General features: G+C 43.7%; 2 protein-coding genes across 11 annotated transcripts; one reads left to right on the forward strand and one right to left on the reverse strand.

The window, feature by feature from the left end:
- Nucleotides 1–25,843: 25,843 nt before the first annotated feature.
- On the reverse strand, nt 25,844–39,952 carry NR2F2 (nuclear receptor subfamily 2 group F member 2). 4 transcript variants are annotated; one of them, XM_090029953.1, is made up of 4 exons: nt 32,766–32,840; nt 31,308–31,359; nt 30,534–31,061; nt 25,844–27,465 (listed from the first exon to the last, which is right to left on the reverse strand). In XM_090029953.1, exons 3-4 carry the CDS (start codon nt 31,042–31,044, stop codon nt 27,191–27,193), a joined length of 786 nt encoding a protein of 261 aa, XP_089886079.1. In that variant the 5' UTR covers nt 31,045–31,061; nt 31,308–31,359; nt 32,766–32,840; the 3' UTR covers nt 25,844–27,190. The 4 variants fall into 4 exon arrangements, with proteins under 4 accessions (XP_089886079.1, XP_089886078.1, XP_089886077.1 ...); XM_090029952.1 differs by lacking the exons at nt 31,308–31,359; nt 32,766–32,840 and adding an exon at nt 39,145–39,952; XM_090029951.1 differs by lacking the exon at nt 31,308–31,359 and having other exon boundaries at nt 32,766–33,653.
- On the forward strand, nt 35,190–97,575 carry LOC149852094 (uncharacterized). 7 transcript variants are annotated; one of them, XR_016439454.1, is made up of 10 exons: nt 35,196–38,538; nt 46,568–46,614; nt 58,357–58,473; nt 62,324–62,993; nt 63,422–63,697; nt 64,708–64,910; nt 66,229–66,289; nt 77,370–77,479; nt 80,517–80,713; nt 87,307–97,575. XR_016439454.1 is itself a non-coding variant. In XM_090029954.1 (9 exons), exons 1-3 carry the CDS (start codon nt 38,343–38,345, stop codon nt 62,980–62,982), a joined length of 396 nt encoding a protein of 131 aa, XP_089886080.1. In that variant the 5' UTR covers nt 35,190–38,342; the 3' UTR covers nt 62,983–62,993; nt 63,422–63,697; nt 64,708–64,910; nt 66,229–66,289; nt 77,370–77,479; nt 80,517–80,713; nt 87,307–97,575. The 7 variants fall into 7 exon arrangements, 1 of the variants encoding a protein (XP_089886080.1); XR_016439453.1 differs by lacking the exon at nt 46,568–46,614 and adding an exon at nt 55,595–55,828 and having other exon boundaries at nt 35,199–38,538; nt 62,900–62,993; XR_016439452.1 differs by having other exon boundaries at nt 35,202–38,538; nt 62,900–62,993.
- Nucleotides 97,576–144,179: the final 46,604 nt, after the last annotated feature.

Consider the following 144,179-nt stretch of genomic DNA (forward strand, 5'->3'; position numbering starts at 1 on the left):
ATACAGAAAGGTTGGGCTTGTTTGGGGTTTTTTTTTTTTTTTTTTTTTTTTAGAAAAGACAATAATTATCCATCAGTTCATTGAACTCCTCTTCATTATGTTCAACAAATCAATATTAATTCATTTAAAATAATTAAGATTATAATAAACTTCCCATTGCACCTGACTTCTCCAAATGAGCTTCATTTTTTTCCCCCCGATACAATTCCCCCTCTTTATTTTTCCTCCTCCAAATCCAGGTTTTTACTAGTCCAAACTTCCTGGCGGGGCATGTGGGCGCACTGAGGGCTATTCTGGTTTTGTTCCCATCACTCTCTTCTGACTTCCTCTTGCCGATAAATACGTTGGAGAGATCACTGATTTTAATTTTAAAATAGATATTTTACATAATAAGGAGCTAGGTGCGTTGTTGGCGGGGGGAGAGCCAGACATCCCAGGAATATTAGTACTATTAAAAATGAAAAGCAATGTCGTTCTGAAGGCAAAAGTGAGCAATATGGTACCTTGGCTTGCAATTTTTTTAGGGTGATCAGAGGTGCGCGGGCTATAGGGGAATCCCTCTGGTTGCAAGCAAAGCAAAGCGGCTGTTTAGGTGAGGAGCAGTAAGTGAAAACACACAACTCTGCACTTGAGGCTGCCTGCTAGGAGAGACTCATCTCTCGCTCTCCCTTTCTCCCCCCCTCCCCCCCCCACCCTTTTTTTTTTATCAGAAAGAGGATCCTAAATTCCTTTTGACTAATAGGAAGTTACAAGACAAGATGCAATTTTCTCTTTCTTTTCTGACAAGTCTGTCATCCCGGGGATCATAGTCATGTCAGGGTGTCTGTCTGGGAAAGTGTGTGTGTGGGGGGGGGGGAACCCCACTGAAGCCCGTGGCCATCTTTGCATCAAAATTTTCCAGCCCTCTATTTCTGATTGTGATCCCACTGATCTGAGTTTGAAATGCGAACGCGCCAAAGCCCCTAAGCCTTCAATCGTGTGAATTTTTCAAAAGATCTCCAGAAGCAATCTCAGGCTGTCTGACCCCTGACAGCCGCAGATCCCTTTATACCTCTCTCTGCCAGCACTTCATTTGCTGGAATATCTTTCAGATTTGCACCTCCAGATGACAACCTGAGTGTTTATTATGGGTACGAATCTGAAATCTTCACCGCATTACAAAGGAGCCGTCTTCAACATCATCTTTAATTTCAGGTCGTAATCACCTGCGCCTCTTTCTGCTTCTAATTATCTATCCCTCCTCCCTCTCCGTGTCATATTGATAGTTTGTTTATTCTCCCTTTTAATCAGTCTCTTTCTTTAAAAAAAAAAACAAAAACCCAACTTATGACTTTATTCCACAGGGGAACTGAGCATGTCACACTGGATACACATCATGGCAACGTGGAAACACAGAGTTGTAACTCTCTACCCCGCCTGCTCGCTACAGCTAGCCCTGGACGCGGGTGGGTCTGGAGGAGAAAGCAGCAATAACTATCGCTGCCGTTGTAATCCGGGTGGTTAGCATACAGTACTTCATCTCCCATTAAGCTTTATAAACGCATGTCCATGGGGGTGCCCTGGCAGCCCTGTGTGGTGACGTAGCTGCGTTGTCAATTTGGGTTCAGACTCCAGCACTTTGGGGTTGACTGGAAAGTTTCTCAGTTTGTGGGCTCCCATTCACCTGTTTAACTGCCCCTCCCTTAGTCCAGGCGGGTTTAGCTTTCGATTAGAGATGCCTCTGATGGCAGAGGTATCCTCGCCTGCCTGCTTTTTTGTGGGGTTTTTCCACCCCCCAAGTGAACTGAAGGGATGAAAAGCCGAAGAGCGACTAGCCTGAGCCGTGTCATGCCACAAGCCAAGTGTATTGAAACGGACCTGCGGAGCCTGGATTTTCTTTTCCACGGTAAAAAAGGAAAAAGGAGAAGGGGGAAAAAAAAAAAAAGTGAAGCGATGCTGAGCCTCCAGGGTCGTGCTCCCCCGCCTGGAAAGCGCGGGTCGGGATCCCCAGCTTGTCTCCAGACAAGCCACTGAAGTCCACTCCACACTTGTGCAAAAGGTGTCTCTATGTGGGAGATATTTTCCAGATTTCCCATCCTTTGCCCCCAGCCCCCGTGGCTATCGATACGTGGGGCTGCTACGATTAACTTATTAATACGACTCATCAGGAGCTGAATGTGCCCAGCCACCGCCGGCCGCTGTGTTCAGCTGTTTCTGTATTTATCCATTTTTCCCCATAAAACTTGTATTAAAACAAAATGTTACTTTTCTTTCTCTGAGGAGCTGTATATACAGAGAGACCCTCCCTTTTTGAAATAGACCGCAGGGACTGTCATTAGATCAGATGGCAAGCCTTTATAGAAAGTGTTTTGCATAATTACATACCAAAGCCAGAATAGTCACCCTCACATTTTATGGGTCACAAACCATCAACAATTGGCACATTATTGTCCAAGAAACCCCAGTCCATTCAGTGACAGAGAAAACTAGACTGCCTAATCTAGAACTGAAGAAGATGGAAATTTCGTCTAATAAGAACCCAGGGAAGATTATTTTCAAACTGACAACGTGTTTACATATAGTTATAAAGTTCAGAGGACCGATGGGGAAGGCAGAAAGAGTATAACCACTAAACATGATTAAGACTCGCACAGGGGCCTAATATAGATGCTGCATCAAAAAGGAACAGACTGAAAAGCGCCCCCCTCCCTTCCCTCCACACCCCCTTCTCCTTTTCAGATCTGTTCCCTTTTCTACCGTTGTGATTCAGTAATTAAGATATTCTTATTTGGACAGACAGCTCCTCTGGTAACTGAATAATATTAGTTCCCTTTGATGTCAAACTTTTGACAGTTATCACACTAGCGTTGGGCAATTTAGCACAAATGCCCCCTCTCTCTCTCCCTCTCTTTCTCTCTCTCTCTTTTTAAGGTGGGGGGGAAGGCTTTGAAGAAAAGTAATAAGTGCGATCGCTATCAGCAAATGATGCAAATCTCAGCGGACAGCCATCGCTGCGGATAAATTACATTTTATTGTATATAATGAAGCCCCGTTTTGTTTTTACCTCATTGGGCTAGCATTGTCCGAAATTAAGGCAATAATCCCCCCGCGCTTCACACCCATTCACCGGCCTCTCTCCTCCAGCTTTCTTCTTCTTCTTCTTCTTTTTTTTTTTCCCCCGGGAAAATGGGAGATTTCCCCCCTCCCCAACCCACCCACCCACCCAGTCCAACTCTGAAGCCAGGAGCAGTGGGATGGCTGCAGGGCCAAGTGCCAGCTGAGCCATGCTGCTGACTCAGGAGGGAGATTTCACCTGCCACCCACCTCTCCCCACGCGTGGGACCTGCCAGGGCCGGCTGGGGTCGGGGGGGGGGGCTCTTCCTCCTGCCCCAGGGCATGGGGCATGGCTGCCCAGGGACGTGGTGCCACCTGCCCCCCCGCCCTCCCCTCCTCCCACGCAAGGAGGCATTTACCTGCGTCTCAGGGCAGGGCGGTCTCAGCACTGCGGGCTCCCAGCATCTCTCCCGGGGCTGCTTGCTGCCTCTCTCCCCCCAGCCCGGAGGGAGGATGCAGGGCCGGGAGCCTTTCCCAGTAACTTTGGGGGATAACCTTTAACCTGGCCCTGGCCCCCTCCCCTTCCCCTCCCCCTCCCCTAAGCAAATTAGGGAGACCTTGACTTGGAAGTGACACGTGAAGGGGCCAGTGCCCCTGTGCTCCCCCCCAACACCCCCCCCCCCAGCACGGGAAGCAACTTGTTTATTCTGAGGTTTTTCAGCATCATTTGGGCGGTGGGGGGGGGGCAAACTCTCACAGATCTGTGTCCTACCGCGAGATCTGAGCAATTAAAGGCAGGCCGGCCCCTGGCTCTCTGCTCCTACTGTATGCAGACGGGCGCGGAGATCAATGCAACAACTTTCCCCGTCTTTTCTAATCTAATTATCTCCCGGCCGGCTCGGGGGGGGGGGCTTTTCTGCGGGGCGGAGCAGCGCCCACCCGGCTCCGGCCAGGGCCGGCTTGCCCGTGTCCCGGGGCGGGGAGGTGACCCGTCCCACTTGACCACCGCCCCCGCCGCGGGGACCCCCCCGCCCCGCCCGACACGTGCTGCGAGGGGGCCCGGCGAGCCTCATGTCAGCCGGGTGTGTGTGGGTGTGTGTGGGTGTGTGTGGGGGGGGTGTGGGTGTGTGTGTGTTGGGGGGGGGCGTGGATCTGACTTCCTCACCCCTCCAGTCCCCACCGATACTTCCCAAGCAGGCTCTGCCTAGTGGTGAGTCTAATTAGCAGCCTTAAGGCTCATCCTGATTAATTTAAATGCTTTTTTTTTTGGTAGCACTAGAGGAAGAGGAGCCTGGCTGACGGCCACGAAGGGGTGCGCTGCTGGCGGGCTCACCTTGCCCCCGCCCCGGCCAAGGAGAGGGGCGCTGGGGCTGTGCGGGTCCTGCCTGCCCAAGATTACCTTCGTGACCCTCTGTAGGCTCCGGTCCCTCCCTGCGAGGCAGCCAGGGCTTTTGGGGAAACTTTGGCCCACCAGGTTGTCCCCCAGCCCTGCGGCTTTGCATTGCACCTTCAGGCCCGGGGACACGGGGGTGTCATGAAAGCTCCCCTCGATCAGCCCGGACGGGCATGCCCGAGTCTAAGCCCAAATCACCCTTGGATTTGGCCTTTCAAGGGAAGGGGGGACTTGCACAGGCTCGCCGGACTGATTTGTTGGTTTGGTTTGGTTTGGTTTTTCATTTTCTGAGAGATCAAATGCATCTCCTTCCTCTCCCACCTGCACACAAAACAGATCCGCTGAAAGCATCCTGGCTGGAAGTCCCCGAAAGGATTTGCAGGTTGAAGCTCTCGCTTCAGTTGCTTGAGGAGAGCTTAGGAAATAGCCGCCCAGCCCTCTCGGAGCTAAAGGGGGCTCGCGACTCCGGGGCTTGGGTGGTAATAGGGTTTGACAGCCTTTGCAAACAACTCCGAGCTGGAGTCCAGCATCTGAGGCAGGACCAGGCGCTTCTTTTAAAAAGATTTACCAATACATCTTCATGCTTCTTCCCCCCCACCCCCACCCCCACCCCCCGACTCAGCCTTCTCGGCAGGGGAGCAAGATTCAGGTTGCTTTTTACATTTTTTACATTTTTTTTTTTTTTTGCGGGCCAGAGGCGAGCAAAACACGTGTTTCTTGGTGCGTGATCCAGAAATGAATCCCCGTTTTACAATCAACGCCTCGGCCGGCTTCTCCAGTAACACTGCCACTGGTCCAGGTGGGGAAAGCAAAGAGCCTGTGCAGGGGTAAAAATCAAATAACAGCCCCTTGCAAAGAGCAGCCAGGGCTGCACCGGTACGACGCCGAGAAGTGAGCCCGCCCAGCCAAGGCTGCGGGGATGTTTCCCGCAGGTTTATATGAAGAAGGGATTTGGGGGGGGGAAAAGAGTTTTCGGGAAAATCTTCTCGGGGCTTTGCAACAGGTTTGGCAATATTGTCCCTGTCCCCAAGGAAAGAGAGAGGCTCGTTTATTCGGCGAGCGGTGGAAGGAGCCAGGGCTTGAGAAAGAGGGGGTCCAGCTCCTTGCAAGGATGAAGCCATTTGCGGAGAGCAGTGTAAGGGGCAAGTGCAGCTCCGACACTTCAAATGCAGCTTTTCAGTGGCCAAAAAAATAAAGTGTTGGGGGGGGGGGAGAAAAAGCAAAGCAAAGTGCAGAAACTTTCCTAGAGGTCACCTTTAAAGACCTCGTCCAACTTTTCCCTCTGGGGTCTCGAGTTTGTCCCGACTCGCACCCAGATCGATAGCCATGGAGAGAAGCATCCCAAACTCGGTTTCATTTCGCAGTATGGACCTTTATTCGTATTAAAACGGCTCCAGATCAGAGACACCGCCGTAACCGTCGCAGTGACACCATTTAAAGGCAGAGAAGGAACATCCCGGCTTTTATGTATATACATATATAGAGATATACACACACAAGCGCTCTGATCGGGTTTCAGATCTATATTTGAAATAGAGAGACACATAGACCAGCTGTCGGAGATATTGCCCGGGTGTCAGGAAAGAGGGGCATGCTAAGGCACGGGCAGAAACCCGTCGCTTTTTCTTTGCTTTCGCAGGAAACTAAAATGCGGCAGGGATCCGCATCCCAGCCCTGCCATGCTTCCCGCCTTCGGTTTCAAATCGTTGGACACGGGCACAAGGACAGGGCAAAGGCTGCAACTGCTCCCAGTTGTCCCGTGACCCTCGGGAAGCCCCCTTCCCCTGTCCGGAGCTGGGCTCTGGGCTGTTTTGCTCCATCCGGATGCAATACCATTTCAAGGCAGGTCTGCGGAAAAAAGCCCTTTGGCAAAAGGGGCTGATACGGATTAATTCATTCATCATAATTCATTAAAACGCAGCATTCATGACTTCCTTTGCCATATGTATATATTTAGGGTCGCCTCCCAGCCCGGCCCGGGATGCGGGGCGGCTCGGGGCAGGCTCCAGCAGCACCTGCGAGCACGTCCCCCTCTTCAAACCCGAGAGCAGGGCTGCCCGGATTTGTCTGGGAGGGACTGGTGATCCAGATCCTACTGGCTTTGAAAGAATTACAACCCCGACGGTCTTTGGCTGCTCAAAAGGCCTCTCGAAACCAGAGGGCAGAAGAACAAGTCTGCCTCTTTCTCAGCCCTAGCCTAGCACCCTTTTTCTCCCCTAAAAAGCCAGGGGAGAAGCTGCTTTGCAGTGCAAACGTGGCCGGGTTTCTCCAGGCACAGGCTGATTTGGGGAGCAGGGCAGGGGAGGAAAGCCCGAAGCGGGGACTCAGCCGAGCGCCAGGTCTAATCCGACACTGCCTTTCTGAACCACTAGTTAAGCTACCAAATAATATTGTTCATTCATCTTTTTCCAAGTTGATTTATAGCAATCGACAGGTTAAAGCCTCATCTGACTTCATTACTTTTAAAAGCTGTCTATTTCGCAACTGTCACTTTTCATCACCGCAACCAAATAAAATACTTGAAGAAATGAATTGAGAGAGACTTGGAGATCAGGCTTCTAATTCTTTGTCTCTGCGTTAACAGCCTTAATGACTTGACCCGCCTTAGGAACCTGGATGTCTAATGTTAAGATTTTCAAATAAAATAAAATAGACCCCCCTCCACCCCCCAATCGACAGATTGGGCTCCAAAAGTTGTAGAAAAGGTGAGAAAGTGTAAGGTGGGGGGGAATCAGGAGAAGTACAGAACAGAGCTGAGACATGTATGTACTCTGGGAAGTGCATCATGTGCAGCGCATCTATGTGGTGCAGGGTGGTGGGACATAGCGATGATAATAATAATAGTAATAATAATAATAATAATAATAATAATAATGTATTTCCCCCTTCTGTTTCAAATATGCAATGGAAACCACGACCAAAGCTTTCAAACAAGTTTGCACCACTGAGACGTTCATACGTTATTAAGGCTTTTCCCCCCCTTTAATAATAATAATAATAATAATAAAGAGCTGATCATTGCTGGACACGCGTTTACTTTGTCTTGTGAGCTTTCAATCGCTCAGCACGTGAAGAGCTGAAGATCCTCGGCTAGAAACAAAAAGGGAAATTGCGGATGAAGTCCGAGTAAGGAGCCTCATCGATTAATTGAGAAACTTATCTGAGCACATAAATAGTGCAGGGTTTTCTGTGCGTGTGCGCGCGCCTGAGGTCTTGTTTCCCCCCTTTATGACTACTAGGCTTTCAACTTTTGACTATTTTTAAAGAGCGCCTTTTCAAGCTATGATAATACTTTATACACATTTCTTAATAATAAGAATGCAACCCAGCTGAAACGGGACGAACTTAGCTCTTTTTTGGGGGGTGGGGATCTTGATAACTCTGACTTGATTTTGTAACATAGTCCATAGACAGTTCCCCCCCCCCGCCCCCTATTTCCTTTGGTCTTTTGTTCTGCCTTCTCCTACTGGTTAGCAAAACAAAAAATAGAGATTCCCAACTTCGTTCAGATCATCGGAGACCTAGACCTGGATTTCGGAGGCTGAAATGACAGAGCCTCAGTTGCTTTTTGTTGCCCTCCTTCCCCCCGCGGTTGCCCAGCGCCACATCCCAGCTCACAATTAGGGAGATAGTCGGAATCATTCCACTATCACTTTTCATATTTCAATGCCTCGGATGCAGTGGACCCAGCCTTGCAAATATTAATAAGGTAGAGTTATAACAACGTAAGATGCCACCCTGAGCCTCTCACGTCCCTGCGATTTGCTCCAAGCACCGACCGGCTGCAGCTTGCAGGGCTGGCTCGGGGAAAGGCTTGTTTTAACAGTTGTTCGGTTTATTGCATCTTTCCCTTTTGAAATGCTTAGTTTAATTGTATTCGCCTGCGAACTCCATTAACCAGCGCGGAAATCGTGCTAATGGGCAAACCTGCCACTCTCCCGCACCTTGGAGCGCCACCTCGCTGCTGCAGCCCCAACTGCGCGGCAGAAAATATCATCCCCGGGCCATCTGAACACACTTACTTCTCATCCTCAAACCCCTAATAGAGCTGGACGCTGGAAAGCACTGCCTGCTAAGAGTTGGGGAGACATTATACCTCTGCTCAGCATCTTCTGTAGGATCAGAGTGTGCGGGGCAAAAGAGAGAGAGAAAGACAAAACCGGAGTGTACAATTTCACAGACTGGAGTGGTAACACAAGCTGCAATGTTTAACATAAGCTATAAAATAACAGATAGTTTTTCTCACCTCGCCTATAATTCAAGACCCCATTTTTATTTAATTTTGTGTGTGTGTGTGTGTGTGTGTGTGTGAAAACCCTGCTTCCAGGGGTGTGTGGAGTGCGAAGGGATCTGCTAAGGCAGACAGAGCTGAGCGATCCCCCCCGCCCCTTCAGTCAAATAATTACAATCAGTCACTCAATGGCGTAGGCAAGATCTTTCCTATTTTATCATCCAGCTTTCATGATGGCATTTTGTCTTCGCTGATCCAAATGGCACTTCAACGTCAGAGCAAAAAAAATATTTAGCTACAGCAAGTACAATTATTCCACTGCTCATTAGCCTAAAAAAAAAACAACACACACACACACACAACCAAAATAACCCCCCCACAAAGCCCCCAACCCCCCATGATCACTCTGTTTATTCAGATGAATAAAATTCAATTCTGGCAAATACATCAGCGCTATCCGAGTACTTCCCGAGAAGCACATTTAAAATAAAGCAAAGGAAAAGGCAGAATTTCTTCCCCTTACAGGTTTATTTATGAAATTTTCCCTCTATCTTAGAGGGGTTTTTTAAAAATCAGACACTTCGGTGGAGACAGGATCCCATGCCCGCTTGCACAGCTTTTCCCCAGCTCCTGTGTCCCGGGTGCTTTTTCTTTGGGGGCAGGTTATTTTTGTGTGGTTCGGTTTCCGATTTGCATTCAATCTAAGCTGGGGAGTAGGGGGCTCAGCGTCGGGAAAGGGCTCAGACTTGTGCAAGGCAAGCTAAATAGAAACCTTTTAAAAAAAATTTTAAAAAACCAAAAAACAACAACCCACCCCAAATCTGCCGCAAGCTTTGGTTTGGCTGGGAATGAATGGCAAACTTTTCTCTTGCTTCTCCGGAGCCCTTGATTGCACAAAACCCAACGTTGGGTTGACATTATGCACGTCAGTTGTTTAGCATGAAACGTGCTATTAAGTATTGATTAAGGGCATCCACGTTATTCCGAGAATATAGAGAGCTATTAAGAGCCATTTGACTTTACCAGAAAGTACAGAATATTAGCTAATGAGCGAGGCACAAAATACAATTTCTAATCGTGGTGCGCTGCCACTCCTTGCCCCGATACCTCTGGCATTAATATATTGAAACTATTTCAAAGGGAGCCGGAGAAGGGGAGCGACATAGGGTCTATTCCTTATTTTATTCCAGCCAGAATTTCTGCTGGGAACAATGTGACCCAGCAGCTGCGACAGGTGGGAGAAACCGAGCTGAGCCCCGGGTCCGTGTTGCAATGAATATTGCAGGGGAAGTCCAGTATTGCAGGGGAGGTCCAGTTTTGCAGGGGAAGTCCAGTTTTGCTCCCAGCAGAGAAATCAAAGGGATGAGGCTGGAGGAAGGAAGAAAACTTGAAGGCGACTTGCAAAACAAAACAGGAGCAATCTTTGACGCTTTCTCCTTCTTCTCGAGTCACTGGGAGGCGTTTCTTGGATCTCAGGGGGAGTTGGGTTTGTTTTTTATTTTTAAAGAATTTGCGGGCTTTTCCCCCTGGGATTATTAGGGGAAAAAAATCAGGTTTTCTGGGACTCAGCGCCTGGAGCCTGTTAAAACCTGATTTTTATTGATACCGCACTTCCTACCGCAAGATGCAAAGCAAGTCAGTAGAGTTTGTATTACAACTATGTCATAATGTTTCACTGATGCAAAACATGTAGCCAGAGGGGGTTGCTAATGATTCCTGGATTAGAGAGAGAGAGAAAGAGAGAGAGAGAGGGAGGAAAACTGGTTCCATATCTTCAAAAAAAAAAAAGAAAAGAAAAGAAAGCCACGTTAAAAACCATTAATAGCAGGCACCGGAATATCTCAGACACACACACGCGCACCCGGATCTGTCACGAGCCTTTTAAACACCGCAAACGTTTTGCATATTCCACCTATTAATTATGTTCACAGCCTATTAATTGGAGGAGTGTCTCTGGGAGAGAGCACAGCTCCGGACCTGGCGGGCCGTGGGGCAGGGGCGAGGGCCGGGGGCGCTGCCACCCCGGGGGGCGACAGGCTGAGTGCCTGGGGCGCTGCCAGCCGCCCAGCGGGGGTTTCGCTGGGCTCAAGGGGCAAGAGGTTCCCAGGACCAGGCTCCTGGTCCCTTTTCCTGCCCCCCCCCTCCCCCGGGGGCTTTGATCGCAGACCAGGGCCAGGTTAAAAGTTACCAGCCCAGGCACCCTGGCTGCCCCTGGCTCAGGCCTGCGGGCTCCCTCCTGGCTCTGCTGGACTTGGAAAGGGGATTTCCGGGGTTGTGTTTTGTCTATTATTATTATTATTATTATTATTATTGTTATTATTGTTATTATTATTGTCTATGATGATGATGATGATGACGACTACTACTATAATTATCATCGTCTAGGTTTCATCTATTTGATCCACCGTTTCATCTATTTGATCCACCGTTTCCAAGCCGAGAGGGACCCTGGGCAGGAGGCCTGGGCAGGAGACGAGACCCCCTTCTCCCACCAGAAGCAGGGTGGGGGCTCGCAAGGGGATGCAGGGGTGGGTGGGGGGAGATGATCTGCAGCCTGCTGAATCTCCTGAGGTCCCTGGCCTGGGCCTTGCAGCAAAGCGGCCCGGGGGGAGAGCTGGCCTGGGGGGCTGGGGCAGGGCCGGGCCTGGCTTGTGGGGGTGCAGCCGCTTGCAGCCGGGGACCTTGTTAGCTGGAAATTAGCCCCGGGCTTGGCTCTAGCCCCGCAGCCGGCTCGGAGCTGCCACACACGCCTGGTTTCTTGGCTTTCCTTTTCTTTTTTGCATCCTCTGGCGGAGAAGGCGCACTGCGAGCTGCAGCTGGAAGGGATTTTCTCTCCCCCCCCCCCCGACACGACGTTTGTCATTTGGAAAAGGAGCTCCAAGCCCCCGGCGTGGGAGCCAGGGGCCAGCCGAGGCGTGGCCGGGTGCAAGGGCGAGGCCAGTGCAGCCAGGCCCGGGGGGAAACGCACGTGTTTGTTGCGGGGGGGGGGGGAGTCTGCCGCCCGTTGACCCCCTCCCCACCCTCTGCATCCCGGGCACAGCCTCCAGAGGCGGATCCCCCTTTTCTTGGCTCCCCCAGCGAGGAGCCCCCCCTCCCCGGGGGAGAGGCAGCGAGTGCAGGTGCGCTGCCCCGGTGTGACCCCCCGAGCTGCGGGCTCCGGCCTGGGGGCGGCTGCAGGGGACGCGGGCAGAGCCGGGGGCAGCCGCGCAAGGGGAGCGGGGGGGGCGGGGGCGGCTTCCCAGAGCCGTGCACACGGGCCGGGGGTGGGGGGCGGCTGGAGGCGCTGGCCGGGCTCCTGGAGCATCCCCAGCCCTGCTCCTGGGGCACCGTCTCCCCCGGCTGCATGCTGGGGGGGAGCAGGTGCCGGAGCGGGCAGGATCGGGGCCACGCGCGAATGTGCGGGGGAGGGACCAGCTTCGCCCCCCCCTCCCCTCCCCCCCAGCCTAGTCCAGCCCAGTCCAGTCCATGGCCCTGGGGAAGGAGCAGCCTGTTCAGAGCCCTGCCTGCCTGGGCTGCCGTGCCCGAGGGGGGGCAGCCCGGGCACTGCTCTCAGGGCGGGGGGCTGGGGTGAGCCAAGCCGAGCCCTCCCTCCTGACACGGTGGGTGGAAGCGAGCAGCTGGGGACACACCCGGCGCCAGCTCGGCTCGCTGGCAGGGCCCTGGTACATCTTAGCCCGGCTGGTTTATGGGGGCTAAGATGTAACAGCCCCCCCATGGGGGAAGGGGGAACACACAGCTCTGTAGGAAGCACTGCCGGAGGCAGGGGGGTCAGGAGACTCCCCCCCAGGGGACGGGAGGCTGTGGGTGCCAGCAGGTGCCCCGTGTGCAAGGGGGGGGGGGTTGGGAGCTTGACCCCGGGGTTCCCTAAGCGACCGTGGGGATCCCCCAGCCCTGCCCCGGGGGCACTGCCTGCCTGGCATCCCGCGGCGGGGGGGGGGGGCAGCGGCGCCTCTAGCCCCAGCCCCCCCGCACCGCTCGGCCGCCGGCGCCCCTGAGCCGTGCCCGGGCTCCGTCTGCAGCCGCAGGCCGACACAAAAGGTTTCATGTGCACAAACGCCCCCTCCCCGCAGGCCGGGCCCGGTGCTCCTGGGGTCTGATCCCACGGCTGGCTATGGGGGGCGCAGAAATCTGGTGTCACCCCCCAGCAGGGGCGGCTCTGGCTGCTCCCCCGCCATCAGGGCACCCAAGCGGGGAATGGAAACGACCAGCGGCTCCGATGCCCCCCCCTTGATGACAAATCACCTCCGTTGTATCAACCACTTGTTTCTTTCTTTTCTTTTTTTCTTCTTCTGTCCCCCCGCCTGGCCCGGCGGAGATTTCATTACTGCGCTTTCCCTCCAAATCTATTCTCCTCCTCGGGAGCGCGTCTGCTAATCATAATTAAAATCGTCTCATAGACATCGGCGTCTCTCGTGTGCATATTGAGTTGCAGGTGACGGGACGGGATGGGATTGCACTGTCGTCCGGCCTTCCTGCATTTCGGGGGGGCCAGGAGAAAGGCCGGGGGAGATAAACCCTATTGTGAGTATTGGGGGATGCGATAGCGGCGATATTAACCCTCGAGCCCGCAATCGCAGCCGGCGTGCGGCACGGCCCCGGCCGTGGCAGCGCTGCACTTCACTTAATATCACTGAGATTAAAACTCAAGTGGGAGTGGAAGGGACAGAGAGCAAGGCTGGGGCTCGTGCTTGAGCGCTGGTGGCGGGGGCCCTTGCCACGTCTGTCTGGGGGCCGGGGCGCTCTCCCCCCGGGACGTGGCGTGCTGTGGGCAGGAGAGGAGGCAGGTTTCTTGCCACGGGTCTCTCCACCAAGATACACCCCCCACACCCCACTTTGCCGGGTCTCCTACAGAGTATTTCCAGTGCCACCCTTAAACCGCGATGACGTCTCTGAACAAGAAATTCAGTTGCCTTCACAGAGGAGCCAAGTTCCTTGCCCATTATTTCAGGATTTATTTTATTTTTTGTTGTTGTAATTTATGGTCTGTTATTATTTCAGTCCGAGCACTACATAAATCGGAGTCCGAGCTCTTTACTCCCAGAGAAAGTGGCAGCAAGGCACCCAGACACATTGTGCTGGGCTTCGCCCGGGTGCTGAGCTTAGCATCGTCTCTTCCTGGATTGTATGTGGGTCATCATTTCTTTTGTGCAATGCTTCCATTTTTTTTTTTAAACACACAGACACACTTGTTCATTTTATTTCACCCCATCACTGGAGCGAACTGCTTTCTCCTCCACTCCCCCCCCCCTTCCTTTTACCATGTCTGGCACAGATGTAAAATACACTTCAGCTTAAAGGTAGGAAGAAATCTCTTTGGAAAGCTGCAGCTCTGTGCTTAGCAAGCCCTGGTCTGGCTGATTATATAGTACAGCTTGAAATGATCTCAACCAGCGGAATATTAATCAAATCAATCAGGGTTGACAAATGAGAAATATTCGCGGGAAGGTGGTAATTTACAACTTTGTTATTAGTTAAGAATCTCCCGCCTTGTAAGAGTAATTAATAACTCTTGGATGGGAACAATTTGGAGCCGGAAAGGAGACAGCGGCTTGCCATGAAATAAAGAGAGGGGTTGAAAAGTGAGGGATGCTTCTGGAGAGGGGGAGCACAAATACACATGGCTGAAAACCAGGAGAGTCGGAGGGGCAGATGCACACGCACGCACCGCACCCGCGCACGCGGAGAGGGACCGGGCAGGGGATGAAGGACTGGAGGGAAGAGAGGAACCCGAACATTGATTCTTGAAGTCACTGCTCGCAGCCAAAGATTAAGCGCAGTGCTGGATTTCAAAGTACTTCAAAGAAATTACACCCACTATGAAAAGTGCAAGTCAGGTACCAAGGAGTGACTCCAAACTGATCAGAGAAAGGTTTCTCTCTCTCTCTCTCTCTCTCTCTTTTTTTTATGTCTGAGAAATGTGAAGACCTCTTTCTCCCAAACTCCAGCTCGGAGGGGGAAAACTCAATTGTCTTTAATGTTTATAGTGTTAACCCTCCTTATCTTCACAGCCATCCCCCACCCCTCCCTATTCTTTTCCCATAGACACACATTGATTATTAGACTGTATGCCCCCCCCTCCGCTCACCGCCCCCCCCAGCCCACCTTAAACAACTGACCAAAATAATGACTGGTTGGAAAACTATAAATCATTTTCGTGTTTGAAACCATGAAGACTCGATTTAAGTAAATAGGCTTACTGTGAAACAATGCATAGATCCAAGTCCTTCTCCGAGTTCCTTTCCAAATGCGGCCATCTCCAAAACTTTTATTTACAAGAGAAGAAAAAACAAAACAAAAAAAAACTTTGGCAAACTTTATCTCTTCTTTATTATAAGCTCCAGCCTTGCCTTGGTAAGCTTCAGCCTGCTCTACAAAAGGTGGCTAGAGATTGAGATTTATTGGTTTCCAAATGAAAAGATTCATTCGATATAAGAGGTTAACTCAAAGTTCCTTAAACCGTGACTAGCATTGGCAAGAAGCATTGCCTACTCAGCACAAAGGCAGTTCAAAGAAACCTTTAAAAATACACACAGATATACATACACACAAACACACTCTCACACTTTAGCCTCAACTGCAATTTTCTTTTCATTTTTGTTTCTTTCTGCCATTACAAAGCCCTGAGCCCCTTTGTAGGTAGCTGGAGGGCTTTTTTTTTTTTTTTTTCAAGATGAACTTTGCCATTTTAGTGTTGACCAACCCCCGCTTCTTTTGCAACCTAGTGAATGAAAAGACTCAAGGAAAGAAAAAAAAAAGATTAAGAAGTAAACGGGGTTAGGGAGGGGTGTGGGGAATCCGTTTAATTTAGAGAGAAAACAAGATTTTTATATATATATATATATATATATATATAGGGACCAAATAAAAGTCAGAAAGAGCCATACAAAGAAGCGGGGGTATAAAATAATATAGAAGGGGTGCTATGTGGGGCAAAGATACACACACGGGAAGCGAAGAGGAGGTGGCATCAAGTGAGTGTGTCCAGGCTCAGCCTGGCGCGAGATAGAGGGTTGACATGACACACATGTGTGTCTGTCTGTGTGTGTGTCTGGGAGACGGCGGGGATGGGGGCGAGGGACACACACACACGCACGCACACGCACCCGCACAGAGCCAGCCAGAAGCTGTGAAGCTATAGGCAGGATCCTGTGTGTGGAGCCCGGGCTATGGAAATGCTAATGAGGGAAAATTAACCCGGCCGTTTGTTACATTGCAGCGAGATCAATGCCTGACCCGGGGGCTGGAGGGATAGCTTACTTCTGTAGGAAAGATATGAGATAATCGCCCTGAAAGGCGCGAGTGCGGAGCCGGCCAGGCCCAAATATGAACATAGCGTTTGGAAAAAGAAAGAAAGAAAAAAAAAAGGTCTTTCTTTTTATTATTTTCAAAGCCCTTTCCATCGCGGGAGGGAAGATCAACGGTGGAAGGAGAGCCCCAGTGCTTCCCCCCAAGGGAATGAGGCATCTCTCCATGTCACTCGTCCCAAGCAGGGACAGCGGATCCAAACCCACCAGGACCCCTCCCTTCCCCCACTGCAGCAAGGAGCCCTTGGCTTGCAGGGGCCCCAGAGCATCCTCCTGCTGCCCGGGCTGGCCCTGCTGTGCTGTCCAAGCAGAGAGAGAAAGAGCAAGTTCTTCCCTGCCGCTCATCACTCCCGGGCACGTTATCATTAATTATTATTATTATTATTATTATTATTATTATTATTATTATTATTATTATTGTTATTATTACTGATTTTCACGCGCCTGCAGGCAGGGTGAGTGCCTGTGTCCCGCGGGCTGCGCCTGCCCAAGGGGCGAGCAAAGAGCTTGACCTCTGCTCTGTACAGTGTTTGCAAGGCAACCTCCAAATGCGACCCAAGGACGGGCGAGGGCTTCCGCTGTCTCCAAAGCCGGCGGCCGAGGGGGAGAGCTGGTGCCTTCTCTCTGCGGCTGGAAGTGAGACATCACCCAGCCCGCGATGTTACTCGCGGTGACAGTGCACGGTGAAGGAGGCTGTGGCAGAGGGGACAAGAAGGGGGCAAGGGGAGGATTTGCCAGGAGAAGGCGGCAACAAAGAAGAGATGAGAGCAGCCTGGATGTGCCAAGCACCCGGGCGCTGCCCCGCCTGCATGGCAGCACGTTGCTTGTGCCTTGAATGAAGCGGAGCAAACTTCCTGGGGCAGCAGCTTGATCCCGCTCCGTGACTTAGCTGTGAAACCAGGACGAGGCTTTTGCTTGGGGGCACTTGGGGTTCCTGGAAAGCCACGTTGCCTAGACTTGGTCTCAAATACCCCCAACAAAATGGCCAAGTCCTGTCAAGGGCGAGAAGGAAAGTTTAGGTCAGAGTACAGTGCATTTGCAAGGAGTTGTTAATTAGTAATGCTGCTGGAGTTGAGGCAGGCACTTGTTGGCTGAGATTAGATTATGGAGGAAGGAAAAACCTGTGTGTGGAATATATTACGTTTTCCATCGAGGACGCCTTCCCCGTCGAGGGGGGGAAAAAAAAAAGACCTGAGACGAACAGCGATCTCGGCGAAATAAAGAAAGAAATGTCGCCACTGCAGACGCCAGGAGGCACAGGGCACAGCTCCCTGTCTCTTCCATTGATTAAACTGTACCCCCCCCCAAAAAAAATGACCCACCCCTGGCGATACACTCAGCCCATAACCCCGATCCAAGCTGGTGAATCTCTGCCAGGAAGAAAGGTCTGGGTCCAGATCATACTCCGTGGTCAGGGCGCGAGAGAGATGTTACATAGTCAAATCCGCATTAAAAACAAGCTGCTGAGTGGAGGGCAGCGCAAGGTGGGCTGCCTTTCGCCTCTGCGGCTCGTGGAGAAGCCAGGGTTGGCTTCACTGCCGGACAGGTTGAAACGCGAGGAGGAAAGGGCTGCGGCGGGATCAAAAAAGAGGGGAGAAAACCCCCCATGAATTTCTAGGAGCCAGCATTGAAGGCGGGAGGGGGAGAGAAGAAGTGGGGGCAAAAAACCTGATGCCACGAAGACAGGGGATTCCAGCAGGGATTCGTGCAGGAGGAGGGCAGACTGCCACGCATCTTCTCGTTTCCAATGCAGGAACCTCTGCAAAAAAAAAATCCAGCCCTCTCCGCGGGGGAGCAGGCGCTGGTTGATGGCTTTTCCAGTTGGATTTTTTTTCTTTCTTTTTTTTTTTTTTTTTTTTTTAGCAACAAGTATCCCAAGATCTCAACTAATTGATTCTGGAGTTGGTTGGACTGGATCCAAAGAGCCATATAGTTTTAATTGTATGTTGCTTAAAACTCCATTTCTTGAACAGTGTGAAACAAGTCATAAAAGTCATAAATCGTGCCACTGCCTCCCCCCCCTCCATAAATACTCCAGCGACACTCAGCAATCTTCCCTAATACTCCTAAGGGCTCCAAAAATAATTTCGAGGACTTGTAACTACACCATAAAATTGGAAACCGTTAATCCGGTTTAACTGATTTAGCAAGCAGTTATGATATTTTTCCGGGGGGGAAGAAGGGGGGAAAAAATCCAAGCGAGTTCTTCGCAGTCTTCTACGAAGGAGAGAGCTTTCCAGTCGCATTTGAACAAAAAAAACCCCCACCAAAATCAACAAAACCCACCGAAGTGGCTTTAAGAAGTGTGGGGAAGCAGCTAATCAGGCCTTAAAAGTTTATGCACATCTTCCCCGATCCCTCGCTTGGAAAGCTAGCCAGCAGTCGTCATGGCCAAGCAGCCAAAAGCAACCTGAAGAAGCCAACTTTTTCAATTAAGAAGAACGTATTTTGATCATTAGAGGCAATGGCTATAAATAACAGAGTATTTCTTAAAAAAAAAAAAAAAGGGAGAGAGAGAGAGAGGGGATCTATTGCTCTCCCCCCCCCCGCACACCCACACTTTTCGCGTCTAAAATTAGCACAAAAACTCCGCACTTGAGAGCCAGTGAAATGTGCCTGCCAGGGAGCCCGGGCCCGGGAAGCCGCGGCCGCAGCCCGCCGAGGCGTCGCCGCAAAAGCTCCGAGCTGGAAAGCTGCAAAATCCACGCAAACCTTTCTGCATCCCCCACTAGCCCACCCTTTGACACGGCTGCATTGAAGTTGGGGCTGCGAGGTCCTCGGAGGTCTCTGAGTGTGACAGTACTTAGAATAGCGGGTAGATGGCACAATTTTCTAACATTTAGAGAGAAGAGCCCACGCTGCGAGCAATAAGTCCATTTAAAAGCCCTTTATTTAAAAGGAACAAAGATAACTGACAAGCAAAGTACAGAGACATCTCAATGAAATTTCTTGAGAAGAATAAAAAAAAACAAAACCCCTCTCTGCAAAGGAAAAAAAAAAAAAACCCCACCAAGATCTGGGTTTTATTTTGTTGGGTTGCTTTTTTTTTTTTTTTAAGTACAAAAAACAACCCCCACCCTCCCCGCAAAAAAAAATCCCTAACAAGCCAATATTGTTCCTGGAAGGGAGTATATTTAGATCGGGGTCCAGCAGAATAAAATATGGGCGGCTATTGTAAAGGAGGACATTCAGAAAATAGGGTTCGTGTTTCAGGATGAATACGGCTCCAGCGAGCGCCCTTGTTTAAAGGACTCCATCAAATCAGCACATGCATCTTGCAAGAGAAAGATCTGGACAAGGAGCTGGGCTTGTGGGGGGAGGGCCGGGGGGGGAGCCAGGAGGTGCTGATAGAGCCGCTGGAGGAGAGAAAGGCTCCGCAGGGCGCCCCGGCTGGGGAGGGGAGATTGCGGGACACTGTTGTGCAGGGGGGGGGGCGGGGAGCGGCGCCCGGCCGCGGCCCCGCAGCGGCCCCCGCCTCGCCCGCGGCCCCCGGCGCGGCTGCACAGCGCGTCCCGGGCCGGGCTCCGGGCGGGCGGAGCCGCAGAGGGCATGAGGAGCCGAGGTGCGACTGAGCGCCGCCTCGGAGACTCGCCCGACTCCGGCGGAGGATGCCCCGATGCAGCGGGGAAGGAAAGACCTGGCGCGGCGAAAGAAAGCAGGGTCCCTCGGCAGGATTTGTGTTTGGGTGGGTGCTTTCCCGGCTTATTTGCTGAGTAAATCTCCCTCGCTGCGCTGAAGGCGAATCTCTGTTGATAAATCCATCATTACCGTTTGGATGCAGGGAGACAGCAGCGCCACTAAATTTATCTTACATTTGTAGCGCTTTAATAGACATTTATTAAATGCTTTTAGAGAGAGACATGGGGCGCCTGATTACATCCTAGTTATAGACAGAAGGAAAAGGCACACGTTAGCAGCGATTTACCAGAAAGGGGAAGACGAGGAGAGGAAAAGAAAGAAGTCGAAGAAGTCTATTCCCTAGTCTTCCCCCAGCGCCTTCCTGGATTGACTCGGAGCATCTTATTGCTCCGGCTCTGAACACCGGCATTTTTCTCTACCAGCCCCACCTATGTATATTTTTATTTCGTTCTCCACCATCAGCATACATGTGACCATTTACAAGAGATTCATCACACTCTTCCACACTCATCTCCACCCCCACCACCCCCTTCCAGCTTTTGACTCTAATTTCAATCTTCTTCAACTGAGGAATCTCCAGGGACCTGGGCAAACTTGTGTAAAATAGTTAAACCAAGCGTGTTGCAAGGAGGATTTGCTGAGCTCCTCTCGCTGCCTCAGTCCCCCGAAAGGGCTCAGTTCAAAGCCACCTCACCGGCATCTAAAATCACATGTGTACATGTATACATCTATCTGTACATACAGCTAGATGTATTCATCGATACATCTATCTATGTAGATAGATAGATATATAGAGATATATATATATGCCTTTATAGATATGTGTATACCTATACATCTGTATCTATAGCTATATATCGATACATCTATATTTATATATACTATATATGTCACGACTCGCGCATAGGGCAGACTGCGACCGATTTTTAGCCAGTTTCGGACGCAGCGGCAAACCCCTCGCCCTCCTCTTGGCGAGACAGCCCTCCAGTCACTCTTTTGCCCGTGCAGTCCTTAGCGGACCCTGCTGTGCCCGGCTTCCCAGGTAGATTTCTACAATCACCTCCTCTGATCCCGTCCCCCGCCTGATCCGGTGCTGCCACCCTCCATCACTGCGGCTGTTTCCCGATCCTTTCTGGATCGGGAGGGTTATGGCGCACGTGTGTGTGTGTTTGGGCAACCCGAACTGGTACCAAGTCTAACTCGCCCTCCCCAACAAGGGAAATGCTCAGCTCTACAGACCAGGGGAGAAAATGACCACCATGCACCGTCCAGGATGGCCTTTCTCCTTCCATCCCCCGCGGGATCCCCTTCACCCAGGCAAAAAGACCCCAAACCAAAACACGCAGTGGGGATCTGGATGTTAAGAAAAGACTCCAAAAAAAAAATAAAAATAAAATAAAATAAATAAAGGACTCCCCGTCCTTTCCGCTCCCCTCACCCCCTCTTTTAAAGAACACTTCCTCTATCTAAAAGTTTCCATAAGAAAATAAATACAAGTGACACTGTGCTGGGTGAAAGCTCATTAGTTCGTTGTCCAACCCTAATAAAAGAACAGAAGTGCAAATTATAGAGTTCAGCTTCAACACACGCTCTGTCAACTAAAATCAACCCCGTGCAAGCTTGATTCAAATTGCTGCTAACTTGGACCGCAATTCTAGCCCCCTTCCCCCTCCTCCTCCCAGCAGAAGGGATATTTGGTGGAAAAATATTGTTCCAAGGAGGGTAATGATAACGCCTGACATGGGGGGAAGGCTGCGCGAGCTCTTCTGCCTCTCGGGCAGCAATCCCAGTAGAGAGCAGCTCGCTGCTGCAGTGGGGAAGCTGGGATTGGGCTGGGGGGAGGGGAGGGGTAGGAGGAGTGCTGGGGGGCGGGGGGGGGGGGCAGATCTCCTGAAATAACATCGTCTTCCCAGCAAGGTAAACGGGGGCTGGTGGTGAACCGGGTCCTTTTGTTTTGATAATTAACTGAGCCCAAAGTAAGAAAGCAGATGTGTTTGCTTAGCTAATCATAAGACAAGTTTCTTTCAAAGAACTTCACTGGGAGGTTGCTCTCGGGCAGGGAGGAGAAGGGATTTCGCTCCAGCTTCCTCTTTTCCAGCCCTCCGAGCAGAGAAACTCCTCGGCCGGCCTAGAAGGGAGCCCCGGGCCCGGCCGCAGGGGCTCTCACCTGAGCGGGGCAGCCCCCCCACCCCAGACCTGATGCCATTTCACTTGGGGAGGGGAGAGGGCAATCCAGTTTTAATGGCATGTCTGACATATGAAATGAGGCAGGTTTACAACTGGATCTGCATGCGATGCTAACTGATTACAACTGTGTTATCAAAAGGCCGATAAGATTTATAACTTCGTGAGCACCAGCCTAGCGCCTTGCCTGACAATGGATGCTCAATGGCTGAAATCTGGTTTAGATTATCCCGCGGGAGGCTCTGTCTGTCTGTCCACGCCGCCCCCTCGGACTGTCACAGCTCAGATCCTCTTCAAAGATAGCTGAGAGGCTCGGAAATCCAGTGCCCTCCCCCCCCCCCCCCCGGCAAAAAAACAAACCAAACAATAACTCAGTCCCTTTCTGGGCACCTTTGCACCAGCCTTGCATCGACTACACTGCCTGTTCCGGGGTCCTTCTTCCTTGCTCCTAGCCCAGCTACGCACACTCCCTTCGCTAGGGATTTTGATGGGTCGGTTGTATTTTTTTTCTTTTCTTTTCCTTTTTTTTTGCAAGTCTTTGCTGTACAAAACCTGGCTCCCCCCAGCCACACACACCCCCTAAACCAACACATTAAGCAAACTTTAAAAAACTGGGGTCCTATTACAAAGCAACGCCCAGGACTAACTGCTTTAAAATTACTGCATAATTAGATTTAGTTGAATTTCACCATTAATTAGGCAGCCGCACGGCGGGGAGCCTTTGAAATCTGAGAAAATGGGAAAAATCATCTGAAGCATGGGGTTTTCTTTCCCTCTCTCTCTCTCTCTCTCTTTTTTAAACCCAACTTCAATACATCCTGACAAGGCCTGAATTTCTCCGAGTGTCTCCCCCCAGCCTCCCCACCCCTACACAAGCCACACGAAACTAGTAATAGCCACGGGACACTATAAAGTTTTTATGGGGGAAAAAAATAAGGAGAGATGTAGGCACTAGGCTTTCTGTCCCCAGATCCCTCCTGTGAGCCGGGGCTGGACAGAGCCTCATTATTAGTAGCAGTATTAAAAGACACCGCTCTCAACGCCTCTGTCGAGGCACCACCGAGCCCTACAGGTCACCCACCCACGCTTGGGGCTTTTTTGGGGGGGGGGTCGCTTGGGGCTTTTTGGGGGGGTCGCTTGGGGCTTTTGGGGGGGGGGGGCGTTTCTCCGGCCCCTGGGAGAGATGCCGGTGAGGGCAGATCCTCGCAGCGGGCCGAGGGGGAGGCCAGCTCTGCCTCTCCCCCCTCCTCCCCGGAGCGCCGGGCGATGCCAGGCTGTGCCCACCTTGTCGCCCACGGGGGATGCGGGCAGGGGTCGTCCCTATTCCTGCTCGGAGCTCCCTGCCGGGGGTGGGGGAGCAGCCCGGATGCCCGCGGGCTGCGGGGGGGACGTGGCCTGGCTGGGGCCCGGCGGGGCTCGCCCGGAGGGCTGCCCCGCGCCGGGCCTCGCCGCTGCGGGCCCCCCAATGTGTTTCCCATTACTCGGCGCTGCTGGGCCGCGCTGTGGACGACGCCATGTTGGCTGAGCTACCCGGAGCCCGAGCTCCGAGGCGACTTTCACACGCTCCGGCTCCCCCGCGGCCCTGCCCCGCACCTCCACCCCGGCCCGCGCCGGCCCGCGCCGCGCCGCGCCGCCGCGGGCTCCCCTCCGCACGGTCCCGAGCTGGGGCTCTCTCCCGCTTTGTCTCAACTTGGCGGATCAAGCTCCCCCCCCCGGCTCTACAAGGTTTGCAAGGAGGGAGGGGAAAGAAGAAGCACTGATGCTGCCACCTAAAAAAAAAAACAAACCCCAAGAATTTTTTTTCAAGACCCCTCCCTCCCTCTTCCTCTCCTGCCTCCTCCGAGAGGCTGAGGTCCTGCCATCGCCCCTCTGCTTTTGGGACTATTGTTGTGGATCGCGATCGCCTCTTCCCCTGGCATCCCAAGCGGGGGGGGGGGGGGGACAGCCGGCCAACTTGGGGTGGGGAGGGATCCGCTCAAAAAGGCCCCGTAAGGAAAGCGGGGGGGGGAGAGAGAAAGAGGGAAAAATAGATCTAGAGATACTTAAAGGGAAAGAGTCGCCATGTTTAGCAGGTTTTTTTAAAAAAAAAAAGAAAAAAGATCTCGTCAAATTCACATGGAACAAGCTCCTCTGATCCAACCCTGCTCTTTTGTCCGATTCAGTCGCTGGGCAGAGCTTTTGTTCTAACTCAGCAGGAAAAGAAAAACTTTCTTTAAATGCTATAAACTTAAACCCAACTCCAGTCCCTAAACAAAACCTCCTCCTCGCCTCCCAAACACACAGACTTAGTCGTTGTTGGCGTTTAACCCATCCTGCTTTTTTTTTTTCTTTCCTGGTTACTGTTCAAGTCCCTGTGAACCAAAGCTTGCTTCAGAAACTCAAGTGACAGATATGTATCAATTTAAATATACATACGTATATATGTGTGTGTGTGTGTATATATATATGTATACATATATATATACACATACGCGCACACATATAGGGCTGACAGGCTGGAAAACATAAAAAAACCAGAGAATGTTTTTGCTTTGAAAATCATAAATTATAATTTAATGCCAATAACAATTTACAACAAATGGTTGTTTACAATAAACTAACACAAAACAAACAAGCCAGAAAAGATCCGGGGTTCTTGGTGAGAATAGAAACTTCACCCACACTCACATGGAGAGCACTTGCAATGCGGGGTGGGGGGAGCTGAATCTAAAGGTCAAGGGGATCCCCTGCAATAATAGGATATTGATATATTTTTATATATATATTTATATCAAAAAGAGCCGTAGTTCAGCTGTAAAACTCTGCTCGCAATTCACAGTCATACATGAGACCCCCCCCCGCCGCCCCCCGTATAGATGTGTCTAAGTAGAATCAACTAAAAGACCAGGGGGGTCATCGACTTCTTACAAAATGATCTTGCTTTTCTTTCTTTCCTTTTTTTTCGTGAAACCACAACACGGTGTGGTAGAAAGGAGGGGAGAGCCTCGAACAAGGACAAAATTGCAAGCTTTCACATACAAAGCATCTGCTAGAGACCAAGGGGGGGGGGGAACCACACACACACAAAACAACATAGAACCCCCTTTCCAAACCAGATCATCACGCCTAGTCTCTTCCCTTCCTTCAAATTTGATTTTTGGGGTAGCACTAGATACACCCATGGTGTATCCGGTCCTGTACGTAGGACTTAGGAAAGCAAGACTCCCACTGAAATAACTGGGAATCCATGGGACTCTTGCCTGCGTAAAGATGGCAAGATAGGGCCCTGTGTCTGTACAATAAAGATGTATCTATGCATATATATATGTATATATGTATATATGTAAGCACTGATGCAGGTCTACATACATTCATGCATACATACATCCCTAATGTAAAATATGCTGATGACCTGTAGTCATGCTTTCACAGTCCAACGTAAAAAAAAAAAATCCACTGGATATTATATATACATGACAAACAGACTCCTCAGTGCTAGATGCTAAAGTCACTCCATTTGAAGACCTCTCAATGACAACGATAGATGGCAACTACATAGTATTATAAAAATCACACATACGTAAAGAAAACTCATTGCAAACAGCTGACCTATATTTACAATACTGCTATTACCTTGCTTGAATGATCTTGTGCGCGTATGTCAGAGATTTACAAAAGATTTTTCTTTTCTTCCCCCCCACCCCTCCGCCCCAGTCTGATCATAAAATAGGTACTGAGCTCCAGATTTCTGCTACTTTTCACAACAATACGTTTCCTATGCAGGCACTTAAGTGTGACAAAAATAAGGGCCTTTTCTAGAAAATCCATTTTTAATTAACAGGAGGATTAGATGAATGGGGGCTGATGGTTTACCATTTCAGCACAGCACTTCCTAAAAACACAGATAAACCACGCACTTAAAAAGTCCCCCATCCCCAGCCCCGACCGAGACCCTACAATCCGGCTGCTACAAACTTACTGTGACAAGTAAACAAATCAATCGCCTATGGACTCAAAAGGGCTGCAAAACTCTAGAGCAGTAACGTGATTTCTGAAAGACATTTATGACAGCCAAACGGGTTTCAGATATCAAATAATATTTTAATTTCTGAATACTTTCAATTTTCCTTGGAATATAACACACAAAGACTCGACCAAACAGTTCAGTTATTATAACTTTTACAGTATACAGAAATGTTGCACTTAAAAAAAAACCTTCAGTTTTTTTTAAACACAAAACTGTAAACTCTAAGATACTGAATCAATCACGTTATCTATAAGTGCCAACAGTGTTATTTTGTCATGCTGATTTCAATGGTATTTTTTAAAAAGGGAAAATATCAACAATTATTATAATACAAAGGGCTTGCAAATATACAAACAGATAGAGGAGTTTCATAACAATTCATGAAGAACTATGTGGAACCCAATTCCAATTACAAAAGTTCACTTTGTTTGTGTGGTTGTTTTAATTTTTTTTTTTTTTAAATCAAAACCGTAGTGTGTCTTGGACACAATCCGTTCTACCTACAGTAAATCCCCACAGTTCATTTTCTGTCTGAAATATCAAAAACCTAGTTTTCGGGGTACTTATGTGACACGTGTGGTTCATTCGGGTCTATATAATTATAGCTCTCTCAGCTTCCAGCTAATATTTCGGGTCACCACCATAAGTGCGCTTTCATCATTGTGTTGTTGAGTTTTTTGTTTTCTCTTTTCCTTTCTTCCTATGATACTTTCATGGACTCAGTTTTAATTCTTTCAGAACATATATTTTATGGATACACATTTTTTAAAGAAGCCAAGATTATATCAAAAATTATTATAGAACCACAGAATAAACTGGTTTGAAACCAGAAAAATACAAAAAAGAACAGCTATAGGTACATAGACACATAGGACAATTAATAATTTGGAAAAAAAAGACTTACTTTCTTCCATTCTGCTAATTTTTCTCCAAATTTCCTTTAAATGCACTTTTAGCGAGATATTTTTTTTAAAAAGTTCCCCCCCAAAAAAAGAAAAAGAAAAAAGAAAAAAAAAGAAAAAAAGCCACCCACCCTTCATTTCTTTTCTTCTTCTTTTTCTTTTTTCTTTTTTTCTTTCTTTTTTTGAAATTTTTTGTTTTTTACAAAAAAAAAATGATAAGTAGCAAGTTATTTTTTTCTGAACGACACGGGAGTTGCTTTTAATGCATTCTGTAAAAGTTCATATGACAGTCTTTTTTTTTTTTTAAATTCACAGTCCATTATTTTTTTTCCTGTCTTCTTTTAGCAAAACTTGTAACATCCTTTTATATCCTTTCTTAGCAGAAGGAAATTTAAGAAACCACCAGACCCCAAATGTCATTCTCTCTCTCTTTCATCTGCCTTCTCAAACAAACAAAAAAAGTATTTTCATTTTAGTTTAATTTTTTTCTCCATTATTTTATTGAATGGACATATAAGGCCAGTTAAAACTGCTGCCAGACAGTAACATATCCCTGATTAGGGTTTCTATGGGGGTTTTACCTACCAAACGGACGAAAAACAACTGCTCTATGACAGAAGAGGAGACAGTGCGGAGGGAGGGGAGGCGTAGTAAAAGCTTTCCGAATCGTGTTGGCTGGTTCGGATACTGACTCCTAACATATTCTTCCAAAGCACACTGTGACTTCTCCTGTAAACTTTCAACATGGGCTACATCAGAGAGACCACAGGCATCTAGAAGAAAGTTTATTAAAAAAGAAAAAGAAAAAAAAAACAGTCATCAGATTAAAGAATTTGATTGTAATTATTATTCCTGGTCAAATGAAGTGTAGCTGGTAGCCGGTGGAGTCCCCCCCCACACCGCCCTCCTTCCCTCCCTCCCCCTTCCTTAGACCTAAGCATGTTTTAGCCAAAGAGAAAATAGAGATGTGTGTATCCGGAGGGTCTGCTTTAGAATTAAACACAGCTCCAAGATCTGAGGTCTTTAATTGCGCTAGAGACCTGAAGGGTTGACACTGAGATGGGAGGGGGGAGGAAAAAGGGGGGGGGTTGGAGAGAGGCATATTTTTTTTTCCCCCTTGCAAAGGTTGAAGGGAGCGATGGGATCAACCACTCTTTCCACCCCACTCGGGAAAGACAGCGGATCAAAGGGGTCGAAAGAAGAAACCAGGATCCTCAATATGCCGCCGACCCCTGCCCCAAATCCCGCCCCGGCCGGCCCTGGCCCGGCCAGAGAGCAGGGCGCCCGGGTCCAGCTAGCGCGTCTCCCCCAAAAGAGACAGCGCGTTTTCCTCCGGCCTTTGAAACTGATTTAAGTGGCCTTTTAAAACTGATCTTGTCAGTTTAGCCTATTCAGGGGCAGCCATGCAAACTGTGATCTCTCTGTTCATCTGAGCTGTTTCTTTCCCCCTGCTTTTCTTGTCTTTCTTTTTCCTCTTTCTCGCTCTCCTTTCCCTTCCATTCCCCTCGCCCTTCTTCTCCTCCTTTATTTTTAAACTCCGAAGGCCCCTACAAGTGAAAAAAAAAAACCAGCCCCCAAAACAAAACTCCCTGGCAGGCTCTGAACCTTACCCCCTCTCCGTTCGCTAAAATACAATAAGTTCCCTTTAAATCGGAGACGTCTGTGCTGAAAGAGCCCAGGTTGTGACCTGACCTCCCTGTGGCTTCCTAGGCACAGGACTAACACATGCATATTCTGCGAGTCATTAAAACTCAGATTTAAAAAAAAAAAAGGGTGGGGGGGGGAAGAAAAAAGGCAGCAGCAAACATCATCTGCATCCCTGGGTGTCTGCTTTCGCTCAGGGGTGCTGGGAAGTTGCACGCATCCCCCTTTCTCGACATCTATTTTCTCTACGCGTGTATCTCGCCCAGAACCAGATAACAGCCACATTTATCTAGTGGGGAGGCGATTTGCATGCCAGGCTTCACATTTTGCAACTGGCAATAAATTAAACAGTTACGACAGTCTGGGACGATTGTTGTCTCGAAAGGCTCAAAAAAAAAAAAAAAAAAAAAAAAAAGAAGTGATCTGTAGATCTCCAGGTTTGGAAATAAGACTCCTCCGGGTGGGTGGGTGTCTTGGGTCCGGGCTCTGTTTGTGTGTGTTGGAAATGGGAGCAAGAGGCGAAGAAAAATGCCTCCCTTGGTAAATGACAGCAAAATAAAATCAGCGCCTCACATCCAAGCGGCCCCGCTCAGCTCCTGCTTGGGCTGATGCTCCCTGCTAATTGATCACCTTAGGACTTTAGCACAAGTAATTTGGGGGGAAAAATAAGGGGGGGGAGTTTTTATGTGTAAAGCAATAATATATAAAAGGAAGTTTAGGTCACGACCCAGAACCTGGACAAGGTCCAGAAAATGACTTGGCTCCCCAGACCCCCCTTTAACACAACAAGGACTGGATTGTGAGTTCTCCCATCCACCACATTTCCACCCCCCCCCCGCCCCTGTTTCCTGATATCAGGCTTTTAAAAAACTCCGATGAGTAATTATTTTACAGGTCCTGCTTCCATTCATATGTTTATCGCGTGGCCACTTTCCCAAGCTTTCCAAGGAGTTACACAAGGAATCATTTCAAGGGGAGGGGGGGAATAATAAATAAACCTGACTGCACAACTTCTAGGGGTCCAACACAGTTTGCCACCGGATGCCGCCTCAAAGTTAGCAGCCTGAGCTGAAGTATGGCACGCATTAGAAAGCATGTATTTTCTTTTTTGGCGAAAAACAGATTTAGCCTCCAGAGCTAATATCAGGTTTATTACTCACGCAGGTTAAACTACGGTGCAAACTAATTAGATTTCACAATGCACTCAATTATTGTTTTTATAACTCATGCACTATTAATATGCAGCCAAAGTTGGCACATATATTTCCCCCCCCCCTCCACACACACACACTTTTAATTATCTGAAGAGACACCTTACTGCTTTTAACTGGGTTCTCCGGGAGAGGCAGAGCTGTCTAACCACAGAATTACATTTTGAAGCGGCTGCTAAGTATCTTCTCCTGTTACTTTTTCATATGAGGACTGGATACTTATTGGAGTGATTATCTTTTCCAAACCGCTACTCGCTTTGGACTATGCAGCTCCTGCTGGGTATAAATGCAAACTTCCCTCTTTTTAGACTAAATGATTCAGAACTGCTCATTGCCACATTCTGTTTAATTCAGAGACAGCCCTGTGGAAAGTTGATTTATGTGATTTTATGGCATGGCTGGGAACATATTTTAAACTCAGCTTTGTACACTTAACTTGGTTTTTCTAATTCCATTTTTTAATCCTGCGGGGCTTCCTCCCCCTCCCACCTCCTCTTTTGCTCTTTCTTTTCTTTTCTTGCCGTTCCTGGCTACCCATAAAAACGATCCTCTTTTTAAAGTAGGTTCCCTGATAGGAGGGACTGGTATTTAACAACATCAAACAGCTATATTTTCCCCTGCTGCTGCTGTTCAGGCTTGGTGTCATTAAATGCAACAACCCAGAGCTATCCTGTTAAATAAAATATTATTTGCAATGGGAAAAGCACAGGCTTGCACGCCTGATGGATTCTCACCAGCCTCCCCCCCCCCCCCAACACATACACTCCCTCTCCGGCTAAAACTAGGGTGCTCACAGCAGAGGCCTGCCCTGGGAGAACACATGTCAGTGCTGGTTTTGCACCGGAGGCATGCAGCAGTCGGCCCTGGTGGGGTCCCCAAGTCTGTAAGCACTTTGCAAAGAGGGACCAGGATTAAAACAATGAAATCAGGGGGATGGGGATGGGGAAGGGGGCAAGGAGGGAAGGGCACATCGAAAGGCTGCCTACCTGAGGTGAAGAGGACTATGGCCTTTAAACAGCTATACTCTGCAGAGTCGACATGCAGTGCTTTCAGTTTTTCTACTTGCTCTTGGAAGATTCGTATGTGGTCCATAAAGGCGACCACTCGGTCAGCAGACATTGGCGAAGCGTGGAGCCCGGCGGCGGCCAGGAGAGGAGCTACGTGGAGGGGCATGGAGCACTGGGCAGCGTTGAGCACAAACAACTCACTCCAGGTCAGCCTGAGCAGGGCCACCTGGTCTGTGATCTGGAGGTCTGGGAAGAAGGGGATATTCCTGGCCCACTCCACCGCGCTGAAGAGCATCCTAGCTGCCAGTTCACAAATGTTCTCGATGCCCATGATGTTGTTGGGTTGCATGCATTGACTGCCAAAGCGGGAGGTCGGGTAGGGCTCTGCTCTCAGAAGAAGGGAGATATATCCGGATAGGTAGGAATGGCAGTTGAGAGGGTCCCCATTTGTCAAGGCGAACTGCCCATGAGTTGGCTGTGTGGGTGGCATTCTGCCCCTCTGGACGGCTGCAGTAAATAAAGAAGAAACTACAGCTATTAATATCTGAATTGCTACCGTCGGCTCAAAAATCATCGTCATCATCAGCATTATTATCAGGGGGAGGGAAAAAAAAAAATCAAGGCTGCTTTTGTGTGCGGTGAAAAGTCAGCTAGAGGGGAACATGCGATGGCCAGGCACAGCTCAGCCTGGCTCCGGCGTTCCCGGGTGAAGTAAAAGCAACAATAAAAGCTGAGCATTGCTGTAATACTTGCCTAAAGGCTGCAGCTCTGCACTGCATTAAGGGCACTACCACATCCTCAGATCCTAAACACACAAGAAGGCGATTATTTGGGGGGGGGGGGGGGTTGGGGAGGGGGTGCATGTGTCTTTGTGTGTGCATGTGTGCGTGTGTCTTTATTGCAGCTGAACAGCTGATATTGCTGATTGATTTGAGGCCGGGACGGTGCACACACTCTGATGGCAGCAAAATAACACGGCGCTGGTCCCAGCCCGCGTCCATGGAAGCGGGGGGTGGGGGGGGGGGAGGAGAAGCATCCTTTAAATTAAAAAAAAAAAAGGAAAAGAAAATAGGGGGACACACGCACACGCACACAATCGCATCGCAGCAGACACACGCGGGGCTCCAGGAGACGCTGAGCCGGGGTCTTTCAAGGCACCTTCCTCAGCTGCTCCTGGAAAGTGGGCCTTTCATTTTGCTAATAAATTTACATGGTGACAGCGAGAGAAAAGGAGAAAGAAAAGGGGCCGAGAGACAGAGATGCAGCAAGAAGCGAGAGGCGCTCCAACGGGCTTGATTTATCTTTGTTATTTCACGTATTACAAGGTTAGTTACTCTTGCAGAAACACAAAAGGGGGGAGAAAAAGAAGAAGCAGCAGCAGCAGCCAGGCAGTCCCGAGTCCCCTAACCCTTAACCTACATAGCAGCGTCCAGACACACAACACGCCATTGGAAAACTGAGGCTCACATTTCTCGTCTAATTTTATATCACAAAGACTCGACTTGCTCGGATTAAAAAACAACAACAACAACAACCACCAACCAAACAAAAAAACCCATAAAACCCACAGTCACTTGTTTGCTGCCTCCCACTCCCGGCCCTGGGTCACTCTGCCTCTCCTCCCGGGAGGAAAAATACACGTGAAAGCTTAAGCATAGTTGGGGGGGGGGGGTTGACAGGCGGATCTTTTAAAAAAAATACGAATCATCATAACAACCCCCCTGGCAGAGTGGAGGGCTGCAGGGATGCAAGCTGCCCTGCTGCAGGACCTGAAGCTCCCGGGCAACATTGCAGTAAGGGTGGGGGGACCGAGGGGGTCGTCTACAGACACATCCACACACACGCACACCCGAGCCGGGAGCATGCAGGAGGCGGCGGGGGGTGGTGAAAAAGTAACTCCAAGTCAGAATCCACATTTCCCTCCTTCAGCAGCATCCCCTTCCCATAACCCAGATCCCCCCCGACACAGCCCCCTGGCCAGGGCAGGGAGGCACCCCTGGCCCCGCACCCCCTCCCCGGCTGCAGCCACGCAAAAGTTTGTCTCACTTCTGCTTAGCGTGGGATTTTTTTCCCCCTCTTCCCCCCCTTCTTAAAATAGAATAGCTATCTATCACAGCAAAGAAAGACATTTGTTTGGCTTTTTTTCTCTTTTTACAAAGGCAAACAACTATGCAGCGAGTGACAACTGGAAAACAAATGAAATCCCAATACCTTCCCGTCTCATGCCAACTTTGAGGCATTTTTTGAGGCGGCAGTACTGACACTGATTGCGGTGGTGCTGGTCAATCGGACAGTTCCTGTTGGCACGGCAAGTATAGCTCAGGTTCCTCCTTACACTCCTCTTGAAGAAACTCTTGCACCCTTCGCAGGTAAATTGGCCATAATGTTTGCCACTAGACTTGTCCCCACAAACCACACATTCAATGTGCTGCTGCTGCTGCTGCTTGTCTCCTTGGCTCTGCTGGCTTGGCTGGTTGGTCTGGGCTGGAGTGCTGGGAGGCCCTCCTTGCACCGGGGTCTGTGGTGTGTGAGGGGCCCCGGCTGGAGGTCCTTGCACTGGCGGGGCTTGAGACGGCTGTGTTCCCTGAGCTCCGGGTACATCGTCCTGGGGGTCTCGCCACGTACCAACTACCATTGCCATATCTATTGGACACCGCTTCCAAACTTCCTGTTCCCCCTTTATTTGTTAAAGTTTGTTTGCTTGGCTTTCAGCTCAGCTTTGCAAGCAGTTTGTCGCTCTCTCGCGTTGTTGCTTTTTTTTGTCTCCTTCCCCTCCCTCTCTCTCTCAAAAAATAAAATAAAAAAAATATATATAGGAGAAGAAAAAGGGTGGGGGAAATGGAAGGGGGTGCAAAAAAAAAAAAAGAATATATATATATATATATGCCAGCAAGGTTTGGAGAACCAGGGGTGCTGGAGAAGGCGAGGGGGGCCCCCAAGATTTCGAGGCGATTGTCTGGCTTAAGGACAGAAAAGTAAAGGGGTGGTTGGGGGTGGGGAGAGGGAAAGAGAGAGAGAGGGAGAGAGAGAGAGAGAGAGGGAGGAAAAAAAATCTCTTGCAAGATCTCTCTCTCTCTCTCTCAAAGCTGATCTGCAGCAGAGGAGTTGGAGGAGGAGGAGAGGCGAGTGTCTGGGGGCCAGATCCAGGGAAATTCACAGTCAGCCATTCAGGAAAGCCATCAAAATAAGAATGAACAAAAGGTGAAAGATGACACACGCGGCAGAAAAAAAGGCACAACTAAAAAGACTTTTCTCGGCGCAGAAAGCGGTCGCTGGCGCTGGAGCTGCTGGAAGTCCCGCTTGGAGAAACATCAACTGAGAGCAAAGCTTCGCTGCTGCTTTCTTGCTTTATTATTTTTCCCCCTCCTCTTTCCGCTGCTGCTTCTCTTTTTTCCTTTTTCCTTTTTTTTTAAAAATTTTTTTTTTGCGCTCCCCTTCTCTCACTCTCTCTCTCTCTCTCTTTTTTTTCCTCCTCCTCCTCCTCTTTTCTTCCCTTTATTTTTGCCGCTGCTGCTTTGCTTTCTCTCTCTCTCTCTTTCTCTCTCCTTCTGCCGCCGCGGTTGTTGCTGCCGCTGCTGCCGCTTCGCTGCCTTATGCTGCTTCTCCTTCTTTGCGAGTGGGGCTCTAGTCTTAGCGCTGTCGGTTCACACAACACATGGGGTGGGTGGAAGAAGGGGGGGGGAAGAGAGAGAGAGAGAGGTGGGGGGGGGAGGTGGAGGGAAAAAGAGTCAACTCTCCAGCTTAGAGCCCAGGGATAAAAGAGGAGGAGGGAGGGGGGGGGGGAAGCAGGATCACAACCTAGAAGGCAGCAGCATCATTCTTCATGCGCAAAAAAAAAAAAAAAAAGAAAAAAAAAAGGGGGGGGTGGAAGTAAAAAAAAAAAAAAGAGAGAGAGAGAAAAATAATAATAAAAAACCCCAAGACTGGAGGGAGAGATTAACCCCCCCTAAAAAAAAAAAAAAGTCACCCCCCCACAAAAAAAAAAATCCCCCAGCAAAAGAAAAGAATCAAAGTGATCAAATATGCTAAGCAGGGGGGTAGGAAGTGAATGGGTTGATAGGAGCCGGGCTGGCAGAGTGCTGAGTGCTTTCTCTGCGAGCAGCTCGCTGCGCTCTCTATATAGTGAACTTTGACACGACTGCTGCAACTTAGCACACGTTGCCATGGCGACCGCGCGCCTTATAAGGCAACAGACTGTGTTTGACTGGTCAAAAGCTCCCGGACCTCCCCTTGCCCCTCATTGGGCAGCGCAGCCTCTGCGCTGCCTGCTATGGCTGCCAGCGCCGCCCGCCGGGTCCTAGCGCCAGCGCGGCTCCCAGGCAGCTCCAACTCCGAGCGGCGCATGGAGGTGGGGGTGGAATTTCTTTCTTTCTTTCTTTTTGGATGTTTTTTTTTTTCTTCCCCCTCCTTGACAATAGATTTTTTTTTTCTCCCCTGCAAAAAAAACCTTTCCTTTTGCATTAATTGCAAATCAGAATGGAAAGGGGGGGAGGGGGTTGCAAGAGCCACCCCAAAACCCCGGGTGAGCGGGGAGACTGGGATGAGCCTTTGTAGGGAGAGAACAGACTTTCTTAACTCGGATCAGATAGCAGGAAAAACAAGCAAACAAACAAAAATAAGTTCCCCCCCAACCCCCCCCCCCCACAACCCAGATTCTGATGGTATCGTCACCTGTAAGCAAGAGTTACAGCCCGCTTGCTCTGGTCCCCACTGTGAATGGTAATGTGAAGAAATAAGTTCCTGATGGATTGATTTATTTAATTGCTTATTTATTTATTTTGGCACAGGTGGGGGTGGCGGAGGGCTGGGGAGAAAGCAGTTGTTGGTGCTACAGGAGGGCGATCAGGTTCAGCTCTTGATCACTCCAAAATTTTGGGGGGGAGGGTGCTGAAGGAAGGAGCTCCCAGCCCTGCTGTTCTTCAGTGACCACCCTTCTCTCTGGGTTAGGGTTAAAGTTCACAGGTATGTGGATTTAACTTTTGATTGCTCCATAAGCAAATAGGATGCTGCCCGAAAGATCACTGTGAGTCACTGAGGCTGCTGCTAGAAGGCATTCAGCCTGAACCTTAATTCAGCATCCCTCTCTCTCTATACATATATATATAATTATTATTGTAAAATAACTGTGAAACGCAGAGAGCCATCAGCTAAAATTTCCGCGTGTGCAATCCTGATCATGCTGAATCTTGGTGTTTGCAAAGGGGGAAAGATACCTGTGTTCACGCCATGCCCATGAATGCAATGACTTTTCTACGTATGTATTAGATGGACATCTATCAATGTATACAGGCAGCCATCAGTGAATCTGGTACTTGATCACAGAATAGTTAAGTATAGACTTCATTGTTTCTGAACTGCTCTGGCACTCCAGGAGCCCTTCTTTTTTTTTTTTTTTTTTAGCAACCTACCCCATATAAATTGGAAATAACGTACAAATACACGCCACGCGCGTCCGAATAGCTAGATATTTGCACTTTCTTTCTGAGAAGCACGGGGCTTACAGAAACAGGAGCGATTTCAATCAAACACAGCATATATTACATTCCTTTAATATGCTGGGGGGGGGAAGGATAAATCAATGCTGCTTTCTTTTTTATCAGGCTCCAGCAAGGTTCGCCATCACGCCACACACTTCCAGTCTATTCAACTTTTATTTTGTTCTTGTTTTTGACCAGGTATGGCTAATACATACGGATAGAGTAGCACCGTGTCTCGGTAACACAACCTCGGTACTATACAGAGGGCAACAGCAACCAGGTAACCGATCTAAGTATACCGGGGTGGCTGCTGATTTGCCATTGCATGGAGGTAGTCAACATTTCTTCCTGAATACGTGCACTCAAGCCCAGAACAGACCAGCGGCTGCACAGACAGCAAAATGTAAAAATGCGCAGATACAGTCCCTTCTCATAAAAAAAAAAAAATCTCTATTTAAGGCACGCATTTTGGGCTAGAGAGTTGGACTCTTATGTTCCCAAGCAAGTGTAAACACAGGGACCCAGATGCATAGGCGACTATATAGAGGATTAATTGCTGCAATCGCTCTCCCCCTCCACTTCTTCTACATGCACCCCCCCCTTCTACCGCAGAAATAATATATGTCACTAAAAAGCCGCAGGTGCTGAGATGATTGGAAAGTTGTAAAAAGCACCTACACTTGACCATGTCCTGTTTATAAACCTGGGATATAATAAGATCCCATCAACAAAGATGGGCTGCTGGTCCGTTTCAAAGGCAGGCTGTACACTTCCAATTGATCCTGATGTGGCAACATAAACCCTGAACTTAAACAATGATCAAGGGAGGATGGAAAAGAAACAGGGGGAAGGGAAAAGCTTTCGCCGGTAAAGTGGGGAGAACTGCCTTCTGGCTTCCAAATCTCTCAGACATGAGAGGGGGGACGACGCATTTTGGCTCCCAACCTAGACTGCCTCGCAGGTTCCTGGGGACTGTTTTGAAGAGGAGAGGGGGGAAAAAAAGGCTTTCCTGTCTCAAATCTTATAAATTACACAAGAACAATTCAAATTCACAGGGAAAACACGAGTACCTTTTTAAGCACAGACAAGCGGGTTTCAACAGCATTTATATTATGAAGAGTTTAAATGTGTGATCGTAAAGAAAGAAAGAAAAAAAAAAGCCAGAGATACATACTTAAAAGCTGCAGTACACCCTGATTGCTTAAACCATAATGAAGAATGCGCCAGATTAACTATTTGCTCCTCGAAGGATGCAACAATATAACTATCTATTAACGCCATTAGATGGTTTCCTATTTATTTTGAAAACAGCCCTGCCAAGTGAGCTGATGTGGAATAGATGAATGTAACGCTGAGCTGTAGCTAATTTTGCTAAATAATATTTGAAAGCTGAGTGCATCGCAGATATATGAAGACTCTCAGACGTCCTTCCCGGAGATCAGTTCACAAGAGAAGCAGCAATTTTTTTTTTTTTAAAGTAGGATTGTATTTTATGGTATTGACTTATTTTTTAATAAATCCTTCCTGCCATCTTTCTGCAGATGTGAATTTATTTTAATGAGACGGAGGGGGAAGGTTTATTTTGCTAAAATAGAGGTTGTGAGAGCATCAGTGGAAGCCTTGGGCGCTGGGAAGGGGGGAGCTGGGGGTCCCCCCCCTCCCCCCTTGGCAAAAAGTTGCTCCCCAGTCCTTTAATTCTGTCTGGATTAAATCGCAATATGAATACAGCATCGAACAAATGCCGAGTCTCTCTCTGAACTCAGTGGAAAGCAGTTACGTCTAGCAGAATTCAATGAATTCCTCTTCTCCCTCAATGTAGTATGTGTGTGTTTTTCTCTTCCACCACACTGAAGTTCCATGAATAGGGAAAGTGGCTCCTATTGTGTGCCTCTGAACTTCCAAGTCAATGCAATTTTTAACCACTGGCTTGTGGTACTTTGAAAATCACCAGGGGCTGTCAGAGTTGGGTCCTCTGAAAAATTTACAGTGCTAAATCAGAGCATATGCTGTGAGAGAGGGGAAAAAAAATGCTTAAGATTGGAGCAAGTACAGTATCTGGCTGCCCCCTAGTGTAAGACTCTTATCTGCCTAAAATTCAACTTTCAAAGAAAAGGATCTCTTAAAGGGAAACGACTTTTGGCTCACGTATGCATGCGAGAATGAAACTTCTGTACATTTTAATCTGATTAATACCTAAGGATTTCAGATTAATTGACTTGGGCACTCCTAGACCGGACTCTAACATTTCTGCTGCAGGGCTCCCTTCAAGAAGCCCTGTATTCAATAGGTATTTTTAAAGGGGGGGGGGGTGATGGTGGTGGTGGGGGACTGGTTTGTGATTTTTTTTTTTAACGAGGAACCATGCCTCGCATGCTCTTGTCAGAGCAGAGCAGTTGCTGCTTTAAAAAAAGTCACATCTGCGCCTTTTGCAATTAAAAAAAAAAGACCCAGGATAAATATTTGCCTTAAAGCTGCAGACGAGCTGCCCACAACCACACCTTCGGAGGGTGAGTAAGATTGCTGCTTCTTACCATTGTACTTGCTTAAGCCGAAAGGGATCGGACAGGGCGAGAGGTGGGTTTAGGGCTCCCCGTCCACCACCGACCTTGATTTGAAGCCCTTGGCTGCCAGCTGCACCCGGGGCTGCCGCGGAAAATCCCCGAGCCCTAAAACTTGCGGGACTCGCTGCCCCCCACCCCGAGCAGGTCGGATGGCTGCGGTTTTCCAAGGGGGCTTTGCCTTCGGCACTCCTCTTGGACCTGACTTTGATGCACTTTCCTGCTTTAGCCTGGGAGGCAGATCGGGGTCCTTCTCTTTCCTATCATTATTGCTAGGATTTTTGCTAAAGGACCTGCTAAGTGATGCGGCTGCAATTACACACGCTGGCTTTGGTCGCCCCCTCGTCCCCTTCTTCGAGCTACCCACGTAACCTTAGAAACGATAAAGACGCACGTTATTTAACATCTTTTTTTGTTTCTCCCCTCTTCGCCTTAAAAGAGAGAGAGAGGGGAACTACCCCCCCACCCAACCCACCCCCACCAGATCACAACACATTGCCCCCTCCCAAAAAAAAGTGCAAGAGAAGAAGAAGAAAAAACTAGAAGTAAACATACCAAAACCATATTTGCCTTGTTCAAGGTCCCAAATCGCTTGCATCTTCTTTTTCTACCTCTCCTTTAGTTTGGCAGGTGAAACAAAAATAAAACCGCTGGTGGCCCCCCTGGAAAGATGTGCTGGGTAATTAACGCGAATCTCCTTCTTGGTGTTTATCTAAGCGATTGTGCAAACTGATTTAAAAAAAAAAAAAGAAGAAGAAGAAGAAGAAAAAAAAAAGAAGTAGGCTAGAGCCTTCAGGGGGAAAAAAAGAGGAAAGGTGAAGGGAATAGATCTCCCACAAGCTAAAGGGAAGTGCTTTCCATGTGTTATTAGCGTTCAGCCTTGGAGAGAAACACACACACGCGCACACACACACACACACACACACTGAACACACACACACTCTAACTTTGCACAGACAGGGTTTCAGGGAAAGCTTTGTACATGCTGCTAAGGAATGTGCGCCTCGCCTTTAAGAAAAAATCCCCCGAACCCAAGGTAGAAGATGGCTTTGAGGGATCCTTGTCTCTCATCTCATTCCTTAGAAGGAAGAGCGCCCTGCTACACCTTGTTTGGAGCTGGAAAGACGAGACTTAAAAAAAAAAATAATAATGCAACCCACCCTTCCAACTACGAAAGGGGGGGGGAAGGAGAGAGAGAGAGAGAGACTGAAATCTCTTAACTTAATGAGTGTGGTGTTGGGATGTATGCAACCGATTTCAAACCCTCCAGCAGAGGGGAAAGAAAAAAAAAAACCCCGCAAACAACTACAGGCAAACGATCAACACATGCACAGAAGGGGGGAAAAATGCAGTGTCCTGTGCAGGGTCGGTAGGAAAGGCTGGTACATGCTGGAGCAAGTTGGGAAAGAATCTGAGCGAACCAGGCATCTCCCCGCTCTCCCTCCCTCTCCCGCTCCCTGCCCCTGCCCCCGAGAGCCCAGACAGAAAGAGTTACTCCACGTTACTGCATTCCCCCCAAACCCGCCGGAATGAGCATTTGGTGCTAATTGAAACCCTTCCAGAGGTTTTCCCACCCCTTCCCCAACATGGCAACTTCAGAGGTGGAAAGCACGTTTATTACCAGGGCTCTGGTGAGGATTTTAAATGTTTAGGGTCCTGTTGCAAACCTGAGATTTTTTTTCCCCCTGTCCACACAAACACATCCTTCCCCATGGAGGAGAGGTGAATCTATCTATCTATCTATCTATCTATCTATCTATCTATCTATCTATCTATCTATAGATATAGAGATATATATAGCAAAAAGGTTTGGGACAATTTGAAATACATTATGCTGCATTTATTCGGGTTTAAACTTCATGTGATTCCTTTTCTTAAAAAAAAAAGAAGGGGAAAAAAAAAAGAGAAAATAATGGAAGAGGGGGGAACACAGGGATCTTTAATTCGAAGAAACTATTCTGGGGGGAAAAAGTCTGTCCAACTTGACAAATGGCACAAGTGCTCTCCCCCTCTCTTCCTTGCCCCTGCCTTAAAACAGGGATGAGTTAAACGCGGTGCTCAGTGTTTCATTGCATGGCTCTTGGGCTAATGCCATCGGCAGTGGGGTTTTGCTCCCTAAAACTCCGCGAGGTGTGTGTGGGTGGGGGGCGGGGTACAGACCTACCCCCGTGAAAGCCCCCAAGAGCCAGCCTGGCCCTTGGGGTGGGGGTGGGGCAGTGGTGGTCAGGAGGGGAGGTGGGGGTTGGGGTGCATCTTTCCACCGCTCATGAATACCCTAAATATAGTCTGCATAAGTTTCCACTTTGGTTAAGGCTAATCAGGACATGGGGGGGGGGAGGGAAAGAGACGCTGCCTAATTCAAGGATTTTATTATTATTATTATTATTGCCAGAGAGACAGCTCCTCTCCCCTCCACCCCTTTCCAAAATAAGCCCCTCATGGGTGAGCGTTTCTTAAGGTGTGCTGACAAGTAGATGAGACACAGTCAAGTTATTTCCACCCCTAGTTTCTCCCCCCTCCCTTCTTCACCCCGCTGTCTTTTCCCAAATGTCCCTCTGCTATAGATCCGGTGTGCGTGTGAAATCCCCCCCCACCCCCTTCCAGGTCCTTCCCCATCCCTAGATGACCTAATAATTCAGTCTGAGGCTACCCATGTGCAGGCTTGCAAACAGGCTGGCAAATAAAGCTGGGGAAACGAGGAAGGGAGAGATCCGAGGGGCTCTGGGGCACTCGCAGCCCCCCCCCCCCCCCCCCGCCCTTTGCAAAGGTATTGTCTGGAGAGCGGATTTCATTCCCCCGCTTAAAGACGGTTTAAATCTAGCAAGCACCCTCCTTCCAGCGAGAAGTTTCTTCCCCTCTGTGGTGCAGCTCAGGTTTTGCAAACTTTAGCCTGAGTTGTAGCGAGAGCTGCAGCTTTGCTCCGCAGGGGTCAGAGGTGAGGGCTATTTTAACCCTAAAAGCCTGCGAATGACCAAGGTTGCAACTAGGCTTGCAATACTAATAGCTATAATTACCTCCACCCATTCCACACGGGCTTTCCCGCAGAAGAAAGGTTAGACGCGGAGGCAGAACAGCCTGGGCTTGATCGGCTCTTTGGAGGGGAGGGGAAGAAAAACAAAATAACAGCGATATGGAGGAATTTGCAAAGTGCTCCATTTGCTTGTGGGATTGGAGGCTCCCCCCTTTTTTTTTGCCAGCATTCCCAAGGCGCTGGGGCTTTGTCTTAGAAGGAATGGAGTGTCTGAATGGTGTGAAAGGGACAGAGAGGGTCGCTTCAAATCGATTTTACTTGTCCTCTCTGTCTTTTCGGATCAGCGCCCTTCAATGGACACATAGGTGCTCTTTCAACCAAAAACTTGTGCAACATTTTCTGGCTGTATTGGTGCTAAATACAATAAATGCTGGGCAGATTTTTTTTTTCTTCTTTCCAAAGCAGAAAGCACCCTAATTAAATTGTTTTATATGGACAGTCAAGACAGACCAATTAAGTATGCATTAGTATAAAGATATATTCTGGAGATAAGCTCTCTATAGAAGTCCTGTCTGAACAAGGTGTGGAAAGTGTCATCTGGGACAGAGGTTGGAACAGTTTTTGATATGGATTTTTTTCCCCTCCCTCTTTCCATTCCTTCTCTACCAGAAGAGGGGACTGATTAAGTTAGGGGAAAGCTATTAGCTAAAAGGGGTTTCTAAGCAAAGTTAACAGGTGGATATCGCTGGGTTTTTTTTAAATACTTTGAATATTTAATCCCTGAAAACACACACACACACACACACACACGCGCACACACACACATTTAGGCTAGGCAGCTGTATATTCAGGTCATATACCTCCATAGAAGATGCATGCCTTTCCCTATATATCTATAGATGCGTGCCTTTCCCTATATATCTATAGATATATAGAGAAAGGCATGCATCTTCTAGGCTAAATATCTCTCTCTCTCCATATAGATATAGATCTACAGCTCTATAGATATCTATATATAGGTGTGTAAGTGCGTATACATGTGTGTAAATATATGTATGTATATATATGCACACACGTACACACACATCTACACATACATATTTACACATACACACTCATGCACCTCGTGTGTGTAGCTTATGAGAGATGTATTTCCCTATACGTGTGTGTGCGTGCACACATATATATGGAAACGCATCTCACACGCTACATATTGAATGCATACTCCATATACAGGCATTCAATCAGATGGTGGCTCTATATAAAAATACAATGCCTGGCATGAAACAGGTCCACTACAGATAGATCTCACACGCACCGAGATCATACATAAGCCATCTAGGCTGGCTACGCATCAAGCTAGATAGCAACATCCACATATGATGTATTCGTGTAATAATTACAGCTGGAAATAGCTCCTATTCCAGGTATGGGTCTTTCCCAGGGGTGAAATAACAGATCAGGATGAAAAGCAAACACGAAGTCCTCTTTCTAGCCATGCTCTTACCCTGGAGAAAGCTCTCTACTGTAGCTTGTCAGAGAAACTCGCTTTTTAAAATGTCCTCCCTTGTCACAGATATATGTGTGTGTATATCTATAATATATAGATACACACACACACACACACATACATATATATACATATATTATCTATATTTATATATACCTGTATAATGTGTGTGTGTATATATATTATACATGTATTATACATATATACACACATACACACACATATTTTTTATATATATATATATATAAAATGTGTGTGTGTGTGTATATATATATATATATATGTATAGATATGTCTATAGATTGAAAGCAGACTTTCCAGGCTGTTAGCAACCCCTCGGTCCCGAGGTCGCGCCTGGCTGGACCCGCGGGGACCGGGCACCTTGTGCTCCCAGCCCCTTGCGCACCAACCCGCGGAGCAGGGCGGTGCTGAGCGTGAAAGCCCATCAAGCACAAGTGGGAAGGCAGAGCCCAGGTCGTGGCAGAGCCAGGGATTCAACCCAAAGGGCTGGGAAGGGGCCAAGGGGCCGGGCGGGCGGGGGCAGCTCGGAGGTCCCCGCCGCTCGGGAAGCGCTGGAGCATCCCAGGGAGATGACGGAGCTGCTCGAATAACTCATTCATTGCACAAGTGCTTTAATGGCAGAGTAAACAGGTTGGGGGCAGACAATTTTCAAGCCTGTGTGTCTCTCTTTACTGGTTACCTTCGAGGATAAATCATCGCATACTGTAGGAGCAGCAAAGCACTCGTCCAAAGGAGATCTCAGCAAGTCTCCTCCCGGACAATAGTCCACCTCCTGTTGGGCTGGGTATCGATCAGGAGAGGAGCTGAAGATGTCACCACACTAAATATTTACTGATCACACACAAATAGCCGGGACTTGAACGATTTTCTCCTGTGAGGAGAGCAGAGAGAGAAGGGTAAATCATTTTATTAGTGTGTATAAAGCAAAGAGCACACTCTGGCTTGGAGTGTTTTAAGATGTGTCTTCAGCTGGATGAAAAGAGTTAGGGAAATCGATACGAAGTGATTAGGCGACCCAGTAGTGTCAAAGAGAGAGGCTGGGAATTTCATGGATTTGGTTATACCGGGGGGGGGGGGTGTATGGAGAGATTAAAGGGAGGAACCCATTGTAGCAGAACCAATGAAAAAATATCATCTAATCAGACCCGAAGAAGGTAGGGAAAGGAATAAGCCCCACATTTCTCCAGCATCGCAGCAGGCAGACAGGAGAGGGGAGGAAAAAAAAAAGAAAGAAAGAAAAAAAGAGGGACACACATGAAACACGAACAGGAGGAAAAATAGAAATGCTATAGGGAAAATCCAGGAGAGGGACATGCAAGTCCGCCTCCCATGTACAGCAATGAGTGAAGCACGGAGAAAATGGTGACAAAAGGCACACAGCCGGAGAAAGGAGAGGGCTGGAGCAAATGACTGTCAGCCTCGGAGATCAAGTTGAAGGGACTTCAGCTCTGGATGTCCATCAGGCAGGAGCATCTCTGCCCACAGGAGCCGGGGGGAGGATTCAGCTTGGCTCTGGGATTTACAGCCCAGTTGGCACACGTCTCTCCCCAGTCCCGCGTCTCCCTCCCAATAAAGGTGGCAAAAAAAAAAAGAGATCAGCCCATCACAGCCTCCGCACAGGGCATCTCCAAAGGGCTGCACCCCTGGCACCAGCAGCTCTGGACGGGGCACACATTGGCTTTAAAAACCCCTCTCCGCCCCCCTGGGGGCTTAACTTGGGGCATTTCTACTGCAGGAGCTTGAACCCCAGCCCTTCAGTGCATCCTCCTGCCCATTTTTCTGGGCACTGATGGCTTAGGAGTCTGCCTGCACCACTCAGGGGGCAGCTCCAAACCGACGAGGACCCTCTTGGAAGAGGCTCTTTAGAGAGGCAGGGCAAGGGATGTATTCCCCAGGATCAAGGACAAGGGATGTATTCCCCAGGATCAAGGACACTGGGATAACACTCAGCTGCTGCGAGCATCTCTGCTGTGGCAAACAGCAGGCAAGCGAGGCAACAGGACGGAGGGCAAGTTGGAGAGGCAGCTTGAACCGCTGCTATTTTCCGAGAGGGAGGACAGGCATCCTAAGAAGCCTCTGACCAGCCCTGAGGGCTTTTCACTTCTCCCCCCCGGCTGCTAATTTTGCTGCTGGAAAGTTAGGGACAGCTGCATACAGCCAAGCCCTTTGCACCAGGGGAACTTTGCACGAGCCTTTGCAATGCCCTTCATCCAGAGCCTCTTCCCCCCAGTGCGGGGCCACTGCTGCTTCACTTCTAGGTGGTGGTGGGGGGGGGATATTAGCTGCATTTCATGTCAGCCCACAGGGTTGATGCACCTCTGTAGGATCACTAATGCAACAGGAAACCCGGGATAGACACAGCCTAATTAACAGTTTTCCATAGCTGAAGCGATTTTTAAGAATCCCAGTGGATTAGACCAATATGTTCAGGTGCGAGGCTGCGAGGGCCTGCAACTCCTTTCACTATAATCTTATAACCTCCTTACCTAATTCCTTAGATCGCAGATAGGAAGAGTCTGACCCTGGAGGTCGCAAGAGCTTGGTTTCATTAACCCTCCCCTCTCCAGCACAGAACCAAGGTTAACCACGCTCATCTAAAGGAAGTGTGTGAGTGTGTTGGGGGTGAGGGGGACACAGAAAAAAAAAAAAGCAAAAAAAAAAAAAAAAAAAAAAAGAAGAAGAAAACCCCCCACAAAACAACAAGGGACTTTGCAGGACTGTTTGATTCAGGCTGGATGCAAGGCTTCAGATGCTTTCTGCTCTTTTCCATTCCATTTCTCCCTCTAATCCGAAGGAAAATGGGGATGGAAAGAGAACAGTGTGCTCCGCCTCTGTGCCACACGCCTGTATCCATTGCACGCAGATAGGGCTTAGAAATGCACACTCATGTTGGTGGAACAATTCTTTTGATTTATTCCATTGCAGATTTTCTTGTCCACTCTATTTTTTTGTTGGTGGTGGTGGTGGCGGCAAAGAGTGGAGCCTTCGAAAAATGACAGCTCTTGCAAGAGGCAAAAGCATATTCGCCATCAGCAGCTTCCCCTTGAGCTCCTTGTTCCTAGTCAAACTATAACCCTTAAGGAAGACATCTAGAAATGATTCCCAAAGTAGATTTGCCTGCTAGCACACCTGGCTGATATTTTAATAGGCAGTCCCATTGTATTGATTCAGGATTCATCACTGATGTTGCAAGTTAATAACTCTCACATTATATCTATATGTCTGCCTACATAATTGCATACCAAAGAATATTACTGCAGAAGTTGTCTTTTTTTTTTTTTTTTGCTGCATATTCTCTGCTCTTAAATCTTTTAATACATTGAACGGTTTTTTTGGGGGAAAAAAGGCTTTTGAACTACATGTTTAAGCAATGGAGTTGTTTGGTGCAATACAGGTTTCTATATATTTCACACACACACTGTCATATGCAAAGCCTAACTTATGCATTTGAACTGCTTTTTTGCTCCCCCCCCCAGTCTGAAGACAGAAATATGTGCACTATTCAGAGGTGCGTACATTTTTGGTAAGTGCATTTAAATATGATCTCCATATATATTTATTATAGTTTCAGATTTTTTGGATAATAGCTGAAATAGCAAAGAATCTGCCTGCTGATTGATTCAGCTGTTTGCCTATTTAACAAACCCTGCCTTATATAGAAAATGATATTTTATCCCTCATTCGACAAAACAGTCTGGTTTAGAAGTAAACAAAAATTAAGAACAAAAATGTAACAACAAAATTATTTTAATCCCTAGCTATATTTTTACTCTGCTTCCTTTCAAGAATGATGTCTTTATAGTGGTTTTTGATTTTTTGAGTGACATGTTCAAAAATAATTACTGGAATCACAGACTACTGCAAGTATGAGATCATAACATTTAAAATACTCAGTTTCAAAAATAAAACTGTTATCAAGTAATCAACTGTAAAAATGATCTATATTTCTTTTTACATCTTACAATTTTAAGGATTTTTTTTTTTTTCACCGCAGAAGCATAGACAGTTTAAGGAGGTATTTACTTTCTTCCAGGGCCTGTGTCAGGCATTACATAAATAGAAATACAGTTCTCAGAAACCCCCCCCACAATAAGCAGACAGAGATATAGACAGACAGATATATATGTAAGCAAAGCTGAACAATATTAGATATGAAAGGAGGGGACAGCTTTTAATCAACTGCATATTTATAACCGCCATAATTAAAGCTACATTCTTGCCATTCTCTTTCCTCTGAAAGACTCCAGCTTTTTTGGAAATATGAAGTGCATATATTACAGTCTATACCCTGAATTGAATTAAGATGAGCTATTTTATACAGTAGTAAAATAACTGTCTGCCCTCAATGCTTAAGTTTCAACTGCCTATCAATCTATGTATCATTTTCTTTAGATTTTTTTTTTTCCTCCTCCTGTTCGAAGACCTTGGTTAAAATGGTACTATGCTTGTATCAAAGTCTAATTTCTAACAGTAAGAAATTAATCAGTCTTATCCAAAATAATCCTGTGTGTTTGACTGAAGTAAATTGGATGAGATTTTTATCATGTTAAAGAGTTAAAGCAAAGGGATACCAGCAGTGAAAAATGGCACGTATGGTCTCTCCAGACTAGCTTGCATTATATCACATCAGGAAATACAAGTTTTAAAAACTAAGACCAGTTTTAGGTTTTCATAGGAAACAATTACATTCAACTGTGCTTCCAAAGAGAACGTTCCTTCCAGCTACAGCGCTTCACTTTGATCTGAGTATTATCTGGTAATAAAATAACCATATTCTGGCTTTTAAACATATTGGCGATTAAATAAATGTTATGCTTTCAATCACATTCTAACCTTTTTCTGGTAGAGACCCCTTAGCTGTATTCAGTGGAGTTCTTTTGTATTTGTTCTATATTTTAGTATATTTTGGTACTGTGTTTTAGGATTTGTGCTGCAGGGGTAGAAAATAAACTCAGAAACAGAGCGGGATCATTTCCAACCTGTGAAATGTGTGCTTTTTAGCATAGTTATTCAGTTCAGGCTTCTTTTGCACTTGTTGTATTCAATAATCATCCCTCATCTCAGTAACTACTGCAAAAACCATTTTGGCAATACAATGATATGTATATATCCATGATTTTTTTTTTTTTTTTTTTTTTGCGTTTGGGAATTAATCATTTTGACTCATCCTGAACAGTTGACCACCCCTTTGTATTTCACACCCAGTTGCAGCACTTCGTACAGACATGGCAATGACAGCAGAGGCTGAGAACTCCGGTTCTTTAGAATAAGAGGAGGTGGGGGAGATTTTTTAAAAAAAAAATATCCCTTAATAGTTCAGTTTCAGTACAACAATGAAACAGTTTTGATAACATTGCTCATGGGTTGCTCTGTCACATAAAATTTTCTTAATAATAAAAAAAGAAGAAACTTTATCCCTCCAAAATTAAAATAGGGCAGATGTTGAGTATGGTTTATATTATACAGCCACGCCAGTCCTTTGCCTTTGGCACTAAGGTGTCTGACTTTTTCTTCAGCCTCTGTCTGTTTCTCACTGAAAGGTATGACTCCTTCCCTAGCTTTTGAGGTTGAATACTTTTCTTTTTTTAATTGGAGTCGTAAACAAATCATTTCATCATATACATTCTGTTATCTGCATTGCTCCAGCCAGCCAGCCAGCCAGCGAGGAAAAGCTTTGGGAAAAAAAAAAAGGGATCATTCCACGAGCAGAAGAGAAAATCGAAGCAGTAAACACTGTTCTTAGAGAATTCGGCTCTGGATGGCTGTAGCTACACTTACATGATGAGAGCGGGCTCATTACAACTGGCTTCCAAGACCTAAGAGGTTTAAATTTGCTCACTTGCCAGCAGCATTTTAGAGAGGCATAAGGCCCCATCACTTCAGATATTTAAAACTAGACTGCACAAAGCCCTAGAAAAGCTACAGTAGAATGGAGAGGGTTCTGCACCGACAGGGGAATGGAGCAGATGATTCTTATTGTTAACGCTATGAAAATTGTAGCTGTTCAGTTTTTGAGGACATTACGGTACTTTTCTTTCATATTAGCAGGGTAGAATTGATTGTTCATTTGGAGCAGCCAAGTTGAGACTGAGATGAGACATACAGCAAGCAGAGAGGGATGTTCAAGTTACTGCGGTTTTCAATGATAAAAATCGTATAGGATGGTGCTTTAGAACAACCCCCCCCCCACAAAAAAACAAAACCAAAAACCCACGCAGGGGACACAAAACGCAGAAGTAAACTTTAATAAGCAACTGTTGGAAGTGAATCAGAATTTCTTTCTGAATTAGATATTTGGAAGCAGGAAAAGAGCAAAAGCTATTTCACCCCCCCCTCTTTTTTTAAGGCGTTGCTAACTTTTATGATTTTTTTTTCTCTTCCTCTTTTACTATCTGTCTTTGTGCCTCAGGGCCAGTGAAAGAACACTGCAGATTCTAGATTGCTTTCAGAGTTTGCCTTTGCTGATGATGGATTACCATGTCAATTTAAACGGCATAGGATTAATTTGTTTCAATGATTTCTCTTTAGGCTGAATGCCAGCCTTTTTTCTATCTCTCCCCTTGCTCTTCAGAATAATAATATTAAAAACCCCCCCCCTTAAAACAAACCCAAATGCTTTTGATATCCCACGTTAAAGAGACAATAATAGAAATAGACAAGTTAGGTGTAATGTTGCAACACAGTTATAGGTTTGAGTGTTTTTATCTCATTCTAAAAGGCTGAAGCATACAGTCAGTCACATTAAAATGAAATTGGATCCAACGTTTATTCAATAAATACTTGTCTTGTAGGTAATCCAGAGCAGAGTGCTTTTGACACATAAGGACTTAATTTGTCTTGGATAACAAGTTATTAATATGGCACATTTAAACTTGCCACCTACAATAAGGTCATTTAGATCTATAACATGACTTGCAGGATGGCTTTCAAGAACTTCATAAAAGCTAGCAACAAAGTTTGAGATAACATTTTCGCTCACAAATGCCGCTACCCATTTGTGCATATTATTCCTTGCTCGCGTCATGTAAACAAGAGCATTTAGGCCAGCATGCTCCATCTAACTTGGGAAAGAGTATCAGGAGGGCACTTTTAAAAGCCAGCTGAAAGGTCTGAAGGAAGCAAGAAAAGCAAACCCACTTTAAAACGAATATTCTTTAAAGCGGTGCTGCTTTGCTAGCAAACTCATTCCAGCCTGCAAAGCGATACAACTGACATTGGTTCGGAGGTGACATCCTCATACATTCACACCAAGGCTCGTCCATGTGGTTTGCAAATGACTTGCTTTTAATAATAAGCAAGGAAGTTTAAGCTTAATCCACCTATAAATGTTATTGCTCTCATTTGACTGTGCAATGTTTGTTCATGCATTAGCTGCATGTATAAGGAGAACATGCTTGTGGTCTGTGTAGAGCTGAGTACTCACGGATGCTTTGGTATGAAAGGTTTTGAAACCAAAGTGCTGCGCAATGAATTGTTCCAAAATGTGATAAACTGGGAAAAGGATGCCTTCTGTTTCCCTACTTCCTCTGCCTTAGCCTCAAAGTGCCAGTAAGGGTTGTATTATGACAGGTATATTTTGCCTAGCGGGCACACTATGCCGAAAGCACTCTGCAGCCAGTATCTCTAGTTCCACAGTAGCTGGGAGCTTTGTTATGTTGCTTTAGTTTATAAAGTTCTTGGTTGCTCTCTTCAGAGTAGATTCTGTATCTTTAAGAAACTAAATCTCCTTTTTAAAAGCTCTTCCTGAGAAAAGGATGTTACACATGAGTAGAAAAATGCAGTCAAGAAAGGCTAATTGAATGAAAAGGGAGAATTAGGTTAAAAAATAGAATACAATCTAGTATCACATTTTCACTAGTGTAACCTGAAATGAAGGTGTCTCCAAGTCCCTAGTGATGCCAGAGTGTTTAGATGTTGGGCACAGATGGAGACACCTATTGAAATGTGTCTGAAGAAGATTAATAGGACTTGTCAGTGTTGGGAAAGCACTGCTTTGCTGTAAATTTCTACTAGCACAAGATGAATTACCGATGAATGCTCAGTTATCAACCCCATCACTATCATTCGACACTAAATCAAATTGAGCAGTTATCTACAATCAGAAAATTTCTTTTAAAAATAGGCATACACCTTTAGGCTTAAATGCTTTAATAAAAACACCTCACAAGACAATACCTTCTGTGCTGTGTGGGTAGGCTTGCTAAGGGATATATTTTAAAGTTTTTTCACAAAAAAGCATCCACGTGTAGTGTAAAACTGGGCTTGTCAAATCACAGAAGTAATAATTCACAAATTATTAGTTACATCATATAGCATCTTTAGTCTGGGCCTAATCCAAAGCCTATTACAGTGAATAAGAGGCTTTCCATTAACTTTAACGGGCTTTGGATCAGGCCTTATTCTATCTGTGAAACAAGGGTGTTTTTTCCGGGTGGCAAGAGAGGTTTCCCTACCTTAAAGACAACTTATCCAAACCACATTTTAAAGGCAAGTGGCTGTCAAGACTCAGCACATATGCAAGATAACAATAATAAAACATGTACATAGGCAATGATAACTTAATACAAAGAAGTGTGTGATGAATACATGAATGATATTTGGTGAAATTTTTTTTCTTTCCATCTTTTCTTGACAACTTGCAAAACTACCACGGGCATTTACCAGCCTAAAGACAGAATCCACTAGCCTTGCCTTTACTGCAATGAGGATTAAAATCAAACAAGATGTTTTTGATTCACTCTCAAGAATTTCTTCCCTCTCAGCCTGGTCTAGTAGTAATTTTGCTAGGCTGATTTATTCCAGCATGTTTCTAAAAAGCATCCTTTCTTTTTCATTATTGGGGAGTGCAGTCACTTATGTTTGGGGAGGAAAACTTGGGATATTTCTCATATCTCGTCTGTGTACCCAGACATATCTATGTGGTTAATCAATGACAACATTTCCAACCTTCAGAATCAGGCCTGATCTATACAACTTTTAATAACTGCTCACTACCTTCTTGGCAAACCATTTATCCCTCTCTTTGTTTTCCTATACCTTACCCATGCTTTGTATTACTTTTTTGCTACGTATGACATGCTTCTTTCCCCTGGGCTGCAGCTCATGATAAAAGCTTCAAAGCTTTTGCCCATTTCCCGTCTTTACCCCTCAAAACCTCTTACGGATCAATCAAAAAAATAATCGCTGGGTAAGTGGTAGTAGTAGTTTTCCTCTCTGTTTTCGGATTCTGGTTTGCACATTAAAATTCATGCATTTCCTGCTCCCCAACTGGTGTAAACCATTGGCTTTCAATACAGCACAACTATTTTAAACCAATAGAGAATCCGGCTCTTTTAATTTATAACCCATTAAAACTTTCCCCTTAACATCTTTTTTTGAGGGCAAAATTCTTTATGTATGTTAATATTACAGAGAGTACTACTGCAGACTTTCACGTTTTGCCAGAAACAAAGAGCATATTAATAAAGTCGAATGCAGTGAAAAACTAGCTAGATTGCAGTGGCGGAGAATTATGAACTAGTGAACATAATCCATAAACTCCATTTGGTTACTATAATACTCCAATCTGTATTTATTACAACCCCACTCTGATGCTTATACAACCAAAATTGCTAGATTTATACACCCTAATGGTTTCACAATGGGAAAAACCTGTGTTCTTTATCTTTCTTTTCCTGTCCCAAATAACCCCCTTCCACATACACTCCAGGCTTTTCTGGACCTTGTCTGGGTTTAATCACAGGCTGCGGGACAAAATGTGCATTATTAAGAAATATAAATATTTTCAGAAGCAATCAAAGGGTTGAAAGATTGATTCGGCATGTAGATTGGATTTAATTCGAAGCAGCTTTGTTCTAATGAGGACTACTGGAATACAAAGACAGCAGCCGCTTATGGCCACCAGTTGGGAACTTCGAATCCTTGCAATAACCTGTCAAGAATTTCAAGGAACTGCTAGGTACTAAGGAACAAAGTGGCGGGGGTAGCTGGGGGTCTTAGTGTTTTCAACCTCCTCCTCCAGAGAACAGATTAACATTTCATAGGAACTGTCTTGCAAAAATGACAGTTATGTCTAATTTCTCATGGCATATGGGGCCAAATTCTGCTGATCCTCACTCAGGCAAAGCTCCTGCTGACTTTAACAGTTGTTTTGTTTAAGGAAGGACTGCAAAAATTGAGTGGGAATGGGGCCAATTTCTCAACGGGCATAAATCAGCAGAGCCAACGTGAATTGAATGGATCCATGACCGTTTACCCTCACGGGGAATCCAACCCGGCTAGGTTTAACAGTGGCTGGCATAGATACCTTTTGGACCAGATCCTGCTGCCCTGCCTTATGAATGCAATGGGACTATTTACAGCAGAGGGTGCTACTCAGAGTGAACAAGTCTGGCGAGACCTGGCTTTCTACTGGCCAGGGAGGTGATGTATTATTGTGGGCTGGCCTGAAAGAAATTATATACACCTTGCTCACAGAACAGGGGCATTGGTAACGACTATCATTAACCAAATCTGACACTGAGTTGCTTCCTCTTGAAGCTTTAAAATCTCTGAATATACCTTCTTTGCAGTGCAGACGGAACATCCCAGGTACTTGGGGCATGCAGGACTCTGGGCACTTTACTAAACACAGTGCCGTGTAGTGCAGTTCGAATCACAATACATCCAGGATCAAAACACTGACGAGTTCTTCCCCCCTCCCTTCAACACTCCCATTACCACTTTTGTCCACACAGGCATTAGAAAGAGAGGCAGCTTGAATTTTCTGAACTGTTTCACCCATCCACAGCTGGAATTCCAAAGTGAAATGAAAATGCCTTTAAAATCAACACTACATGGGAGCCTGAGAGAACAAGTTTTCCTTTGTTGTAGGGTATAGTATTATTTGCTGTAGGTTTTTGATATACATTCTAAATTAGGCCTGCAAAGGCATGCTTCATCTTTAATTCATCACTCTCAGCTGAAAGAGATTAGCAATGTCTAGCACGCACCCTTCGTATGGTGCTGACCTCATCAAGTATGGCCTGAAATTAATTAGCCTCATTCATTCCAAATGGAAAAGGATAATGGAGCTGCATTTTAGAGATGACCATCACAAATTGTATGCAGCATATTTAAAAGCCCCCCTATTTTCAAACTATGTAGATTAAAATTCTTTCCAGCACTTGCAATATGTCAGAGTTATCAAGGCACCGGGGGCAGCAACGGTCCCGTTTTGATTTGTGGAACTGGAAGTCACATTTTGTGCGTGTGGCTATAAATGAAGCAAGTTTGTCGTCATGACAGAACACCTGGAATTCATCTGATGTTTCCAGGTGCTTGGGCATGCTTGGCATCAAACCCTTGATGTTTAAATGTTCTTCTGCCAGGTCATTTCAATCAATCCGAAAGAGGTGTCCCCTTTCCCAAACGTCAACTTGGGCTTGGACCTCCACGTCTCTCATAATCTAACCAGAAATCAGAGTGGACGTGAAACAACGTCGCTCTTCAGAGTGCTGGGTAGTAAATAGGGACTTGTTAGGTTGAAGCTTTTAGATGTTCGTGGGCTGGATTTGCAGAAATATTCAGGTACCTAAGGATGCAGAGGCACGAAGGGCAAGATTTGTATACGTATTTAGGTTCCTCTTCTCTACAGGTTTCTAAAGGAGGTAGGCACCTAAGCTCTTTTGATAAATCCCACAACATACTCATCTACATCTTTAGGCACCTTTACAAATCAGCCACGTTTTAAACTATTGTAGCGAAGGTTTTTTCACCATTGAATTACACAGCTCCACACACAACACATACTTAAGGCTGGTTTCTTCGCCACTGAATGGGGTGGAATCAAGGTTGTGACCATCAGACCTTCTTTCATACCTAGCAAAATGTTTTATTAGGGCTCTTTGAGACAGGTTGTATACAATTCTTAGATAAAGGTAGGGGCTGGGTGCTGGATCAGGCCCTAAGATGTTTATAAGCACCACCCTCTCCCAATAACAAAGAAGAAATCTCTCTATACATGCAACACTTGAAAACCTAAGTATGAACTTTGCTACACCACAGTGGTCCAGTATTGTTTGCAGTATTGTGGCTCTAATATTGTTTTGTGCCTGATACACAAGAAAGAGGAATATGCCCGTGATAACCCAACTGTGCGACATCTGCTGTGATCACCCAATGCCCTGAAATGTGAGCTTTAATTATCCTTCCTTTATGCATATTTAACCACAAATATTTTTCCTGTAAAGGATCTCACAGGAATCAAACTCTCACCCTGTTCAAACTCAGGCCTGTTACTGCAACTCCCTGAACTTCTATTTGCCCGCTCATCTGACCCAGGTGGGAACCACTCACATCTTGGAGCTTCCAGGTTTAGGTTGGTCAAATAAAATGAATAGATGTTATGAACAGAAGAAGAAATCATGCCATACCGATAAAAGCCGTCTTTTCAGGGGCAACACAGAATAGATTAAACGGTTGTGTTAGCCTGTATAGTGATCCCATGTCAATTTTGTTTGTAGATGTTATCTCCGCTCAGAACGGTTTCCTCCTAAATTAAACAGACTGGTGAAGATATGAGAAGCATCTTGAGCCAAATATATACAGATTTGTACACAGAAGCCTTCTGATCCCCGAGCAACCCACAGTAAAATCTTGTCACAACGGAATAATAAACATTTATCATATTTTTCAACTTTCCAAAGTTCGTAGTGTACCAAGACAATTGCAACTGGCTCTCTTCATTGGTCTCTCAGGTCAGGATCAAGATTCGGCAAGATGATTGCTTGCCTGGCATCCTATGAACTAACTGCATCTGATCATGAATTTTACTGGATATAATCTGTCTTCAGCAGGTCCCTCCTCTCTCCCAGCACACCCCCTCCTCTTTCCAGTCTCTCCCCACTCCCCCTAAGGAAACTGGTATTTTGGTTGGTTTATTTTAACAGGAAGAAGCAGTTCATAAATTCCAGCTAGGTGGGGTGATTCACGTGGGACAAGAACACATCTTTAAAAATAAGCGGAACACACATTCTGAGGCATATGTAACATTTCTAAGTAAGCACAGATTTTCAATTCAGCCGTTTTAGTACTGAAAAAAATCAATATCCTCGATAATCCAAGGCATTCAGATGAATTTGAACTGTCGTGATTACCATTTTATTTCTTGCAGAATGGTTAGACTGGGAGGCCTACTCATGATACGAGACTTTTTTTCACTTAGGAGCTACCTGTATTTTTGGATTCAAGATGCAAGCAATTCCGTCATCCAAAAAAGGGTCATTAAGATTGTATTCAAATTGGTAGCTTGATTCATCCCTCTCCAGTGAGGACTCCAAAAATGAATATTATTTGGCTTTTTTTAATATAAATATCATATAACAAAGATCTTTAAATGATGCTGCTTACCCAACCAGATTCCAAAACCCGCGGCATGTTCCCATTCACGTTGATGGTAAACCTCAGCTTCTTCTAGGCAGGGGTTTGTAAGCCCTAGAGTACAATTTAGGACGGGGGGAAAAAAACAAAGTTGGGAACAACAACGTATCTAGAAAGTGTGGATTGGTTTACATAAGCAAGATGCAATTGCCAACACTGGAATTTGGTGACGGCACTCTGAGTGCAAGAAGCAAATCTTTACCCATTCAAGCAAAAATTTACTTACTTTCAATAACGGCATTCATGAGACACTGCAGTGGCAGACTGACATCAGTGGGTGACCTTCTGGACTCAGGCTGCCTATTGCCACCCTAAGCAAAATGTAGCAAGTTCATCAGAGGATGGTCATCAACTCTGAATGCTCCCTTGTGGGTGTAAGTCAGATTTTTAACCTAAGCCAGGATTTTTGCTGTGTTTCCTTCTGAGCGGTGGTGTGGTGGTGGTGGGGGGGTTGTTTCTGAATGTGGGGCTTGTGCCAAGGTTAGAGTCATTTGGGATCATTTGTGTTCATACATACTAAGGAAGAGGGGGGAGCTTTTCTAAGGTACAACAGGCAATTAGGTGTTCAACTTTTCTTTGAAAGGTAGTTGTAGCTGGGTGCCCGAATCACTGACCTGATGTGGTTTCTCTTAAGCCCCTGTGAAATGACAAGTCCAGGACTATCCAAACCAAGAGGCACAGGGGAAACTGAAGATGTTGGCGCTGCACGCAGCAGTCTTTCACATCCCAGTTAAATTATTTGGCTCTTCCTTCCCTTTCTCTTCTAATATTAGCACAAACTATTAGCCCTTAGGAATAATTACAACAGCATTTCTGTTAATGAAAGCCCCGAGCCAGTAACTCATTTTCCTGTTTCTCCGTTCAGCCTAACTCTAGGCATGCCGTTCTAAGCTGTTCCTGTGCCAAAAGTTGGGGTTCGAAGGCTCATTTTGTAGCCCTGTAACCAACAGGAAAACAGATACTTCTTATGGGATGAGGGTGTAAATCCATGGTGCCTCTCTTGTCATGTTGTCACCCACTTATACAAAATTTTCATGCATCTTTATGTGCACCATGCAGAAATTCCAGAAAGCAGGCTCAGTTGGAGAAGGAGGGGACATTGGACAAAGCTCTATATACACTTCACGTGGGCCTTTGAAAGAGCTGGCAGCTGGATCTTTATGTTAATACACCACCAGCCTATGAAATGAATGTCTAGGACTTCGGTGAACTTCTGCTCATGAGGCCTCTTTGAAGTCAATGGGGTGGATCCCTGGCCTGAAATAAGCTCCCTGTTGCACCGCTTCAGTAGAAGTCCAGGGATAAGCTGCCTTAAAGGGCCCCAGAAGATTCCCTCGGTACAGGAGAAATCTCCTGTATCATGAAGCTAGCAAGGCCCTCTTTACGCTAGGCTAGCCATCACAGAGGACTAACAGGCATGGAGGGAGGCTGGAGGCTTCTGGGTCAGCTGAAGAACCATGGAAGCTGCTGCTGCACCTTGTTCAAGCCCCAGTCAGCACAGAGGACCTGGGGTGGCAGAGAGGTGTCTTTAACCACCTTTGCCTTTTTTCTCAACTGTACTTTTATATAACTCTGTGAAGTTGGGAATGAAACCCAGTGCACCTGTACAACTAAACTAAGGCACAATTTGGTTCGCTGAGTGGATTTATCACGGGTCTCTGTAGGGTTCAGTACATACCAAGTTTGACTTCAAGTTCCTGTAAGGATGAGTCCTTTGTACAAGCTAAAATGAACAGGCATGATACTAGAGAAGAACAAGATACTTTAGATTTAAAAAACCATCTATTTGACCTTTCATCCAGCTCCAGAACCAAACTCAGTCTGATCCTTTTCTTTTTTTTTCTAGATGCAGAAAGCAACAGCACAATATTGTGCCATAATGAATTCTTCATCATGATTGAAAAAGTGCAAAAGGGAAACATGTTTAATAGGCTGAAAAATAAGAAAGACCAGCTAATGGAAGGTGAGTGGATGATAGTTTCCACTGAGTTTTAATGGATGTGTGTGTGTGCATGGTGATAAACTCCTGTGGTCAGAGACTGATGGAATAAAGCTGAAATAAGTCACCAGGTAAATGTTCTCAGTGACAACCTTTGTGGAACATGCTACGTCCCCAAAGCAAAACTGGCATTACATGTGCTCCCCTCTGAGTGGGATACGCTGTTTGCTCAGGTCTTCAGGTAACTGTGTCTATGAAGTCAACACATACAAGTCACAGGATGTCAGAGCAAATAATGGGATCCTTTGCACATATATATTATAATGAACTCCCCCTCCCACACAAGCTGAGTTATAGATGGGCATGGCTTGAAAATGAAGCCAGAAGAATGGGAATTGGAATTCGGTAATTTTGGACATTGTGGCCTGCGTCAGAGGCCACTGCTGCTATGTCGTTGTACTGAATATGTTAAAAGTTTGCTGTTTTTTCTATTATTGTGTTCTGTTATACCCCTGGCGCTCTGTTTTGTACAGTGTAGTCTAAAAGTTTAAATATGGATAAAGAAGCCTAGAATTAAAAAAAAAAATCCTTGTTGGCTATTACTGGTGAACACCAGACCCTTATCTGGAGTAAATAGATGCAGTTCCAATAGCATCAAATGGCATCACGCTACTTTATGCCAGTTAAAGCTCCAGTCCTGGTCTTGCTGCTTGTACTCAGGCAGAACACTGCACTAACCATGCTAGAGTAAGACCAGCAGGACTGGGTCGTGAGCGAGTGTCTGAGTTGCAAGGCGCATGAATGCCTGCCAAGGGAGCTCAGCCATGCTCAGAAGTATGTAAAGTGCTGGAGCTGAAAAGTGTCAGAGTAGCATTTGTGACCAATTACCCGAGATGAAGAGGGCAGAGTTATGTTTACACGTAGTAATGGGCAGCAATTCCAGTTCACAAGCTTGCACTGGATTTCCTTCCAGCCCTGGCACTCCTGTGCACATTTCCACTCGCTTGCACAGAGCAGGGGGAAAAAACCCCAGGACTAACAACTTGCAAATACAAACAAGCAAACATATGACAACAACAACAAATGAGGGAAGGAAACTGCCATGTAGCAGCCGGGTAATTAAACATATACTGCAATATGCAAAAAAGATCATGGATCATTGTATCAGTAAAATAGCTTTATCAGCTGGGCTGAAAAATTATGCATGACGTGTCTGGATTGTTATTTTTCTCCCACCTGTGAAGCCCTGAGAAATTATCTATGCAAAAGACCAAGAAGTGAAAGCTGCCTCTGCCATCTTCTGTTTAATTAACACAGGTATACAGATTTAATGCCATTTATCATGATATTTTGGATTAAATAGTAACTAACAGTTGACAATGACAATGTTATCATGAGAGCTGCAAAGAATGGCTAGAATTTGATTGTGGCAGCTATTACCATTGTGGGCAAGCACAAGCTTGTTGAAGTTTTGGCTGGGACTCAAAGGCTGGAATGAGCCTGTTCAGATTTAGGGGCAGTTTATTTTTCATTCAACAAAGGTTTATCTGCCCCTGCCCCACAAGTTAACCCCCAGAATTGAAACAGCTTGAAAAATTATTCATCTTTCTGCTAACAGGTTCCTGATGTTAAAGGTCTGACCTGAAAAAAAGCAGTGCACAGGTCAGACTGCAAGGGTGGATAGGGGAGTGAGTTGCCCCTGACCTGCAACCCTGCCAAATGTAGCTATTTTAATAGCCAAGGCAGTGTATTCCAGATCAGCAGCTCAAGAGATGCCTTCCAGCTAAGGCTTTCCTAAATATTAACTCTGTCAGTGCTGGATGATCTCACTGTGGAGATTTGCTGGGCTTGACAGTACCTCTGACGGTAAGGCTCTCTTTAAGCATCTGCAAAGTTCATAGCAAGTAGGCATTTCCTTGGCGCCACTGCCACTTGTTCCTCAGTGCATCCAGAGGTGAGCCCATTTCTCTTTGATTTAAGAGACGAATATCAGCCACCCAAGGTCAAGTATTTTGGAATTCAAGTTTCAAAAAATGAGGGGCTGGCTAGTCTGCAGCAATGTCAGCTTCTTCATTGGTATACCTCAAACCTAAAGCTAATAAGACCCTCCTCTATCTATAAGAATGGAGCTGAATCTTCATGGTGTCTCTATCCTTGGCCTCTCTTTTATGAATATCACATTAGGTGATAAGCAGCAGTAACGATTTTTGTGGTGAAGTCGATATTTGTCTATTAGCAACCAACAGAGATGATGCAAGTCATTTTGGGCATATCGCTAACCAGCCTCTAGATGGTAATGTCTTTTGGTCACTCACCAAACAGGGTTGGATTTGGATTCATTAACTCGTGAAGAAAGACACTATATATCTCTACACATTACAAATCCTTTGGGCCATCCCATCCCCTTGAACAGGCGTTGCATTTAAATAAAGCAGTGCTGACAGCCAGAAGTAATCAAGGAGTTAAAGAGAGAGAGAGAGGAATCATCTGCAATTCTGAATGCTTATTGTGGCAGGTGTCTTCAGGCAACACTGACGCTGGCTGCTGCACTGTTGCAATGGCTGCTCTAGGACTCTTAAGGGCCAGTACGCTTTTGCGATAATTAAAAAATCCCCAACAACATCCATTACATTACCTTTGGCGTTCCCTGCCCTGCACTATTCTGTTCTCTCACATCTCCTCAAGGAGGCATAGCTGTAGAGCATGCAAACCCTAGGAGTGCAGCTAACCAGTGAATTATAATTAGCGAGGTGCTCTAATAGCTACAAAGGGGCTGTGCATGGTATACCATACCCATTTTTCCAGGCTGAAGTGAACAACTGAACTGCATTCTGCCTCATACCCAAAAAACAGTGCTGTTGAAGAGCTGTCCCATTTCCTAAACAAGCTCAGTGCTTTGGAGGCAGGGGAAAGCAGGTGATGTGCAAGCTGCAGCCACTTTTTCTGCTCGTGCCACATAAAGCTGCTTGGGGATGCAGTAGGCAGGAATGGATCCTACGTGGAGCACCTCCTCCTGTTCGTAAGCATCTTGTATTTAGGACTGTAGAACAGAAATAATAAAAATAAAAAAAGTCAGCGTTTGGAGATGACGACAAGGTGCCTACTCACAACTGGGGGCAGCCATTGGCATGAGTCCAAGTAAGGCTCAAATTCACACTTTCCAGAACGGCAGTAAAACACTTTAGTTGCTCTGCCATTTTACCCCTGTATGGCGCATCTACACATGCCTCTATGGCACCGTTGTTACTGCGCCATCATTTAGTACTTCCTTTAGCCACTATGTCACCGTAGCAATGCGCTATAGCGAGGGGGTGTCTCACTACGGTGACATAGCTGTGCCTGCCGGGCTTTGCTACGATGCTAGCACTTTGCTAGCATCTCGTATAGATGTGCCCCCCTAGAAGACAAATTCTGCAGATTTTCCGTGCATTTGGCGAAAATATGCACGGTGCATTTCCTCAGTGAGAAAGGAAGCCAACTCTGTGCCATATCTTTATTCTCCGATCCTGGCTGAAGCTAAGACTTGGTCAGCCCCTAGGAGCAGCTGTAGAGCAAGCATAGTCATCAAAGTGCAATATGCTCTGGTTGCACAACTTCCCACCATCCCAAATATTCCCAAGGTGACACCTCACGTAGTCAGAGGAAGGGTCTGCAGTTGTGCGGCACTCAGGTTTGTCACTTAGGCAAAGAAAATCTCTTGCGGTCAATTTTCTGAGTGGGATGAAGTGCCAGCAGGCAATGAGAGCAGTCGATTTAAATGATTTACTTCTTTGGGATACTATGTTTTGTTTCTGCTCCTCAACGTTTAGTGAAAAACCTGCAAATGTGCAAGTCTCTTGTTGGTGTGTTTTGTTCTTAATACAATATTCTACAGAGAGCCACCAGATCTCGTTCTTAGAGAGAAGCACTCTTGCATCATACCGTCTGTTGGGAGGGAGAGATGTGGAGACACAACGGAACGACGTTGAATGTTTTCTGTGTGTGTGTGCATGCGCACACGTGAGTGAGACCCGATGTCTATGTCTCAGACATTTAACAAGACATGATTCTGGAAAATAACACACCTTTCAAAGCGGATATTATCCCTGTCTAAATATGCAAAGTCAGGCTTTACCATGAGTAGATACCTGTGGACCTGGAAGATTCCAAGACGACAATAAAAGGTGTTGACGGTTCCTCTTTATTTCTGAAGATGTGGGTGGAGGATAAAACATAGTGTAATCTCACAAGACAACACTGCCCCAAATTAGCTGGTGAAAGTCTTGCTTGAATGAACCAATATTTTTAGACTTAGTCAGTAGCTTCCCCTTCCATTTTCTTCCTTGCTATTTCTGACTGGGTTGTGAGATTCACTTCGATATCCGCATGTGCTATTTGTAGGGTGCTTTTATAACAATGCTGTGATAACACTATCTGAGCAATCACAAGTCCTCTTGCTTTCCACTTTCAGCCCATGAAGTGCTGGTTCTTACTGCCAATTTCCCACCTGTAGCCAAAGGACAGGAACAAACCATCCATCAAATAGAAAAATGAAAGACTAGAAGGTAAGGATCATGGTAAGACATTCATTATTCATCCTTTGGGTTTTTTTAGCAGTCATCATCCAGTAGCACACAGAGGACCCAAGTAAGATCAGGCCTCCATTTGGTTTGGCCCCGCACAGAGAAAGAGTCTTTGCCCTAAGCCCAAAGACAAAAAGTAGACAAGTAACAGGAGGAAAAACAGACTGGAAGTGATTTATCCATGATTACACACAGGTGGCCAGTAGCAAAGTGGTGGCAAAAATTTCTGTGCTGGTAAATCCCAGGCCTGGGCCTTATCTCTACAGATACTGCTGCCTGTCAGGTTCTACAATTTTCGACTGAATTATAAATACGGTGGGTGTTATATTATATCATTGAAAGCAAATTTGTATATACCAAATAAACACAAATGCATCCATTTAATATGTGACATCTCCTTTTCCTTTTAGTTCTGCTTCGATGCCAAGAGTGACAGACACATCAGAAATAAACTAGAATATGAGAGCGAGAAAGACAAATCAGCGAGCGAGCAAGCATGCAAGAGCAAGCACGCGCATCCTTTTGCCGTATTCTTCAGTATTGTTTTAATTTGTGCTTATGGCATCAGTTTACTATCACATCAGTGATGGTGGTGATATCAGTTTTCACTCTCAAATTAAGCAGAATAAGCTGAAGAAACAAGCCCCAGATGTTGATATGAGTAAAGCAAAAAACACGATTTCCAAGTAAGTGGGTTCATGTTACATTTGGATTTCCCACAATGCAAAGTTCTACCAGAATCGCCAACCCAGTCAGACCGCTTCACTTGACCACTTATTCTATTGAATAAAGCATAAATGGCTGCCATAGCAACTGCTGCATCTTTATATATCAGATTATTTTACCAGTTCGGCCCTTTGAGACTTAGCATTTCACTCATGAGGCACACATTAGTTATGCTAGTTGTACTTTCTGATGCCTTGGGTAATTTTTTGACACCGTTTGTATTTTACAGCGTACCGAAACATTTCCCTACATTTTATTTGAATATTTTAGGCTCTTAAAATATAACAAGATGCAAAAATAACACAACAGGATGATATGGACTGAATATGTGTCTGCAACAGTATCTCTCTAGTACTTGTTGGAATAGTTTGGCTATTCTTTTGTTATATTGGGTTATCTAACACTTTGGCAATCCCACTGACATCAAGAAAGTAGTGGGGAGCTCAGGTAATATGTGGTACTGGATTTCTTATATTAGTTTCACATGGGAATTGGTTGGGAGTAAATGAATGACTCAAAGGGTGCGTCTACATGAGACGCTACGAGTGCAGTAGACTAATTCTGCTGCGCATTAGTGCGGCGGGCAAAACCTGTGCTAATGGGCAGTAGAATTAGTGTTACCAAAACATCGTGCACTGGGACTAATGTGAAACAGTGCCGATTATGGCGCATTAAGATAGTATCTGTAATCATGGCATACTAATGAATGTGTAGAAGCCCCCTATGTGAGTAAGGCTTCATAATCTGGGCTGCTGTGCTTGGCATTAGTACTGCTACTTTGAACTAAGTTTATGAGGGAGTTTTGATTTATTTCAAAATTTAAATGCATTCTCTGAAACTGTACTACTGGAAATCAAATAATGTGCTCTCCTCTTAGACACGATCATTTCTATCCTAAATAACATAGTCATTCTTTACCCGTCTAAATATTCCCCTTGAGAGTCTCAAATTTTACTTTGTCTGTCTCCAGATAATGCCCAGAAAAAGACACCTTTTATGCATAGAGATGTCAACAAATAGGCACCAGGACTCAGACCTACTCTAACTGAGCTCAGGGTTGAAAGTTTACTGTGTTCCCAGCAGTCTGGCCAGCACGATGTGAAAACATTTGCTGAGAAGCTTCCAATAATTCTGCCCTGGCTCCCCAGAATAATCTCTGAAGACATTGAAAAGGTAAGTACGGGTGTGTTATGTTCGGTGGTAGTAAGATAATCCATATCAGATGTGGCATCCAGAACTACAGCATCCCAGTGCAAAACAAACTAATTTTGCGAGAAGAAATCTGTAGAGACTTTGTCACCATGAGTTTAGGCAAGCCTGCTTACCGGTTCTTCACCCTCACACTCATTTTTGGTGTACTCGTTCCTTGTCTTTGATTTTTACAGAAAGGCTTGTGTCAAGACTGTGCATACTTACAACACTCTTACTTGGGCTCAGTGTCATAGGAAAATAGGGTGGCAAGGGACCGCATGAAGTCATCTAGTCCAGCCGCCTCCCTTGAGAGTCTTCCTTAGGAAGGGACTTGCTGCATTGTGCAAGAAATAGATTTCTTCATAGCCTCCACTATCAGCCTCAGGTAATGTGGTTTAAAAAGGCCCACCCTAAAAGTAATGAACACATGGATCACTGCGATCAGATTCTACTCTAAGAAGAAATAGTAAAATTTTCCCGGAAAACTATGGGTGTGCTGGTATTCAGGATTATTGCTGAGTCCATTAGGACTCCAAGACTTTGTGCTCTCCCAGTAACCTGATATTTCTGTTCAACAAGGATCAAGCTACGGAACTGGTACTGACTGAAACAACCGCATACTACATAAAACTTACCGGGCTCCACATTTCATCACAACCCCCAGCTCAGACTAGGTCTATTGAATTGTTTGCTAAAGTTCATAAATCTTTGAAATGAACCTAGGGTGCAGAGATGGTTCTTGTGGTTTGGATACCAAGACCAGGCAAAGATGCACAATAGGCTTCAGGAGTTTGGGTTGTGAGACACGAAGTCCATTCTGAACACGAAACCTATAGTGAAATGGGGATAGCACGGTTCCCCACGGATTCAAGTTAAACGTGTCCCAGATTTTAAGGCAATAAGAGACCATTAATGATCACCTCATGTGATTTCCTGCCTAGCTTGTGTCATTTAAATACCAAATATTTTTTAGATGAGGCATATCATTTTGGGGGCATTTAGCGCATCTCTTGTAGGCAGTCTAGTGAACAAGTTGCTTGAGGTGAGCAAGTTGCTTGTGGGTCAGGTAAGTATGCCAAATAGGGATGCTCTTGGAGATTTGAATGTGGTAAATGGGCCCTGTATATGGGAGCTATATGGATGCAACTGAAGAGAAAGCCAGTAGTAGATTCCAAGCCAAAAATATTGTGGCTTCCTCAGCTAAACATCTCCCCTTTGTGCTTGGGGCTTCACGGAGAGTCTTTCTACTCTTCTGTGCTGTAGAACCACTGTTTAATTCATCTGTTCTCTTTACATGTAGGTTCAGATAACTGAAGAAGAGTCCAGATTAGAAGAGCACCTGCAACTCTTCCATCAGGCTGGTGAGTACATGCAATTCCTAAGGCCATGGTTATCATTACTCTTTCTGCCTACACTTGTCTCATTGATGTCAATACTGCTTACATTTCCAAGCTCTTGAAAATCCCACCTTGGCACCTCTTTATACCAGCACAGAGCTATTGCGTTTCTAGGGCAGGGACTGCCTTTGTCTTATACAGGGCACCATAAAAATAAAGAACAGGGTGCTGAAACACTTGGCAATAGATATAGTAACTTATAATAGGAACAGTACAAATGGATGTAGCTCTGTTAACTTCAATGGAACCATGACTTTTTACATTACCTGAGTTTCTGGCCTTGTCTCTTTATTAACTGTCTGGTACCCAGGTGTTATGCTAAAACTGTCATTTTAAGGATGGCAGTGTGGAAGACGGGATTAGTCATAGATAGACCACAGGAGACCTGAGCTTTCTGACTCTTTTTGATTTTGGACAACTCTTTTTCCCTCTGCCTTAGCCTCCAGTCCTACAAAAACGGCATTAATGATACCTGCTTCCTTTGCAAAGGGGTTTGCGATCTACAGATGAAGAGCACGGTATAAGAATCAGGAATGATGATTTTTATTGTAGTCCTTATAGCTTGTTTGAGAGATGATGCATTTAAATAGCAGGTGGGTGTGTGCTTATGGTACTAAGCACTGTACAAACATACGCCTCTTTGCTATTCTTTCTGGAGGCTGAGTCCAGGTATTGCTGTCATAGATATCAGAAAGAGTAGCCAAAAGAAAGGAAAAGAAACACTGGGGAATAAAAGTGGATTTGAAAGAGAAGAAATCTACATTTCAATGCAAATACTTTCAAGCCATTTCAAATAAGAGTCCGAGAGAAATAATTACAAAGTTTGGAAAGAAAGAACGTTAGCTTTGATATCTTTCTCTTCTATGAAGCAATTAAAATAAGCAATTTTTCAAATACTAAGCAGAAAATTACTAATGGCTGAACCCAAATGCTTTCATTTCCTTCTTGGGGCTTTTATTCCTCTAAAAAAAGACCAAAAAAAAAGGGAAGGTGGTTTTCCAGATAGATTAACGCATAAAGCAGTCACTAGCTGAATGTCATAAAAACTACAGCAGCATAGAATAGCGGAGATTAAGAGCCAGATTTAAATCATGCAACAGTCCAGTTAATATCAATGTCTAATTAAGAAATGCATAAGAAGTCTGTAATGTTGATTTGATGGAGAAAAACTTTAATAGGGTTCCTTTTGGAATTTTCCATTTCAGTTGCTGTTGTATACTTTTAATGGCTGTCCTACCCAGTCTTTTGTGTTAGCAGGAATCATCCTCAAATTAAAATCAAGGCCTAAAATGGAACACAGGTAGACACATTAGCTCGTCTAGCGAGCAGTCTTGTGAGCTCCTGCTGACATTGTAGTACCAATTAGGAAACGAATCTCTTCAAGTCTGGTGTGGAAAAATTATTTGCCGTACACTTTTAAATAATATAATACGAACCCATTTCCTCACTTTTTCTAATCCTGCCAAAATCCCAGTTAATTCATACATTAAAAAAACTGGGAGCTATTAATTACTCTACTTAATTGGTAAGCTTTTCTATAAAGATATATACTAGCACGATGAAGAGGTGGAGTTTCCCATTGCTGACAACAGGATTTGGAGCACCCAGTTCCCTGTTATCGTCAAGGAATGTATCACAGGGTAATTCAGTCTCTTAAACCTCTTGATAGGTGCGGTTCTTGCAGTACCCACAAATAATGACGGATGTTTGGCCCACAACTATGGATACAGCTTTTAGAGATGAGCCTTGAAAGGCGATGGTCTACTGAAATGGTTAAACTATGGGGTACTGCATAACTAGGGTCTCGTGCACTAATCCACATAGCAAAGAGTGGGGGAGGACTGGCACTGGATTAAAACAGCAGTGTTATTTGTTGCTGCCACTTTTGTTTTTGTCCCAACATATCCAGAGGGAATTCTCTCAAGGGTCCAGGAGGACTGCAAACTCAAAATAACCCCTGTGACCTCAGGAGCAAGCACACTAGGGAGTCGTTTTAGAGTTCATTAGAACACATTAAACATTGACCATGGTAAAACACCACACATTATTCCCTCTGTCTCTCTCGTCCCTTCCAATACACAGTCTCTCCAGAGACCTTTCAGGATTATATCATTAAACTCTGCCCCTTCACTTAGCAAATAAAAAGGAGAAAAGAATGGAGAAAAAATTAGAGCAACATACAACATTGTAAGTCCTACAGCCTGGTCACCATTACTGCTGGAGGCATTGTTGTCTAAATCCACTGTCGGTATAGGGCCATATAAATCAACATGAATAGATCACTTTAAAAAGTGATACCATGCCATGGCGGTTATGATCAGCTGAGGGTCTTTCAGCTAACAGCCCCTTGATCGAAATGAGTGGGGGTTACTGGCATGGCATTCTTGATGAGCATTTCCAGTTCAATCACTTTCCCTGTCTTGGGTCTAACAAACTCCCAGTTTTATGACCTTCAGGACACGAGGCAAATTGGTCGGGTTTTTTTCCTCCTCAGCTTTGCATGAATTGGGAGCAGTGGTAAGGAAAGATATTTTTAACAGGTGCTCAGAATAAAGCACTGCCTTTAGAAGTGATTTTGAGGGCAAGTTTTGACATACTTGTACAATTCTTTTAAATCAAAACAGGTATCTGAGCCTTTTAGCAATAATACATGAGAGCTAAGTAAATATTGGGGGGGATCCCCCAAACTGCTCAGCTTCCAGACTTCTTTAACTCCATTCACTGCTACCAACTGGATAAGGAAACAGTCTTCTTTCCTGTGCAAAGATATGTATTCCCTAGAGCTTACTCAAATGATGTTCCAGCCTTTTTGCATGGATTCCCAGTGAAAAGATTAAGATAAATCAATATATCAGGTACCTAGTGACAGTAAATCTCAGCATACATTCTCAGTAGGACGGCAGTAAAGCACTGGAACGGGCTGCCCAGAGAGGTGGTGGGATCTCCATCCTTGGAGATTTTCAAGACCCGGCTAGACAAAGCCTTGGCTGGGATCATCTAACTGGGTCTGGTCCTGCTTTGAGCAGAGGGTTGGACTAGATGTGACCTCCTGAGGCCCCTTCCAACCCTCATTTTCTATGAGTCTAACACTGAATTGTCCAGAGGACAATGTAAGCCAGATAATGATGCAAAGGAAAAATGAGAGGTAACTCCATGGAGTACATGAGGACATGATATGGGATGTGAAAGTGGAGATTTTCATGGACCAATCTACTTTGTATATTTGTCAAGAGACCCACAATGCTTAGTTTGGGTAAAAGAGGGAAAAAAGTAATTTTAGTGATATTGTGCAGTGATATGGAATAATCTTCTGCCTTACAATAGATCATAGTTTCATAGTTTCTAGGGTCGGAAGGGACCTGAGCAGATCATCTAGTCCGACCTCCTGCCATGGCAGGAAAGAGTACTGGGGTCAAACGACCCCAGCAAGATGTTCATCCAACCTCCTCTTAAACACCCCCAGGGTAGGAGCCTGCATCAGTTCTACCTTGACGCAGCTTTCCACTACTGTTATTCCATTACCTGTCTTCAATTTTGTTCTCTCTCCTTCATCTTTCTTTCATTTATACCTTCCTTGTCTTGTCTGCATCCATGCCTCCTCTTCTCATCATACACCCCCTCTCATTCCCAGCTATACAGAGCTTGCAATACGGCTTTCCATCTTTGTATGCATGTACATCTGTTTCTATTTTAAACTCCTCTGGACAGGGACTTGTGTTTATAGAGTGCTTAGTGCTGGACCATGGCTGGTGGGTCCTGCTCCTGACTTGGGTCTTTGCGTGGCCTCACAACAGGAGGAGCAGAGGTTCTCAGTTCTCTTTTGTGGCAGAGTTTATAAATTGCAACTGGAAATGCACGTCCACCCCTTTCCATTGTAATGCCACACTTACATTTGAGGAGGCACCGGCTACACTGGAAAATGAAACAACCCATTCCAAAAAACTTGGCTTTATCCTGGAGCAACAAATTCAAGGGGTGAAGGAATAACTTAGCTTTTATGCACAAATGCAACTTAACCTCTCTGGTGGGAGGGCCAGTCAGGGTGCTAGTTTTAAGGACTGGAATATGTTCCATCACCTTCTTTGACTTTTCAAATAAGATAATAGCCCTACCAGTTCCCGTTTCCATGTAGGAATACCCCCATGCAGCTTCTACTGGAGTCCCAGGCAGGTTGGAGTGGTTGCCATCAGTTGATCACTGTACAGCTGGCAGGAAGAGATGAAACTGCTCATTTCCATCTGTGACATTTCTCAGCCAGGAAGAAAGCTACAAGGCATCTGACTGTATGCTGGGAGGCATCAGAGCAGCCACCTGTTAGAGAGCCTGATGAAGAAAATTTGGTAAAATGTAGAGCTGCGAAGGACTGCTGGGAGTGAAATAAACTGATAAAGGAGAAGGGGATTGTGCCGTCTTACTACCATCCACAATTTGCAGCTCTCAGATGAGGTCAGGACCCATGAGGACACAAACAAATACAATCTTATATGTGAAGCAGATTACGAGACATGCATTGGAGGTGTGGATAGCACAGATCACTACTAGTCAGAGCACTGAAGAGACTCCACTGTTAAAAAAGGGATTTTCAACATTGGAAGTCCATGTGGCCCCATTAGCAATGCTATTGTTATTAGTCAGAATATAGCACCTTAAAGGGTGTTGTTATTTTTGGACTTTCTACCCCTGTCATTTGTAACCGTCTATCAGAGAAGGTAGACCCGCCTGACTTTGATGGGGAAAGTCACAGAACTTTTGAGTCTGTTACAAGGAAACCACTTTTCCCCACACCAGTAGTTTTCAACCATTTTTTCATTCGTGGACCCTAAAAAATTTCATATGGAGGTGCGGACCCCTTTGGACAGTTTGAATGGAGGTGTGGACCCCCCTGAATTGCAAGTGTGGGTAGTCACGTAATTTTTATTGACCACAATCATCTTTCACAGGCCCCTTAAACAGTCTGCAGACCACAGATGGAAAACCAGTGTCTTATATTAATAGCAAGAGTCAGGTCAACCCAAAACAAAGATTAGGGGACAAATTAAGAGCTCAGGAAAATCATCAAAAATCCAGAGACTGAGGAAATATTTATGGTAGTACCCAGAAGACCAAGTGGGCTTGCATAGAACAAGTACAGTATGAACTGAATCAAATATTTTTCAGTATCAATTAAATTTAAAGGGGTACCCAGGTTTTAATCTCAGCAACACATTTGCCAAAGGAAAAAAGACCTCTTTGAGGTGAGCATCTTTTAAATGTGCATACGTAGCTCATGGGAATGAAACTGATGTAATCTTTGAGTGTTTCAGTTATTATTTCTTTCACATTAAAGCAGGATTATGGGCAAGGTGTGAAGCAGATTTGCACCTCTCTCTTTGGTTGCAGTTAGTCCAAAAGCCAGGCTGGCACTTCTACTGCTTAAACGTTCAACAACATTTTCACACGGTCAGTGTGAGTTACAGGCATTGCATACTTTTTTCACAGTTCTCTTGGTGCCCGCGTGAAAATTAAATATGCAAGGAAAAGGCCTGATTTTCAGCCCCTAAGTCATTATGCATATGTGCCCTTCTGCTCACTGACTTTGCACACAGAACTGCATCTGTGCAGGTAAATCACCAGTGTGGCTAGATAACTGGCCTTACAGATATCTGTGTGTGAACTGTGGATTGGTGTCCCCCCCAGTGAACAACACAGCTGCCACACCTGGCTTTATACTGGACAAGCCAGAATATCTCTTCACTTTCATAAAAAGCAGCTATATTCATATTGAAACGAGCAGCACTGCACTTTGAGGATGGTCACGCACATAGGAGGCTATAAATCAGACATAGCAGAGTTAGTAGACAGAGCACTAGACTGGGACATGGGATAACTTGGTTTTATTCCTGGCTCCAAAACTGACAAACTGTAAGTCAGCCTGTGTTTGATTCTCCTTTTAGTCTTTTCCCATTGTGGCTATGATGTTTTCAAAAGCACTTAAACGAGTTAAGGAGCACAAGTCTGAATGTGGAGACATGCTCCCAATGCAGGCATTTTTCTGCACCACATTTAAACTTGGTTCTCTTGGGCAAGGACTCTCTTATGCGTCTAATGTAGCACCCAGGTGGGGATAGTTCATGTTCAGGTAGACTGTTATGCCTGAGTAACATCCGCCATAATGACAACTGGTGAGTCTGTAGTTGTTGGCCCTGTATGCCAAGTACTTTACTATTCCAGAACGCATAGTGTTTGCTTGTATTCTTTTGTTGTCATGCGTGTGTATACTTTATAATTAAAAAAAAAAAAAAGGTTAAGGAATCTGAACACAAATTCAAATTCTTTGCAATATAAAGACAGGAAGTAGGAAGCACTATATTAAAAAGGCTGCTAATTGCTTTACTTTGTTAGTCTGATACTGCAAATTGCTAATTTGTTATGCCCCACTACCTGGATTTTAATGTCAAAATGACTGTCAGAAGTACAACCAAACAACTTGCAACAGAGTCAGTTCATCATGACTAAAGCATCCGGACTAGAGGCGTGCAGAACGGGCTGTATTTGATTCAGATTTGGATTTAGCCTGAACCAGGGATAGTGATGCGATTCATTGATTCGGATCATTGTCCCCGATTTGATTCGGCTGAATCTGAAGATTCGATGCTGATTCGGAGAATCAGTGATTTGGCCATAGACACAGCTTTAAATGTTTTTTTTTTTTTTTTTTTTTTTTTACATACCTTGAGGTACTAGTGCAGCTCGTGACTGCTGAGATGCTGGGGCGCATGGAGCATCCCACAGGAGTGCAGGGGGGTCCCCTGCATGCTTGGCAGTGATCCTGGAAGTGGTCCACTTCTGGGTCCACCAGCGAGCATGCAGGGGGGCCCCCCCCACACCCCTCCCAGCTCAGTGATCGGCCCCGGGGGGCCCTGGGTGCCCTCAGACCCAGGAGGCATCAGTCGCCGAGCCAGAGGGGCATGGGGGCCCCCCTGAACTCTCCCTGGTGGCCCTGGAAATGGACTGGAAGTGCTTCTGGTCCACTTCTGGGCCTGCTGCCAAGTGTGCGGGGTTGCTCCTTGTGCTTCTGTGGGGTGCTCCATGTGCCCCAGCCTTGCAGCATTCACGAGCCACCTGCTATCTAGACGTATGTGGAAAAAACATTTCAAGCTGCATCTACATCCAAATCATTGAATCTTTCTGAATCTCTCCGAATCAATTCAGAGAGATCAAAGGGTCTTCTGATTCGATTTAGATTTGGCAATTTGGCCACCAAATCAGGCCGAATCTCTGCCGAATTGAATCAGAGACTGAAGCTTTGCACTGCCCTAATCGGAGAATCTACCCGTCCCCTTACCTCCCTCACTTGTAAACATTTGTGTCTTGTTTTCAATGAGTATTTGTCTGTCTGGATGAAACATCTAAACAGTGGTGTTTGTTATCTTTTTCTCAGTAAAGGACCATAATATTCTGTACTTGCTCTTGGGGAAGGTACTTACATTCCACATAGGGCACTGTGGCCAGTATAATTCACTGAAAAACAAATGTGGGCAAAACAGGCTCCAAACCTTGCTATTTGATATTCTTCATGCTTTTTAAATCTAAATATTTATGTAAGGTATCATATTAACTAATCTTTTTAACAATCCTGGTAAACTACTATTACCTCTAATAGATCCCTGCAGAAGTGAGCCCCTAACAGGTCATTCATAAGCTGATGTGGCTTTTTAAACTGTTCTCCATTGTAAATATTTGGCCTCTTAATGTCATCAAGATTCCAGTTGTTCTGGAATTATAGGACATTGTGAACAGATGCCGCCAATCTGCATGCAATCTCTGCGGCTTTATTATATCTATAGCTTTATTATATCCCGTCCCTTACTCTTCTTTATTTATAACTAAATCTTCCACGTTTTCTTCATTCCTATTCATACAGAACTACAACCTTGAGCCAGAAAGCCTTAGATATTTGTTGTTGTTCTTCTGTGGATCTTTTATATTTCCAGTATGCTCTTTTTGGGCTAAGGTGATCAACACTGACAACTCAGTTTTTGGGATGAGTATTCAGATCAAAATAGATGGGTCAGGCCATCAGCTAGTGTAAAAATCAAATTTAATCTATTGAGAGGGCTGGGACATATGGCTTAGGGGGAGAGGCTGAAGGAACTGGGCTTATTTAATCTGCAGAAGAGAAGATTGAGGGGGGATTTAATAGCAGCCTTCAACTACCTGAAGGGGGGTTCAAAGAGGACGGAGCTGAATTGTTCTTAGTGGTGGCAGGTAACAAAACAAGGAGCAATGTGGTCTTAAGTTGCAGCAAGGGAAGTTTAGGTTAGATATTAGGAAAAACTCTCTCACTAGGAGGGTAGTAAGGCACTGGAGCAGGTTACCCGGAGAGGTTGTGGACTCTCCATCTTTGGAGGTTTTTAAGACCCCAGCTAGACAAAGCCTTGGCTGGGATGATCTAGTTGATGGTCCTGTTTTGAGTAGGGGGTTCAACTGGATGACCCGGCAGCCCTTCCAACCCTAATTTTCTACGCTTCTATTTCCCTCAGCTAAGCACTTCGCCCCAAAATGCTATCAACATTTTTATTATAGTATTTTTTTTAACATGCCAAAGCAACATCCCTTCACCCTTGTAAACTGAGACTATTCCTTCTAAGATGCATGTTGTCTTTTTTTGCTTGAAACCAAAGAGGAATTTGCTTACTATTGATGCAAATAATGGTTTCAGTCCAACTAGCCTCTGGGTAAATATTCTCATGCACGTCAAACTTTCAGTCTGGGAACCTGAACAATTGTATGTAATGTATACCTAATGTCTTAGAAGGTGATTTCATTGCAAACAAGTTGTTAAAACGAATCCAGCCTTTCAGAACTTCAGGCATTGCACATTGTAGGAAGTCAATGGTAGGACACATACCTTGGGACATTTTTTTCATTATCACTTGAGATTCCCAAGTCCTAAGACTGAAGCATGCATTTCTTTGGGAAAACCTGTTAAAGGTATAGCATATCAGGCAAAGAGATCAGATTTATAGTCCTCTTTCAAATGCTTTTCACAAGGAATAAAAGAAACACTTCCCGTATGGGAAAGTAGCTCCAGGTACTTTCAAAAACAGAGAAAAGTTTGCGACTGCAAAAAGTGCTAAGCCAGTTCTAATGTTAAAGAAATGATAGCTTTGTGATTGTCAATGTGGTTTATCCATCTAAATGGGTATTGAATTAAGAGGTGTCCGTCTCCTCCAGAACACACACCACCAATTCAGTGTAGAAAACTTCCTAATGTTTCATCAGACTAATTCCATTACCTTCCTAATAGAAATTACATTTGTTTCCTTGGGCTGTGAAATATAGACATAATAAACCCATGAAAAGAAGAGAAAAAATAGTGATATTGATTTTCTAAGGATGAGATAACCCAGAATAATTGGGTTCGAAGCACATCTGAACATAATGCATTCTGGAATTTTTAAGAAAGCTTAAACTTTTTGAAGTCTGCCTTCTGTTTAGATTTTCCTTTTTATTTCCACTTTGCTTAATTATAAGGAACATACAGAGAACTCGCATGGTTTTTCGCTTCTGTTGAAACATGCATTTTCTAAGATTGTTCTGCTCAGTTTTGTGTTAACCCTTAAGCTGCTGGTCTTGTTCAGGTATTGTAAAGCTTGGGCAGGGTGTAGGGGTGGTTGTGTGTATATACTTGCCTTGTCTACCACGTACACAGCTGGTGCAACAATATCTTTTAGTTACTCAGATCTGGTCTTTGAAGCCACAAGTGAAAACTAACTCATTTGTGTCATGTTCAGTTTACTAGAAAAGTTAGTAGGAAGCTGGGCCAATTGCTACTGATAGTCTGAAATGGAAAGTATTTAAATCTCTTATTAGAAGCTAAATTTCTCTGAAGTCAATTTTCTGACTGCTGTCTAAAATGGTCTTAATTACAGTTTAAGCCAGCATCCATTTTCCATAATAGGAATGGTTCTACATGGTCAAATATACATTCAAAAGTGAGCATCCACTGAAGTAAGTGAAGGATGTGTTTCTCTCTCTCTCTCTAGTATACTTTTAAAGTACACTAATTTATGGCAAAAATAATTTAGTAAAGTGAAGAAAGTTGTCTCATCATCATGATCAGTATGCCGAGTTATACCAGGGAAGGATGGATATAGGCCTTTGGTTATTAGCATTAGGTATTTATATTCAGCAGCTATAGTATCATTTTTGGCTCTAATAGACATTTGCCTTTTTTAAACACAAATAGTCTGTTTGGATTGATTTCTTGGCATGTTTTTTCAGCATAATATTGATTTGTTGAATATATCAGACACTGTTTCTAGTAATCTGAGTTGCCCTGAAGAGTTCAATCCCTGCCCACTGAAAGCAGTAGGAGTCCTTCCATTAATTTCAATAATTGTTGGACCAGATGAGTAGTTTGGAAATATTCAAAAGAATATGCAATTTAAAACATCCCAGAACAACAATGGGGTTTCTTTTATGCCTGCATTCATTACATGATTGTTAAAATTCATTGCCAATGTTTTTTTTAAGCATATGGGCTGGATGCAAAGTCTATTGAAGTCAAGGAGAATCTTTCAATTGTATTAGCCCATTTATCTGTTGTCACCTACTACATAATGTTAGCCAGGGTTTCTTATTGACATCTTTACACTTGAGTAAAGACTTACTGCCCAGACCTCCTTGTGGAAGAGAACCTTCCAATGAGACTTAACTTGAAACTTTTACAGGACTAGCAATGGGGGTTTAATGCCCAGTAGAAAGATCTAAAAAAAAAATGAAACCTATGTTGCATTAGTACATTGACCCAGAAATGATAAATACACTACGGAAGGGTTACTAATGAGTCATGAATTTCTTTATAATTGTTTCCACATTTGGAATAGTTCTTGTTGAAATCATCTGGAAGACCACTGTAGTCAGTGGGAGTTTTGATATTGATTATACAACAGCAGGATCAAGCCCATAGCATCTGATCTATACTGTAACAATACCATGTGTGGTCAAGGGCTTTGTTTTGTTCATGGGATTAAGTGATTTTTTTTCTCTTTCTTTTAAGCTATTCTACTCTGCTCCTCCTCCATTTTAAGGTAAAATAATGAAGAAATGAAGAAGGAAGCTTTCTCGAGTTTACAGCAGAAATAAAGCCAAAAAAACAAGGACAGGAAGGTAAAGTACAACCCATTACAGAGTTCCCACTCAAGTAACAGAGAACAGTAAACTCTATTAAACTATACTGTAGCTCTCTCTCTCTCTCATGGACTCAGTTGTCCATAGTGTATTCTGTGTCGTAATAATGCAAATTAAATACGCATTTTTATAATTGCCTCCATTAAAATGATCTATTAATGTTTTAAGGCTCCAACACTTATGGCGAGATTCTAATTGCACGAGGTTGCCACTGGCAGATTTTAAAGATCTGCTTGATCTTCAGGATATTTATGCCTTTGGGATTATTTTATTGTAAGAAATTAACTTTTGCAAAAGGCTTATTTCTAGCACTAGAAAAAAGTTGGTAATAACTATTGGCCTTTGAAGGTGGTCTTATGGAACTATTCCTGGTAAGATCAGATTAAAAACGCATTTAATTTTAACCCAACTGGTAAACCAAAGTATAAATTATATGATTATTTACTTGGTCTTCTCTCTCAGCAAGAAGTCTGTTCAGAAAAATAGGCTTAGTAGACTTCCTGGACAGACCAGGAAGCCAAAAAGGAGAATAAAGCCATCCATGATATTTCTTACCAAGGGTTGTGTACATTTCCATTCTCTGTGTTGCTATATACACTTTCTTTGTCACATGTCTATCAATACATAAGACCACCAATAAATGGAAAGCAAGGATAGTCATCATTCTGGAGTAAAAAAGCAAGGGATCATATGTATGCTTATAATGGTAGTAGATTGGTCAGACAAAGTAAAAAGAAAGGCAATTGCAGCACAGCTGAAACAGCTGGAAATTTTTACACGCAAAAGGATATGGCCAATTGCACCGAGACAATCTGCACTTGTGGCAATAGCTCCAACCCCAAGCTTCGTCCCTCAGCATGATTTGCACTCATGTGGTGTAAACACTTCTCAATCTGAACTGTGCACTTTTTGCCTGCAAGTCCTAAAGTTGGAGATGACCAAGCCCCCCTGCTCCTCTCCACACATCTGCCAGCTGCTCCCCGCTCTTCATCAGTCCCCTCTCCCAATTCCCATGAGCCGTTGGCAGCCTGCTCATGGTTTTGGCCACAGTTTAACGTGACAGATATTCAGAGGTGCAAGCTCAGGCAGGTGGGATCATTATGAATATGAAGTTTGATTAAATTCTCAAAGAAAGGAAATGGTCAGTTCCAAATCTAAATACTTTTCAAAGGAATTGAAGTCTAGAACTGTGGTCAGGGCACATTAGATTTTAACTGACTGGCTCAAAGCATATTTTCTACTAAGAAAAGGAATGATACGGGGTCTGGAATCCGACTGATCACGTGGCGTATGCTCAGCCGGTCAGTGAATCAGAGGAGACATGATAACTTCAGCTAAGTGACAAATCTCACCTAATTGCCTCAGGCCTTTAAAGCACTCTGTGCAATGCTGCATTTGGATTGCTGCTCATGTGTGGAATAAAAGGACAAAATTCAATAGCATTACAGAGAAATTAGTCAACCCAACTTTTCTTTATTGGAAACAGATAATTTTTCAATAGTAGCTATTTTACAGGTAATGGTCATTTTTGATGAAACGATTGAATTAAAGCAAGATTGAATCTCGATTAAAAAATTGAACCAGATTTCAAAATTGTAAGAAATGTGCCATTTTGACATTTTCGGTGAATTTGTTTTGAAATTGTATTTAAATTTCAGACTAACGCTGTTAAAAATAAAGGGGTCAAAACTGAAATGAAACACTCTGAATTAATTACCAGAGACACAGTATGATTTTTTTTTAAAGGATTATATCAGCGTGTGAAAATGGGGATAGAAAAGAAATATTAGAATTTACAAAGAAAATAATTTGAGAAAGTTTTTGCAACGCAACACCAAAACCAACATTGCTCACCACGTCTAGAAATCAGCATAAAATATGATGCAAATATCACTACTACAAAATTATTGTAAAATACCTATATTATTGTAAAAATCACCACGGCAGATTTGGAGTATTTCTAGTTTTAACAAGCATGGTTTATATTCACTTCTAGGGACAAGGCTTCTTATTAAGCCTGGACCACAGATGATTTGTTGGTCAGATACCAGAGGAAGGAATTAAGAAGTTAGTGTTGCAGGCTGAAAACTGTGACAAGTTGTTGCTGGCGGTTTTGGTGAAAAATTGTTTCACAAACAATCCTAGAAAATCCCCCCCAAAATAAGTAGGGGTGAGAAACAGTGTCAAAGGCCTTCTTAAAGTCTAGCATCCTGGCATGCTCTCTGAGCTGTGGGGGCTCCCCCTCTGCTCCCTGGATGCAGCTCTGGAAATGGGAGAGGGAACTGATGAAGAGTGGGGAGCAGCTGGCAGATGTGTGGAGAGGAGCAGGGAGGCTTGGTCATGTCCAACTTTGGGACTTGCAGGCAAAAAGTGCACAGTTCAGATTGAGAAGTGTTTACACCACATGAGTGCCATCATGCTAAGGGACAAAGCTTGGGGTTGGAGCTATTGCCACAAGTGCGGGTTCTCTCGGTGCAACTGGCCATATCCTTTCACATGTAAAAACTTCCAGCTGTTTCAACCGTGCTGCTATTGCTTTTCTTTTTGCCTTGTCTGACCAATCTACTACCATTATAAGCACATGTGCGATCCCCTTGCTTTTTCACTCCAAAAGAATGACTATCCTTGTCTTCCATTTAGTGGTGGGCTGTTGCTGTGAACCAGTTGCATTAAAACCAATTGAACTGTAGCAGCGCTCCATTGTCCTATTGCCTCAAGTTTCATCCAGAATATTAACACTTTGGTTACAAATTCCAAGCCATCTAAAAGTTGCCGATCCGCTCATTTCCCCAGCTGAACCACTCTTATAGGAGAACCATTTCATTCAAATATTCTAATCTGCCTTGTGACCCTTCACTTTTAACAGAAATGTTTTAAATGTTTGGTGGGGGGGAGGAGGGAAGTGAGCGGGTGAGCTTCGGCTCATAACTGCAAGATAGCTGTTGCCAACTTTGGGTGGACTCAAAGTGCTTTGCAAGTCTTCCCTCTCCTTTCCCTCCCTCTTTACTTTTTCCAGCACCTGTCATTCCTGATTTGCAACATCACCTGTTGTTCCAACGCTAGGCTTCTCTAGACCAGCAACTGGAGCAAAGCACAGAAATGCATGCTTGTCATTGAAGTGAGAGGAGAAGAAGGAAGAGGAGAATGATAAGATCGTCGCCTGCAGCACTTTGTTTATGAGAACATCCTTCCAGTGATATATGTCTGCACCAGGTGAAAGTATTGTGTCACCCCTAACATATTTTAAATGCCAGGGCTGTCATGCAGGATGACAATGATGAACAAGTTTAAACAAAATACGGCATTGTATCCATGTACAGACCATGTTAGTTTTTAAAGGTTTGCCCCGGTAGTATTGCTTGATAAAATGTTTCCTAACTGTGCTGGCATCTTCCCTAGCAGAACCTCGTCTCACACTATCTTCAACTAAATCAACTTGCCTGAACTGCATGTGAATCAACACTGTTAGTCATATATACCTATACATATCTAGCACAGCTTCTCTATCTAATAAGGCCTCCATTACCAAAATACCTCTACCATCATCTCTCCTCGCAGCCCCTTCATGAGGTAGGGAAGCGCTATTATTTTAAGACCCACAGAGAAGTTCAGTAACCTTCCCAAGGTCACATAAATTGTGTGGCATGGCTGGAAAGCAAACTCAGGTCTCCGACTAGTATCCTGCCACTAAAGCATCTTTCCTATCTCTTGCCTATATTGCTTTCACCTTTCCTCTACCATGCTTTCATGGAAAGGGTGGAGAGTTGGTCCCATCCTGCAAAGCACTTAGTTTTGAATTAGAGGCACTGTTATTCATACTTTCACTGTGCTACATTTTCTTTGCTTGCCTCTTTACCAGTGGTGATACACAGGCCAAAACAATTAAACAGGCATCTGTGGAACTATACGCTGGATCCTTTCTAACTTCATATTAGCTTTCCATCAAGATTTCTATTGTCTCTTAAACTATTGGCTCAGTAGTTAGAACAGATTGATAGTGGGTCATTGAAGATTAAAAGTATTGATGGCTTTCTTGAAAATTGGCAAGAGACCTATCACTAAAGTACACCCAATTTCAGGCAGTCTTATTCTGTTTGTAAATGTATTTAAGAGAACTTGAGGGTGATTAGAAACGCAGAGCCAGAAATGGATCAAACCTTTGCATGACTCAAAAGATGTTGCTCCTGTTTGAACTAGACACATGGGTTGCGTCCAAATGAGCGTGCATCTGCGGGGATGCAGACCTGTCTGCAGTGCCGTAAATGCCACACATGGAGGCATTCATTGTACTGCTAATTTGCAGTGTGGCAGGGGTTTTTGACACCGGAAGATCCCAGTGTGAAAAAAAAAACCGTGACAGATAAAAGCAAGGTGGTGCAAGTAGAGGCAGTGTGCGCTGCCCAAAACGAGAGCCTGGTGGGCTACAGCTACACTCTGGTTATCAGCCAGGGTCTGCTCACCCGATTTGCCACCGCTGGAGTCCCGGGAGGCCCCCAGGACCCCACGAGGCTGCTGGGGCTAGCCCAGGTGCTGGCTTCAACCTCTCCTACCTCGCCCCTGGCAACCCGCTGAGCACCAGAGCGCACGTGCAGGGGTGCTTCCCAGGGACAACTAGCAGTGACACATTTGTGCCACTGCTAGTTGTTCCCACGGCGCGCATGTTCCCACTCATGGGGATGCGCCCATTCGGTTTGCTTTCAGCATTATAAACAATTTATGGACCAAACTACCCTCTTGATGGCAATTTCTTTACAACTAGTTTCCTCATGGAAAAAAGGCATTTGTGCCACTACCACTGGTGTAATGTTTTTACAAAACACGACTCATTTTCTCAGATTAACGTCTGGAATGGACTCTCTAGGACAGTCTGCCACAAGTAACATAGACTATAAGAAGCGAATACGCTAGCTCGCTGCTCAAATTTAGGTGAAAGTGGTTTGGTGGCAAGGAAAAAGAAAAAAGCAAAGGAGTGAAGCTATGGCTACGCGTGTCAGATGGGGTGTTTATACACGAGCTCCAGGAGGTGTGGGGGAGATGCACTAATTAAAGCGCCTGGAGCATCATGTGTATCAATGTCCCCCACCCTGAACAATGGCAGCGGGGTGCTTGGTACTAAAGCTTGAACAAGGTTTAGTTTAAAGAGCCCTGCTGCCAATTTTCAGGGTGGGGACACTGACACAAATGACACCGGAGGCTGCTGGAGCATGGTAATTCCCACGCTCCAGCAGACTCGGTTAATCAGGTCTGCTCTGATGCACTGGATTTACAGTGTGTCAGAGCAGTCTTCCTACATGTGTATAGGAGCCAATGATGTTCAAGGCTTAAAGAGCACAGAGGTTTATGTTTGAACTCAGGAACCTGCTGTATGCATCATTTAATGCAATGCTAGTGATGATGTTAGTACTGAGAAAAAACCATAGTCAGATTGTCTCTGGTTTGACACCCGAGGTTATCAACCATCCAAGCTCTTCAACTAAAATCCCGCGCGACCTTTGCAACACTCTTTACTTCAGTTTTCCCATCTGTAAAATGGAGAGAATACCCTTGCAGGGTGATTAGGAAGGCTAGTCAATTCATGGTTACAATGTTTCTTGAAAACAGAAGCATCAGGTCAGCATTTACATCCTGTAACTAAAGATTTGTTTTAAAAAGAAGAACACTAATTTTTGTTTAGACACACCCAAGGAGTGCTTTGCTTAAGGTAAGGCTTCAGGCCCATACACTGCATATTTAAGAAATAGTTTACTTCTGAACCAGCAAATGCACTACACAAAGCAGCTATTATTTATGCATTCCTGCATACATGGCAAGGTGAAAATAATAGAATAAACATCATATACTTCATTATGATATCGGTTTACACTTCCAGGGTACACAAAAAGAGGCCATTTCATCAAGCTAATTGCCTGAAAGTAAAAGAGAGAGAACTTTAGCTATTAGTCTATTATGGGGCTTTTTTCTTAATCACAAATAGGGGCCGTGTGTCCCCAGGGGGATGTGTATTCTAATTTACAATTGAACTACAGATCAGAGCAATCAATCTTGTGCAGCACTTTTACAGTGTAATTGCTGCAACATAACAAATAAAAAAAAGCAGCCTAAGTTGGGTTTCAGCTTGAGGTGGAGATATTTACCAGGCATTGGTTCAGGGTGGGAGGGAGAAAGAGGGAGAGAATGAGAGGCAGAGAAAAAAAGAGAGACGCCACAGCCATGAATATGCAATGAGGGCTCATTAGTGCCCCAGTGTTGCCATGACGAATGGCATTATCCCTAGACTGGTGCAGCCTAAACATGAATTTTATAACGACCCATTTATCATGACTTGTCATGGATTTCTTTACTGTACTTTCCACTGGCTCACACACCTTTCACCATTATTACCTTCGAATCCCTTTCTTTTATGATTATTTTATTTGGTATCGATTCCCATCCTCTCAAGAGAAAGCACTTACAGCCAGGAATGCACTGGCATTTGCAGATTGGGAATGCTAGTCAAAGTGGAAGAACCCTTGCAAAATAAGTAGGTGGGCTTCGTTCCACTTCCTGGTGGACAAGTGCTGTTGTTGTCACAAATATCGGCGCTCGCTAGCAGCCCTGTCGGTTAACTCAGCAGAACGGCTCGAATTGGATGAGCATGGAGACAACCGGCTTCTCACTCCTGGCGGGTGTGATGGATTAATCAGTCCTCTTGCCCTAGGCCTAGACTAAAACTGGTCCTCCCATTAGGCCACACCACCTTTGTGCAGGGGATAGGAATCATGACCTGATCTGTAGGATGACTGAGGCACTACATCTGGCAAACGGAGAAAAAACTTCTGGCATGTGTGCAGGACACATAATGACTGAAATGTCTAATAGCTTAGAACACGATGCATGAAGTCAAGCCTAAAGGAAAAAATGATATTTTTAAATAGCAGTAAAGCAACATATGTATCTCTCTTTTCTTTCTTTTCACCACTGCATGTTGCTGTTATTTTACTATTATCTTATCCTCTGAACTACTGAGTTATCACCAGGGATCCTGGTTTTCTCTGACAAATAAAAAAAAATCCCCAGTGTTCAGATTTAAAAAGTAGCCCCAAATCCACATTTTTTGAGATTAAAATGAAATGCCACCAATATATAGGTATATATAGCTATCTATATACAGTGGTGTTTCATTTAATCATGGGAGAATGTGGATTTTGAGTTACTTTTTAAAATTTGAACATTGGGGATTTTTTTATTTATCAGAGAAAACCAGGATCCCTGGTTATCACTGCCTAAAAAGAAGTCCTTCTAGATCAGAAGCTTATACTTCTGCTGCCAGGGTTGTGTATACTCTGTGGTATATAAAGGACTTCATTCTCCAGAGCTATGAAGCTCAGGCACTTCCCAGAAATACAATCCTCACCATATTTTTAAAAGCTGAGAAGTGTATCATCTTCATTATCCCAAAGATCTCCAGTGATGTTACTTTTTTCTCCAGTGAAAAGTCATATTAGATTTCTAGAGTAGCTAAGACTATCAAGTCTACCTTGATGGATTTTATAGTTTTCCTATTACAAGATTTCCACTTTGGGTATTGAAAAAACCAAGCAATTTATTTTCACCTATTACTGGTATAGGGCTTCACTTTCTCAAACAGGTTAGGGGCCTTCCTTGCTCTCTGAAAATACTTCTCCCTAAGTTTCATGTTAGAATAATCTTAGAGAGTTTTTCTTCATTATTCTACTGGGTACTTGAAATGATTAAAAAGCACATCTAACACCAGAGCAATTAATACCTGCAAAGACTCATGTTTTAGTTTAATAGTTTACTGTAGCCTATGACTAATAGTTTAGTAACAGGCCCTATTTCTTTTATAAAATCATCACTTTGCTGTTATAGCTGCCAAGAGAGCTGCAAACTAAAGCGCTAGTTTGTCAAAGCAACAGATTCCAAAGATTCATGCTACGTTTCCAGTCTCACATTCGATAAACGAGAATCGCAATGTGTAAAGATGACAGCTTACCTTAGAAAAAAGCATGCTTGGAGGTCTAGGTACCTGGCACTTCCCGATACGTTAGACACGTCACACTGTTACCTTGTGTTCCCCTTTTCTCTGTGTGTTGTATCTATCTTCGGTCCCTCATCATTTACGTTTGGACTTTACAGACTTGGAGGTTATGTCTATTTGCTCTAGTGCCTCGCAGAATAGAGCCCTAGTCTTTGAAAGTCCTTGAAAGAAACCTCTAACATCCCTTTGTAATACAGTGATGCCAGGAAATTCAGAAAAAAAGCAAGGAGAACATGAAATGACTTTTACCAAAGATAAATACAAATAAAAAGTGTTAGTTCGGCAAAAAAGTGCACATTTAAGTAACATAGTTCTTTGGGTAAACCCAGTATCTTTTACTAGACCAACTCAAATAGTTTGAAAAATCCCTTTTTGCAAGCTTTTGGAAGAATTTTTTTCCACTTATTTGAGTTGGTCTAATAGCTACCTTGCTATAGTGCACTGCTACAGGGATGTAGCTGCTAAAACTAAGTGTCTGCTACTGGGACAGTGCAGGAATGGCTGCTACTTCCTAAAGCAAGTACTAAATGACAGCACAGTAACAGCTGTGTAGATATGTCCAGCAGTTAGTAAAAATGTTGTTCATATGAATCTTGTGGGGGAGGAGGGGGCAGCGGGTCATTTGCTAACATCCATCTAACTTGATCTAGCTTCAACCCAGGTATGAATTTGTAATGGTGTCACCTTTCTTAGCGGTTTAAAGGACTGCTGCTTTCTACATCTTTGCTTTTTTTTGAAGGACCCATGGTCTTATAATACAGCCAATTTCCAGGTTATACCGTGCTGTCATGATACCCCCATTATGCAATCCTAATTCATCACAAATAATTGCTATTATGCTCAGACTTCTTAAACCTCAGATTTTCCTCACTTCTTGCCATAACTGATTGATCTTTTTGTATTTTCAACTGAACATTCCTATCAAATGAAGCCACATCCCTCCTTTAAAAAAAAAAGATACTATACCTCATCTCCTATTATAAACTTCATGAGGAGAAACAATTAAAAAAAATCCTACAATTTAATTCTCTCATTTATCCACAAGTTTGTCATGCATATGGCATTCATTTCTCTCCTACTTCTATTCCCTGCTTCTTGCAAAAGGCTCAAAGCTCATCATTGCCAACATTGACATGCCATACTTTATACTTATCATCACTGACCAAGCTGACCACTGATAACACGACTGATAGTCTCTATGTTGGTACTGTTGCTATGTCTGTATTTTCAGTTGTAAAAAGGGAAATCAAAGAGGCTTTTGAAAGTCTAAATAGTAAATAGCTATTCTTTACTGACTCCATGTTGTGCATAGCAATTTAGGGAGGCAAATAGTTCCTAGCCCTGAGGAACTCTGCAATATTAACTCCAAGAATAGCAGCAATAAAATATGGTTTGGTTTGGAACGTGTATTGGGAGAAGAGAGGAGGGAGAAGAGGAGAGGGAATAGTAAGGGGTTGAAAAGGAATACACACACTCTCATAAGAGTTGATAAGTCCTAATTCCAGTTTGGCCCCTCCAGGCCCATTTTTTCTCAGATTTATTTTATGTTAAAATTATGAACAGTCATCAAGGTGGTGTTGGAAGGTGGCACTGGGGTAGAAATCAATGATGAAAAGGTGTTGTCCATTCCTGAGGCACTGTACCCATATTATGATAATGTTGCTGGACCTCTATGAAACATTGAACATAGCTAACTATGTTCTGTTGTTTAAGAGATGTGGTGGGGTAAGAGATTTCCTGTTTGAATGGTTTTACTTATTCTTTACAGGTCCCACCTAGAGAGTTGTGATGGGCCCCTCTTTTTCTACTACTTCCAAAGACTGTGGAGTTCCACATTATCTTCATTATCTGTAAGAAGCCATTGAAAAGGGAAATTTTGAAGCATCATAGACTAATAAAGACCAGCCCTGGGCAGATGACACCTTGCTCTATATCACCTTGACATCAGACATAGCACCGTCTCACAACTCTCTAGGTGGAGACTGGTCTGGAGAGTAGCTGTTTAACCCGGAGCCAGAAATGTATCTCCTACCTTTCATCTGATTTGCAAATGGCAATCATTAAAATAATAAAATAAAATTAATTGAGGACATTCCTTATAATACGGTAAGTTCCTAGTTCTAAAAAAGTAATATCTAAAAGTAATATATAAAAATCAGTTCTCCAGTTATAGCAACAGACATACCCAGATTATGGGGCAAGAAGAAAACTTTCTTTGTTCTGTTTCACGTGAGCTTCTAGAAAACTGTTATTCTGTATACTTGTCTGATACTATGCTTAAGAAATATGGGTGGGATTTAAAAAGCACACAGCATTGACCATCCCCACCTGAAGTCAGTGGGGGTTTTCCCCTGGTTGCAATAAGAAGCAAAGTTGGCCAACGCCAAGCTAATTTGAAAAGTCTACTTGTAAAAGCTAATAAAGAATCCTGTGTAGATCCAGCCTTCACCCATCAAACACAGACTGTCAACAGTGTGTCCCTGGAGCCTTCATGAGTTGTACTAGTGTCTGTAACCAACAGCATTTACACAAGGAAGCGACTGGCTTTCATCACATCTGGCTGTCTTTGGCTTCCTAGCCCAAGTGATCAAGCACCCTACATTGAGACACGATTTGATGCAGAGTGGCCCACAGCATGCATCTGAAGTGGGAGAAGACATGCTTCTGGAGACATCTGATATGCTCTGATATCAATATCCCACCACACGCCTTCCAAAACCTCTCACTCCAAAACCTCAATTTTTGCAAAAGCAATTCCATGGGACCCCTCTGCAGACATACGCTCAAGATAAAAGTGTAAAAATAATACTGATCGTGTATGTGTATTTACATAAATATACAACAGCATCCACGATTTAGTGAATGAAGGCATTTAAAAGAAAACAGAACAGAAGCATTAAAAAAGAAGAGACTTCTCTGGGGAAAAAAACAACTTGGGTCTTAAAAGCAGACAAAACAAATGCATGTTTGCATTCATGGTGAAGAAATACTTAGATATTTGAACACCTAGACAGTAAGAGAATCAATGCTAACAATTGTACCTGTAAAACCTGCCAAACATACAGCGCAAGTCCCTGATCCCCGTATCATTACTGTTTCTTTTACCTACAGATCTACCCCTTCTTTGAACAGGGCCTCACAAAATGAACCTTGCAGTTTCCCCTGTTGTTTCCCCTTCAAAACTCAATTCCAGCCAATCACACGGGTAATTCTAAGAAACAATTTTATTTTCCTTTTGATTTTTGAGTGGGGTTTTTTTTTCTTTTCTTGTTTTTGTTCAAATTTTCCATCAGTGGAGCCAATATACTTCCAAACAAACAAACAAAACCTCTGGTTTCCCCTCCCCCCCCCACCTTAGCTGCTTTCTTTAATGACATCTTCAGTCATTAATGAGTTAATAAAAATCTCAAAGTCATCTGGGGATAGATAAGGAGAAAGAAAGAAGAGTATTGTACACATAATGACAGGCTCCCTGCTGCCCCTAAGATGTCATGGGTCAGCCATGTTAAGAATGTGTGCACCCAATCATCTGCTGATTTTTATCAGCAAGGCCTCAAGCAGAATCTGACACGGGCCAGTTTGGGAGTTACAATGAATAAACAATGACTTCTTGGATTGTTGGCGGCTGTATGATAGAGTGAGGGGGTTTATATATACTAAAACATGATGACATTAGCAATCAATATACCAATTACTGGACAAGTTATTGGACGAAGAATGCACATGTCTCGAGCTTTGTGCGCTTTGAACGTACAACCGGCAGTGGAAACCCACGGTAATAATGCGGCTTAACCCCTCACAAGCCAGGCAAGCTAAAAATCGGACAGAGCCTTGAAGTCTCCCAGACCACGTGCAAAGGGAAAAACCTGAGCGGATCGAGAGTGTTGAGTCTTTCAGATACACGGCCTGCCATCCATTTCTCTGTCGTTTAGGCGTTAAGGGAAGGGAGGCTTAGCTTTTCATGAGACTATTCAGATTTTACCTGATTTCCTATCGAATGTAAAAAGAGGGATTTCTTTCCTGTTGCGTTCTATAGAGGTCTGCAGGAGATAAGTGAATGTATTACACACTAGATAGTTGTTCAAAAGGAAACAAACAAACAAACCCAGTCTATTACATTCCTTAGGAAGCGTAAGGGAAAACAGACATAGAAATGTACTTTTCTATTGTTCTGGTGTATTATAGAAGCCTGTCCTCCTGCTTTCGGTCCAGTGAGCATCAGCCATCCAGATATGTTACTTTACTCAGACTATTCCATGTTTATGAGGTCATCCTCGGTTACTATGGAAGTGATTGCAAAGATGCAAAGCCAAGGTTATAATTCATGGCAGAAGCAAACAGGGTGAAAATGAGTCACTGCAAAAGGTCAAATATTTAGATGACAAATATGCTTGAGCCTTAACTCTTCCAGTTGCACACTCCGTGGAAGGGTGCTGTGAAGCATTACTGGCCCTGCTGGAGCCTGTCCTGGGGTGACTTGGTGCACCCTCTGTGCTAGCCACCAGGATGGCCCAGCTAGTTCTCCTAATGCGCTGGCACTTCCCCAGCTCAGGAGGGGATCTCACGGGGGAGTGGGGAAAGAGAGCTCTGGTCCCACCTCTTGCCTGCTGCTTTGTTTCCCTCAAGGCAGCAAAGACTGAGAAGTCCCTGTTTGCAGTCACTGCTATTATGCGTTGCCCTTGCACACACCATGCTACTGTGCGTGGGAAAGAGAGTCTTTGTGTGGCCTTCTCTACTTTCTGTGTCTGCTTATAAGGGCAGATCTCTAAGTAGCCCTTGATAATTAACAAAGAGCCTGCTCCCTTTAAAATCACTGAGGATCCCAGTCATATATTGTGCGTGGGAGGGCATGTAGCTGCTGCACAGTTGCTATGTCTGGCTCTGCACAAGGGAGGAGGACAGGGTAAGGGTGGCAGAGACATGGACCTCTGGCTTCCTCTACCACTGGGTTGATCAGTGCAGCTAAGCCCTGTGGGAAGCAGGGAGCACAATGCATGAAGCAGAGGGATGGTACAGCTCACATCTCCCCTAGATCAAGGGGGAGGCAGGTACATGTAACAACCTAGCTCCGTCACAGAGCCCTTTCATCACAGCAGGACCAAAGCGTGACTCAGTCACGGATGAGTTTTTGTTCCCCTTGTGCCGTATATGTTGCCTCTCCTTAGGGCTTGTGGGAACACAAAAAGAGCTGGCCTTCTGCGTTTGCCCTTCAGCTACATAGCAAAGCCATCTGACCCCAAACCGGCGAGACTTCTGAAGTTTTTAGTTGGTTACACCGGCGTGTCCCTTCCTTTCCCAGGGAAAAAAAAAAAACAGGTTTAAAAGTTTGAAGGGGAATTTGACTAGGATGGGCTAGAAGTGAGCAACAACATTTTCAGCTCTAAATGCTTCATCAAATGGTACCATTTCCATGCACTACTGTACAGTAAATACAGTTGATAAAAAAAAAATCTCAATAATCCTTCCTCCGTAATTTACAATTAACTTTTTGCCTCAAGGTAAAAGCCACATTCACAAAAATAATGGTAATAGATTGACCTTGTTATGAATGGATAACAAGCTGGGAACAATATACTTTGTCACACAGCATTAACTATTAGCGTTGAAACTGTAAATAACGCGCATGGAACCTCCAATGTAAATGGCTCTCCTTAAAAATATTAATTATGTCAATTAGGCGCTTGATACATAATGAATTATTCTGAAACCTATTTAAGCCTATGTCAGACGGAGAGTGCCATATTCTCCAAGAACGTTCACAGGCAGCATTTACCCTATGCTGCTCCAAACATTGGCAGCTGTGTATATACTTCCACATCAGTGGTGTGTTGCTATAGCTGCGCTGTGAAGCAGGCTAAGCATCCGAGGTGGAATCCGGTCCGAAACGTTTACAATATATGTGACCACTTCTATTATTTGGATTAGCTAATTTTTTTTTTTTTAAACTGGTGGGTGTGCAAGCTAATACTGCAGCGTTCCTCAATAATGGTTTATAGCATTCTGGGCCTACTCTCTCTGATGTATTTAAGCTTGTCTGCTGATGTAAAACAGCCCTAAACCTAAGCTTCTCTGGCCACTGGAGGACTCTCCAGCATGTCTGGATGAAGCAGAGTCCTTTCCCTCTCCCAATTTATGACAAACAGTATGGCACAGAGGAAAAAATAGGGATCAATCTCTGCACTTGGATGATTCCCCTTTGGGACGATATTTGCTCGTGACTGGAGAAGAAGTACAAAGTGGTCTGAAATCACTTTCATCCCCTTTCCTAACTGCTCGCAGCTGTAGCTTGGGATTTGCATCTGTATTTAAGACCAGCAGAATTTCAGTGTTCTGGCTGCTTAGTAGGTGGAGGACCTTTCTAAATGTAACAAAATAGCATCACACTTCAGAGTGATGCCCACAAATGAAGGCCAACATTAAATGCCCAGTGCCAAAAAAGAGTTGCAATAACTGGGTGCCGACAGTTAGGGCTACCAGATTCCAGTGAAACGAGCTCTGAAAAACTGGCAGGCATCCCAAGACAGGTTGCCATAGTAGATAGTAACCAGCCGAGATGTCACTGGCACGACTATTCTCCATGAAGGCAGGGTAAAGCCACCGCTCTCGACTTTTGGCCGAGTCACCAGATTGGGACTCGATTCATTCTTGGCTCGTCACAGACTCCCTGCTTCTGCGTGTCAGTCTTGCACACCTGTTACAATGGGATGATAGTCCTTTCTTGCCTTATCCACTTGGCCTGCAAACTCCTTGGAGGAAGGGTTGGCATTACACGTCGACTCTTGGGGGCGGTCTGAAAAAAAACTGGGCTGCTCATCTTGATGCCCTAATAAAATTGGAAACCTCCCCAGGTTATGATTTTCATATCTTACAGGGCAGCTCTCGTGCCTTATGGGGCAGGGGGGAGGATTAAGCCCTGCTGAGCTACCCTGTAAGTCAAACCTTGGATGGCAATGTTTCGCAGTGGAGGCTCTTTAATGAGGTTTAGCGCCCCTGGGAGGCCATTTCCAACCCAGTTTGTGCTGCTTGCTGGAGCTGCAGTCACCTGTTCCCCCTTCAGTGAGGCCACTGCCACTTCTCCCTGCTGCACAGGCAAAGCCCCCTGCCACTCAGAAGACACCTGGCTCCACAAGCTGGATAAAATGGGTCTGAGATCTGGAGCTTTTTGACCCCAGCCTTAGAAGCATGGCTCTTGCATGTGTTGAGCACAATGGGGCCTGATCGCAGTTACGATTCCCAATCAATTTGAACTACCCCAACAGAAGCATGTGCTTCTACCCCCATGAGGAAGTGGATGCATTGCAGGTATGGAAATGGGCAAATGTCTCTTCCTTCCAGAACAGAGACACTTCAATGGCCTACTAAGTGTTAAGGAACCCTAATCCATTCTTCCATCTGATACTTTTCTATAGGGGGCTCTGGTTTCCTCTCTAAAGTCTAGCCATGTTTGCTAAAGTTTTGGTGCCACCCCTGCAAAGACGTGCATTTGAGCGGGCAAGAAAGCCAAGGATTAGCAATGGGCAAAGGTTAAGTCAGTCAAGACTTTAAGCACGCTGTTGGTTGTAAAAAAGATTACGTTACTGGCAACTCTGCCAGCTCAGTACTTTGATGCCAAATGTTAATCCTTCCTGGGGACATGACGACTTATAAATGTTATAAGAGCATATAGATTTTCCCGGAGAAAGCCGGCATTTATTGTTAAAGAAAATAGCATTATTTTTGCATGCATATATTTGAATTTCAGATAGACCCACCCTTGCCTGCTTTAAGTTCTGCTTTAGTAATAATATTTAAATCCCATCAGTTATTTATTTGACTCCAGGAAGAAAATATGGTCTGGTACATAACACCATAGGAGAGCCTGAGTCCAATTCCAGGCTCAGCTGGAGGACATGCTATGCGAAATTGGGCAAATCAATTTGCTTGCTGTACCTCAGTTTCCCCATCCATAAGATGGGGACAGCAACATATAAAAGAGATGCTGGGAGGTTTCATGCGTTTACGACTGTCAGAAGGACAAAGCATTATATTGACTGTGATTCACAACACGTGCCTGTGGCAGCTATGAAGTTATAATACCCCAGTGTAGGGAGGATCCAGGATAGTTCTGTCTGAAAACGAGTAAGTGCAGAATGCCGCATGGTACAATGGTCTAAACAGTATGTGTCGGTTTTCTTATGCAGATGGATTTTCTACTCTTTGAAATGTTTTGAATTAAAATAGCTTACTCAAGGTCACTGAAGGCATATGGTCCTGCTCAGAACTTTAAACAAAACATTAGTTTTTACAACCTTTTGTAATTTGGTATTGTATACAACATGGTTATAGACGGAGTTTCTGTAATCTTTGCAGTGGGTGACAGAAATATGAGAGCCAAATTTATAAGCCATTTAGTGAAGCATTTAATCAATTTCATGCATAGGAAATAACTCCGATTGCTTTGCTTTATCAATCTTCCTTTCCCGCAGACCTGCAGTCACCCCCAGCTCCAGCCACTTAAAGCGGGGGGAAAAAATATATGCAAAAATCTAACGGTGTACACAAAATGTCAGGAACTTCTGAGGGCTGTTTAAACTTAGTTGCCAGCATCAATAATCCTTTTTGAGGCTGTTAATATATTTCAGAAGGAAGGCAGAAAGTCTAATATTTATAGGAAGTCGCAAGGCCTCTTACTGCAAAGTTATTTATTAAAGACTCTTTGCCTAGAATGACTCTTTGACACTGCATAGAGTTATGCAGATTAAGCTCATCCCTAATACTAAAGTGTTTGCGTGGGGTGCCTTTAATCACTTACAAACACTTTTTTTTTTTAAACTTGTCTGCATCACATTAGCCTCCATGTTTCCACAAAGTACAAGCAGCAGAAGAACCGCTGGGCAGACTCAGAGAGACACTTTTTCAGGAGACATAGTCTTACAGTGACATTTTTAAAAAATAAGGGCTAAATCCTGACTCAGACTATGAGCCTAAGCCAAAACCCAAGATCCTCACTTGCTCCACTTGATGAGGAACACTGGCTTCCTGCATAACACAGAGCAGTAAAACCATATCCAGACAAGGTGGTTAAAATGGTACCTCTTCTGGCTTTGAGGTCTAGGAATCTACATGGGCTACCCAAACCAGGCACGTCGGGGTAATGGGACCAACTGCCTACTCTTCTCTTTATATAGAAGGTGATCACAAATAGGAGGTCTAGGGAAAGTAGTGGTACGGATAGTAATAGGCCAATAGTAAGTTATGATCCCCTTCCTGCTCCCCAGCAGGGGCATCCATTCACCATGTTGGCACCTGAAGTCCCCACCTTGAACAGGTGATAGGCTCTAACCCAGCAAGCACGTTTGCCTTGTGCTCGTGTACTACCACAGCTTGTACAACACTATCCAGAATACTATACAGCGGGCTGGGTTTTTTTTTTTTTTTTTAAAGTGAAAAACTCCTGAGGGAGCAAAAAGACAATCTCTCTCTGATAATCATCCGCTGCTCAACTATATTAAATTTAGACGAGGCTTCGATAATGCCAGAGTTGTCCCTTGCCCTCTAAAATTAGAACTGATAGAATAGCGGGGATAGTGCTAAATATATACCTCATTTAAAAGTAATGTGCTCTCAGGCTTTCCTAATGCCTGAAAAAATGATCATCATAAATTCCTAAAGATCTGGTTGAACAGCCAGTCCCTCTTCTGCCTGCCCTTAACATGCTGCTAAAGGGTGTGTCATTGTCTATACCTTCAATTTTACTTGTGGAAAAGTGGAATGAAAAGCAGCACGGGGGAAAAAGGCAACTGTATACATTCTCTTTTTCCTTGAAATCCCTCTTTGCCTATTTTTAATGAAAAGGTCTAGAGAAAAAAAACCCAACCAACCCAACCTTAATGAGGTCTCATCTGCTCTTCTACTACAGATGGGGGGCAGGGGGGAAAGAGGAAAAAACATCCAGGGGTGAAGTTTTGTTTTTGTTTTTGCTTTCTCCTTCCCCTCCCTACCCCCAGTCTCATAAGAAAACTTCATGACTGCTTTACTTAGATCTCCAGCTCCTAGGGCCACACGATTAACATATACAACCATTTTGTGTTTTTATCAGTCAGCTCCTAACCCACATGGTTATGAAGGCAAGTCTGGAAATATGAACTATAAACACTTAAGAAACCCGAATGAAAAATAAGATACACCCAAATATATAGCTTTTCTATTTTACCTCCTGATTTTGAATAGTTAGGGTTAGCAATAGTGGCAGTGTTTGGATTTAGCTAGGATCCTATCATTGCACCCCCCAAAAAAGTAAACACACAAGCAAAAGCTCATCCTCACTACTTACATAATGAAGCAGCTCCTATTCCTAAGCAGACCTTGATTTGTTTCTCTCATTCTAAAAGCATGATTTACACCCACCCTATAGCTATAACAATAGTAAAAGCAATAGCAATTATCCTAGGGAGAGTAGCTCCCCTTTTGGCCTTAATTTATAGCAGAGCCAGCAGGTGTGCCTCCCTACTCCACCCATGCTTTGCTGGCTGTGTAGGTGGTATGCTAAGAGCTTGGAGGATCTGGAAGGCTCCATATAGAGGGAAAAAAGGGTGTATGTGAGAAGTAGAGTTTATTTTTTATTCTCTCTGTGCTTTGAGCTATAATAACATTAGTAAAATTTTGCAGGGCTTTTGAGAAAAATATCCTGAATTGTATACTCACTTGGGGTGGCTTAGATCTAGGAACAGAAAAAGCCCCCTTTTTATGGTAGTTTCTTCCTCAGGCGTGCGTCTGAAAAAGTGGTCCTTTTAAAAGCCCACATGGGGAAGGGACAAAGAATATCTTGGAAAAAAGCAGGGAGTAGTTACTAATAGCTAGCTTGAAGGGTCTGGTAGGGTTAGAGCATCTATCTTTTTTAAAGCACATGTTTATTGCATGTAAAGTGGAGGTTAAGAAAGTGAGAGGTTTTTTTCTTCCCTTCTTCTAAGAAAGGCTAATTCTTAGTCAGAAGCAGATCTTGTTTTACTGAAGACGGAGCTGGAGTTGGCATGCTATCACTATAAAAGCTTGTTAATGAAACAGCTACATTTTTTGTGGCATAAATAAATTAATAAAAGTGCAAATGTGTTAGTTGTGAGCTTACTTATCCCTTAGACTACTTATTTCTATGAGTATGTCTTTGTCTTTTCCTTTCTCTTAATCCTCCTTCTTGGACAACATCAAATCATAGTAAGGATTTTCTGGTAAGGGTGCTATACAAAGGGCAGAACTTTTTTTCCCCCCCCACTTGGAACAAGATGGGATGTATTAGGTTATCTATGTTCATTTCCCCAAGTAATGTTGTCTTCCTTTACCATCTCTCCTACAGGGAAAAGGTATAAGCACAAAGAATAACTTCATTTCTATTTTTCAAGGCTGCTGGAAGGTCTTAGTCAGTGGGGACCAAGGGCTGAGCTGCTGATACTTCTGGGGGAAATCCTCCCTCCAACAGAGAAAGTCCTGGAGATATTTTTCACTTAAGTGTTGAGCTTAGACTCTCTTCTTCTTTCTAGAAAAGCATTAAGTTTTTTAAAGTCTTTAGAGTCATGGGCTAGAAAGTGTTAGGCTGGGCTGTCTTGAAATACATTTCTTCTGTTGAGGAAGTGAAGAGGCTGGGTTCACTATGAAGCCAAGGGGAGGTCTTGGGGCTGACTGGCACCTGCTGACCTGAAATAGTCCCTGACCCTGCCAATGAGTGTCTAATAACACTTCCTCTTCTTCCATTCAGAACTGGCTTTTCCCCAGGTGACTTCCATTATATGAGCTCTACAGTTCAGTTTTTATTGGAGCTATTTTTGTAGGTGCACTTCACTACTTTGTGACTGCAATCTAAATATTTAATCCAGTCTTTTAAAAATATTTGGTGGATCCTATTACACAAGCATCTTCATTCATAAAACTCCATTTGCCACCAATAGCTACCACCCAGTGGTCTACTTCCATCAGCCTATAAATCAAAGGATTTCAAGGGATGTAGGGCTACGTCCACAAACTCTTTCTAAATAGGATTTAGGTGTCAGAGTCTAAGATGTAGACCTTTAAAACAGGTACTGCTTAACCCTAGAGGCATCTAAAAGAGGGAAGCATCTAAGCAGCTAGGGAACCTACAGTTCTGTTTTTTGTTATGCCCAGAAGTGCCTCAGTGTCAATAATCCTGACCATACACCATAGTGTGGGAGACCTGAATTGACAATGTTGAATAGCTAAGGTAGGGACAGACATTACACACAAACTGGTTTAAGTGATCAGAAACTGGTTTAAACCTGTAACAGAACAGATGTTCAGTGCATACAAACCAGTTTGAAAATGGCTGAAACTGGTTTGAGATAAATCTGGCCGAATGTAGCATCAGACTTAACTGATTTGGGCCAAACTGGTTTATGCAATGTTTGTCCCAAATCCCTAGCTGGTTTAAGTTGAGTCGGATTCCCCCAGCATCATAGTTTCATAGTAGCTAGGGTCAGGAGGGACCTGAACAGATCACCTAGCCTGACCCCCTGCCACAGGCAGGAATGAATGCTGGGTTCACAAGACCCCAGGCAGATGACCATCCAACCTCCTCTTGGATTTGCCCAAGGTAGGGGCGAGGACCACTTCCCTGGGAAGTTGGTTCAAGATTTTGGCCACCCTAACTGTAAAATATTGCCTTCTGATCTCTAACTAAACCTATTCTCCATCAGCTGATTACCATTGCTCCTCATCACCCCAGGTGGTGCTGGGGAGAAAAGGGCTCTACCTATTTGCTGTTGATCTCCCCTGATGAGTTTGTAGGCAGCCTCTTGCTGACACTGAACAGGTTCAGGTCCCTCAGTCTCTCCTCGTAGGGCCTGTCCTGCTGCCCTCTCACCAAGCAGGTGGCCCCTCTCCAGGCTGGTCACATCCCTTTTGAAGTGCGGCGCCCAGTACTGGATGCAGTACTCCAGCTGCGGCCTGACCAAAGTCGCATAGAGGGGGAGCATCACCTCTCTGGACTGACTTGAGATGCACCTTTGGATGCCTGATAAGGTATGGCTGGCCTGGCTGGCTGCGGTCTGGCATTGGCAGCTCATGTTCATCTTGGAGTCAGTAATGACTCCAAGATCCCTTTCTGTCTCTGTGCTTTCAAGAGGGAACTCCCCAGCCTGTCTGTGTGCTGTGGATTCCTTCTCCCAAGGTGTAGCACCCTGCATTTGTCTACATTGAACCCCATCCTATTCTCATCTGCCCACTTCTGTAGTCTGTCTAAATCTATTTGCAGCCTCTCTCTCCCTTCAAGTGTGTCCACCTTGCCCCACATCTTAGTGTCGTCAGCAAACTTGGATGGCGTGCTTTCCACCCCTTCGTCCAAGTCGCTGATGAAGACGTTGAACAGTGCGGGCCCAAGGACCGAGCCCTGGGGTACTCCACTACTCACATCCCGCCAGGTCGAGTACGACCCATCCACTGCTACTCTCTGGGTGTGCCCCAGCAGCCAATTTTTTTACCCATCCAACTGTGCAGGCATCAATACCACAGTCACTTAATTTATTGATGAGGATGGGGTAAGAGACAGTGTCAAAGGTCTTCTTAAAGTCTCGCATCCTGGCGTGCTCTCTGAGCTGTGTGGGGCTCCCCCTCTGCTCCCTGGATGCAGCTCTGGCAGAGACTTGCAGGAACAGCAGCATCTGCCTGGCTTCCTCCTGCTCTCCTCCTCTTCTCCTCAGGCTTTGTTAAGCAGGGATCTCCTGTCTTCTGTGCCTTATGCAGACACCTCAGCATTAGCTAGCAGACCACACACTGGCTACAGTCCATGCTGTGGCAGACAGCAGCATCAGTTTAGGGCTTTTTGGAGCTCATCAACAGCTCAGCTGGTAATGTCTCTCTGTTCCTTCTTGTTTAACAAGAGCTTGAACTAACAAGAGACGCTGTTTGTTTTCTGATGGGGTGATAAATACTGATGACAGAGCTGAAAAATGCTGTGTTATCAAGGAGGGGGGAACCTCTCCCTAATCCTGCCCAGGCTTGGCCACACCCCGCTCAGCTCAAACCTGTGGAAAGGAAGGGAGGGCTGTTCTAATGCCCCCGGCTTCTAGCCTGGACCACTGCAGGCATGTGCCTGCATGTCTGGGATGTCTGTACAGTTACGCACTGATTTAGCCTACCCAGGTTAGATGAACCTACAAAGATTGAATCAATTCAGGCTCAGGCTTTTTGAATGTCTGTCCCTAGCCCTAGGCACTCGTCACCTCATCCCCATTAGGTGAAAAGACCAGGGTTTAATTCCTTTTTTCTGCCTGAAATTGTTTGAAACCTCAAATCCTGTATCTGAGTACTCTGAATACCAGATTATAGGTTTTTTAGGGGCACTCTTTTTTTTTTTTGGCTCAGCCATAAATTACTGTTTTAGAGGTACAGGAATCTTTGGGTGACATTTTCTGGCCTGTGTTACACAGGAGGCCAAATGGCATGATCTTTAATTGTCTCATCTACATAAGAAATTATGCTTGGGGCTCTATTTCACTTTTAGCTGGAGGATGGAAACTGAATTCTCAGGAGCAGGGCTCCTGTGGTCAGTGTGGGTATTAAGGCAATGGTGAATCATTAACTAGCCAGAACTAGAACATGCTGTTGGTCATTGCCACCCAGCTATTTGAATTGCTCTTTGCATATAATCTAGGAATCAAGAAAAAATGTTTTCTGGGCCTAGGCTGGTTTTTCTTCAGCTCTTTAGATCACATTGTAGAGTTGAGGGAGAAGGGAAGGATAAGCATAGTTTGGAGCCATGTTGTTCTGATCGTCTCTTGTTTTGCAGTGAGCACAACACTGGCCATTTCCGAAGGGTAAGGGGAGTCCTAGTTTTGGTATATCCAGGCTTGAGGCATCTGAAGACCTAGTACACTCTTCCTCTGGCTGTAGTGTGGTTATTCCTTGACTGGATTTTCTAAAAAGAAGAAAAGGAAGAAAAACCTCTCAACTTGCATTGACTTAACTTCCAAAGGCAGCCAGGCACTTGAGATGCCTTCATAATCTTGTCCTCAGAAGGGTTCCTTCCTCCCTACTAACAACTACTGGCAATCTAGATTTTGCCACTTGATTGGCTTTTGCTAATTCACTTTATGCTGCTCGGTTTTTGCTAAAAGAAATAAATGGGAGTTTAAAAAAATCTCCAAACCTTTCTACTTTTCAGAGGCTTCATTTACTCAAAACAAATAAAACAGCTTGAAAGCCTCAATCAAGTATTTGTCCCAATCCCCCCCGCACTGTTTGCAAAACACAATATTTTATGGATGTAATTTATACATGGAAAAGAAGAGGGCTATTCCCAATATTATCTTTATCTTCTAGACATAAATAACAAACAACTCCAGTAATCAAAATTTACTACAATTGTAATAGGCTTTGGCATCGTTTATGTATTGCAGGGAATGTTAACATAATGTTGACTTTCAGGACTGAGGCCAGGTTTGGATTTTTTTTTTAGGCTGGACTGATAAAAAATACTGTGTTTTGTGGCTTTTATGATATTCAAGAGATTAATTCTCATAAATAAAATTGTTTATACCTCCTAATCAGAAAGTTGAAATTATCTGTGACAATGTGCACACTAAAAAGTTGTATACTATGAAAATATTTCAATAATTAATGCATGCACCATCTAGAGCAATTGACAGTGAGGTCATAAAGATAATGGGCCATCTGTGTTTGATTTGTATCTGAGAAATGTTTAAAGGGATAGGCAGGTAATTCAGGCTTCTCCTGCAAATGTAGACAGGCAAGATTTTTCAAGTTCCCAGAAAGATATTGAACCATTTCATTGCTTTATTTATTTATTTATTTATTAGTGTTTCTCCCGGCTACAGCCCTTTAACATACTTCCAGTGGGATTGTACTTTTCATATTGCCATCTAAAAAGGGTTGTGATCTGCAGGTCTTCTGCTTTATTTACCTTTATATTGTTTAATCTATAAAATATACTCTTCTGGGCTCCAGAGGTTAGTCCATCAGCTCCTTATGCATTTCGGGATGTGGTTCAAAATGGTTCTTCTTCAGACAGATTCTCAGATCATGTAAATTAGCACTTGTCTAAGAAAGGTGATGGAGCATACATACCACTGAGGACCTGGCTCCTTGCATGTATGCACTTACTCATCCTGACTTCTGAACTTTGTCCTTCTCATGGATGGCTATGTGCATATCTCAGATGGGATTTCATTGGGCAATAACTATCTGTGTTGTAATTTAGGCAAATTAGAGTTACCTTGCCTTGTGTAGGAGCAATGGCTGTGTCTGAATTTACACCCATCTTGAAACAGGTGTTTGAATGAGACCAGTCACAAGTGGAAAGGCTAGCCATAGTCTCATTGCCAGGTTGGTGGTCCACCTGAGGAGTACCATGATCCTGCTTTTGCCAGGTGATCACTGATTCCTAGAAACCAAGGCCACAAGGGACTATTCAACCAGCTAGCCTGACCTCTTCCATATCACAAGCTGTTCTTTAGGGCTGTGCGAAATTTCACTCGGTGTTTCATTTTGATGCGTTTCAAGCTCAAAACAGTGAAATCAAAATGAAACAGAAGCATTCAAAACAGCTTTGGAATGAAACAAGGGAACTCAAAATGTTATGAAAGTTTCAAAATGTTTTGAGTTTCGAAGCCAGGCTTACTGGCTTCAGTATCGGTCCCTGCTGGCAGCACCTGGCTCCTCTTATCCGGCAGGCAGATCGGGGGGCTCACCCGCACCCCCAAGAGGGCTGTGGGCGCCGTGCTGGAGTCCTCCTGGGGTGTGTGCCCTGGATCTGCCTGCCAGATAACAAACTGGAGCTGGGCACAGCCCACACCCAGTGCCAGGAAGATCAGTGCTGCCGCTGGCCCCAGGCAGCAGCATGTGGCTCCTGTCAGCCTGCCAGAGGCTGTGTCCTCCTGGGGGTGCATGCCCCTGATCTGTGTGCAGGATGACAGGAGCCGCATGCTACTGCCTGGGGCCAGCGGCAGCACCGATTTTTCCTGGTGCCAGCATCAATCTGTCATCTGGCAGGCAGATCATGGATGTGCACACCCGGGAGGACTCTGGCAGAGCTCCTGCAGCCCTCCCGGGGGTGCAGACAAGCCCCTGATCTGCCTGCCTGCTGCATTTTATGATTCCCCATTATACCCTGTGGGCAAAACAGTGAAACAACATTGAAACAGTGAAAGAGTTTTAATGAAACAAAGTGAAACAGTGATTTCGAAGCAAAACAAAACTCGAAACGAAACATTGTTCTGTCGAAATGTCGAAGCGGAAGCTGAAGTAGAACGATGCTGTTTTGCACAGCCCTACTGTTTTTGTGTTTCGCACAAAATCCCTTGTAACAACCTGAGGACTTTAATTACACAAAACATTTCAGACTTCCAGAAGAACTACACTTTGAAAAAGAAAGACTATGGGTACTACCAGTGGCAAACACCCCTGAAGGTGGTAGTCACAGTCAATAGATTAGGGCAGGGGGGTCCAACCTTTTGAAAGTGGGGCCGGATCATGAACTTTTTATCACCCAGTGGGCCGGCGAGCCATATTCAAAGACCTCACAGGAAGCGGTATCATATCACCCCCCTGAAACGAAAGTACAGTGTTTACTTTCATTTCCTATCACAGCACCGCGGGCCTCAGAAAACAGCTTGGAGGGCTGCATAGCAGCCCGAGGGCCGTATATTGGACAAGCCTGGATTAGGTGAAAAGATGCCTGGAGGACCCTAGCAGATAAATCATTCCCAAACCTGCAGAAAAAGGAACTTCCCCTGTCCCCATGCAAGGCCATGTCAATCTGTTCTGTCTTTCTTGATGTCAGATCTGATGGTCAATGTGAGACAAGCAAGGTCCTTCCATGAAACCTCAACATCACCTAAAAGTCTCGACTCCCTGTTCAGTATCCCATATGCAGCTCTGGCCAATTTCTGATGCTTCAGAGGAAAGTGGAGATAACACCCCCCCTCTGCTGCACCCACCCATATGCATCCACTCCCCCCAGGGGGTGCAAAACTCAAATTATGACAGAAGGTTACTTAGATTCCTAGTTAACCAGCGGAGCTGCTGAAGCCTGAGTTGCTCATTCATGTTTGAATATGACTGAAACTATAACAAACATGTTCAAAGTTTGAAATGAAAGGAGGGGAAGAGAAACACTCAGATCAACAAGTTCCAAGGCTGGAAAGTACCAGTGATTTTGCTCAACTCTCATTCATACAGGCTGACTAACTTCTCTCAAAAGGCGAAACACATCATATCTGTCAGGCAGATCTCCAATCTCCCCTACAAGATTCCAGGCAATGGGAAGTGCACCGCCTCCCCTGGTCAAACACTCTGATGTGTAATCACTTGCTCTTAGGAAATAACATCCTATTTCAAAGGTTGATTTTTTTTTTCCTAACTCCAATTTTTAGCTGTTGACTCTTGTTACATCCTTGTCAGCAGGGTCAAAAAGTTCCTTACTATCAAACATCATTTCCATGTGTCAGTACCTCTATAGAATGATCAAACCCTCTCAACCTTTTATTCAATAACTGAATAAACATTGTTCCTCACGTCACACTTTGTTTTCCAGCCTCTAGATTGCTTTTTGTGGTTTCCTCTGAACTCTTCCAAATGCTGGCATTTCATTAAGTATAGGCTCCAGCACTGGCACATATGCTAGCAGTGATCTCTCGAATGCTGTGAACCAGAGGCAAGTTCACTGCCCTACTTGTTCTTCTTACATATCCACATATGGTATTAGCCTTTTTGCCAGCATCATTACGCTGTGATGTCCCCTGAATCCTGGGTCATAGTCTCTAACAGGAGCATATAGTCTTCATTCCCAGCTGTATTAGAATACATCCCAGTCATGCCCAAGTAACCCAGATTAGTGATGATCTGTCATCTTTGTCTGCTACCTTGCCAGTCATGGTGTCACCTGCAAAACCTGACAGCAGATATTCTATATTGTATTAGATAATTACAATAAAGTCCATTGTGCCAGCCTGGATCTATTTGCCTTTTAAGGGTAATACCAATTACTGAGCATTTAATAGCTATGATTTTATGTAAGGACTAGCATCTTTTTGGTCAGAGGTAAAGTTGGCCTGGTGCTTATGCCAGTTACCTGGTTTCAGGCTTGTATGTGTTTTAATTTGTCATCTTCAAATCCCTTACTTGAATTTGGGGAAGTCGCTTTATCCCTTTGTGCCTTAGTTCCTCACTGGGGCGGTAATACTTTCTATCTCTTATCTTTAGATAGTAAGCTTTTCGGGATTTGGACTGAATTTACACTGGATTTGACTATACATTGCTTCTAATACAATTTTCGACAATAATGTAATCCACATGGATGGTGATGACAAGCTTGTCCATTTGATTAAAATCAGCAATGCAAGACCATTCTCATTTTTTCTCTTCTGTTATTTTGGAAGGCTTTAAAATTATGTACAAAAATGGCAAATGAACTTAAATAACCATTTTGATCAATGAATCAATCAGACTAATTTTAAATGGGTCTCTCCACATTTGTTTGAGAAAAATATTTACTTCTATTGTGCTGACTTTAAGAAGCCCCCATTACTATAATATTAAATATATAATTGAAAAACCCCCTTTTAAATAGTGTTGGCAACATTTCTGAAGTTTCACGGAGGTATGTTCATTAAGAAACACAAAGAGATTGCAATTCACAGGCTATACACTCAAGATGTTGCCACTGAGAAAATCTGAGTAATAACAATTTAGGTCAGTGACTGTAAAACAATCCTATAAACACAGACTATATGATTTAAACTGGGGCTTAGCTTCCCAACAATTATGTCAGCAGCTAATGGTAATATCTGGTGGACTTACCCATCCTTCCTGCTGCACCATTTAAAGTGACACCATCCCAGTTTCTCACTCTGCATCTATCATAAAGACACATTGATTTCCTTTCTGGGGAAAGCACATATTTCTTCCCTCCTGCTAAGAAGATAAATCTGACAGATTTTAATCAAATGTAGTTGTTCACAACTATAGAAATGTTTCCAGTGCCACAGACAAATACAAACAAAAAAACCCAACTAACATTTTTTTTTTTGAAGAGGAGGAGGGTTCTCGATGCCAGGCTTATTCGATGCATACACCTGTGCTAAAAATCTAAGTATATGCACTAGCAGTTAACATTTCAGAGTGCCCTATGGGCAGGTTTTACTTTACTGCCCTCCAACATAATGTCTTTCTTGTAGCGGTAACTGCGTATACTGCTATAGTTAAGGGGCTGTCAGTACTTCTATCATAAACTCCCTTGTTTCCAGGGCTTTTATAACTCAGCCATAAAAATTCTCTCCAAGCTAAAGCTTAGCTTATCGAGGAAGACCTGATTCTGATCTCAGAAAGGCAGTTGATACACGTTCCCCTGTCTCTTGTAAAATTAGCTATCGTCCACAAGCAAGGACTCTTAGAAAACATGGCTGCCACACATGTCTAGCTGTATGAGAGATGTAGAAAGAATAACATTTTTGGCCAAAAATACTTCCCCCTCCCCTCCTTTTAACACTGCAAACAACCTGGCTTTTCTAGCTTCAAGTGAAAGGCACCAGGCAACTAATATCCCAATTTCAGGTGAGTTTTTAAAATTCTAGTCTGACTTTGTTCATTGTTCGTCCTTCGCGAGTGAAGATGGCCACATCCAGTGGAGGGGAGAAGACAGAAAGGAAGCGGGAAAGAAGAAAGGAGGGAGAAAAGAGAAAGGGGGAAAGAGAGAAAAAGGAGAAAGATGAGAGAAGAACAAGAGAGGAGAGGAGTCGGGGGTAGGTCGCGTGGGTACGTAGTTGACTTATGAGCCTGATCGTTGCCCTGAACAATCTGCTGCAGCAGGGGCAGGAGAGTGATGAGGACTGGACGCAAGAGGTCCTCGTTTTCTTGGCCACGCGCTTCCTCACTGCCTCTGCTGTGCGCCACTGCTTGAAGGCCAGTGCTCTGCTCTGGACTGATGACCCCCAGGATGGATGGTCATGAGCAATTTGCTCCCATGATTCTGGGTCAAGGCCAAAACTCTTTAGGGGCACCTTTGGGCTCACTTAATATTTTTCAAAAGACCATTAGGAGACCACGGATTTTCACCGTGGACGATGGGCCCAGGTTACTGGGTGCCATTAAGGTAAGGACCACACCCACATACTTGATACAAAAGTCAATGGAAAGCTGGTATAAAGCATGGAGGACAGGTCTACTGAGCTTTCAGTGACTTGCCTGGAACATGGTTAGTACCTTGTAGGACTAGGCCCATCAAGTCAAGAAAATGATGGGCAAAGTATAATTGCACTGAGTTGCTTCAAGCCTCAGGGCTGTATGTCACAGGTCAAACAGTTTGACCACAGTCAGGCGAATAACAACCACTGACTTGCTGCTCCCCCTCCTTTGTGTGCAAGTGGAGAAAAGTGGACTTTTCTTTTTTTCCCTGCTTCATCCTCTGACTGTATCAGTCGAAATGGCAGGACTAACATGAAGCAGGGAGAAAAAAACCACATCTTTCTGCAAAAAAACACTTCAGAAAGGGGGACCCTTTGTGAGTTCGCTCAGCGCTGTAGCAAGGTGGGGGAAAATGGGGCAACCATCCTGGGCACGGAAGCGAATATAACGAACATGTTCAAAGTTCAAAATGAAAGCGGAGGAAGAGAAACACTCAGCTCAACAAGTCCCAAGGCTGGGAAGTACCCGTGATTTTGCCCAACAGATGCTGCCCAGCCAGGGTGGGGTGCAGGACAAAGCCATGAGCGGCTCGTTTGTGGGGGCGCAGGGACAGGGGAGGGCAGCTTCCACTGCTGCCTGCACTCCAGGGCAAGCATGGGGGGTGGGGGAGACGTGTGGCCCCTGGATCTGTGCACAGGCCAAAGGCAGGCTGCTGCGGCGGGCTTTGCCCTGGGCACCAAACTTAATTGCTATGACACTGAGTTAATTTGATCCTCGCCCTCCTCTAGCTACTCATGGGAACATCATGCTGTAGTTCTGAGGAGGCAAAATACTGACCCAGCCACGCTAAATACCCATTTGTAACTGCAGGAAGTGCCCCCAAATGTGAATGCTGCAAGGGGAAGTTGCTTATATGCTCCCTTTCTAACCTGAACATTGAGCCTCATTTAAAACAACCATTTTTGGTATTGAGTCACAAGAAAACATCAGCCAAGACTGGCTTGACTCTTACTATTGCATAGTATTTCTGCATCTGTGTATTTTTGAGATTTGCCTTATACACTCCAGCCAGATCATTAAGACCTCAGGCTCCTTTAGTTCTAAGCCAACAAGCTGATCTACTGACATTCAAGCCTTTTCTTGATACACTCCTGCCATTCTGAATCTCCTTTCTTCAAGATCTCAAGGAAGCTCTTCCTTTTAGAAGTCTATTCTCCCAGTGATTTGCCATGGATTTGCACAGTTAAGTCCCATCGAATGCTAATAGGAATCCCCTGCACCCCCCACCCCCCGTCCTCTTCATGCCTCACTGGGAAAAAGGTCCATTAGTGTTTTTTAAAAGTAAATTTCAAGGTTTCCTTTCTAGGAGTTCCCAATGGCCGAGGTTTGTTCCTTTTCCCCTTTTATTTTATTGTGAGGCTTCTTGAGTTATTTGCATGATAACGTCCCCTCTAAATGGATTATATTGTAATGCATTGTGTTGGTTTAATGCTGACAACATCTTGGTTTGGAAGTAAGATAGCAACTTAGATTTTTAGTTTCTGATGTGCCGTTTAGAGAAATGCCTTTTGAGAGGCATGAGGCAAAGCAGAAGGGAAGATGAGGAGAAGCCCAAAGCTGGAGTTAAGTTGTATGAATAATATTAGGGAAGGTTGGCATTGAAAGGAGAGAGGACTACATTAACTTCTGAGTCGGCAAACAGGGGAGAATAATCTCAACAAAATCAACTTGCTGTCCAAGTGCAATTAATATGTATTTACTCTCCCACCTTTTCCCAGGATAGCAGATGAACTACTCTGCTCTTTAGTGACAATCTCTCTTATGTGACTAGTTCAGCTATGCAGCAACTATGCTCAGAATGTCATGTCATTATATACTGCCTATTTATAAACTGAAGCCAATCCTCTAGAGAAGCACTATATTTCAGAAAAGTGGTGAAAGGAATGAAAAATCGGCCGGGGGGAAAAAGGTTAGGTTCCTCTTAGACTCTAACTTGACCATGTAATGAGGGCTGGTGGGGTAAGCATGGGTAGTATAAGCATAAAAGGTTGAAAATGTAAACTCCCCTAGAATTTATAGGCTTAAATCCCAAGGGAGAGATATCAGTTCATCTTGTTTGCAATGTAAATATGATGCACTATTTCTGCCTTGCACTGTCCTCCAGGTAGGCATTTCAGGTGATAACGTATAAGTAAACACTCTGGACATGAAAGAGGTCAGAGACATTTAGATGTTTAAAGTCCTAGATGCCGCTGCATTTAATGGTCAGTGCCCTGGAACACTTTGGTGCTCAAGATGCATCCAGATTCCTTTTATTGTCCTAGAGACAGGAAACTGTTTGACCTGTGATATACAGCCCTGAGGCTTGAAGCAACTCAGTGCAATTATACTTTGCCCATCATTTTCTTGACTTGATGGGTCTAGTCCTACAAGGTACTAACCATGTTGCAGCAAAGCACTGGAGCTCAGGTATACAAATGGATGGGACTACTTACCTGGTTAAGATTAGGCCAAATGGATGGGACCCAAATGGATGGGACTACTCACCTGCTTAAAATTAGGCATAGACTTATGTTTAGCAAGGGTCAGTGCCAAACCTAGCATTTTATAGTGAAGAATGATATATGGACAGTTTGAAGCTAATTCAGGAATGGAAAATGGAATGATAAGCCTTCCATTTCTTGCCGATTTGTCTTCAGTTGAAACATTAAGGAGGTAGAAAGTGCTTTTCTAGTTTAAATAAAATATCTCTTTTGAAAAGAGATAAAGGTAAAGGTAATTATGGTAACAAACTCTGCTTTAGCTCTCACCATTAAATTGCTACAGTAAACAGTTGTGCAGACTTTGTACCTTCTTTAAATTCCAAATAAAGTGCTCCCTAGCATTGCTTTTGACTCCAGAAATCCAGGAGTTTCGTAGGGCTTTTTTTTTTTTTAAATCAAAAATAACCCTGCTTGCCATATTCAGAAACACTGATCACTGTTCTCCAGGAATAAAGAAGACCTCTTTTGGAAAGTAGGAGCAAAGGAGAGGCCTTTGAAATCATAAAGTGCAACTAAATTATTAGTCAGCATCCTGTGCTCTGTCATAAAAAGACTGGTCCTATTCCAGCTTCTTCACATGTTACTAGACTGCTTTAAAGAATATGTGATGTTCTGTGTTTTCCTAAGTCAACACTCAAGAAAGAGACGTACACAGGGCAGACTATGCGGCACCCCTGACCAGTGCAGTTTCCTTGATGCTGGTGCAGTCCCATTGCTGCAATTCACTTCTGCCCTTTGCATATAGGAGCATTAAGACAAAAGACTTGGTGCTTTGCTTTGTGACCATCATTCTTAATTAAAATATTAAGACCCTGATCTTTTCCTTCTGTCTTATTCTATTCTGTGTCAGCTTGAACCCCACGTGATATTTTCTGCGTGCATGTGTGAAGAGGATCAGGCCCCACAGCCATTCACTGTTATTGGGAAATCTCATTCTCCTCTCTCTTCCTTGGGGGAGCAGAGTCAGGAGCAGCTCTGTAGGTCAGGGAAATTACATGAGTTGAAAACAACTTCATTCAAGTCAACAGGTCAGATTCTGAGTTCGGGTGATATTTATATCAGTGCAATTCACCTGACTTAATTTGGATAAAGAAGGCCTGGTTGCTGAACACTGGTATGGCTGAGATCAGACCTAGGGCTGACATCTTTGGAATCATTTAAATCTACAACATATTTATATAGTGATTTAAAAAAGAGTGGCAAACTTATTTGTAAAGGTAGAAATAAAACGAATACCCATCTGTTTATCCTACAACTTCACTACCACCTGGCTTAAATTCTTCACTGAAATAGTATTTCAAGAAACCGTTGCAAGAAATTCTGGGACCTGGAACAAAATGTTACTTGCTGACCAGATACAGATCTCATCTGTCTCTGAATTAATCCAGATTAATTCCACTAATGTCAGGTTGTTCTTCAGAGTTACACAAATGAAAGCAAGGCTATTTGACCTACTATTTTGGAGAAATTCCTGAACCTTTTGTTAATTTCCAGGGAAAAATGGACATTTACAAAAATGGCAAAAGACCAGAAAAATTCTGATGAAACCGAATTTGTGTGGAAATGGTATTAAGTCCCCGAAGAATATTTGGCATGCGTGGAAACAAAAAGGCAGATTATGCTTTCTTCCAGTTAGCTTGTTCGGTCTGTTTACACAATTACACACCTTTCTGTGTTGTTAAGTATAAATATTGTATCCATTGAGAGCACAGGATGCAATAAATCCATTGTAAAGAAAACCAGGAGGCATTTGAAATTAAAATGAAATTTGGTTTATTGTTCAGGGATATGTAGAATGATATAATGCTACTGTTATCAGAAAGAAAAACTGTGTGATCAAAATTGATAATCATTCTTCCATTAGAGCACTGATAAAACTTTAATTAAGATAACCTACTAAAAGCTTGTGATGCTTCATGTGTGACTAATTCTGACTGGCAAAAATATTAATTTTAACAAACATCAATTAGCAAATTGACTTATGTGTAGAATTAAAGGCATAAAATACATGTATAGCTGTGAAGCAAATGCAAGGGGGTTGGCAGTTATTCCACAGCATTTTAGTATGAGGCTTTTTGATGTCTAAACAATGCATACCCTCATATATAGGCATGATTTTCTGGGAAAATTGGGGGGTAGTAAAGCATATCCGAATACCAGACAGTTGGTGGATGCCATGGGATAATCATACCATCATTGTCTATTAATGTGTACTGTATCTGCAAGCTTCCTAAGAAATCAATGGGAAATTTGCCCAAATAAGGTTTTGCATGAGAATGACTTTGCATGGGACTTAATATATTTCAATAATGTTCTAATCATTGTGCTATTTCATTTAGGTTCATCTATGTATTATAATACGGTTTTTATGATTATTTTTAGGCTTTAAAATTTTTTAACCATAAACACCTGACACTTCTATCCCTCAATCCATCATAGGCATTACTGCAGTATCTAAGCACTTGATAGTAGTTACTCTTTACAACACCCCTGGGAGATAGGAAGAGGCTAATACCACCATTCTCCAGATCAGGAGCTGTGGCAGAAAGCAGCTAAGCCAGCCACTGGCCCAAAGGCACACTGGCCATCTGCCATAGGAAAGATTAGCACCAGGTCTCCCAGTTTCTAGGCTGGTGTCCTAACCATTAGATAAGCTTCCCTCTTGCCTCTTCATCATTTACACTTGTGCAAAGAGATGACAAAACGATAAAGATAACATTTTTGCCAGGAGGTGAATTCTGCCATAAGGTTGAAGGCACTGAGACATTAAGCTCTGCTGGTCTCTCTTAGGACCAACCCTACTGCTGTTGAAATCAATGCTAACGCTTCTAATGGTGGCAAGGTGAGCCAAGTCAGACTATTATTTTGGCACAGCATTCTGCTGACGTGGTCATCTTTAACCTTAAAAGGATAAAAACATGGACATTTGACAAATCTGTATACTTGCCTGGTCCAGCAGGCGTATTTGCAGCTCATTTTTCAAAAGTGAGCACTGATTTGAGGGGGGTCTTTGGGTGCTCACTTTGAGACATCTGGGGAATATTATGGGTCCCAAAGAATTTAATGGTCTATTTCCCATTGAGTTGAGTTCATCACCACCAGCATGTCAATATGGGCATCAGACAATTGGAACAGCCCAGCCTAATGGCCACTTTTGAATGTTTTGGCCTTGTAGCTCATTCAGTTCATTCAACAATGTTCAATCAGTTGTTCTTTCAGCAAGGGGAATATCTTTATAAATATAAATGCTATTGTGCTGCCTGAAATCTTAACATTTAATGGATATTACCACCCACACTATCTTTTTTGAATAGTATCTGTATGTTTTGTACTGCTTTTTTGTCTTCTGTCACAGCCTTACCCTTTAATACAATATACATGCATCTTTATTTTATGGAAATATCCTTCAACATAGTAAATGAATTAATCTGGTTAAGGTCACAGTGATCTTTTTGTTCTTTCTTTCTCTCTTTTTTTAAAAAAAAAATTCTGGTTCAGCTTGGAAGAAATGGCACAATGGCATCCACATTTATTTGTCTCTCAGTGGTTTTCAAATCAAATGTACTGTTTTTAAAATAAAAATGGATATTTTTTCTAAGCAACTGCACTACTAACTCTACTACTAGTCCAGCTAGATTCTTCTCTATTATTACTAGCAGTTCTGCTTATTATGTTCTGCCTTTCTTTTTCCCTCAGACATGCTTATCCAAATATAAAATGCTTTATATTTTAGCTCTGATATGCTTATCCAAATACAAAATTAATTTTAACTACAAACTATGTAAAGGAGTATAATTCAGAAATAATTTAGAAGTAGGTAAGAACAAAGACTATGCGAAACAGAACTCTCCCGATACTTCCCCCCAGCCCCAAGCACTATTCTTTGAGTTTTGAACGAAGCTCAAAACAAAAGTAATAAAAGGAGTGTCCTGTGTAGAGGGCTAACATATAAGGACTGATCACATTCCACATGAGCTAACAAACTAGTGTTTAAATGAACTTAAACGATGTCCCGTCATTGTGCTGGACATTTTGCACAAGGCAAATTGTACCAAAACCTAAAAAAAAATATACCAGCTGGTCCTGTCTTTTTGATGCAGTGACTTTAGTATGCTTACTTGTCATTGCTACCTGGTTTAGCCTTTGTTTCTATAATATTTTTGGATTGTTTCGCAGTGTCTTTTACCAGAGTCAGCTTCCATTTCAACTGCTGATTCTTTATAGCCTGATCTTGGATTCTCAGTTGTCTTTATCTCATCTTGATCTATGTCTTGCTATTTGAGTTGCAAAAGACCAGAGCCATGATCCAGTCTGACAAGATAAACTGTATAACTCAGGCAAAGTGAATGCTTTTATTCTCCGATGCTTACACTTTTCATAACTTACTGCTTGTCTCTTCCATTCTCGGCAGTAACGTACATGTAATCAACCTTCTCAGGCTGCGAGCGTTCTTAGACAGGAAAACTTTTGTTCGCTGTGTAATAATCAGTGTGAAGGCCTTTAAAGTGGTGAAAATCAATGGCCTTGTTGATGTATTGTCCAGCTGATATAGTGAGCTGATATTACCATGAAAGATCAATTTTGTCTTGAGGTTCTCTCATCTGTGGTGATCACAACATTTTTCACATATTTAAGATATTGATATTCGCTATGGCACAATGATGTAGATTGGGACCCGCTTCTGATATTTCATTTCATTTGGTTTTTCCAGGCCCAACTACAAAATGATTTTGATTAACTTTGAAAAGGTCTGGATGATTTGAATCAAGGAATGGAGACACCAATGCCAAACCATGAATTATAGCATTTCTGCCTCAAGATTGAATCAAATATTGATGTGACAGTGATATCATTTTTTAAAACAGAGCCTGAGAAAAACAGACTGGGGAAAAAGCAAATTAAAATGATGCAGTAGGATCCTGATCCAGAAAAGCACTTACTGCATACTTAATTATGAGCCTATGACTAGTTCTATTGACTTTAAGTCACATAGGCTAGGTACAGACATTCAAAAAGCCCAAGGCAGAATCAATTTAAGTTACGTGTCTTCCTTTAAGTGTCGTAGTTTAGATGGGTAGCAAACAGAACACACGTTCGCCCTTGGTCGGGGGGAGGGGGCAAATCTTAGATCGGGTTTGGGCTTTGCCATTTTTAAACTAGTCTCTATGTGCTGAACTTCTCTTCTGTTGTGAGTGTAGACTGGTTTGGTGTGCCGAACTTCTGCTCTGTTATGGGCATAAACCGGATTCCTATCACTTATACTAGTAAAAGTATTATTTCTGAACCTAGCCATAGTTAGGATTAAGCTCATGCTCATATATTATGTTGGAGGGGATCTATGGGGAGATGTACTTTATTTTCTTTCATTTATATTTACATTTGTTTGATCTGTTCTATGTCGAGTTTGATTTGAGGTTTATCACACATTTGCTGAACAGCAGTGTCACACGGTGCAAATTACCTTTAATTTTACAGCAGTCAGTCACTTGATAACCCATTCAAGGCAAGCACCTGGGTTTTACATAAAACAATCTTTCACTGATTCAGCTATAATAGGTAGTCAAAGTTGGGCCCGTAAAAGGGCTAAAATAGAGTGGCTCCACTTTTTCCCCTTTTGTTTCAACCAGAATTGGCCCATGGAAGAAGCAGCTGGCCCTCTTAATTTGCTTATTGCGTCCTGATGTCTTCTGTTTGCTCCTGGCCAGCTGATATAGGACCAAGTCTATTGATAAAAGCAATCAGATGATTGTAGAGGGCCTCTCTATGCAGCTTTTGAAGATAGCAATGTGGTTTTTTTCCTTGGAAAAATACTTTCTTGTGGTGTGATGAGGTAGGTGTTGGAGCATTTGTCCAGGGATCATTGAGCACCAAGCATATTTTGTCAAAAGGTGGATAGGAAATTTGCTTTTCTCTACGCTTAGAAACATTTACTCTATAACTTTTTGATGAAAAATGACCTTTTTCTTCATCAAAAATATTTATGTTTAAGTTTTTGATTTTCAAATCGTCCATTTCTTATCAAAACCAAACTATTTGAAATGCCTCCCTTGTTTTACCCCATCTTTCCCCTATTTTCCTTTTTTTCCACTAGGTACCAAAGAATAAGTCATGTATACAGCTTTATCTTTTTTCTTTTCTCATTTTTCCTACCTTAACTTTTCTAATCACAAACTTTGGAAAAGTCATGAGGTGGGTGAAGGGAGAAGGGCAAGAAAAGACTAAACGAAACGGTAACTCTCCAGAACATCTGAGCTAGAATTTCAATTTTCTTTCAGCCACTCTGTAACTTTTTTCCAGAGAAAGTAAAAGTCTGGATAGCATTCATTTTTCATTGCAACTGATAGCAAAAAGGGAAGGAAAAAAAGAAAATTCAAAAATCAGAACTGTTATTTAAAAAAAATCATGAAAATAATAGGCTAATGGTTCCATTTTGAACCCTGTGAAAAATGACTCACTGTAAAGACATTTTTTTTGGTTGCAATTGTGTAACTGGGGGAGGGGAGTGACAGGGGCTCAAGAACTGCTGCTTCGTACAGGGCCGGACACAGGCATGGGCGGACCAGGCGGCTGCCTGGGGGCCAGACAAAGACGGGGCCCGAAATGCTAATTTTAAAATTATTCTTATCATTATTTCTGGCGAAGGGGGGCCCAAGGCTAACAGCTCACCCAGGGCTGTCAAGAGTCTAGGTATGGTGCTTCTTCTGCAGCTCCAGCTCATTGCCACAGTTAGCATGGCAGGAGCGGGTGCAGCTCTGGGCACTGAGCAGCTGCTTCGGGCATACACCTGGGCTGCTGCACTTGTTTCTTCAGTTGTTAGGAGCTGCTTATTGACCTTAGCAAACTGAACATGAAATGAATATCCAGTCATACCTCATTCAGACATTGAAACGGGAGAAACAAACTGTTTAATCTTTTGTATGTTAAGGCTCTATGTTATTAGCTAAATATGCCTGCATAGACCTTTAATCAACAAGTCACAGTATATTTGTTCTTGACCTTTTGTTAAAGATATGACTTCTATTAATCCAGTTGGTGATGTGTGAGATGTGGTGAAATATCTGCCTTATCTAGTTAAGTACTAATTAGGTGATGAGCTGTATTTTCCACATTCTTTCTTAACAGGAGTAGATGCCATGGTTATCCAACAAGAGCTATCATAAGATCAATCAATTGATATTTCTTTCTTTGTTTAAGTATATTTGCTTGACTTTTTTTTGGCAGTACACTCACCTGTGCATTGATGGTAGGAAGGAAGGACAGTTTTGCATTAAAACTACTGTAGACTCGGGAGATTTGAGTCCAGTCCCTGACTGTATCACAGACTGTGTGTGACCTTGGCCAACTTATTTAACTATTCTGTGCCACAGCCCCTCATTCTGTAAAATGCAGGGAAACATCCTAGTTTTCTCCTCTTTTTCTGCCTTGTCTGTTTAAATGTCAGCTCTTGGTGGTACCAGTTGCTTCTTATTATCCACACATACAGCACTGAACAAGAGTGGCTCTGAGTTTGGTTAGGCCTCTAATGAAAATAATAAGAATAGTGTAAAACTGACAAATGCGTGGGACTGTTGAAGATGCCATGTAGTAGGTTCTTTCATCTCAGACATTCCTGTATCTAGAGGCCAGTGGAGGAAATTTGTTGGTATTCCTATATACAAATTTAGTCTCTTCTAAACATTTTCCAGGTACTATAAGACAGACAATAAAGAAAGCTTTTCTTATGTATCTAAGCTGTTTTGAAGTGTTCCTTTTTCTGAACTGCTCCAGACATGACACTCTTTATAACACTAGCAGGTAATGTGGAAATTCTTGGAAAAGCGCTGGTTCCACTTTCTGCATTGAGAAGAGTAGGGAGTGGATGGCATGGCCATCTCTCATCTCTGCAACTACTCTATTGGCCTGCTCCAAATCCCATGGGAAGCCATAGAAAGCACCAGAGGTGTTAGCATCCAGCCCTGGGTTGGCACCTATTTTTAGTGCCTAGGATTAACCTGTTTTTACGTTTCAGGCTTTTATTTTATTAAATTACTAAGACACAAATGTCTCTCTGTTTCCATTTTCTGCCTCTTCTAAAATTTCCCCAGAAATTGTCCAACATTTATGCAAAAATGAACCCCCTCCCCACACCATGTTTAGATAAACAATATCATTATGCATGAGTATTCATCTGCAATAGCATTTTACCTCCATTTGTTGTAAGGGAGAGGGTTTTTACACAGACTGCAGAAACTTAACTTTCACCAAGTGAAATAAAGGTTTAGTAAACAGATGTTGTGCCCTTTTAACCTCCAATAACTAGAGTGCATCCTGTGTGACCATTCATTACATATGAAATGGCTGTAATTTATACCAAATGGGGTAGGTGAATTCAAACAGAAAGATACTATCGATGATAAAAAGATAGCACTTCTCTGTAACAGATGCTTCATTTTATGATGGAAATGGGGAAGCTGAATGCTGCAGGTGCCGGGCTGACATTAGGTCTGTAGAGAATCATTAGAGCCTCCTCAGAGATCTAGGTTTACTCTGTGTTTAATCAGCCACAGTCAGAAGAAATGGCTTCATTTCAGCTTGATGAGAGCCAGATTACAAAAGGAAGATAGATGGCCAATAAGGTTCATCACTATAAGCATATTGTCTTAATTTGAAGAAACAAGCTGGCATCCTGTGCTGAGGAAAAAGTAAAGTGCAATATGGCAAGTATCAAAACCCAGTTCTTTCAAGTCTCTCTGCTCCCCATAATGAGCATCTTTGGTTGTTCTTCCTTTAACTAATATTAAAAACAAACAAACAAACACAAACAACCAAGCTACCAACTGCTACAAACTACCAGAGTTTTTCATGAGACGTAGACTCTCTTGGTTCCAAACGGTTTAAGACTTTGGAAATATTTTGTACATCTTAATTCCTCAGGTGTGTGTGTGTGCATCTGTCTGTATATGTATATATATGTATGTATGTGTATGTATGCATATATATGTGTGTGTTTGTATGCATATGCACGTGTGTGTATATCTGTGTGTGTGTATGGGTATATATATATATATAGATGTGTGTGTGTGTATACATATATATACACACACATATATACACATACACACACACATAATATGCATACATGCACATACATACATATATATACATATACATACAGACAGACACACACACATATATACATATAGTAAAAGCTCTCTTATCCAGCATCCCCTGGGAATTGGGGATGCCAGTTAATCAAATATTCCAGTTAATCAAATGTACCCTGTGTGGTGCATTCCCCAGCATCAGTGTGCCAGGGGACAGGGAGGGGGGCCCCGCACAAGCCGCTTTGCCCTGGGCCGTGGGCCAAAGAAGTGACAAGACCTCTGCTCATGGTGGCGGCGAAACCCAGAAGTGGTACTTTCAGTTTCACTTTTGCCGCGTCCCTCGGATGCCGGTTAATAGAGTCTTCCGGCTAATAAAGTGCCGGTTAACACAGTTTTGCTGTGTGTATGTACATGTATATGTACGTATGTATGTGTATCTATCTATCTATCTGTAATATTAGATATTGTAATACATACACTATATAAAATGTGGGTGGATTTGTACTGACCACTGATCAAAAAGTCTCTGAGCATAATATGAATGAACTTCCACCTCCAGAAAGAGCTGCGATGTAAACATCTCTCATGACCTCTCGTGACAGCTAGGTTCCACGGGAACAATGCAAGTGTTAGCCAATATGGGCAGGCATGTGACCATGGGAGATGGCGCTTTCAAAGAAGCTGTGTCTAGACTAGGGAACTCTTTCACAAACAAGATAAGATGGACCTCTCCACTTTCAGAAATAAAGACAGAGCTCATTTCTGTTATTTTGATTTCCAACCCTCTCTCTTTCAGCTTTACCTTGTCCCAGACCTCCAGCTTCACCCATGAAGTAAGATGAAAGTAAAGAAGTTTAGTGATTTTTTTCAATGCAACAGAGAATCAGACACATTTGATTCAATAAAGGCATACAGATTATTCTCACTTTAGCCCTTGCTACCACACAATTTCATCAGAAAAAGAAACTACTCATTTGACCCTCCCGCATCTACTAAACGCTGCCTATTTTGAATAAAAGTGGAATCGTTGCAAACAAATGATCATTTTTAACCAGGTCTGTATATACCACACACTTTTGTAAGACCTGCTGCACTTCTGTTTTAAAGACAACTTTAACTGTCATCTCAGTAACTATTTTATAGAGGCACTGACACAAGAATATAGTGAATCTCATGACCCCTGAACCATTTTAAAAGTGCATTTGTATAGGGAGACTTTTCTATAGAGAATCAGAGACTCTGAGATAATCTCACATGAACACATTATCGACTCTCACCTTTCTTTAGGCAGGGAAGACTAAGTTTTTCAGAAAATGATATGCTGAAGCATTCACAAAGTGGAGACTTAGGAAGCTTAACAATTGGTAGAAATATTATCATCAGCCATCATGGTAACATTATCCAGTCATTCCCACCCACAGGCACACATATGCACGCACACTGGATTTAGGCTTAGAAAACTGCAAAAAAACACCCCGTGTAGGTGTGTGGTCCTCAATGTGTTTAAATATTTGAAGATGAAGCGAGCAGAGACTTCTCAAGCACATAGCTGAGAGAGGGATGGGGGAAGGGAGCAGAACAGGATTTCTCTGCTCTTGGTGATAATGCTTTCTCCTTCTGCATGTTCTGCATTGCCAGGAATGACTTTTTAAATCTTTTCTTCTAAAGAAACAACCTTTTGTCTTTGGAATCCACCAACGACCATGCAAGTAAAAAAAAAAAGTTATAGGGCCAAACATTCTCGTCGCCTCTGTAGGGCCCTCCCTTCTCTCTGCTAGTCTAGCAAGTTACTTCAGTAGTAAGGAAGAACCAGTGACAAAGGATCTCTAGCTTTTCTGGGCATTGCATCCATGCAGAAGGTCATCGGTTGCTTTTTCTGCATCCTTATTCTTGTTAATACCAACTTGGTCCCTGACTGAGCAGCTTTGGACTGCTTTAATTTGCACCAATTGAAATGGCCTTGGTAGAGTGCTCAGCACTCTGGTGTGTATATCTGTATGCCACAGTCCCTGAGCACCTCTGGCCAATGTGGGATGGGGTAGTCAGCCCCATGATTCCAAGTTTATGCCACCCAGAGAGTCCCTATAAAAAGACATTGTCCCATTAAAGCTCATTTTCATGTATGGGGTTGATACAGAGGGGGAGAGTTCAGGTCAAGGAGATGACCTGCTGTATCTGATTCCAAGTCCTTGTTTTAACCATTAAACTCCTTTCTCTTTTTTTTTATACAAATCATTTATATGAACACCCAAGGGAGAAAAGGATGATGCAACACACTGACTTGTTGCTATGGTGTGAGCAAACTCAGCACTCTTGTATATATGCAGGTGCCAATGCTGGCCCTGGAAATGCAAAATCTATGTGCTTTGAAAAGAATTTCTGTCACCGTAGGGCTTGCAAAACCTTTTGCCAGTGTGCAAACCTTCTGTAGGTAAGCAGTTGCATTGGATTCAAAAGGCATATATTTCAAATGAATCGAGTAAGAGTTTTCCAAGATGGGAGCTTTATTCAGTGCCATATTTAAAGAGCTACTTGTTCTCATGAACAGTGGGCATCTAGCTTCATGCTGGATCCTGTTAAAAAAAGTGGAATATTTTTCCACAGCACATCTGCTGCCTGTGGACAAAATCCAATGGCATAACATCTCTCCAGCTCTCCTCCCGCTAGAAAATCCACATTCCAACGTCTTCTTGCAAGAAGTACTTCATGTTTTACAGTATGATAATCACTCAGTGACTGCCTGTGCAAAAGGAGCATCCTTCCATAATGACTTCATTCTCACTGGCATTAACTTCTAGTGAACCGATCGTGTCAAGGATCTTTGCTCATAAAAGTGGAAGTGCAAGCCTCTGAGGAGCTACTAAGTGCAGGGCTTGATCTCGACATACCCTCCTTCTACATACTGCTAAGAAAACCTTGTACAAATAGAGCCAGAGAATCCTGTCCCAACTTCAGCTGGCAAGAGGTAGAAGTGGTGTCCACATAAGCAATATCATTTTGATCAAAGCAGGGGAGAATGTACACCAATGTTCACTCCTGATGATATCCCTGCTGCTATTTCTTTAGTAGCATTATGTTCCTGAAGGCTGTTCAATCTAGCTACCTCTTGCATTACACACCTGAAGAACAAGACAGGAAGACAAGATTTCTCTTTTAGATCCTACCACTGGTCTATTCAATTACCCCTAACAGTGGCCAGTCCTGAACTTTGCAAGACAAGCAGAAACCAAACTGATAAGCATCCTAAAATGGATCTAAGACAACCATGTAATACTTTGCAGGTGAGAATTTTCTGATTTTTTTCTGCAACGATGAAGCACAAAGTTAGATGTCCCTTATACCAGTCTGTGTATCTACCCACGGTAGGCCAAAATCATCCCCCCCGCCCCAGACTCAATAGTATTACGGCAAGAATCATTTAACCAAAACTAGTCATAAACATAACATTAACAATCCTTTGTGAAAGCCAGCTACAGTAATTGGGTGGGGTTTTTTCACCTTAGTGATGGAGAATAATCTGTATAACAATAAGGCAGGGAAAAGGGGCCTTCAAGGGAGTGGGAAGTATGTTCTAGTTGTGAATGATTTCTGGAGGTGGTCGTCACCCACTTAAATATCAGCCTGCAAAAAAAATTAATATTTATTATCTTTCAGAGAACAGTCACTTTGTGCATGTGATCTACTGATCTACCACTTCATTGTCATATACTTATTCTCCTTTTCCTGCTGTAAGTATGCCACTTCATTTCTTTGCTAGCAATAGAGGAGAAAAAAAGGCTAGTAATTTATGACTCCTATTAATACGGTAGGCTGGATGTGTTGACAATATGTCAATAATTATTTCTGGCAAGACCCTAACAGTAGAGTATGGGTCTCCGTAGGATGACTCATTTTACCAGAAGACAGATATGTGTGACCTGAGTTTTATGACAGATGTCAAATATATCGAAGTGTGGTAGGAGGAAGATCATCTTATTGGCAAAGTAATGAGAGGTCACTGGAAAGATTAATGTTAAATATGACTTCTGCTGTGTGTCATGTCCCCTCTTCATTTTTTCTATAGGTGACAAAGAGAGGAGGCACTAGAGAAGGAATTGCCTGTGCCCCAGGGCTGGCCAAAACACATGAAATTTGAGTATAAATGCCCCAAGTCAATGTGACACTTTCATTGGAGGATTAAAAAATAAAGACTGCTCAGAAGAAATAGCCCTGGTTTTTCATACGTGTTTGACACTCATGTGAACTCATCCCATTAAACAGACAATCTGGCCTTAACCTTCCAAAATGACTAATGCTCACAGGCGCTCAAGTCTGTGACACCATAACGTGGCCTGGCTCTCAGGAGGCGCATCCACCCTCTGAAAACCAACCCCCTTTATTTCAATTTGGCATCCTGCATTTGGAGCACCTGAAATCACTTCTGCTTTCTTTCCGGCGCGAGGACACCAGTCCCTGGGAACAGCTGAGTTAGCGGTTCCCCATCCCAACTTTATTTGGCTGGAGCTCCTTGTATGTTGTCAGTCTGCACCAGAGCCCCAGCGTCCTTGTCACTGTTGTTGAATTTCCTCTGGGAAGGACCGAGAGAGACAGTGCTCCTTTCAATCTCGCTTTCAGAATTCTGTAAGATGCTTAGATACCAAGGCAATGGGCCTGGAATAAAGTAGAACAGCGTCATTTTGGCTGCCTGCCACACAGTCAAACAGCTTGTGCACTTAACTCCATTCCCGGCACCGCTGGGGTTCTCAGCTTACAGCAGAATGGCGGCTTTAAAGGACACACCATTACATCTTTCGGCTGGCAAGCACACCTTCCACATCCCTTTCTCTTTCACTCATGCTTATCCCCAGAGAAGTGGAGTACACTGAGCCTTCACCTTAGAATCAGGATGCTAAGCTTGTACTCCTGTAATGGATTCAGGGCTACAGAATGCCCTGTCTGTTGTAGAAAGGCTAATGGTACACGGCCCTTTCAGTCCGGAAGGCACAGGTGTGTCCCCTCCAATGCACTGTGTTTAATACAAAACACCGTGTTTGAAACATGACCCGGGCCTGTTTAAAAAAGATGGTCATTTGTGTAGATGCCCAAAGGATTAATTACCCCCCCTTTCTATGGGGCGCTCCTGGAAGGATCTGTTTGGAGCTGTTTTATTAGGCCACACATCGACTCTTTTGAATGGTGGGGAGCAAATCCTTTTGCTGTCATCATGAACCTAGCTAAATAGTCTCCCTGGAACCAGGGAGGATAGTGAGCACTTCTGCACGGCTGGTTGAGCCACGGACATTTGAATCCACTGGCTACATCTCCTTGGGGGTAAGGGGCACAGCTGTATATGCCCACTAAGAGCAGCAGTATTCACAAAGCGGCCTTGGGGGATTCCAGCACATACCTTTTTACACCATATTTGCACGGGGGGAGGAGGGGGCTGTATCCCTGTGATGCAGAGCTGTTTGCAAGTAATAACAAGGTCAAACTGGAAAAATTATACACTTCAAATAATTGAGCTGTATTTTTAGCCTTCCTTTTGTGATCTGTGTCACATATATAATGTATGCGGGTCTCATTTCTTTTTTCACCAGGGACACTTTTGCCAGGAAAGTCAGGTTTGCAAGAAAAGATGAACATGGGGCTCTTGATGGAGTGACAAAGTTTTTGACTAAAGTAAAACCCTAATTCTTGTCAGCCGAGAGGAGAATGCTTTTTTGTTTAAAGTTCACGATAGTGATTTCACCAGGAATAGGGCAATTTTCTTTCTTTCAGCTCCAACAGTGGCACAAACTTAACTATATTGTGCTAGCAGGCACTGCTATATTAATTAAAAATATAGTCTAATTATTTACCCTAGTTGGTTCATACAAATCTCAGTAGTGTAATCAGTGGGCTCCCTCAAGGATTTTTACATTATTCAGTAATGGAAGCGGCTTGTCTTCTCAGGAATGTATTCAGGAATGCTTTTTACTTCCAGGTCATCAGTTCAAATCCAGCCCTACTGGTTGTCAACAATGCTTAGCAATTATATCACATTTTACAAGTACAAAGCACAATATATGTGTGTTAACTAATTTATTTGACAAGCTTTTCTGAGGTTAAGTATCACAGTCCATAGTCTACAGAAGGAGAAACTGAGGCAGAAAGGTGAAGTGATACATTCAGGACTCTACCCTGAGGACACAGCAGAGCCTCACCTGAGTCCTACCCCTGCCCTACAGTGTACTACCCTCTGTACCACCGTGCCACTTGGCCTATTTTGGACCAAAAGTAGTTACTGTCTACAGGGATGGCACCTAAAAAGAGTAAAGGGATACTTAAAAAGGGAGTAACTACAAGTAATTTGTTATAAGGATGAGGCCTACTCACTTGACTTTTAACCTAGGAATTGTGTCCTTTGTAATTTTTAATATGAAAAGAGAAACTGAATTTGTGTGTGTTTATATATGGCTTCAAAAACAAGCTTTGGTATTTCTGACATCTCTACAATCACGGGTTTGGGTAAGCGTGACATCAAAGTGAGATCAAAGAATGATGATATTAAGTTAGTAAAACGCGCCTGTTACAGCTATGGGATTGTGTCACAATACAGAGGCAGCAAAACTGCTTTGCACTGCTTCATTCAAGTCAAGTTAGGGCATACAAGACAAGTCAGGGCCTTCATATACTGCTTCAAGGTCAAAGTCAGGGCATTTCATAGATTTCATAGACATTAGGGCTGGAAGGGACCTCGGAAGATCATCGAGTCCAGCCCCCTGCCCAAAGGGCAGGAACTCAGCTGGGTCATAGGATCCCAGCAAGATGAGCATCCAAATTTCTCTTGAAGATGTTCAGTGTAGGTGCTTGAACCACCCCCGATGGCAGGCTGTTCCAGACCTTGGGGGCTCGGACAGTAAAGAAATTCTTCCTTATGTCCAGCCTGAAATGGTCTTGCCAAGTTTATAACTTTCGACCTCATCATCCCTTGGGGCGCTCTGGTGAATAATCACTCCCCTGGATACCCCGATAAACTTATAGATGGCCATCAGATCGGCCCGAGCCTGCGCTTTTCCAGGCTAAAGAGTCCCATGTCTCTCAGCCTCTCATCGTAAGGTCTGTTTTCCTGACCTCTGATCATGCGCGTGGCTCTCCTCTGGACTCTCTCAAGCTTCTCCACATCCTTTTTGAATTGTGAAGCCCAAAACTGGATTCAGTGCTCCAGCTGCGGCCTCACCAAGGCCAGGTACAATGGGAGAATGATGACCCGGGATTTGCTTGAGAAGCATCTATGGATGCAAGCCAGCGTTTTGCTCACTTTACTAGCCGCAGCATCGCATTGGAGGCTCATGTTCATCTTGTGGTCAATCATGACCCCCCAAGTCCCTTTCATCCTTGGTGCTAGCCAGCATAGCACTGCCGAGTCTATAAGCATGCTGCAGGTTTTTCCTCCCAAGGTGGAGAACTTTGCATTTTTTGGTGTTAAACACCATGAGGTTCTTCTCCACCCATTTCCTGAACCTGTCAAAGTCAGCTTGAATTGCCCTCCTGTCCTCAGGTGTGGATGCTCTACCCCAAAGTTTGGTGTCATCAGAGAACTTGGCCAGTCGGCTTCTGACTCCAATGTCCACTTCATTAATGAAGATGTTGAACAATATGGGTCCAAGGACACAGCCTTGGGGGATCCCACTGCTCACGGGGCACCATGACAATTGACTTCCGTCAACCCCCACCCTCTGGGTCTGACCACGGAGCCAATTCCCCAGCCAGCGGATCATGGTGGACCTGAGGCTGAAGTTGGCCAGTTTTGCCAAGAGGTGATTAATGGGATACCAGACTGAAGGCTTTTTTGAAGTCAAGATATATGACATCAGCTAACATACATCACTACTAGCTACAGATATATCAGTGATTCTCAACCAGGGTGTCAGGGCACCCAGGAGTGCTGGGAGATCCTTTGAAAGATGTGGTAGGAAATGGGAGAAGATAAGCAGATAAAGGCAAGTGCAGGCTTTTTCTATGTGGCTGCTCTCCTGGCCCCTCTGCAAGGAGGTGGGAAGCACGGAGAAATATATAAATTTGCTTTTGAGATGGGGTGCTATTCAATCCATAAAAGTTACGGAGGGATACCTCAACTCTAAAAAGGCTGAGAACCATTGAGTTTGATCAGAAGATCTGATGCTCCATAAAAAGTAAAAAAGCAGCTAAAAAGTATGTTGTTTGTCCTTACTCCCCACATTTTTTTTTCAATCCATGTTGTGTTCCAGCAGTGCATATGATTTGGTTGCAAATAGAAGAAAGACTCAAAAAACTGGAGGACTGGAACAAGGAGGCAGAGAATAGAGGTCTTGCCACTAACTTCTTGAAACTCACCACTGTGGGAATCTCAGTAATTTGCTTTTCTTTCTAATAGAGGATACTCCAACTCTATCTTGATCTTCAGCAAACGGAGACTTGTAAAGAGCGGACGACAAATTCTTAGTTTTATTTTCCTCGTCATATTCTCTCTCCTTCATTTCTACTCCTCTCTCAGCTCCCGGCTTTGTGTTTTCACAGTCAGAAAAAGGGGTAGTGGTGAACAGAAAAAAGCTGCATCCTCTAAGCTGTTATAACAGAGAATGATGTAACTCTACACAGCCTGCCATGCATGCTCCCTAAATGTAATTAAAAGGTGTTTGCTCCCCCTATCCAAGACAGGTGCCTGACTGATACAATTTGGGGTATCAAATACCAGGCATGAATTGTTTGTTGTGGGTAGAAGTAGCACAGGTAAGAACACCTGTGAACTACATTTTCTTCCTGAAGCCTAGCCCACCTTAATTATACACTTGCAGCAATATTCAATACAAGGGATCAAACAGAAATGAACATGTGCTGGTTGACGAATCCAACTTCTCGAGTTATATGATGCAAGAGTATATAAAAATGTTTTAAACAGCAGTGTCATCAGTGTTCCAGGCAGTGCAGCCTGGATTTCTTTGAAAATCAAGTACCCTTTAAGCACATTTTCATGACAATATACCCAGTATCTCTTTCATTATATTCCCTCACCCTCCCCTTCCTTGTTCTACTTCTGGTTTAACTGTGTGTGAACCAAGATCATGTGATTAGAAGGCTTGTTTTCTAACCATAAGTTTGTATTTGCAGTCTTCCGTAAAGTGCTTAAAATGAATTTTAATGTGGATGGCACTTATTGAAGAGGTTAATATTAATAATAAATATCCCTTAGAAATAATCTTCTGCACATCCTTTTGACAGAGGAGTCAAGGCTGCTAATGACAACTACTACAAAATGCAATTCGGTCAATTATTTTAATTAAATCTCAAACTCTAATGTCTTCTCATTTATATAGTAAACTAATAGGGGGGAAAAAAAGCACCAGCCTTATTTGCCTCCATTTAAATCTCCAAAAAATGTTTCCATACATTTTGTTTTCACATTTGCAGCTCTCACCAGCTTCTCAGAACATTTTAGATAATTACAGGTTTTACAAATAAAGCTTATTCTTTAGCAAGAAAGGTTGAGATTTTCTTTTGAATGTTCATTTATAGAATAAGAGCTTTTCCTTTACAGATACTAATCTGGTATTTACAGACTAGCTTATTTTGGATAGAGCCGGCATTCCAGCATAAATGGTAGAAGTGTCTAGATTTCATTGAATCCAGTTTTAATTATGTTGTTTGAAATCGGAGTAAAAAGGAACACAGCTGTCTAGAGATGTTAGTAGTGTACAGGTTATAATGAACTCCTGAAAAATAACAGCAGTTGTCTTTTAAATACTTCACTATGTTGAGCAAGATATTTTACATGATGCCCAGATTCAAAGCTGGAGTAAATTGCTCGTATCTCTTTTAGACAAGACTAAACCAGTCTCATCTCATCTAGTCCTCATACCATGCTCATCAATCATCATCGTAATTATGAGATCCTATTGGGGACTTATACACGTGCTTTGGGAGATGGTGATGGGGGTGTTTTAACTAAAATCGCTCTGGTATGTCACTTGTATCAGCGTCCCCATGCTGAAAAATGGTGGCAGGGCATTTTAATTAAAGCTCATCAAGCGGAGTAGCCTCAACATTCATGAATAGGTGCCCATCTATTCCAATTCATGTAGGTAAGCAAATAATATACTAAATAGTAATAATAAATTAATTAAATAATATATTAGCGGAGAAGTGTGTAAATATTAGTTCTATATTACCTGGAAAAATGCATGAATTAAATTACAACACTGATCCTACTGAATTCAGTAAAATGGGCACTTTCATAGACAGGGGAGATACGGACCTAAAGAGACTAACTAAAAGATAGATAGGCAGACTGACAGACGGATAAAGCACAAGCTTTTATGAACCTAAGTTCACTTCATCGGATGATGTAACAGGCTTCATAAGCACACAACCAATACTCGCACAAATGCAAGGAGACAATCCGGTATGTACCTTAGTGTGACTACTTTAGAATTGTCATTGTTCAAAAGAAGGATTTTATTTGTCAGTACCCTAATCTTTCTGATACAGCATCCGCAGCAAATAAGGATCAGCTGTCTTTTTGCCCTGCAAAGCAAATGCATTAGGTGCTGAAGTATAGACTGAGGTATTTTTCTCCCTCTGCCTCTTTTCTTCTTCCTCTCTCTTTCTCCTGTTTTTTGCTGAACTCTTGTAAACTTCAACAATATCTTCAATGGGCTTCCAAGTCCTCTGACAATGCTATAAATTTCATTAGGAAGATGAAGTCCTACAGTGCAATTAACTCCAAAAGTGGTACAAAGCAACAGCCCCGAGATACTGGGCTACAGTACTTAGCACTTAACTCTGAAATTCAGATAAGCCCTATCAGCTCAGGGTTGTGTTTAATGTTCACTCCTGCTTATATACCACAGATACAGCCTAGCGGTCACAGTGTTAACACTCCCCAATATCTATTACAATTAGTTTTTGATTAAGAGGCCTAGCATGGCTTTTGAAGCCTTTTATGTTGTGTCAAATGGCTAGTGATGGAGTGAGATGCACAGACACCTCCCAGTAACAAAGCATCTTGTAAAAGGTTTCAAGTGAACTATTTTATCATCCTAATGGAAACCAGATGACTCAAACTCCTCCTTTAATTTCAACTATTTACTGAAGAGTCCTTGTTTTAAATTACTTAAAGATTTATTCTAAACCACTATCTCATGCACTAAAAATCACTAATAACAAAGCCATTTTGAGTGGAGCAAAGCTTTTAAAGACTATGACTATATGCCACTGCATTTTATTCTTAAGTTCATAGCAATGTTAACGCCTTTACATCATTATCAGTTGGCTCGTTTCTTTTTTCCGAATTATTTTGAGCAGTTTCTTCCCAAACATTTGTACGCTGTGCCGTAGTTTCTAGTTGTGATGTCAGGAGTTGGCAGCTTCAGATTTTTATGGTGGGATAGTTTCTGACCACTTCAGGCCTGATCCACTATTTTTGGCCCAATCCTCACTGGAGTAACATTACTGACTTCAACAGATGTACCTTAGGGGACAATCCTGTCTTAAATACAGAGCTCAGTTATTTCAACAGAACGGAAACATTTTGGAGGACAGCTGTGGTACTCTGTTAATTACCCGGGGCCTGATGGCTCGATTCAAGTGTCCATGGTTCTAGCATTTGTCTTTTGCAAGATGGGGACAACGGGATCTGTGTAAAGAGAGGTCTTCTGTCCTTGCCCCTCCTATCCCTGGCCACAAAGTCACCCTGTATATTGTAGCTGAGGAAGCCACTAGACACCTAAGCTCACTACCATAAAAAATGTCCTTCTTCACTCTTTCTTCATCTCCTTGCCCCCTCCTAGGACCGTGCAGAAGAACCTTGCCGCTTTCATGAGGCCTGTTTCACAAATACAGTAAGACTGTCCCTTATTGGCTAAGGCATGAGCTGTTTTTCATCTTAGGATGCAAGACTGTTATTTACATCAGTCAGTATTTTATCACGCTCTTTCATTCTCTGTGAAGTTCCCTTCTAGGATGTCCCAAGCTATACAGCTTAAAATATTTTGGACTAGGAGATCTTTGTATATCAAACAGTAAAATATTTCTCTCTATTTAAATAGCATTAACGGCTCTAAGAAATCACAAGGATTGGTTGATGAACGTGGAAAACTGTAGTTAAACGAATACAGAGCTTTGTCAGGAAAGGAAGAGGTGAAGAAATAAAGCTTTCCTTTATTTCTTTAGGTCATGCATTAAAATGTAACTGTTAAAAATGTCCTGAGAAAGCAATGATTATATTGAATAGGGGATCTGAACAAACAGAAAGCATTGTGCTTTATTTATAAAAACATCAAGCAGATATTGACTTCTGCTGAGGTGGATATTAAGATTTATTGACCCTTTGGGACAGTGAATCTTCAGAGTCACAGAAAGTAGTCAATACACATTGTTACCAAACACACATTCCAAATGTTTTCATGAGAAATCTCTCTATTCCACTGATAAATGTCCAAAGTGTGAATATATTTCCTGGGGCTAGATCCAATAAAGTACTTAGGTACTGAATTTTGAGGTGCCCAGCCCCTGAAGAGGATTCTAGACCCCTGAATGAGACATGTAGACACTAAAGCACAGCGTGCATTGGTGACATGTAGGGGATGCATGCGGGTGCATGTGCACCCTCTGAGATTGGTGGTGCACCCCTTGCGAAAAGTGCTGCTGACGCTGCTGGTGGTGTCTGCAGGCAGTCACTGCTCACCATCCCCATCCCCCCTCGCTGCCAAAACTGCTGGTGGCATCTGCAGGCAGTCTTTGATCACCACTAGCTGTTGCTGACACTGCTGGTGGCATCTGCGGGTAGTCATCATGCCCCCCCGCCCAGCCTCCGGGGGCACACAGCGTTCATAACAGTGTGGGTGCATCTACATGTGCAATTAATGCAACACAATAAACTCCAGTGCAGTTCACACCGGAGTTTATTGCTCTTGGGTGCAATGTTTCCACGTGTGCCTGGGACCGCAGCACATTGACCTGGGGCAGCACAGCCCTGGCTGGCAGGGTCCTGAGGGTCAGCCTTCCAGCCTGGAGATGCTCCACCCTGGCTCAACTTTCTGTGGAGGGTCTGGCTGGGGTACAAGGGTGCTACAGTGAGGGGCTAGCAAGCAGGCAGGCCTCACATTGCGGCATCCTCACATCCCAGTCAGCCCCAGTCACCATCTACATGTGTGTTGCAGTATTTGTCTTGGGCAATACTATCCTACAGTGGAATTAATTAGTTTACTCCAGTGTAGTAACACCGCACTTGTATACAGTGATGCTTTACTGCGGAGTTATTAGTCAACTCCTCAGTAAGTAAAATGCACATGTAGATGTCCCCTGCATGGGGAAAGGTCGATGCCTCAGAATTGGATCCAAAATGTGCTGCCTGAAGTCAGCATTTTCATCATCAGCTGCCCAAGATCAGATAATAATAAGACATACTGAAGACAGGGATATGTTTGAAGTCTGTGTCCTTTGTGGACATCTCTTCTCTGCGTCTGACTGTGCTAGACAGCACCACTGTGATAATGCACCCTGTCCTCACTCTTTGTACCCAAAGCTGAAAAAATGTAAGGTAGCCACTGCTTAGTTATATGAAGGAATATCTTATTTCTGGATGTTGAACAGCATTAAATGCATACTAGGTTCCAAGCAGTTTAGCCAAGAGTAGGGCAATTGTGGGCATATGCAGAGGTGGAATTCTAGGTACCTGAAGAAAACTAAATTAATAACCAAGCACATATGGAATTAAGGAACCTCCATGGTAATGTTGCAGCTGAGCTGGTGTTTTCAGCATCTCAGTTTTGGAGGGTTTTGCTTCAAGTACATCTAAACCCTTACACGGATCTGGACCTAGTATTCTACAGTAGAAGAATACGTACTTTGGACTAAAGACAGTTATTGACTCATCACATGGCTCCTATTGCCCCACTACAAACACATTTTTAAATGTCTATATAACATACAAATAAGATGTGAAGAGAGCCTTCCAAGCAAAAATCCAGATTTGGATCCAGATCATTTTGTTCCCAAATTTCAGAGATGTAAGAAATTGGTTCTGGCTTCTTTTTGTTTAGAACCAACTCACTACTAAGAAATAAGAATAATAAAAACATGTACTTTATCTCCAGAGATCCAGAAGAACAAGCATGAATTAATTAAGCTTCCTAATACCACTATGATATACTGTATTTACTCAAATATAAGATGACCCCGATATCAGATGACCCCCTCCATTAATTAGATTTTACATATGGAAAATTTTAAAATTTGTTATCGTTTGCAAAGTATAGAATCTAATTATTGGAGGTTTGCCTTGAATTTGCCCTTCTCTCACTGCTCCTGGAGGGAAAATAAATCTTGGGGGGAGGTAAGATTTGTCCTCTGCCACCTTACCAAGTTCTTGAACCTGAAGCCCCTACTGTCAGAGCCCCTGAGCACATGGAAATGAGGAGCACATTTGAAAACAATGATGGATGAATTGACACATTTCATTTTATGTTTTTAAAAACTGATGCAAGTGTTAGCATGGGTACTCCACAAACATAATTTTAAGCAGCACTATTGTACCTCCTTATAAAGAGTATAAACTATGCATGATATTATTTCAAAGCCAAAAGGGCCATGATTTACAAAATAATTTCAAGTTATGGTAACTCCATAGCTCAGCACTGCTCAGTATGTGTGTGTATTCCAGATATGCTGCCCTCAAAGGATTCGTGTGCTGATTAGGCCCCTCATTTATGACTGGAATTTGATGTCCTTGTTATGAGTCCTGGGATCCTCCAAAAATGTATATGCAGATGAGAAGCAGGGCAACCTCATGGAGGGTTGGGCCACTCTAATCATATATGACAGGTGAGAGGGGGCAGGGCAACAGAGGGATTCTGGTTGAACTGCTTGGGATCTTATTTGGTGATGTTTGCCAGACATTTAAGGCTGGTGAAGAAACAGGCATGATTGGAAATGGGAAAGAAAGGCTCAGATCAGTTGTGAGAGTGAAGAGGAAGTTAAAATGTATTCAGCGTAGTGGCTCACCATGACTTGTAAAAGAGTCAGCGCTGAGGGTGACAGAGTGTAATGGGCACTACCATATACTTTATTCAGATGGGATATACTACCCTAGCCTTGTGGTAGGTTCCCTTCAATGTGTTTGTTCAGTATGGACCATCTATTTTATAGCCATGTTCAATGTAGCTGTCTTTTAATCAACTTCATAGTAGTTTTGAATTCCTAAGCACATGCTGCTTTTGGCAGAAGTTTAGCAATAGATAATGTATTTAATGAGGTTTCCTTGCATACGATGGTAAGAGGAGGAGTTTTTCCCTCATTCTGATTGGAGGTTAAAAACCTTATCTTATATTTGAGCAAATGCAGTAAAGTATTATCCATATTTTCAGATGGGAAAACAGGGACACTGAAGAAACAAATGATTCCTGGATGATCACATATGATATTTGTGGCCTAGATAGTATGAAAACACATTATACTGATTTTTAGTTTCTTTCTCTGTGTATCAGACAAAATTGCGCACTCTCTCTCTCCCTCTCCCCCTCTCTCTCTCTCTCTGTCTGTGTGTGCACATGATTTCTGCCATCAGATTTACTCATCTTGATCCAGCTTTAAAAGATGGCTACATACAAACTATATTCATTGCTTTTCAATATTTCTAATGATTACTATTTTTTAATACTGAATGGATACCTTGAACCTGGGATTAGCCCCCTATATAACAGAGTAAGATTTCTTTATGCATTACACATGTAGGTCTTTGGTTACAAAAAAAAGGTCATATGAAACAATCATCAAGGGAATGACACTTTCTCAAATAGGTCCTATGTCAATATCGCCATGTTCATTGAAAAACTGTTTTTCCTCCTCTAATCATTACTGGCAATAAACCTATCTCAATATAGCAGCATCTCTAGTTCACTGATGCAGCCATCGCACGCCTTCCTTCTTAGGCTGCCTGTTTAAACATGCACCTGACCCCTTTTATTGCATGCTCTCTTTCCCTTTGCTCTGTTCTTTGATTTTTTTGAGTTCACCTTTTAGCTCATGCTAGATGCTATTATAACATAGCCAACCTTAAATACTTTAATTTGCAAGATGGGTATGTCACAAGGGGCACAATGTATTTAACATTCAAAATGCACATTAATTTTTTATTGTGACTGCATCACACTTGAAGGTGACTTCATTTACCCTTATGCACATTTTTTGTGCACAGACATTTGGAATCGAGTATATGTGATGTCATGAAAGTATAGCAATGCTGATCACTGTGGTTAAGATAAATTCCAGTCTCTTATGAATATTCCATTCATCACTTAAGCTTTGTGCTATTTTAGTACAGATCTGGGGAAAAAAATTAAGTAATAGGACTGGACAAAATGGTTTCAGTTAACCAGAATAGATTACCATGAATGAAAGAAAAATCTCACTCTTACAACCTTACTTTAAGCCATAAATGCTGAAGCTACTGTTTTTAAAACGATGCTGGTAAAAACGTTATCATTGGTAATTTTGCTAAAAATACTTTGCTAAGTATCAATAGACAGTACCAGTGAGTATCAATAGAAAGTTAAGACCAAACTTTCCTACATTTTAATATATATCTTCAACAAGGAGCTGAGGGGTCTGTTTTTTAAAATATGTATATTTGGGGGTGAAATCAATTTTTTAAATATTTCATATTCTGCAGGGTTGTCAGCAGCCAGCATTGCGGGGCTCAGACTGAGAATGAATTGCAGAACAAACATCCATGCAATACATTTTACCAGTGATCCAAATAACTTTACTGGGGTTACCTGAATTAAAAAATAATGTGTTAGTGAGAAGAGAAAGAGGGAGAGAGAAAATAAAGTCTTAACATTAGGTTCCTCAAGGTTTAATTTCAGATGCCTTTACATATTGGTCCTTGCCCTTGTCAGAGTTATTTCTATCAACTCTTTTCAAGAGCTTGCTGTCAAGTGCCAGTTTTCCCTTGTGTTAATTATTAATATGACCTGTTTATGTACCAGTTATCCAGCTAACCATTAATGTCTGTTTACTCATTGATGACCTTTGCAATTGCATGCCAGGCTCTTGGCCTGTAAATGTCAACATTTTTTGAATAATCAAAATGCTCTTATATCTTTGCTATCATTTCATTAGGCTTGTGATTCCCACAATTTTCTTGCCAAGAGGTTTTAGTGAAAAGCACTAGCAAGAAAACCTGGGGAAAAAATGACTGTACATTTGTCTCCCTCTTATACCAACAAAAAAAATAAATAAATAAAGAAACCACAAACAGGATGACGATCTAGTTCTGGGGAATGGACGGCATTTTCTCAAAATGTCAGTGTTAAGCACTTCCACATTCAAATAAGCCTGAAGGATTTATCTCTAGCTTCTCAGTCGGTCTACATTAACCCTAATACTAGCAAGACATTTCTATTCGACACACACTCTTAATGGCTAAAGTATAGATTAGGCAATTCATCTGGATTAGGGCTGTAACTAGTGACCTTAATTTTATCCATCACCGAAAAGTGCGTACTTTTAACTTTATGTTAATTACATATGCCTAATTTAGACAATCAGTAGCCCAGCCAAAAAAAAAAAAAAAAAGGTTATTGGAAAGCAGTTCCCCCTCCCCTCAAAATAATGTGTATGATGGTCTCACCCCAGCTGCTACTGCGATAACAGAAACAGGCAGATACTACTTTCTTGATCCACTAACATCCTCTTCTAGGAAAATCCTTGAAATATTATCTTTGCAATTACAATTTGCCCATCTGAAATTGGCTTCTTACTGAAATATTTTAAATATTAGCATCATTCAAGCCATAAGCAATGGTGGTGGCATTTACAGAGATTACAGTTTTGAGATATTCCTAGGTGTTAGTTCATATTTTCTTGTTCATCGACTTCTAAGTTCAGTAAAATTAGGGTTTTTTAGCTATAGCCTTGAATGCTTGCTGTGACTGTCACTTCATGCTGAATTTATCATACAGGATGTAAGTAGTAAGACCGAAAAGCAATTCGTCATAAGTCATTGTATTTGTAATTTTTGAGGGTCTGGTTTGGTACAGGGTGAGAGGTAAGCTTTTTAAATCTCAGCTCTCAGTTGTCTCGAATTTTCGGGCTCAATACTTCTGTCACAAAGGGATTTGACTGGGCTGTAACACAATTATTTAAACACTGTGCCCCTGTACAGGATGGTTTTACAGTATTTCAAGCATATAAATGCTTCTCGGGTTTTCTGCACTGAATGATAACTCACCTTGTCTTTCTCAGTGTGGTAGGTAATAAATAGAAACCTGGACTATAACTGAGACATTCTTAGTTAGATCTTCTGGTGTTCTGAAAAAGACAAGTAGACTCAATTACCATGCCAGCAACTACATAAAGATTGTCAAATTAAATACAAAAACCTATGTTTAAATAATGGTATGAAAAAACCTGAAAGACAAGAAAATCAGAGCTGCACTGACACCGTGACCTGAAGTCACAGTACTGTGGGGGAAAAAAAGGTGTGCTCTAAAATGGGTATTATTGTCCAAAAAGACTAAACTTAGAGACAGGACCTGGGTAAATCCATCTTACCTTAGACATCTAAATAACTGGCCTTTGAGGCATTCATTCCTACTGTGTTCCCACCACAGCAGTAGACTTTTTTTTTTTAATTGCAATAATCTCTCAACCGATTCAATAAATATGTAGGTAGACAATTAAAAAGTATTAATAATAATACCTTCCACTTGTCCAGGGTCTTTCAACCAGTGTCCAAAAACTCTTGTAAGGAAGGTAAGTGCGGTATTAAGAATACTTCACCCACCACTGAAATGTAGCTGCCATTAGGTTCAAACACAACAGCTTTTTAATAGTGTGTAGTGACACCTCAAAACAGGATAGGAACTGAAGAAGCATACCATATCCGATTGAATTGCAGGAAGAATTTAGGTAAAAATGTAATCGTTTCTGCTGGAAGTTTTCCAGAACACTGGGTTTAACTACCCTATTCTTACAAAAACATACCGCAGCAACTTTAAGGAGTCAAAATGGGAAGGACTATATATATATATATAATTGAAAGACAACAACTCAGCACCCTTTAACATCAGGCTTGGAAATTAATTCAGTGCTGACTCAGAGGACAGTGCATAAACTAGAATCATCAGCACCGTTTTCTGCAATAACTAGGTCTTCCTTGGAGGCCTCCTATCTAAGGACTGACCTAGCTTGACACATCTTAGCTTGTGAGACAAGGGGCATGGCTCAAATGTAATATTCCCCTGGGAAGTGGTATTTTATCTTCATCTATTTTTATGTACAAAGCAATGACATATTTAATCAGTTTTTCAAAATGCATATTATCTACTGGAGCTGCTTACAGTTACCAGATAAATATGTATTCAGGGTCCCTTTAAAGTGTTATGAACCCTATAGATCAGAGTGAGTCTATTTAAAATTGTTTTTTAAAAACACAAATTATTATTTGATAGACTGGAACAGCTCTATCTGTTTTACAGATAGCTGGGCATTTATTTCCACTATAAAGAGCATAATATTTGCCCAATGGACCAGAACAACTCCATAGCTTTCATTTGCCCATTATGCTAGGATATTTAAATATATATAGGAACAGATTCTGCTGGTCTTATTTTATAGTCAGAGATACAATCTGGGTGAGTAAAGTGAGCAGGAGTTGATCCATATGTCCTGTCAACTTTTGAGACTCTTCTTAAAGATCAAGGTATAATAGGATAAGATATGGACCTTAGGCAGACTGATAGTTCCCGTGGTTATTTTGTATATATATAGTGTGTCCTTCATCTCTTCTGTCTTGGTCAATGGCAGAGAAGATTAGTCAGCACAGTATTCTGTGCTATGCAGGTGGCAGATATTTGAAGTGTTTAATTCTGACAGGGTGAGTGGTTAGGGCATGATTTTGTTATATATACTCAAAGCCAAGTGTAATTTCCATGATCGTTATGTTCCTGCTTTATTTTTGTATAATCGCAGACGGCAGGAGCATTCATTCATATCATGGGATATGCACAGTCCTGTTTGAGTGCCAACAATGTGCTTGGTGCCACATGGAAAACAGAAGAGATGCATGTTCAGAAGTGTTGTTCCTCGTTGTCTAAGGAATTCCAACTGATAAAACAACCCCTTAGCATATGAGCTACTCTAATTTATTCTTCAAAGGTTCCTGGACCTGATCCTTCCCACTCCTTAGAAAAGGGAAATGTCCCATGGACTTCCTTGGAAGCTACTTGTATTGCTTTCCCCTTATTGCAATACAACGTACACTTGACCTATTGTCACCGGGGTGTCCCAGATGTCCTCTTCACTAATTTATTTCCCTAGCCTGCCATATCCCGCCTACACACCAATGTTTCGCCGCAGTTGGGAATGTACAGCTTTTGTTTAGAGTGATCCTGTCAAAACCCATAATCCTAGAAGTGAAGGTGTAAGAGTTATTGGATAACAGAAGGCATCCACCAGTTTGTCCTTTGACTTTAAAAAGTTTGATCTTGAGGGGCAGTGAGTTTCAGACACAGCATCTGATTGTATTCAGAGCCAGGTATGGGTTGGTAGAGGAACAAATGTGTGCTGCTATTTGTTCTTTGGCACAACCTAGCAGTTTGTTCTATACGTCATTGTTCAATTCCAGTGTTTCAGAGACGCCCCCTCCCAACACCTATGGGGAACGCATTTCAACCGCCGGTGAATACTCTATCCCTACTTTTGTGCTGTTCTGTCTGGTTCCAATATCATAGATTTCATAGACATTAGGGCTGGAAGGGACCTTGGAAGATCATCGAGTCCAGCCCCCTGCCCAAAGATTAGTATGGGCCATCACAGACAACAAATCTCTTCTGTTTTCTGCTTCCAGGAGACTTGTTTCTATGAAATTTCTAATGCAAATATACAGATTCAAGGAGTTTAGATAGTGAAATAGGGTGTGTGTAGTCATTTGGGAGGTAACATCAGGGTAAAAATGGCCACCTGATTTACCTTATTTGTCCACGTGTGGAGCTTAGACTTAGATCCCTTGTTAGGTTGATCTAACTGCCAAACTATACAATCATTCCCCAAAGGTTAGATCTGTGAAAAAATGGCCAGCCTGATCTAACTTTATAGATTTCATAGATTTCATAGACATTCGGGCAGTCTGTTCTAAACCTTGGTGGCTCGGACAGTAAAGAAGTTCTTTCATATGTCCAGTCTGAACTGGTCACGGCAGAGTTTGTGACCGTTTGATCTTGTCATCCCTTGGGGTGCTCTGGTCAACAGACATTCCCCCAGATCCTGGTGAGCACCCCTGATCACCACCAGATCACCCCTGTGCCTACGCTTTTCTAGGCTGAAGAGTCCCATAGCTCTCAGCCTCTCAGCGTAAGGTCTGTTTTCCTGACCTCTGATCATATGCGTGACTCTCCTCTGCACCCTCTCAAGCTTCTCCACATCCTTTTTGAACTGAGAAGCCCAAAATTCGATGCAGTACTCCAGCTGCGACCTCACCAAGGCCGAGTACAACGGGAGAATGAGGACCCGGGCTTTGCTTGAGAAGCATCTATGGATGCACGCCAGCATTTTGCTCACTTTACTAGCTTCAGTATTACATTGAAGGTTCATGTTCATCTTGTGGTCAGTCATGACCCCAAGTCCCTTTCATCTGTAGTGCTAACCAGTGTAGCACTGCCGAGCCTATAAGCATGCTGCAGGTTTTTCCTCCCAAGGTGGAGAACCTGGCATTTTACAGTGTTGAACACCATCAGGTTCTCATCCTCCCATTTCATGAGCCAGTCAAGATCTGCCTGGATCACCCTCCTATCCTTAGGTGTGGATGCTTTACCCGAAAGTTTGGTGTCATCAGCAAACTTGGCCAGGCCACTTTTTACACCAATGTCCACATCACTGATGAAGATGTTAAACCGTATAGGTTCTAGGACAGAGCCTTGAGGGACCCCACTGGTGACCGTGCACCAGGACGATTGGCTCCTGTTGACCACCACCCTCTGGGTCCTACCACAGAGCCAGTTCCTCAGCCAGTGGATCATGGTGAGGTCAAGGCTGCAGTTAGCCAGTTTTGCTAAGAGGTGATCATAGGATACCAGATTGAAGGCTTTTTTGAAGTCAAGATATACGACATTGATCTCTTTCCCCTTGTCCAGGTGATAGGTCACTTGGTCATAAAAGGAAATTAGATTGGTCAAGCAAGACCTACCCACAACAAACCCATGCTGGGTATCCCTCAGGATATTGCTGTTAGCTAGTCTGTTAAGGATGGCCTCTTTGATAATCTTTTCCAAGACCTTCCCCAGGATAGAGGTCAGGCTGATGGGCCTGTAGTTTGCTGGATCTACTTTCCTCCCTTTCTTGAAGATTGGCACCACATTAACCTTCTTCAAATCTTCTGGCACTTCACCAGAGCACCAAGAATTCTCAAAGATCCGTGCCAGGGGCTGGGCTATGATGCTTGCCAGCTCCTTGGGTGTAAACTGTCAGGACTGGCTGACTTGAATGTGTCCAGCCTCTCAAGGTGTGCCTTCATGAGCTCAGTGTCAATGGAGGGCAAGGAATCTCCCTCCCCCGAGCCTCCTTGACCCACAGTGGGCAGGGGCGTCCTATGGGACTGGTGAAAAACTAATGCAAAGTACCCATTAAGCAAGTTTGCTTTTTCATGGGCATCAGTTATCAGTTGTCCCATCTGGTTTAGCAGGGGTCCAACGTTGCCCTTGCTTTTCCTCCAGCTCCCCACATATCTAAAAAAGGACTTTTTATTGTCCTTGATATTTGTAGCTAGCTGGAATTCCATCGCAGCCTTGGCTTTCCTGGTTTGCTCTCTGAAGGTCTGGACCAGAGTAGAGTATTCCTCCTTGGTGGTGGTTCCAGTCCTCCATCATTTGTAGGTCTTCCTTTTAAGACACAGGAGGTCCGCCAGTTCCCTGGAGAGCCAAGGGGGCTGCTGTGCCCTTTTGCTGCCTTTCATCCGAGATGGGATGGACTTTGCTTGCGCATCCAGTATTGCTTCCTTGAGAAGCAACCACTTGTCCTGAACTCCCCTCCCCTTTGAGTTGTGGCCCTTTAGGGCCTCACTGACAAGCCTCCTTAGCCTGTTGAAGTCAGCTTTCCTGAAGGCAAGGACTTCTGTATTACTGACTGACTTGCCAGCTTTATGACAGATGGTGAAGGTGATCAGCTCATGGTTAACTGTCACCCAGCTTCCTTTAGATTGTTAGGTCACTGATTCAGTTCACCTGAGAGATGCACTAAGTTAGACTGGGCATGGTTGGGCTGATCTAACTGGATGTTCATCCCTGGGGCAGGAAAAACCCAGCTATGCCTCAGCTCCAGGGCTGTGTTTTTTCCTCTCCATACTGACTGGGCTACTTTTAGCTCCCCCCACTTTCCCCTCTATGCCCAGTTGAGCAACCACCTCTGCAGACCAGCTATGCCCACTGAGCCCCAAACCCCCACCTCCCCAGGCCTGAAAACTGCCCCCAGTGCTGGTTTTACTGTCATTTGGAAGTTCTGGGAGCTCGATCAAAATAAGATGGGGTAGAAGGAGGGGCAGGCAGATTGGGGAGAGGGGAGGTTGGTTTGCAAGGGGGTGTTGTTTGTCTAGTGGTAGTCATATCTTGTGTCTGCTTTAAACCTATGACCACTCAAACTTCCAGGAGATTTCCTGAACCATTTGAGGTTCATCTGTGACTGCTGTAAATTTACGTTGCATAGGAATCTGAGTTATGTGCCATACAACTATACTGAAAGGGCCGAGAAGAATGCCACGAGCTACATCTAAGCTGCATGCTTTTACATTGCGCTAGTACTTGCATTCTCTTCAGCTGAGCTAACTTAAAGATCCTGCAGGGAAGGTGAACTAAAATAATACATACAGTACACAAAGGCCCCAATTCCTAGTTAGGCACATTTACACATTGTCCTACAGTGACGTTGTTACTGCACTGTGCTTTAGGACTTCCTTCCGGATGGCGCATGGTTATTTTTAGAAGCTGCTTCACCATAGTGGCATGCTGTAAGTGGGGAGTGCACTGTTAAAGCGAAGTAGCTCACCTGTGGATGCTACATCCTTGTAGCACATTGCTACAGCGATGTAGCATCACATGTAGATACACCCATTGGGTGGCTCCTTTGTCCAGAATACAATGAATTAAAAAGGACCTCAAAACATCCACCCTTTGCAGGATATTTCTAGCTTCTGTGCTATAGCTAGGTAGCTGACTCTGTGACCCACATTTCTTGTGAGAGCCTCCAGTGTGAGAAGCATTTTGAGGTAGATGGGGCTTTCTCTTGGGGTGTGACTTTGGATGGTATTGCACAGACAGCTATGTTGGACAGGGTACAATTGGGAGTGATTCTTATCAGCATAGCGTTAGGGAAAGTGCCCACATCCCCCTATCAGTGAAGACTCTAACACACGGGACAAATTTGGCGATGAGAACTCTACCATCACGTAAGATGAGTCCATCCATTAATGTCGGGCTGCACAGGGTCATTGAGGGGTCTCTTTGAGATCCAATTAGAGGTTTGTTTTTCCTTTAAAAGTCCTTGTCTATTTCCCTCACTATTTTCAAAACACCCTGAAGTAGACAATACATCACAATGAGGTCAAAGTAAAGGGAAGGAAAAAAAACAACAACCCTAGAACAATGACAGTTTTCATTTATTATCTAGTAGTCATGTGAGTTTTAAAGTCACCAATCATCATCAAGAGAAGAATGGAGCTAGACGCCTGACAAGGAAGATGCTCTCTGCAGCAGCATAATATTCAATTTACTGCCAAGGCTACTGACTTCAGAAGCAAAAGGAGAATAAGTGAAATAATTGATTTCCTACCTCAAAGGTAATGTGGCATCAGAATTAGAGTGACTCTGTTCAGGATTTTTTTTTAAAGTGACTTCTCAGATGCTATTTTGGTCTTAGTAAAACCAAAAGTTCTCAAGGCCTTATGTTGTGGCGTCACATGATTGCATTACTATCTCATCTTCCATTTTTTTTTAAACTTAAAACTCTTTGTATTATCTCTCACGGATGTAAAGAGAAGCCAGAATATGTGCCTATCACCTGAAGCAGCACTAAGATTTTTTTTTAAAATTTATTATTTATTTATTTATTCATGCGATATATATGCTGCCCTTCCTAACAAAGTCTCAAGGTAGCTCACAGCAAGAGAGACAGAATAACTTAAAAGGGCAACTAGAATAAATAAAACAAAATAACAAAATAAAACAAAACCAAGAGGCCCTTTGGACAACATCTAGGTCTAGTTCTGGTTGCTAAATGCCTGCCCAAATAGAAAGGACGGCCTAAGTGTCTACATTGTCTGCCTCAGACTACAAACTGCCCCAAAGTGCCCTTTTCATCTTCATTTCATGTCACCCATAGGAGGAGTGTCATGGTCATGGTTCAGGGCAGGCTATGGGGGTGAACCCCTGGAGGAAGTGGGATCTTGTTAGAGTATGACTAAAGTTTTTGGATTGCTTTAAATTGTTCCATCCCCCATTCCTTTGCCTAGATGTTGTCTACCGAGAGAAACATTCCCCTATTTTTGCCCATGTTGAGTAGTGTCGTAATTCGTGCGTATTCCTATTGATACCAGTCATATTCCTTGTGGAAAACAGTGCTTCTCAGTTTGGTCAGTGGACCCTTGTATGTAGGTAAACAGTAATGAAAGTGTCAATATGCATGTTCATTGGGCTTTGAAATTAATGGGGGTAAGCTTGGGAGTAAAGTACCACTCACCATAAATAAATACACCTATTCTATGGATTGTGAGCTATTTGGGGCAGTGTTTGCTTAATTATATTAAAGTATTTCCCAGAACTGGATAGCTAAATAAGAATAGTTATGTACGTGTGTAAAGCACATTTCACAATTTGGAAGAGCTGCTTTAACAACAATACGGAGACAAA

Source organism: Crocodylus siamensis, chromosome 15 (assembly GCF_052110815.1).
Source record: "Crocodylus siamensis isolate JL-2025a chromosome 15, ASM5211081v1, whole genome shotgun sequence".
Taxonomy (NCBI): Eukaryota; Metazoa; Chordata; order Crocodylia; family Crocodylidae; genus Crocodylus; species Crocodylus siamensis.

Bases quoted from the DNA above. Each gene is read 5' to 3' on its own strand.
- NR2F2 (XM_090029950.1), bottom strand. From the start codon at position 33,195: ATGGCAATGGTAGTTGGTACGTGGCGAGACCCCCAGGACGATGTACCC. The intron at 31,083-32,765 runs GTATTGGGATTT...TAATAGCTGTAG, and splicing joins AGTTGGCATGAGACGGGAAG to TTTCTTCTTTATTTACTGCA. The intron at 27,466-30,533 runs GTAGGCAGCCTT...ACTTTCTTCTAG, and splicing joins CATAGTCCTCTTCACCTCAG to ATGCCTGTGGTCTCTCTGAT.
- LOC149852094 (XM_090029954.1), top strand. From the start codon at position 38,343: ATGGTGGTGGTGGGGGACTGGTTTGTGATTTTTTTTTTTAACGAGGAA. The intron at 38,539-58,356 runs GTGAGTAAGATT...TTTTTTTTCTAG, and splicing joins CACAACCACACCTTCGGAGG to ATGCAGAAAGCAACAGCACA. The intron at 58,474-62,899 runs GTGAGTGGATGA...TTCCACTTTCAG, and splicing joins GAAAGACCAGCTAATGGAAG to CCCATGAAGTGCTGGTTCTT.